Source organism: Passer domesticus, chromosome 4 (genome assembly GCF_036417665.1).
Source record: "Passer domesticus isolate bPasDom1 chromosome 4, bPasDom1.hap1, whole genome shotgun sequence".
Lineage (NCBI taxonomy): Eukaryota > Metazoa > Chordata > Aves > Passeriformes > Passeridae > Passer > Passer domesticus.
In genome coordinates this window covers 41,572,924-41,684,628 of record NC_087477.1, presented here as the reverse complement: position 1 = coordinate 41,684,628, position 111,705 = coordinate 41,572,924, and the positions used below count along the sequence as shown (strand labels likewise).

At 41.4% G+C, this 111,705-nt stretch overlaps 3 protein-coding genes across 6 annotated transcripts; all 3 read right to left on the bottom strand.

The window, feature by feature from the left end:
* Window positions 1–455: 455 nt before the first annotated feature.
* Window positions 456–8,050, bottom strand: LOC135299056 (toll-like receptor 2 type-2). Its single transcript, XM_064417426.1, has 3 exons — window positions 7,916–8,050; window positions 7,584–7,771; window positions 456–4,047 (listed from the first exon to the last, which is right to left on the bottom strand). The coding sequence occupies exon 3, from the start codon at window positions 4,037–4,039 to the stop codon at window positions 1,688–1,690; it is 2,352 nt and encodes a 783-aa protein (XP_064273496.1). The 5' UTR covers window positions 4,040–4,047; window positions 7,584–7,771; window positions 7,916–8,050; the 3' UTR covers window positions 456–1,687.
* An 837-nt stretch (window positions 8,051–8,887) lies between these two features.
* On the bottom strand, window positions 8,888–14,038 carry LOC135299055 (toll-like receptor 2 type-1). Its single transcript, XM_064417425.1, has 3 exons — window positions 13,776–14,038; window positions 13,456–13,525; window positions 8,888–11,653 (listed from the first exon to the last, which is right to left on the bottom strand). Exons 2-3 carry the CDS (start codon window positions 13,488–13,490, stop codon window positions 9,268–9,270), a joined length of 2,421 nt encoding a protein of 806 aa, XP_064273495.1. The 5' UTR covers window positions 13,491–13,525; window positions 13,776–14,038; the 3' UTR covers window positions 8,888–9,267.
* A 17,713-nt stretch (window positions 14,039–31,751) lies between these two features.
* Window positions 31,752–111,252, bottom strand: TMEM131L (transmembrane 131 like). 4 transcript variants are annotated; one of them, XM_064417420.1, is made up of 35 exons: window positions 111,078–111,252; window positions 110,695–110,765; window positions 103,556–103,599; window positions 76,990–77,061; window positions 75,944–76,067; window positions 74,780–74,896; window positions 72,647–72,757; window positions 66,729–66,806; window positions 64,720–64,873; window positions 62,833–62,891; window positions 62,371–62,479; window positions 61,309–61,411; window positions 60,506–60,659; window positions 59,705–59,875; window positions 59,330–59,399; window positions 57,225–57,342; window positions 56,525–56,666; window positions 55,416–55,525; window positions 53,737–53,809; window positions 51,559–51,701; window positions 50,794–50,936; window positions 50,280–50,466; window positions 49,024–49,209; window positions 47,991–48,140; window positions 46,831–47,444; window positions 44,549–44,703; window positions 43,142–43,266; window positions 41,443–41,600; window positions 40,424–40,609; window positions 39,299–39,377; window positions 38,218–38,303; window positions 36,780–36,900; window positions 34,607–34,695; window positions 33,643–33,785; window positions 31,752–32,164 (listed from the first exon to the last, which is right to left on the bottom strand). In XM_064417420.1, exons 1-35 carry the CDS (start codon window positions 111,199–111,201, stop codon window positions 31,886–31,888), a joined length of 4,848 nt encoding a protein of 1,615 aa, XP_064273490.1. In that variant the 5' UTR covers window positions 111,202–111,252; the 3' UTR covers window positions 31,752–31,885. The 4 variants fall into 4 exon arrangements, with proteins under 4 accessions (XP_064273490.1, XP_064273492.1, XP_064273491.1 ...); XM_064417422.1 differs by having other exon boundaries at window positions 38,218–38,300; XM_064417421.1 differs by having other exon boundaries at window positions 56,525–56,663.
* Between the last annotated feature and the right edge of the window lie 453 nt (window positions 111,253–111,705).

Genomic DNA, 111,705 nt, shown 5'->3' with positions numbered 1-111,705 from the left:
TGATCCAGAAGTTCATAGTCCTTCCGGTCGATCAGACTCAAGCTATTAGGGTTCACCCAAAATTTTCTATGGCTGCAAGAAAAATATCACAGAGATATCACTTTCTTTTTACATCAGCTCTGATGGATGGGTGTGGTACCAGTCTTCCATTTGTTCAATTTTTCAATTAGGACCTTTGTCCAGTAACCTTCTCAAGAAAACACTACCCCACCTGACAGCAAACACAATGTCCTATGGAGGATGTTCTCCACCTACTCTAGTTTCATGGACTACATTTACAAGAAGAGCAAAAGGTAGGAAACACTCTTTTTATGCCTATGTTAAGGTTGCTGAACATAGAGAGGAATGTGGTGTTGGATTCAAGGACTATATGTGTGTTTCCCACACTGTAGCAGAGAGCAGCTTAGACTCCACTTGTACAAGTCAGAAGAGTATTTGAACCCTACTCTGAAGCATCTATTGCCACATATAGTACAATGAAATTAGACAGAAATCATCCTCCATAGATGTCTTTCGTAAAGGAAATTATAGAAACTAAAAGCTACAACAGACAGAACTGCAGAGAGAAAGCACATTTCTATATTATGCCTTGCAGCCATGATTTTCAGGAGATCTGGGTATTTAACTTTCTGTGACAATGAAATAAAGAGAATCAGTCCTTAGATTCACTGACTAGGAGAGCTAGGACAAAATTATTTGCTGCATAAAATGATTTTTAGCACTTGATGAAAAGTGGTTTATACAAAGAATGTGAAAAACCCTTGGCTAGGCAGGTTCTCTCAGTTCTCTTCTGAAACTTTTGTAAAGATGAAGACATGTAAACTACAGAGCTGTATATCTAAACAACTTTTCATCATTAAATATTTAAATGAAGCAGCTTTTGCTCATACTGCTGCTTAACCTGTAGACAGCTACTCCTGTTTAACCTCAGAAGGCAGCTCAGCACCACACATCCACTCTCTAACTCTCCCCCCAGTGGAACAGAGGAGAAAATCTGAAGGGTAGAAGTGAGAAAGCCTGGGAGTTCAGATTAGGGTAGTTCAACAGGTAAAGTAAAAGCTGTGGTCACAAGCAAAGCAGAAGAAAGAATTAATTTACTACTTTTCATCAACAGGCAAATGTTTAGCTATTGTCATGAAAGCAGGACTCCATGACGCAGAACTTTTACTTGGGAAGGCAAATATGGTAACTCCAAATATCCTCCATTACTCTTTCTTTCCCACAACTGTTAGTGCTGATTTTCTTGTCATGGGTCATGACATTATATATGGGACATCCTTTTGGTCAGCTGGGATCAGATGTCCTCCCTGTGTCCCCCCCACCAAATTATGATGCACCCCCTACCTGCTCACTGGCAGAATGACATGAAAAACAGAAAACACCTTGATGCTGTGCAAGCATTGTTGAGCAATAAATATAAAGCCACTGTGTTATGGAGACTGTTTTGGGCACAAATACAAACCACAGCACCACACAGGAGCTATGAAGAAAATTAATTCTCTTCCAGCCCAAACCTATACAACTATTCAGAATATGAGCTACAAAAAGTAGTTATCTCACAAGAAGTGTTAGAATTTGCAGTAGCACGGCTTTCTGTTCTTGAGATGCAGATAAGTGATGGAACAAACAGGCAAGTGAAATAAATCTAGAGTAAATTCATTACATATTTATTTCTTAATGTCCCTGTCTAGGACCTTAGAGCTATTTTCAAATTAAACCAAAACATCTGCTGCTGGTCTTCTTCGAGAGGCCACTCCAGGTAGGTCTTTCTGTTCATGATCTTCCGCAGCTTGCAGAACCTCTTGGGAATTGCCTTGCTCTGGATGGGCTCCAGGAGGATGAGAATGGCCGCATCGTTGTTCTCATCAAAGAGGCGGAAATGTGAGAAGTCCAGCTCGTATTTGCACCACTCGCTCTGCACAAAGTGCTCGGACAGCACAAAGAGCGTTTTGCGGCTCTTCTCTATGGAGTCGATGATGTTGTCCACAATCCACTTCCCCGGCACAAAGTCCCGCTTGTGCAGGCAGAGCCGGAAGGGAGGGCAGGCCTGCTCCAGCTCCCGCACCATGGTGTCCTCCACCCACTCGGAGTCGTTCTCGCTGTAGGAGACAAAGGCGTCGTAGCAGACGTCCTTCGGCGGGGCGCGCTTGGGCTTCCGCTTGGCCTGCAGCCACGCCCACGTCATCCGCAGGTACCAGACCACGTGGTACTTGTAGCCGACGGCCACCAGCAGCAGGACGAGCAGGAACACCAGGACGCAGATCAACGACACCACCAGGGACCTGTGGCACTCCATCAGGGAGAGGTGCACGGAGCCAACCTGCGCCCCTCTCACCGCCAGCGGAGAGTCACACACGTACTTGTCCGGCCACCCCACCAGCACCTGGGCTAGCCCGGCCTCGTGGTGGATGAAGGAGAGGAACTCACAGGAGCAGATGAAGTTGTTGTCACTAGCATCCAGCAGCTCCATTCTCCTGAAGGACTCAAACTCCTCCTTGGAGAAACTGTTCAGCTTGTTTCTTCTGACGGACAAGGACACCAGGTTTGGAATGGGTGCGGCACCCGGCAGGGTCTTCAGCTGGTTCCTTGTGAGGTACAGCTCTTTCAGAAATGGCAGCTGCAGCCCAAACTCCTTCAGGTTGTTTCCACTGACATCCAAAACTTCTAGCGTTTGAGGAATGCAGGCTGTTACTTTAGGAATTTGAGTGCTGGACAGGTTTAAATATTTCAGCAGTTTTGGCCATTCACATGCATCTGGAATCTCACCAAAATTATTTAGACTTATGTCTAAAACAATTAGGTTTCCTAGATGAGATAAACTTTTACTTGTCATTTCTAAGTCATTCAGTGAATTCTGACTTAAATTTAGAGTTTGCAGTGATGGCCAAGCACCCTGACAGGCTGAATGTTGTAAACTCAGGTCTCCAAGCAAATTTGCACTAAGGTCAAGATATACTAATGACTGAAGATGTTGGGAAATTCTGCATGGTACCAAAAAAACCTTAGTGTTTTGAACTGTAACCCTTGTAAAAGGAGATAGTAGACCTTCCACAGCCTGAAGATCTGTAAACAAGTAAAATTCTTCTATAGATAATTTCTTTATTGTGAAAATTCTAAGTGTCTGTGATTTCTTTGCTTGAATTTCCATTTTCCACTGTCCAGTTCCCAAGAGTCTACAGTCTATCAGCTCCAGCTCCACTAACTTTGGCATGTCTTCTAAAATGCTGACAATCTCAGGCACGGTAGTATCTGTTAGTAAAGCCTGTCTAAAAGAAATTTTCTTTGCAAAAGATGAAGACATGACTCTCAATTCTTGCATTTCTGAAGCAATACTGAACGCTATTCTTCTCACTTCCAGCCAAGCAACAGAGTGCACAAGATCCCTAACGATTTCTGAGAATGTATTAATACTTCCTATATTTATGATCATGTGATTTATCTGCTTAATTGATTTCAAACTTCCCTGCTCATACTGACTGAGATTGCTACCCTCAATCCACAACTTGTGCAGAAGCTCAATGCCCTCAAAGTTCCCTTGCCTTATCACAGAGAACTGCGCATTGCCCAGGTGGAGAGAGCTCAGGTTCCTCAGGCTAGAAAAGGGGGAGCCCTGCCCCAGATCTCTGTAGGAATTGCCTTGAAGATAGAGGTGCTGCAGTGAAAAAAGGTGCCCAAACCACACAGGGGACAAGTGAGCCAAGCTGTTATTGGATAAGTCCAAGATCTCCAGTTTTGTCAGGGACTGAAACGAGTCTTCATCTATGGAGCTGATTTGGTTGGACTGCAGCAGCAGAACTCTCAGGTTCACAGCCTGCTGCAGGTCCTGGGACTGGATGTGCTTTATCCTGTTGTGGGTCAGGTTTAACACTGTCATTGTGGCCGTGAGCCCAGGGGGAATGAATTCCAAGCCCATGGAGGAGCAGTTGCAAAGCTGACTGGCATCACATGAAGGACAAGCTTGCTTCAGGGCTTGTTGCTTGGAGAGGCTTGCAGCTAAGACCATGCAGATGGCCAACACTTGCCAGGTGTATGTCGTCATTATATTGCCTAAAATAGGAAACACAGTCAGAGCAAATATAAGAAGTGTAGCTTGTTTTGGAGAAGCTACATTTTGGATAAATCTAAAATATAAATTTTACTGTTCTGTCTTGTTGAAGGCACTGTTAAAGTATTTGGTTTTGACACAGTTTAGAGTTGAAACAGATTCATTTATACTCTGATCCTCCTCCTTTGTAGTCAGTAGCCTTCATACTTCTCACCTCAGGTCTTTTTCTTCTGAATCTGTGAATATTATTTTGTATATTCATTTTTTTACCACAGGGAGTCTCCTGTACATGTTTCAAATCCTGGTTACATCAAGAATCTTACAGTAGATAGTAGCATTCAGGTTTAATACTTAGTTCAAGCATATGTCAATCTCTATTCTGACAATATGGAGAAAAGAAATGCATTTGTTTCAGTCCATTTTTCATTTTATCTGCTTTTTCCAACTCTGATGGTAAATGTCCTGTGAGCAGGGAAACAAACACTTGCCCGGATTACTCTCATGTTGCCATCAGTCTGATTCTTGCTAATGAAATTTAAGCTTGTAAAACTGGCCATTGTTGCCTACTGCCTCAGCTCTTCCTTTTTACTGCCACATCCTTCTCCTCTGCCAATGTCTTTTTCTGTTTTGGGAACCTGCGGCAGAGAGAAGATTAGGCCAAGCCACACGGAAGAGCCAGGGGCTCAGATCCAATCAGCTGACTGGACTAGATAGCTTTTTCCAGCCCCACAGCCTGTTTTTGGTCTTCTGGACTGAAATTATTCAAGAGAAGCCACACAGATGTGGATCCTGTGTCACTCCACTTTCACAGTTTTCATAATGATGATTTTGCATGGCTTTATTTTTTTTTTTTTTTTTTGTAACAGAGCTTCCTGCAATAGCCAGCTTGTCTTTACTCGCAAGAGGATGCCTTTAGTTCCTCTATCCTTCTGAGGAGCTGGAAAAATAATTTTTGAAGCCTAAGAGAGGTCTATTCCCTTTAAAATCTTCATTGCATATTGAAATATAACCTTTCTTGACAAGGATCAAAGATAATTTTTTAAAATGCAATTTTCCCCAGCATGCCACAAAAACCACTTACCTCAGTAGGTATCTTACTGAGGTGGAAAGAGCAAGCAATCCTCAAAGAGGACAATCAATGAGTTCACAAAATCATTGTGGGGTCTCTATCAGGTTAATCAGGTTAGATTGGCTCCTTGAGAACTGCTTTCTCCCTCAGTCATCCCACTGAGATTCTATGCAGAAGATCTACTCTGAATTAATATTCTAATTTGTTTTACAGTAGCTGACCCATGTATACAAGTTAATACAGAGAAGTCCCTCCCATCCAGCTGCATTATTTTTAGTCCTAACTGCTTAAAATTAACCAGAAGAGGCAAAATTGACTGAGATGGTTTGGGCATATGGGGAGGGGAGAAAAAGTTATGGATAATTTTTTCAGTCATTCCACCTCTTCCCACCTGCAGGGCTATAAACATTTTGACCCCTTGTGTTACTTTCCTTTTATCTCTGTCTGGCTCTGATGTAGAGCTTTGGATTTTGAAGGACAAGGTTCTCTTCCCTGTCTTTATATGCCCACAGCTGAACTGGTCATCCACCATGTCCTCCAAAGTCAGTGGAGAGAAAGAACATCTTTTAGGAGCAATTAACATAGTGTGTCTTGGACACCCAGATTAAGATGTGATGACTCTGAGATAAACCATCCCATTGCCTTAAAATGGGGTATCACAGTTTAGATTCCTAGATATTTGTCCCCATGAATCCCAAACAAAAAATCATGGTCTGTAGTTAGACTCATCTGCTGTTCAGATGAGGCTCTTTTGCAGGGCTTTTTGGTCCCCCAAGAGTAACTGGATAATGCAAGGCTGTAGGCTAACGGAGTAAATCTAGGAGTGGCGTGAGTTCTACTAGCAACAGATTTAGGTGGTATTTTTACAGTTGTCATCAAAATACTTACTTTTAGAAAATGAAGCAACCAGGCAACCTGATCAGTCAAAAGCTGTCTACAGGCAGTTTATTTATAGGTGGAAAATTGGCAGCACAGAAGGGAACTGGGCAGGTACTGCACAGGAAATACCAGCAGAGCCTAATGGCTCTCCACCTTACCAGTCTGAAACCATCCAGGTACTGCAGGACTGAACTGCATTTGGTGATTCAGGATGCTGACTTTCCAATTTTTTTGCTCATCTGTAATCTGAACAGACACTCAAAGGAATTCCATTCCTACCCTCATTCACTTTCAGCCACTCTCTTCCCCTTCTGATTCCTGCCTAATGATTCTGCTTGAGACCCTGACTTATAAGGTCATTTCAGGCCCCTGCACACGCACTCAGACATACAGCCCCAGTCCATGATATCATTGTCCTATCAAGAAATCACTTCTCCCTGTTGTGCTGGGAATTAAAAAGCCACAGTAAGAAAATTAAACTGAAATGCAACTAAAAATACATAAACTTGCACAGATGCCCTTATACCATAAGGTGCCGTAATGAACTAGGCATTCAAAATGTTTCTGAGTTATGGAAAAAGGGTCCAAGCCATCAGACATGCTCAAGCTTATTTTCCCTGGCCCACATGAGAAGTATTTGAGGAAATATGTACGTATTCTTAAACAAAACCATGACTGACAACAGAACGAGGTTCTAGAAACACTCACAAATGGGGAAGGTTAATGTAAGACCTAAAATAAAACGTGCCAATGGTGTGCAAATTGATTCTAGCTTGGGGAGCACTACCCAGCTACATGTGGGCTGGTAAATTTGAGCAGTGCTATGGAGCCTGCAGAGGGAGAGCCCCTGGGTGGTGAAGAGGCCAAACCATAAGCAGACTGGGGAAGGCTGCTGCTCTCCACCTGGCAGTGTGTGGGTTAGGCACGTCCTAGTTCTCAGCCCCCAGCACTGCCCTAACAGCACGTCTGCACAGCCACACACCCCCACGCACACGGCCATGCCTCTGCTTGCTTCCCACAAAGAAGATGTGCCCCAGGTCAGAGTTAGGTGAGGAGGCAGCTGATGTCCCAAGGCCACTGTTCAGTGAACTCTTTCCTGGTTGAATTCCTGAAACCAAGGTACCCACCTTGACTCCCAGCCTTCCCTGGGCAGCTGGTATCAACACCCAGGTGAGACAACATAGAAATAGGACAAGGCACCCTCCCCCAAGGAAACTGAGCAAATATGGCACAGTCTGACCCAATTTGTCTCTTTTTCATTTGCTGCTTTCCTCTCTCCCATTTCCCAGAGGACATTGGTCTCATCAGCATGTCACATGTCTAGGAGAACCTTCCTTTGCCTGCCATGCATCCCTGCCAGATGCCTGGGATTGCACCTTCCTGCTCTGCTTTTGCTAGCAGCCAGAAATCCCTCCCCACCCCACACACCTGCTCAGCAGCCCTGAGCCCTGTGAATCCCCCTTGCAGAGGAGGATTGGTGGCAGAGATCAGGTTACCTCTTCCCAAGGCTCCCTGTTTGCTTCTTGCTCTGGCATTGCAACTCCACTGTCTTTTCCTGCATGTCCAGCCTTCACCTACCTGAAAACTCACCTGAGTGCTGAAAAGATTCCCAGAGGTGCCACCTGCAGCTCCAGTGCCTGCATGCCAGTTAACTTATGCTGTGTTTGTCTCTCTCTTGCTGATCACTCTTTGCCCAGCTTCCTCTCAGGCTGCTGTTCCGTTTCCACTTCACCTCTCAACCTTGACAACATAAGCAGGGGAATTCCCACCTGGGTGACCTGATTGGCATAAGAGCAGTTACACTATCAGTCCTTTTAAATGAGCCAACACACAAAAGTCTGGGTCTGTGTGAAAGGCTTCTCCCACATCTCTCTTTGACCCTCTCTTTGTAATGACTGGCAAGATTTATTTCCCTTCTTTACCTCTAGGCACACATTTCTCCTAATTTGTTTTATCAGCACTCAGTGTTTGTTCTTGGATGATTCACTCATCAAATACCTGGAGTTCAGCCTTGATTAAACCATGAGCTCTATTTCTCCATGAGAGTTAACAGAAAAATTGCTTCATAGCAGACTTTGTAGCCCCAGAGATAACATTGTAATAGGAAAACAGAACTGAAAGTGGTGTTTGCAGGCTCCACCTACAGAAATTATCTCATGTAGACACATGTACACATACACACACAGGAGTGTGAATAGATACACATTTATAAAAGCACACACAAACATGAAGATATATAAATATAGCAACAGAAAATATACACAAGTTTTGCTATTTTTCAAATACTTAGCCCATACACCAAGGCATTTCACAACAAAATAATTGCATGTCTAAAATTTAATCAAGATCTAGACTGTCCTGTACTTAAACTCCAGCAAAACAACCAAAGGGGAACATGAAAATGTTGAGTTAGAGAAACCACACCTAACTTAATTCCCTCAGAGAAAATTTCGGGTTCCCATAAGAAACTCTAAAACACAAGAAATCAAAGCACTCATTGTGGGTCTACCTTAATGTAAACATCTGTATGTACCTGCTTGTCTAGACTCCCTTTGTTATCAGTGGAGGGCAATATGGTAATTCTAGGAGATAACCTCACACTGAAGTAGAGAGATGAGCTGCCTCTTATCCCTGTGATTTTCTTCACTGACTACAAAGGAAGGTAACTAGAGCTGTCAGACTTGCATGGCCCAGTGATTACATAAATATGCTCTGCAAAGTAGAAGAGCAAAACCTAAAACTGAGCCAGTCTGCAACACCATCTAGCCCACACATTAGAAACACAGTCTCACACCCAAAAATAGAAGGCTTCAGCTATTTCTGCAGGTAGATAGAAAGGAAAGTGGTGGTGATCATGAAGAGAAAAAAAAAACATTCCCAGGAAAAAATGGACATAGGGAGATATTAATTGAAGCCAATGGCTTTTAATTTCATTTGAAAATTACAATGGCAATGCTAGAGACCAGCTGGGGATAGCAGTAACAGGAATTTAAAACTACAGAAATACCCCGTGCTCAGCAAAATCTACTTTAAAAAGTATATCAAGTGGTTTCTAAATATCATAGTTATTGGCAGGGACTTTTAAATACTAGAGCATCAAATCACTGGATAGCCTAAAACAAGACTTTTCCAGTTGGTAAAATGACAATTATCTCTATATTTTAAAAAAGCCAGTTGCAGTTACAAAGAAAAATAAGAAAAAATATTCTTAGCAGCAAGAAACAGTGATATACAGCCTTTTGTGGAAACACATAGAAATAGGGGATGCTGACTTCTATGACTTCAAGGCACCTTTCAAGTTTTCCCAAAACACCTTCTGCTGCTCTTCACCAGCAGGCCACTCCAGGTAGGTCTTTGTGTTCATGATCTTCCGCAGCTTGCAGAACCTCTTGGGAATTGCCTTGCTCTGGATGGGCTCCAGGAGGATGAGAATGGCCGCATCGTTGTTCTCATCAAAGAGGCGGAAATGTGAGAAGTCCAGCTCGTATTTGCACCACTCGCTCTGCACAAAGTGCTCGGACAGCACAAAGAGCGTTTTGCGGCTCTTCTCTATGGAGTCAATGATGTTGTCCACAATCCACTTCCCCGGCACAAAGTCCCGCTTGTGCAGGCAGAGCCGGAAGGGAGGGCAGGCCTGCTCCAGCTCCCGCACCATGGTGTCCTCCACCCACTCGGAGTCGTTCTCGCTGTAGGAGACAAAGGCGTCGTAGCAGACGTCCTTCGGCGGGGCGCGCTTGGGCTTCCGCTTGGCCTGCAGCCACGCCCACGTCATCCGCAGGTACCAGACCACGTGGTACTTGTAGCCGACGGCCACCAGCAGCAGGACGAGCAGGAACACCAGGACGCAGATCAACGACACCACCAGGGACCTGTGGCACTCCATCAGGGAGAGGTGCACGGAGCCAACCTGCGCCCCTCTCACCGCCAGCGGAGAGTCACACACGTACTTGTCCGGCCACCCCACCAGCACCTGGGCTAGCCCGGCCTCGTGGTGGATGAAGGAGAGGAACTCACAGGAGCAGATGAAGTTGTTGTCACTGGCATCCAGCAGCTCCATTCTCCTGAAGGACTCAAACTCCTCCTTGGAGAAACTGTTCAGCTTGTTTCTTCTGACGGACAAGGACACCAGGTTTGGAATGGGTGCGGCACCCGGCAGGGTCTTCAGCTGGTTCCTTGTGAGGTACAGCTCTTTCAGAAATGGCAGCTGCAGCCCAAACTCCTTCAGGTTGTTTCCACTGACATCCAAAACTTCTAGCGTTTGAGGAATGCAGGCTGTTACTTTAGGAATTTGAGTGCTGGACAGGTTTAAATATTTCAGCAGTTTTGGCCATTCACATGCATCTGGAATCTCACCAAAATTATTTTGGCTAATGTCAAGATTATTCAATTTGGGTAGACGAGATGTATAATTTGCAGTCAGTTCCAGGGATTTTAGAGAGTTCTGACTTAGATTTAAAGTTTGCAGTGAAGGCCAGGAACGTTCACAGATTGTCTCATTTAAACGGTTATTTACAAGCAAATTATCATGGAAGTCCAAATACACAAGTGATGAAAAATGTCTTGTAAGGTTGCATGGTACCATGAAAACATTAGAGCTTGCGATAGTGAGTCTTTTTAGTTTGTTTATTTGTGACTCCATACCTTCCAGGTCAAAAAACAAATGAAAATTCTGGATCACTAACTTTATTACTGTTACTGATTCTACAAAACTTGGCCCACTCCTTGCAATTTCTTTAGTGTTCCATATTCCCCTCCCCTCAAGCACACAATTGATTGCCTCTAACTCTTTTAAAGAGGTGATTTCCTTCAATGACACTATTGCACTGCTAATAGTTTCATCTGTGAAGAAAGCTTCTTTAAACGTAAGTTTTTGCATCCTAAAAGGACGTGTAGAATTCAGCACCAAGCTTTTTTTTTCAACCGGTAATTTGATTTCTGTCACTTCCAGCCAAGTGACAGAGTCCAAAAGATCCCTAACAAGTTCTGAGAATATATTACTATTTCTTAGGTTTATGATCATGTGATTTATCTGCTTAATTGATTTCAAACTTCCCTGCTCATACTGACTGAGATTGCTACCCTCAATCCACAACTTGTGCAGAAGCTCAATGCCCTCAAAGTTCCCTTGCCTTATCACAGAGAACTGCGCATTGCCCAGGTGGAGAGAGCTCAGGTTCCTCAGGCTAGAAAAGGGGGAGCCCTGCCCCAGATCTCTGTAGGAATTGCCTTGAAGATAGAGGTGCTGCAGTGAAAAAAGGTGCCCAAACCACACAGGGGACAAGTGAGCCAAGCTGTTATTGGATAAGTCCAAGATCTCCAGTTTTGTCAGGGACTGAAACGAGTCTTCATCTATGGAGCTGATTTGGTTGGACTGCAGCAGCAGAACTCTCAGGTTCACAGCCTGCTGCAGGTCCTGGGACTGGATGTGCTTTATCCTGTTGTGGGTCAGGTTTAACACTGTCATTGTGGCCGTGAGCCCAGGGGGAATGAATTCCAAGCCCATGGAGAAGCAGTTGCAAAGCTGACTGGCATCACATGAAGGACAAGCTTGCTTCAGGGCTTGCTGCTTGGAGAGGCTTGCAGCTAAGACCATGCAGATGGCCAACACTTGCCAGGTGTGTGTAGTTCTTGATTTGTGTTTTGCTTGGATGGACATTTTACTGTAGGAAACAAAAGAAAGAAAGTGAAGGTAGGGTCAAATTTTAATTTCAAGCAGCCCTGAAAACTCCTGAAATCCTGCATCATTTTTTTAGTAATCTCAGATTAATTTTTTTTAAATGTTATCCTGTGATGTCAGTCTTCCTCTCCTACTTGACCTTCTCAGCCCTGAAACCACGGTGTGTTGCTCATCCCTGGAGTACAGCCATATCACTTGTCAAGAGCCATAAAGGACCAGTCTCAGTATCCTGCTTTTCTACAGGCACATGTGAGAGCTATGGTCCTCAGCTCTTTCATCTCTCACATTATGCTCCCTCTCAGCAAAGAAGCTACAGCTGGACGTTTCAGCTCCAAATAGGGGAAGATGGTTAGATCATCAATTATCTGAATGAGTGGATGATCAGTAATCTGAATGAGTGCACACTCAGTTTGCAGACAACACCAATTTGGGTGGGAGTGTAGATCCGTTGTAGGGTAATGAGGATCTACAGAGGGATCTGGATTGGATGGATCATCCAGGGCACGAAGGCAATTGCATGAGACTCAACAGAATGAAGTACCATGTGCTGCACTTCAGTCACAACAACCCCATGCAGCACTAAATGCTGGATCTGGAGTCACTGGTCAACAGGCAGCTGAATATGATCCAGTATATGTTCAGGTGGCCAAGAAGGCCAATGGCATCCTGGCCTTTATCAGAAATAGTGTGACTAACAGGACCAGGGCAGTGACTGTCCCCATGTACTCAGCATTGGTGAAGTTACACCTCAAATACTGTGTTCAGTTTTGGGCCTCTCACTTCAAGAAGGCCACTGTGAAGAGCAGAGCAATGGAGCTGGGGAAGAGTCTAGACTGTAAGTCTTAAGAGAATCAGCTGTGGGAGCTATAGTTGTTTAGCCTGGAGAAAAAGGAGGCTCAGAAGGGACTTTATCACTCTCTACAACTGCCTGAAATGAGTCTGTAGTCAGTGGGGGTCAGTGTAGTGAGTGGGGGTCAGTCTCTCCTCCCAGATAACAAGCAATAGGAAAAGAAGAAACAGCTTCAAGTTGCACCAAGGGAAGCTTAGACTGGATATTAGGGGAAAAAAATCACAGAAAGGGCAATCAAGCACTGGCACAGACTGCCCAGGGAAGTGGTGGAGTCACCATCCCTGGAGGTATTTAAGAGACATGCAGACATGGTGCTTAGAGACAGTTTAATGGTAGGCTTGGCAGTATTTCATTAATGGTTTGACTCTTAAGGGTCTTTTTAAACCAAAGTGATTTTTTGATTCCATGATTACAAATACTTACAGCCCGTGCAGCATCAGCCTGCCTATTCTGTATGGTTACATGGCAGGCAGAAGCCCAAATAGAGCCTGCTCTCCCTCTCAGCCCTTCCAGTGGGCTGAGGTTTCCAACACCACAGACTTTCCCGGAAGAGATTTGGGGAATGATTTGGGAGATTTAGACTCCTCTGCATGGAGTCTAACCAGCCTTAGGACTTCTAAAAGCAGAGCTGTTGCCACACCCTTTTGCACACTGTGTAAGCAATTCACATTCTTTACTGGAAAGGCAGAACAACCTGATATGAAATGAAGCCTATCAGGCTTTTCTGTAAAACCACACCAGTAATAGATGGGATATGGATGTTACTGTCACCCTATAAACAAATAAACAATGGATGTAATTAGAACAATAGTGATTTTAATGTAAAAAAGGGCTGTGTTTCCTGCCAGAAGTGCCAAAGAACACTTCAAGTCTGAACTGCAAACAGTTCTAGCAGTGCAGAATAAACCCTGAATAAGCAGAGGTTAAGTACTTACCTTGTGTTCTGCATGCTGTGTTTCAGTCTCCTCATGTGCTGGTCAAGGCATCTGAATGGTCACCTCATACCTGCGAACACAACAAAAGCTGGAAAATTTTTGCAAGTCTGATGAGGTGACAGTCCCAAAGTGAGAAAATATTTCAGCCTCAAAATATTGTTCTCTTCAAACAAAACTTCATGTTTCCAGATTCCTGGTGTCCTTTAACTACACAGCCAGTGAATCATACCAGTTTGCATCTTTTCTCTCTAGTGGTGGCTCCCCTGAGGAAACCATGGCTTCCGAAGAGCCCAGGATTGTCCAGCATATTTCAAACTCACATTTCAATCAATTCTACCATTGCTGCTGGCTGGGAACACCAAAAATGAGAACAAATTGTAGTTGAACGCTCTTCTTTGAAAGATAAAATTTAGTGAGGGTCTCTTCTTTTTGTCAGTCAACTCCCTTTGGCTGATGCAACCATTTTGCGCAAGTCATTCTTTCACAATCACTTCCTCCACTATTAAGTGCAGAAATAGTTCCCAGGCAGAGCTGCATTAACCTCCCTGTACCTCTACTTTCAACACTTTTTGGCTGGTAGGCATTGGGGGTTATTCGCTGTGCTGAGAAACAGAACATCTCAGCACAACCAACTTTTGTGAGTTCCGTAAAATATTATCAATATATAGAGTGATGCATGTATTAAATGTTAAAGTCAAATAGTTCAGTCAAGGAAAGTACTATAGAAACACTCAGCATCCTTTAATTTCCTAGGACATTACAGTCATATGTTGTCAACAGAAAATGAGCAAGAAGAGGAACGATATTCTGTCTGAAGCACAAGACACAGTCTGAAGCAAAGTATCTTTCTGTAAACATCAAAGGCAATTTTGAGAGAGGAGGTTAGATGGCATTCATTTTAACCTGACTGAAGTAATACATGTTTGGTCAAATAGCCAAGTATGCTGTTTGCATAAAGGGGCAGGGAGTCGTCCACCAGCTCTGAAAGGCAAGTCCATTAAATTCAAACACCAACATTCCTATTGCAGTAACCATTTCTTTTCTGTGTTCAGAAATTGTCACATTTTGCTGCCCTCTTGCACCAAGAAGTACCTGCCTGAGAGCAGACAGACAGACTGATTCCTGCCACTTGTCAGAGGGTCCACAGCAACATCTGTGTGACCAAGGGTGGCAAAGCCCACAGGGAGCCCAAATGCACCTCATAGCAACCTTCAGTCCCACTGCAGTGACATTAGCATTGCACATTAGGTTAAGAGAAAAATAAATTGGAAGTCTGAGATACCCTTGTGTTTTCTGTCTACTACAGAGGATAGCTGATAAGCATAACATTGTAAAATAGAGGCAAAGCAGCTGTGGGGCAGAGAGGAGAAGGGAAATAGTTTTTTAGTGAAAGATGTCATCAACTTCCCCAAAGCCACCTCTTCCCTCTAGAAGCTAGAATGGTTCTTGCTCTTCAATAAGGAAGTTTTCTGTTTTCAAAATATTAACTCTGGGTTCAATGAGACTTGTTACTGTATATTTTTTGTCTACAAAACTGCACCTCTCTGATACAGCAAAAAAATTTTAGTTAATTTGAGAAGAGTTTTGGAGAAGAAAACCACGTACATAATTCAGTGTGAAATGGGCACACTGTTCTACCTGTTACAGCTTCATCACTACACGTTTGTGGAGAATTGAGGTACGCACCAGCTGTTTTTTCAGAAGCCACTTTCTCCTAACATCCAGGCTCAGCCACAGATGGATCTCCTCTGGGCCAGGTTAAAAAGAGGACTGGTGTGACTATGCCACAGTTCACATACCAAGCAGTCCATTTCAGCAAGCTGCTTAAAATGCCAATAAATGTGGGCAATTGTCAGGGTTTATCACATTATCCAGACTCAGGAAGGTTTGAGGATGTGCAAAAATGCTCTCCACAAGCTGCCCCACACACACAGACAAGATACCAGCCACCTGCCTCCCAGAGCATTAGCTTTCAAATTGAGGTGCAGCATGGCTCAAAACAACTTCTTTTGAAATCAAAGACTCTAAAGTAGGAGAAAGCTGTTCTCTTTTAAGACGGGAATACTCTTCAACTGCTTTTTCTCCAGAGTAATGCATGTTTAGCATTGAACAAAGATGCACCTTGTAGGTGCTTTCTCTCCTCTTCCAAGTTTAAGCTATGATTAACCTTCCTCTTTAATAATACTGTTTAAAACAAGTTGCATACCTCCACCTACACTATGTTTTCCTAAGAGAAGCACATGGCTCTGCAACAAAGCTGTGCTTTTACAACTGCAGGTGTTCCAAGCAGAGACACTGCACGAACCTTTACCAGAAGTAGATGGGAATAAGACAGAGATGTGGTAACTATTTTTGAAGCTGTCTTGCTTTAAATGTTCCCGTTTATCCAACAGCAGTACAGGCAGTACTCAAACTGGGCATGATGCACTCTTTAAGCACTTCCCGTTCCCAGTCTCACACGGAAGGATCCTGCATTCCCCCCCGCCCCCTTCCTCTCTTTCCTTCTCTATGTCGGTGTCCACATTGAGAGCTGCCTGTTGCTTTTCTGCCGAGAAAGGACAAATGAGCAGTGCAGAAGGGACCTAACCCAGGTCCCAGATCCCTGCCTCAAACAAAAAGCAGAAGCAGTAGAAAAGGGAGGGAGGAATGAAACTATTAACCAGCCTGTGATGCAAGCAGAAAGCACACTTTCCAAATCTTTGTAAACAGCACAAAACTGCTTCCTCATACTTACTACTGGTAACCAGGATGTGCCAGTATGTCAGCTTGGCTGCAGCAGTGTGAGGCAGGCTGAACCTGGGATGCTCTTACCCTAAATACCCCCAGAAAAGGATGGCAAGGAAAAGCCAAAAGTCAAATCTGTCCTTGCAGTCTTTGGAGCAGGAGGTATAATACTCATGTAATTGAAAGCAGAATGGCTTGGCATCCTTTCATGGTCCTGGGAATAGATTATTTGCGTGCACTGCTGCTGCCTGTGCTTTAATCTGTCTTGCAGAGCTTCAGGTATTCATCTTCAAGCTATAACAAAAAGGTACATGATAACGAAAAGTAAACCATTTTAACTTTGCTGTGTTCCCTATCAAGCCTACCCTGCCAGCTGCTCAATCCCCTGGTTAGATCATCAGACTGGAAGTTTAAATGCAAAGGACCCATTTACCTTTTTTTCTTCTGGGCAATCCTTATCCTGCAGTCGTGGCAGAGCATGATAATGATATAACTGGTTAGTCATTCAGCAGCCAGCCTACAGCACTGCCTCTGCCAAGGAAGCAGAGTTGTGGATTTATTTTTGTCATATCCTTCCTGAAAGCTTTCAGTCAGAAAAACACAACACTGATTTTCTACCTTAACTGAGGAGCATCTTGCAGGGAAGCTTGCATGCTAAGACACCAAAGCTTATTTTAATGATATGGAAAGTTTTATTTTTCTAGAGTAGTTGTAATAGCATAACTCAACAAGAGAAAACATGTAATTTCTGCCAAAACTTCTCTGGTGAGTTCTTGACTCCCAAGGAAACTGCTTCAACAGAAAACAGCCCGCATGCAAGGCAAAGCTGGACAACATAGTTTCTTTCTTACCTTGCCCTTTAGGTACAGTGAAAAAACTTGTTTCTTACAGGAATACTAGGATATACATACCTAGTAAATACATCTTTTGCAGTAATACACAGTGGAAAAAAAAGGCAAGTTTTGATACCCTATTCTGAAGACCACTCTGACAAACACACAAAATCCTGTTATCACCACACAGATTTGTTACTCTAAGATGAGAGCTCTGAGACAACTCACATGGTACTGGGAGCTCAGAATTCAACCCAAATGTACTTGGGCAGGTAGGCTCCCAGCTTGCTGCTGCTGGGGATCCATCCCCTCAAAACAGACATATTCTGGAAATCATATTTTCTGCAATTTTCATAATGTTGATTGGTACAACATTATCAATGTACAAAGCTAGTCCTTAAGTTTTTTTAGAGGTCTTCAGGAAATACTTCTGTGTAGCTTTCTCAAGTACCACTCACACAGTGTTTTGAACTAACTTTTTTCTTTGATCTACATCTATCTTGCTCTTTTGTGTTGTTCAGTTTGCTTTGCTGTATTCTAGGCTGTTTGACCTAGAGGTCATCTAATACCAGAATAGTATTTGGACACCTAAGCCATATTTCCAGTTTTTAAAAGAGGTGCCATTCCTGTTTCCAAACAAAGATTTTGCAGGATTTTGGACAGAGCCACAAACATTTTTGGCTATGGGCTCCCAGCACAGGCTGCCATACCAGGGGGGCAGGGTTGGAAAAAGAGAGGAATGGGACCTCTTATGCTCACTGTTTGGACAGCTTCTGCTTCATTTCATCTCACCAGGAGAGAAAATACCCTGTCACAGCCCACCGGGTGCAAGTCATCACTGGCAGGCCATTGTGAGGAAGTTAGGGTTCAACATCCTGGCACCGGAACTTCCCATAAGGAGGAAAAAAAGTTTCACTCAGCTCCAAGTGAAAGCTCCTTCAAGAGAGGCTGGGCAAAGGGACATTCATGTTGGTGCATTCCAGTGTGGGAAGGTCCAGCAAACCTAGTCTTGCCTCATTCAGAGGAATGCATGGATGTATTTTGTGCTTATGCCTAACTAGTGCTAATAGGCTGAAAAAAGTGTTTTCTTTTTCCTGTTTTATTTTGGGGTTTTTGTTTCTTGGAGTTTTTTTAATGGAAGGGAAACATTCCTGGGAATGGGACCAAGTCATTGCAGAAACAGAGTTTGTTTCCTGTATGGAGGTGGAAAGCACTTTACTGGGATGCAGAGATACATATTTAACTGCTTGTTATACAATAGGAAAAAAATTGTGTTTAACAGTTGGGCAAGAATCTGAGCAGGAAATGAAGCAGATCATTATCATGTACCATAAAAATATCAAGATTTTTGTATTTGTTCCAAAAAAGATAATGCCAGGATGTATTTTGCACAGGTAGTTCAGGCTTTGCATTCAGCTGCTGACTCCCCCTGTATGTGATGCCATTAAATATTTTAGACATGACAATGGATTTCAGAAAGAGAAAACTAGGCAATCCCAAATCTTTTTTTCTCAGCTATTCAAGACATTCAGAAGTTGTTTCTTCAGTCTATCTACTTTTCTGGATTTATAGCCCATCAGTATGCCACATTTCTTAAAAATACGAAAATATCTAAGGTACTACTTCCTAGGGTTTTTCACTCACTGGAAAAACAACGTGTTTTGTGAGTCTCTTGCAGGGATTGTTTCTATTGTCTTCTTTTGCAATTGTATAATTTTTAAACAAACTTTTTAGAAGCTTGACTTCAACTGAGTTGTAAACATGCATGAAAGCATAATTTTTACTGAAAATAAAAAACCTGATCATAAAAAGATGTCAGCAAGTATTTTAAATGTGTATGTGGTTTCTGATAGGGCCACCAAACCATCTTCAAATAATAAGTTATTTCCAATATTGGACCATTCTCTGACTTTCTGAATTTGAACATGATTGAAAACAGTCCAAGCTGATTTTCAAGCACACACTTAGCTATTTTAATCATTCCTCCTAAATTATCCTCAGATTGCATTTCTTGCTCTTCTGTAAGTTTTCTTGACTGTAACAGTACCAGCTTAGTAATGACAGATTCAGAAAAGACCATGTAACTTGTGCATGTGCTGCCAGATGCCTTTTTGTCTTTATTACAGTATCTGCAGAAGAAACACACACCATACCAGACGATCAACCTCGAAACCAAGGCGTTTTCTACTGCTGTGAAATACCTATATTTACAAACTTCGAGCTGAATGCCTCTCTAACATCCCAAGTAAGTTACATGGATGTGCCAGGAAGAGCGTGGCAATGCTGTGCCAATGCAAGTGAGGGTTGTAGCAATGCCAAAAAGACTTGTGTAGATTTCAGTAAGTATGGAAAGCATAGTAACTCATGCTTTCAAGTAATTTGCTCTGCATTTCACGGCTTTTGGACAGAAGAGTTGTCAAAGGAAGAGGAATCAGAGAAAATATAGGCAAAAAACCAGCAAACAACAACCAAATTCCATCTCCATAGCTGAAACTACATAGCTCCACAGCTAGATCTCCATAGCTACAAACTGCAGGACCAGAATAAGCTGACTGAGAGATAGCCACAAGGAATAGAATTTGTCTACCTTACATCTGCTTTACCATGGGAAAGAACCTCAAATTAGATGCACTCTCCTACCTTGTATCAATTCTGATTATAGTCCTTCAACACTTAACTCACCATGAAGTTTACACCCGTGGGCACAAGAAGATCTTTGTTTCTTTAGGTCTTATTATCCAATGTCTGCCCAACAGATTGGCCACCTGGTTTGTTTTCAGCTTACAACTTACACTACTGTCAGCATAAATATTCTTTTCTATTTATAGAAATTATGTTACATTTACACTTCTTTCATGTGCTATTTTTATGACATCATTTAAAATTAATTTCCTGAATGTTCCATGATTAATAGTGTCAACAAATTTCTCTAAAATCTGTTCTTTGGAGTACTTTATTTCTCTGGGGTTCATTCCTTGAACACTTTGTTGCCAGCTCACATCTGGGACTGAAAAGCCAGGCAGAACATACTGAGATGGACAACCCTCTGTTGAGAGGCATCTTTCTTGTTGACGTCTCTGGTGCCTCCATGTTTGCCTCTGACAGTGTCCTGTCTGATATTTACAAGGCCTTCCAGCTGAACAGAATTTTTCAAGAGTCACTAACAAAAATGCAACAAGTAATGGGAGAAGGGATGGATAAAATAAAGGTTGGCTGGACTCTTCTCCCCTACTGTTCAGTGGTCTAAATTTTTCTGTAAAAAAGTATTTCTCATACTTCTCATGATGAAGCACAGCCTGTGAATGAGTTTGGCTTGTTCCCTGTGTCTGCAGGTGGAGAAATCCTGCCTCCAGGCTGGGCAGCCCTTTCCTTTTCAGGGGGAACTCAGCAAGGAGCTGGCAAGCTGGTTTGCTGGACAAGAAATCTGTGAGCTCATTACTTCTCGCTGAGTAACAAGACAACATTGATACCAGAAACTCAGGGTGAGTCAGGTCTGCAACTGGATTAAGGGAGAAGGGAACGTTTCCATCCCTTTTGGCTCCTCATGTTGAAACAGTCTGCCATCTGTGAAGGACCTGCTTTGTGCTCCCCTCTGCTTTTTACTCCTTGCAGGAAGGCCCCAAAAAAATGCCCCATCCCCCAGGAATGCTACCAATCATAAAATAATCCCTCTCCAATTGCTCTCCCTAACTCTGCTGGCACAATGACGACTGAACACTCTGCCAGAGTTAACAAGCAGGCACATTAATCCCCCCTCTTGCTAGAGAGTCTTTCCAGACCTGCCTCAGCCTTCTGTCAGTTGCTGTGCACGGAGGCAGGCTTGTTCCAGGATGATTCCTTGCAGGCAGACTTGCAGGAGAATGCCAAGTGTGCACCTAATCTGAAATGACTGAAGCCCCTGGAGGCATGGCACCAGCTGTGCCGTGCGGCTGGCTCTTCCATTTGCAATTTTTCATTCCTGTGGTTTACTTTGGCTGCTCGTCTTTGGTAAACATTGTACAACACTGAAACCAGGAAATACCCAAAATAAACAAAGAAATGGACGATGATTAATAGACCTTGCTTTGTCTTTCCAAGGATCTGCCTTACTCAGGCCAAATTCTTGCCATCCAAAGAGGAGTAAAACCTCCCTGGGAACCTCTCAGGAGTGAAGGACACCTCTAGCAGGAAAGAAGGAAGGAAGGAAGGGATGGGGAAGCTGCTGGTCTTGTGGAACTACACTAGGGCTGGCTCAGCAAGCCTTTGGAAATCACAGGCAGAACAAGAGCCTCGCCCAGTTGCCCTGGAGGCATGGGGAAGTGGGAAGCTCACCACGGGGCTTCAGAGCTGGTTTGTCCTAAAATGCTTGCACTTCCCACTCCAGAGTTCAGCCAGGGGTTTTCCTTCCCTCCAACCTTTTCTTTTTCCTACGACTTGTGGTGTGCAAGAAAACAACCTTATAGATAAAGCCACACCTTTAGCAGCGCAGGTACTCTGCAATCAGATGAACTCTTAATGCATTTAAAGGGAAAAATCAGACAGTGAACCTACTGAGGCACTGCAGGGCCGCCTGTCGAGGAGCAGGGCATGCTTGTTCCATCTCTTCCAGGGTAGAAAGTCAGAAGGGCAACAAGATCCTCTAATTCCCAGTCCCCACCTGTGGGGAAGCAGCTGAGAGCTGCGTCCCTACAGTTGCATACATCCAATCTACCCTATACATTTACAGGTAGCAGGACAAGACTGCTCCTGCACACAGAGGGACTGGCTTTGCCTGGCTCTGGGAAGCTGTGACCTTCTGTTCAAGAGGCCTGTGGCAGGAGGAAATCACTGAGATAAACTGTCATCACTGCTCCTTTTTCTGCAAATAGCAGGACAGTAAGGAAAGTCAGGGAAGATACACCATGAGTGCTCCAGTTCCATAGCAGAGTGAGGGGAATTTTTTTTTAATGGGCTCCCTAAATCTCTGTAAATGCTGATACAGCTGAGACACAGAACAAAAGGAGGTGCTTCTTCTGGACAAGCTTTCTCAAGGAGCCAGGTGATTAGGAACAGGATTAAGCCTTGCAGAAAATGTGGGCGAGGAAGATATGAGTGAGCACAGAGTACCACTCTGACAGGGTACTGTCACAGATGGATGACACTGTCAGAGCACCAGCTGTGCTGAGACATCCTGAGCATACTCAGAAGCAGACACAGAAATCCAATAGGAATCATGGTATCCAAACTCCAGGGTGTTCAGATACCACTGTCAGTTGAATATGGGACATCCAAGAACTAAATGCTAAATGCTTATGTGTCTAAAGAGGCAGCAGGATCTCAAATTTTGACCAAGTGTCTCTCTTGCTTGTGGTAGGACTGTTTTCTAATTCTTAAAGCCCTACACAATATCACTAACTGTGACTTACTGATATCTACTATAAGCTACACCTACCTAGAAAAAGAGAGCTGACATTCTTTCCTTGTCTTTTTGTTTCAGGAGATACATAAAGTCCAATGGGTAAGATGAAATTCAAGAAAAAAAAATCCCTGCTACAGGCTTTTTGCACAATTTTTTGAAGTGACATTGACATTCAGCTTCGTATATAGAGCTTCTAGAAACTCAATTCCAGGCTGTTTTTGATGGGGAATGCAGGGGAAGGGTACCATTACCATATCCAGAGATTTCTCAAGTGTGCTTATATTTCCATCTCCACTGCCAAAAATACACTTTTCAATCAAGCTAAGTAAAAGGTTAGACTTTTTAAAAACAACCATTCACATAACACACAAACCAGGGAAACAAAAGAGAAGCCTATGTCTTGGGAAGGCAAGTTTCAGTAAGGTAAAAGGGGCCAAGAGTCCTGGCACACACTGCAGCATTTCCCTCCCCTGGCACAGCGTTTGGCTCTCAGAGCAGAGCAGCAAGGCACCAGAGAGAGACAGACTGTAAACCAGTGAGCAGTGTTTGCACAGAAAGCAGAGGCAGCTGTTGTGCAGACAAACTAATCAAAGTCATGATCTTGCACAAGGGCAAGTATTAGCTCAACTGTAACTCCACACAGTATGGACTCCAAAAGGTTTATTCCAGCTTGTGACAAATGGCCTCCTCTGCCATCAGAATAGATTATACAACTGGAAAACAGTTTTCAGAATAAATTGTACAGCTGAGGCTAGTTTTTGGAGTTTGCAACAGCTGTCACACAGCATTTCCACCTGCTGCTAGGCACTGCTGCAGCTCCCGTGGGTTCAGTCATCTTACTTGTGATACATACAACCTGTGTGAGAGACTGTGCTGCAGTGCAGAGCCTGCCTGTGCAAATCTGTGTTGGGTGTGCTATGGTCTGTCTTCTGCCTGTATTTTGCTAGGAATTAATACAGATACTCATGAGCAAGCAGACTGATCTACACAGCAGTAGATGCTGACATACTCAGACACTTAAGGAGGCCTGGGAGGCTCCAGAGGCTTCCTACTCCTTCCTTTCAGGAAATGCTTCCTCACCAGGCTCTCAGATCCCAGACTTGCAGACTTCTCTTAATACCTGCAGCATGTCTGAGGCAACACTGGGTCCACAGTAGTAGTAATAAAAATAATAATAAAAAAAAAAAAAAAACAACCAGAGCAGTCATTAGGCATTATTCACTGCAGGAGTACAGGGGGGAATTTAAAATTGGCAAATCAGTCCCATTACTGTAAGGATTCATTCAGTCTGCCATCTATTGGAACACATGGCTGTGTATGCCTGACAAGTGCTTTAAAGTTGTTATTTTGATCTTTGCTAAGATAAAACTGTAGTATTTTGTAGGCATTTGGGAACGTTAGTTACTGGACTAGTTAAAAACCACTTTACCACTTGGAATTGATGCCATCTGTTTCCTATTCTTATTCACAGAAATCAATACTTAGTTTTTTTGAGGACTTCTCTAACAAACTCTCTATATGAAATATGAGTGATGCTCTAGCCAAGACAGCTGAACTTCTGCTTGACAGGTTCACTGATGGGGCTGGTCAATTGATATAGGTCTACTCAGACAAGAGGAAGCAAGGAGAAGGACAGAACAAAGGCCATGTCCTTTAACTCATCCCTGAGATCAGCTCTTCTGAAAGAATAATACTGTCTTGGTTAGATTTCAGGTTTCTCTATTACAGGAAATGGCACATGAGGTTCTTGCAACCAAAATCAAACCTGCAGTTTACTGAGCATCTGTCATGTCAGCCATTCTGGAAGATGCACCCAGGCTTACATTTTACTAAGGAAACTAATTAAAAAAAAAATCATATTCACTTAAGGATTGTGAAGCATTTGTATAAGTCATTATTTGGTCCTCAACTAATTATAATTTATCTGTACTTAAACAGAATTGTTATTAAAAATCTTTCAAGTAAATAGAAAGATTACTTTCTTAAAACAAATCCAGACAATCCCTCCAACACACACGCAGGTCATCTACAAAAGGCACAAAGATATCTCTCCTTAATGCCATTGTGAATTGGGGGCAATCAGAAGTTGCACATAGCTGTAGGATATCAAACTGGGTGATGAAGTTCAGCTACTACAACAGAAACAATCTTGCCTGTGAACTTCACTCAGAAGGCAGAAGTAGTTACAGATGAGAAAAGTTTGTGTCACTGTGAGCTTAGCAAGCTGTCCACCCCAGGGCATTTTCATCAGGTCTTTGTGTCCCAGGTTTCTACTTACCATCAGGGGCATCCCACCCCGCAAGCCACAGATGGCTCAGGCCAGGCCATGCCAAGCTGTCATGTTCCAGACTGCAATCAAAAGCAAAAGCAAAGCCTGCAAGCTGGGAGAGGGAGACCAGCTGCACTTGGTGTGATGTATGAGTGGTGAAAGTGATAGCAAAGTGTCAGGAGAAATTGCTCACCCACATCTGTGCTCACCAGAGGGCTGGTGTGAGAAAATTAGACAGCTGAACCTCGATTAAGCAAAAGACACCTATGGTCTGACTTCTAGCAGCCCTGGAAAGTGCAGTGCGTGCCAAGGACATGCAGATGGGAAAAACTGAAACTTGGTATGCTAAGTCATTTGGCAAATGCATGAACTGTACACAGTGCTACCAGGGAGAGTCTGAAATCAAACACAGTGAATGCCCCATGTCCTTAGCCAACAGGAGGACTGAAAGGTGCCTAATTGAAGGCTAATAACCAAACAAGGAAGACAATTCTGGGATTAAGCAGAGGCTTTTACAGAAGTAGGGCTGGCATCTCCTCTGGTTAAGAGCTGCTTGCTTGTCTGCAGAAGGACTGATCAACCTGCAGACAGCTCTGGAAAGAGCTGACAAATTTGAAACTGCCACTGAGCTCCAGAGGCCATTCATGCCACAGACTGCAGCTCGTGTGACTGACAAGTGTGGGGAAGTTGAGGAGGAGCAAGGGCTTCCCACTCTGGTTTGGAAACAGGGCAGCAATGAGGTCATTTTCCATTCCCTCACAAGTGCCATGAGCCCTGTCCAGGAGGTACCTGTGCCATCATGAGATGGGCTGGAGGCAGAATGAGCCAGCCTGCCTGCAAGCAGCTGGAGGAACACTGCTGGAATGCTGCCCTTCTCATATGAATGCAGCTGATAAGACAGCAACAAGCTCCACTGTCTCACAGGTCTGAGGAAAGTGTAGGAATGGTGCAGCACTTCCTGACATTTCTGCAATCTTCCCTTATCATCTTCAACATCTGGATTGCACTGTTCAGCAGTGCAAATACCTGCACCACACTGCAAATCACCTCTCATCCAACAAGGCTGTGTTCAGTGAATGAAGTGAAATACTTTTCTCACTAAATCAGAACCAGCTATGGTAGCAGATTCTTGTAAGGCACTGTGCACTGCTGCAGCACCCCAGCATTGCATGAGAAGGATGCATGAAAATTTCCAATTCTGAAATAGCCCTGCACTGTTATTGAATATTATTTCTAATACTGAAATAGCACCTGCTGATGCCCAGCCCAGGGAAGGCAGCCCATCTTCCATGTTATTGTCTCTGAGAGCTGGAGCATGGTCTAGGCATAGGCTCCCTACACATCTGTGCTAAAAAAGACATGTGAAAGCATTAGCTTCCTTTCACAAATTGTACATCCAGCCAAAATTAAAACCAAATGGCTCCTAGCAAAGGGAGCATTTGTCCAGAGTGGTTGGAGAAGAGGTCTAGGACAGCCTGTCAGCCCATGGGTACAGCAGTCATAACCCAGAGCATGGCAGGGACAGTCATGGGTATGATCTGCTGCCTTCTCGAAATCCCTGCACAAGAGCTGAATTTACTGAAGAGGATGGGGTCTTTTTGGTCACTCATGAGGTGACATTGTCCTTCCAAGAGACACATACACTTGCATTCAGCTGCAAGCCAAGCCTGGCTGCTGGCAATTTAGCTGACAGTGACTAAATCACCAGTTCATGCTAGATGAGAAGCTAGTCCACAACAGCCAGAGAAGTTCATCTGGCACTAGTTTGTACATGGGGCAGGTCCTGCATTCCAAGCCAGCATGGTCCCTGTGTGTGCAGGTTGCTGGCAGCCCCCAGGCAATAAAATCTGCAGAGAGGTGCAGGGGGCCATGTGGAAACACCCAGACCTCCATCACCTCTAAACAAGGCTGCTAAAAACCCAGAGAGCCCAGGGAGTAATGTCCACATGCAACCAGAGAAAAAATCCTTCAGAGCAACCCCAGGGGTAGAAGAGTTTTGAGGCATTGTGCTGCTGTTGCTGCTGAAGAACTCAGTAGGAAATGAAGCAGAGCAGAAGAAGTGAGCTGTACAGTGTGTGGCCCATAGTTACAAAGGAGGTGTTTTTGTCAAGCTGGCACAGACAGATTTTGCAGGGAAACCCACTCGAGAGATGGAGGGAGGAACAGCAAGACTCAGTTCACAGCAGGCCAGGAGTGCCCATGTCCACACATTAGTAATGAGCTGCACAGGTGGGTGCAAGCCCCCAGGACCTCAGCTGCAAGATCACATTGTAGGGCTGGGACAAGAAATCCTCTCCCCTACTCTGTTCTGTCACTTGCTCACAATGAGGCAGAGCAGAGCTCCCCACTGTCTTCCACTCCTCCACACCCTCAGATGCCGAGGAAGCATCACTGGGATTTGCCCAGCAAAGCCTCTTCCTGCACAGGACTGGGCAACTGCCCCAAGCAACACAAGGGACCTCCTTCTGCTGCTGGGACACCAACCTCTGCCAGAAAGGGACACAGCAGGGCCAGGCAGCACAGCAGTCCTGGGGAGACAGTGAGCCTTCACTCCACCCAAGCATGTTGCAGAAGAGGACGTGATAAGTCCTGCCCTGAGCCTTTTTCTCCATAGGAGTGGTCAGAAAGACTGAACAACAGGACGGGGCAATCAAAGGCAGAAGCAAAACACCCATGGTGACAGGGAAGTGCCACTGTGCACTTTTTCCAGTAACTGCTGAAAGCAAACCAAGTATGTGAAAAGGGCAAAAGCAGATGGAGGTGACTCAGTGACTAGGAAAAATAAACAATGGGTGTTTCACAAGAATGAAAGGGAAGAAAACAAATGCCAGAAAGCAACACCCAACCTACCACTGTAAATATCAGCCAGGAGCTCACCTGGTAGGATGGCTCTGCAGGAACCTGTGCTGCTGTGAAGGCCATGACTTCCCAGGAGTTGCCAAGGCTTCTCCAGAGGCAGAAAGAAGTTGGGTGGTGGAGCTGCAGGCACTGCCAGCTCTAGTGTAGGTGGTGGAAACCTCCCTTGCTTCCTCCCCTTCCGCTCTCTTCAGAAGATTAAGTTGACAGCTCTCCCATGAGCTCATCTGCCCCTGGGCAATCAGGTCTCTCACCTGCCCTCAGAGGCCTTGGGCTCATTCTGCCAGTGCTGGTCACTGCTCCTCCGAGCAGCTGGAACCGTCCTGCACGCCCAGGTCCAGCTGCAGGAGCTGTAGGACAGGTCTGACAATTGCCACCGTACCTGTGACAAACTCAGATGAGCAAGCAACGACGGTGCTCCCCATCGGGGCCTGCCCAGGGGACAGCCCTGTCCCCATGCTCTGATCCTGCAGGTGATACTGGCAGCTCGGCCTCACCCATCTGCTGCTCCCACGGAGCTCAAACCGGGCTCCCAGGCCAGAGCAATGGCAGCCACGCTGCTGGGCTCTCCAAATCCCTCCCTGCAGGAGCAGGCTCAGCACCGCACCAGCCCCACCTAGCCACAAACAGGGTCCCAGCAGAGCGCTGCCCCTGTCCTGCAGGGAAGCTGCCTTGGATGCTCCCCTTCCTGCAGCTCTGCAGCACAACGCTGTGAGGGGTTTGCTACAGCCCGGCAAGGTGGGGCAGGAAAACACCCTGCCAGAGATTCTGGCTTTGTCCAAGTGCTGCTTCTCAGTACCGACAGACCTCCAGGAAACGTGCCAGAAATATTCTCTGGCTCCATAATGGAAATACTGGCCCAAGCAGGCAGACTCAGCCAACATAGCCTGATAATGTGGTATCCCTAGTTATCAATACACATATAAGAAGCCACAAACCCGCTGGCAGCAGAAAGCAGGAGTGGCTGTCACTTCTTCCCAGTTTTCTTGGGAAAACAATGAATGCCCAGACAGTACATCATGCTCACGTGGTGACAGAAGCCAATACTGAATGTTTGGAACTGCACCCATGGGGATTTTCTTCTACTCCATCATCAGTGAACTATTAGTGAACTGTGCAGGCTACTGCACTTTTATACTGGTATTTTTGGTATTCCCTTTCCAATTTTAAGCATTTCTTTGGTTAACCTAGAACAAGTTCTGCTGAAGTCTCTTAAAACAGTACCAGTTTCAGAGATATCAGTAAGGCCCCCCATGCTGCTATAGGCACAAGGCAAGAAGTTAGAAATTTGCTCATGACAATGAGATGTCTTTAGAGCAACCCCTCCAGTTCACTCCAGCAGAAATATAATCACTTTGGTACAAAGCAATTATTTATTTCATCTTTCCCTTTGCTGTAGGAGGAATTATTTTTAACTGAGCCCAAACCCACTTGCATTCAAGTGGGTTGCTAATTAAGCTACAGATGTCTCCTGATGGCAGCAATTATTTCTAGTAACCTTAATGAGATTGTTACATTCCTTAGTTATTGTTATGAAAAGTTATATGAAAAACTTTGCCTAATACTACACAGCTCCTGGGGGAATAACTTCTTGATCTGTTCTGGTTTGATTAAAGGGAATGATTGTTTCCTTTCTTAGCAATATTTCTCAAGCTCTTTGTAGCTCATTCCCCTTGTCTTTTGTTGGCACTTTTAACAAGTCTGATCAAATGTTTCACACAGGTCTTCTTTGCCAAACATTTCTATCTGGTTTTGCTCTCCCTGAATTCTCCAGTGCCTTTGCTTGATTTACTGCATAATTTTTCCTCTCTTTTCCAGTGACTGACTCTGTTTAGAACATACACTTTACTTAAAACAGGGACTCAGTGCCTATCAGAACTCCGCAGGGTTTTGAGGTTGTTGTTACAGTTTGTTGCAGATATAAGAAATCCATGTCCTTACACTGGAACTTGAGGAAAATCCTCCCTTCAGTGCACAGAAAATAAGGACATCCTTGAAACATTAAATGGAATTAAGAGCATAAACTAAGACAACTAAGCACATCTTTTCATGTCCTCTCCTCTCTCCTGTGCCTTTTTATCCAAAATCCATGCATGCTGTACAACAAGCAATATTATCCAGGGAATAAAAAAGTTAATTCCATTTCAAACCAAAGGATCACTTTTTTTAAAATCTGTATTTATTGGGTTTATACTCCCACTCTATTCCTCCTGAAGTCTCTTACCATAGGCAAGAGGTGCACAGAAAGCATGTCGGTGGTTATGACTACTTCTCATGGCTTAGTACCAATTTCAGGAGCATCAAAGTTCATAGGAACATGTGAACTTCCCTTCAGAATCACAAGCAATTACGATTAAACTTGAGTCAAACAGATTCCTGCCCAGTACAACACATCATGGAAAGCAGCCAGCGCCCAGGTTCTAATTCCTGACCAAGCAATTAAAACACCACAGTTCAGAGAAGCATTCAGTGACGATCCCATTTTTCTGACATTGAAACCAAAGGAAGGCTTTGGAGAAAACCTTCCACATGAGCAATTAGAGCAGGTAAATGTAGGAGCTTTTGAGTTTCTCAACCAGTCCCTGACCACCTTCTGAGCTAACCCAAACACTTGTGAAAGCATAGCTGGCAGGGTAACTTTCAACAAAGGTAATTTTGCAGGGACTGCTGACTTACCGAAACAAACCTTCTGCGGAAATGCACTGTTTCTGCTAAAATATTTCAAGACCTGGGATGGCATTTCTGGATGAAACCAGCAAGATAAAGGAGCTGGTCTGATAGCTCAGCAATGTGGTGAGACTAGCAGGGCCAGAATTTAGGTCTGAGAGCTCAGATTACTGAATAACCTTGCATGCAGGCTGTGAACTATTTTGCAGTGCCTTTTCTGCTCTGTTTTTGAACAAAAAACAAATTAAAAAGCCTTGATTTCTTACTGTCAAACAGAGCTCTTGTCTTCCAGTCACTCTGTGAGCAAAAGGCAAGATGAAATTAAGTAGCAAAAAGTAAGGAACTTGCTCAAGACTCGCAGAATCCTCAAATAGTATCTGGACCCTGGTGGTCTCCAGTCTGACCTCCCACGAGGAAAAGGATTACCATCTCCACTACAGCAGGTCACATGTGGCTTCATTCAGCTATGCCATGAACATGAAACAGAGATCTGTTCACCTGTTGAGGTACCTGTTCTCCTGCAGCACCACCCTTCAAGTGACATCATTTTTCCTCATGTTCAACCTCCCATGTGGGACATCATTCTTCCCCTTGTTCAACCTCCCATGTGGCAATCCACGACCACGGCCACTTGCCGTAATGCCTGTGGCCACCACAACAGAGAATTTGGTTCTGCCACCTCTATGGCTCTTCTTTAAGCAGTTGTACAAAACTGCTAGTGGATCCACTTTCTCTTCAGGCCTGACAAGTGCCCTTGTGCCAAGGACATCTCTGAACCTAAGGGATGTCTCCATCTCCTTCTGATGTCCAGACACACTCTGCCATGCAGAGAAAAGGATCCACAGCAAGGGTAAGCAGAGACATCTTGCATGATGGACTGAGTCCTAGCATGAGTGGCAGCACTTCCTCAGCTACACAGTTTTAGTCTCCCAACATGAGCCAGCACAATATTATTCTATTTGGGAGAGTGGTGTGAACTCTGCTCTCAAAGAAACATTTCTTTCAGTTCAAGCTTTGGTATTTTAAACAAGTGCAATTAAATGCACTGAAAATGCTTCTGCAACATGAAGGCTAAAAATAACAACACAAAATGCCAGGAGTCACTAACAAGAAAAGTTCCTGGAAGAAATGCCCACTCACCCACACTGCACAAGCTTAACATTGTCCAAGTGACAGCTTGCAATTTGAAGCCAGATAAACAAGCCACAATTCAGCCTTTTTCCTACTGCCAGAAGTCTGCACTCACTAACAACTGTATCAGCACTAGAAGTGGCACCATTTGGAAACTCTCTCATCTGCATCAACAGGTAGGTCCCCGTTACTATTTGGTACAGATGCAATTACTTATAAGTGTAAGTTTGTGCCTACAACTGCTAAACCACTCCTAGTTTATACCACAGAATGTAAACTCCAGAAGAAACGTGTGCAGTACAGGTTCATGGATGCTCTTAAGAACTAATACTGTCCTTAATGATGATTAAAAATTTGAATTTTAAATTTATAGCCTTCACCTAACAATAACAGCATCCTGAATATGCTGTGCTTTTTAAAATGCACTGAATGCTCAGACTTCAGTAAAAAAAATTTATTTTCAATATAAAAGTGCCAAAATATTCACCAACATTGTAATCTATTCAGCAACCAGCTTACTCTAGTACTCAAAATTGCAAGCATCTTTATTCACATTTTTAAGTCAAATTCCTTTCACACGTTTCCACAATAACCCGAGTCCCTCGAAAGTGGGAAATTTGCATTTCGATTGGCTGCTGTAGTCCATATGTCCAAGTTCATGTAGGCACGGAAGGGGTTAAACCTCGGATAGTATTCCTGCTTACACATAACTGCCTGGTTCTCCACATGGGTTGAATGTTGAGTCGTGGCACTGACGGGGCAGCAGCTTTCATAGACATCACTCTGAGGTGCCCAGATGGAACCAAAAAGTCCAGACATTGGAGACAAGCTTCGGGTGCTTGAGAGGTAGGGCTGCAGAGCAAGATAAAACCAGCATGGGAAACTGCAACACAGACCATTTGCCAAAATCTGGAAATGCTAGGTACTAAATGGGAGGGAGGAAGCAGCATTTATGCAGAAATTTAAGAAATCTACAAGTAGAAAATTACAGAGGAGTTTACAAAGAAATATGGCTGCCAAAAATATTGCAGCAGCATTAATGTGCGTGTGTGTGTGTGTTTAAAGGCTCTCCATTGAATGAAGTCACATGAGCTCCTCCCTGCACAGCACAGATATTACTCTAACAACAATATACTACTGAGTTATGGTCAGACTGTTGAGGAAAACAGAGGGGAAATGGAAGATACACAAAGATCACCATGCATACTTTGAGAATTAAAATTAAAAGAGAAGGACGCCTAGAAATGACAAGGAAAGGGCTGAAGTATGCCTCAGTCCAGAAAGACTGTGCATGCTGGGAGCAGAAGGGATATTCAGTGTGAAAAATGAGACTGTAATTGGGAGCTAGGGAATTTAGTTAGAAAATTTTGAAAGCTTATAAAGAACCTCCTGGAGGGCAAGATGTATTAGTCTGCAAGGAAGTCTCTCAGCGAAGGTCATGGAAGTCTTGGGACTTTTAAAACTGAATGAAACATTGAAATGTATTGTGGAGAAAAGCCCGCCAGGGAAATGAACTGAATTATCTAATGCATTTTCCAATCTCTACCTTCTGTGTTTCCTGGCATTCCTGAATAAAATATGACATAAAATATATGTTTATTTTAGGAAAAAGTCTCCTACCAGTTTTGCCACTTTTTAACATAGAAGAATTTTCATTTTTACAGTTGAAAATATTTCTTGCTTTATTTAGCTAGTTTCATTCAAAATAAACCTATAGTAAATAAAAAAAATCTAAAATAGACGATTTTGGAATATGAGTAGAAGAGAAGATAGTTACAATTAAAGACCACATTGAACTGAAGTTACTACACTGCACTATGGGATGACACAAATATGGCTGGATAACAGGTCAAAGTCAGGATTCTGAAATCTGCACAAATCCAACTGAAATCGCTTGAATTTCCTATTAAAAAAAAAAAACTGTCAAAGTCTCTGAGAACAGCTGTCCATTCAGCTCTTCAATTTTCAAATCTCTCTGGGTTTTTCTGTCAGCACTTTTTGGGTTTTAGCCTCAACTGGACACATTGATTTTGATAGAAAAAAGTCTCAGTAGACTACATAAGCCCAAAATATTTTTCCATATGTAAGATGATTTTAGTCAATTTTCAGGCAAAAGGATCATCTCAAAATTCTGCAGACAAGGTCAGTAACATCCTTGACAAACAGCTGGGAAAAGCCTGGGCTACCAATGCCAGCATTAAACACACACATCAGGCTACTCAGAAGATTCATGAAGAACATGCAAGCAACAGGTAGGGAAAAGACAGGAATACACTAGGAAGGCTTTGAAGGAGCACACAAAGGCAGCGCCTCACAGTGGCAATACTCACTGTGGAGTTGACATAACTGGCAGGCTCCCAGGCAGGTGGCATGTTGGGAGGAGCATTCCAGGTGGAGGGACAGTTCTGGTCAATGAAGGCTGTATTCTGCATTGCTGCAGTACCTGGGAAGCCACTGGGATAGTTCATGTTTTCTGCAATTTATAAAATCAAGAAAACAAACTAAGGCTTTTGCAATATAAAACACTAGTAACATTTCTGTGGAGGAACACTGCATCTTCTTGAGAGTGAGCCAGGCTGGGACTGACCCAATCCTTCAGTGATTTCATGCAGCATCAGGGTAGCACAGCAGCGAGTGTATCAATTCTGTCAACAGGACTACCACTCTGTATTAGAGACCAGTAATTGTTATTGTTATCAGGAGGACAGGATAAAGACTTGGCAGTCCCTCTACTGGAGAACAGAGTCTTGATTAGACAGAACGTGCATGGCAGAACCTCCCCAGGCCTCACCGCCAACATGTCTCAGCTCTGAGCGCCCAAGGGACCAGCGTGCTGCCTGGGATACTGCAGTCTGACCTTTCATTAGTACTTAGGTAGGTAATGCTAAAGAATTCTAGACTGCTGCCAGTGTGCTTCCCAAGCCAAGAAACTCTAGCCTGGAAAGATAATTGGTCACAAGAGGCCTTGTATTTCACACACTGGAAGGCTGAAGCCTGCCAGAGGGGAAACAAAGAAGATTTTGCAAAAAGATATGTGTAATACTGTAAGCACAAGCATTTCTCTCAATTCCCTCTGGAAGTCCTGCATACTGCCTTTTCAGGCTCTATACAAAGGCCAATCTTCTCATCCACCAAATGCAGTCATTGTTTATTACTACAGAACACTCAGCTGGAAAACGTAAAGTTGAAAGCAATGAACACCCGTGTACAGACCAGCTCAGCCTTCTGTTCTATAAAAGGTGAGAGAAAAACAACCATGCCCTGTGATAATTAATAAGCTTTATTTCATCCTACCTTCTGGGAAAGCACCGTATTCATTCATCTCTAGTGGACAATACACGTTGGAAAACTGGCTGTCACAAGCTGCATTCCAGTCAATGAAGCTGTCTCAAGAAAAAAAAAATCTGCAGTCAGAAACAATTTGCAGAACTTCTGAAAATGACTTAGAAATACTTATTTATTGTAAAGCTCTTGGATGCAAAATGCCTGTAACTGATCAGGAGGCTTTTCACATTCCACTTGTCAATTTTGCCAGTATCTACTCTGTGACACTACATAATCACAGCAATCTCTCTCACTGAGTTCTTTTTCCCCTGGGAAAATGAACAACTTTGTAATGATGCTACCAGATTCCTGCAATGCCTAACTGGGTTGAAATTTCTTCCTCATAAAAATAAATTAACTGTACTTCTTCTCCACAATCATGGATAATGTGATTTGAGGTGGCAGAAGAAGACATAACACATTTGAATGCTTGAGAATAGCAATTAAAATGGAGATTTCTATTTTCCCAACCAGACGTGCTAAAGTTCTGTTAAACAGTGCATTTTCTGAGCTACACATAGATTTCTAGGGGTTATACTTCTTTAATTAAAATAATTTCAAAATTTCAAGATGATTTTTTCAAAAGTAATTCCTAAAGACATGTCAGTAGTAAAATAGGCCCTGCTATGCAGCAAGTTTGAAGTAATCCAACTCTGGATCCAGTCTGCACAAGACAGACATATAAAAAGATTTCATAAGAAGCTGCCCTACTTCAATTTTACTATTCAGCCAAGCAGCTATCTTAATTTATCACTTCTAAATATCAATAAATAATTGCATGGATGTGCATATATTTTTTGTATATGAAGTCCAAATCGAGATAGGTGTATGAAAGCAGTCACAGAATGAGTAAGGCTGCAAGGGACCACAGTGGGTCATATGGTCCTGCCTCCCTGCTCAAGCAGGGCCATCCCAGAGCACATGGCACAGGATTGTGTCCAGAGGGTTCTTGAATATCTCCAGTGAGGGAGACTCTGCAACCTCTGGACCATCCATTCCGGTGTGGTCAGTGCACAGTAAAGAAGTTCTTCCTCGTGTTCAGGTGGAACTTCCTGTGCATCAGGTTCTGCCCACTGCCCCTTGTCCTGTTGCTTGGCACCACTGAGCAGAGCCTGGCTCCATCCTCTTGACACCCTCCCTGCAGATACTGACAGACATTGATGAGGTCCCCTCTCAGTCTTCTCTTCTCAAGGCTGAACAGGCCCAGCTCCCTCAGCCTTTCCTTGTAAGAGAGCTGCTCCAAACCCTTAAACAACTTTGTAGCTTTTTTCTGGAGGTGCTCCAGGAGCTCCTGATCTCTGTTGCACTGACTGTGGAGTCCAGAACTAGACACCACTCCAGATGGCCACTCCAGGGCCAAGCAGAGGGGCAGGATCACCTCCCTCGCCCTGCTGGCAATGCTGTTCCTGATACACCCCAGGATACCACTGACATTCCTGGCCACAAGGACACTGCTGGCTCAGGGACAGCTTGTTGTGCACCAGGACCCCAGGTCCTTCTCCTGTCATTTTGGATGACAGGATACAACTTGAAGGACTGCCCATATTTCACTGCTATGTGGTGGCAGAGTATTTCTGCTCTCTAGTTTGTGGCACATCTTTCATTACTGACATTTGCTGTGTGAGCAGTGTAAAATATAAGAATTAATCAAGTTCATTACTACAGAAAGATCAACCCAAATATAGACAGAGCCTGAAACATACCAACTTGTATCTCTAAACCACCTTTATAGTGGAATATTTGTCTTTATAACAATGTTTGCTTCTGCCATTTAACACAAGTACACACTGCATAACACACCATGTGGCATACACAAGCTATGCATTTAGCAAGAGGGCAATAGATTTCAAAGCCAGGCTCTCTGCCTGCAAAACAAGTGAAAGTATTTAATAACTTTCCAAAAGTATTTAATTAAACTTTTTTTAAAGTTCTGTAATATCTATACATGAACAGGCACAGCAGTGAATTTGTATTAATAAAATTAACCATGATGTACTAACTAGAACTAAGACTGAAGTGGCAGAACGACTTTTATTTTAACTATCATCTGCCTTAACAAAAATTATGAGTAAGGTACAGTCCTCTGCATTATAGAAGCCTGAACAAAGCACTATCTGTACTTTTTACAGAAAACATAACTTGCCTGTTGTGGACAGAGGGGGTTTCTTGGATCATGCATGGTATATTACTCTCAAGGTTGTAGTTCAAACTGTTTGTCATGCAGACTGGCTGGGCAGGCCACAAGTCTCCTGCTGGGTAAAGACCTAAAAAAGGAAAGGGGAATGAAATGCAGAGTAACAGGAAGGAGACTCCGCAGATTCTACTTTATTCTCAGATACCAAATAAGGACTGTCTGCTAGAGAAGAAAATCCAGAGTTACTAAGCAACTTTTTTTGTGACGAAGGCCCATCTTTAAACACATCTCAAAATTTCTGTTTTTTAAAAAAAGATATATGTAAGACTTAAACTGAGAAACCAGAATTCAACAAAACAGGGCAACCCTACTGAGGGTCCTTAAGTGTCCAGCTGCCAGTGCCTAGGTGGCACACTTCCACACAGCAGGAGAGACAGCAGGGATGCAATCCCCATGGGCCTTCTTGTGCCCATCCCTTAGTGGCAAACCACCTCTGAAGTCCAACTATACAGCAGGAACAGGGTCAGGTTTCTAACAGACAGGAGCCATTCCCAACCAGACAATTTGTGAACTCATTTAATGCTGTATTTAACCTCTAGCACAGAAATTAATTGTGTTGCCCTTCATGGACTGCATGTCCTGACTGCCCACAGATATTTGGTTCCTATCAACTCTATGAGAACTGGCAGCTGGAGAAAAGAAAAAATCCAAATTAGCTATTTCCATGAGACAATGCTTGCAAAGTTGGCTCTATTTCATTATTTCACATGACACTTATTAATATTGCTACCATAGGAGAAGGTTAATCAGCATTTGTATGTTATCAGACAGGTTAAACCTACAGCAGAAGGGCAGGGAGTGCTGCTGCCCAAAGAATCATGTGTCCTGACCAGCTTTCAAACTCCACCACACCATGTAGCATGATGCCTTTATGAATCCCACTCAAAAAGCTAACATTACTTCCCTCTGAGATACAAACAATGAAAACTCATTAATTTCAACAGTGCTACACAACCTCACTCATTATTGCTTTCAAAGAGAGCAAGTCCCAAGTGTGGATATTTAGAGAGAAAAATGGTCATGTTTGATTTGGTGCCAAGCTTCACTTTAACACAGCAAGCAGTGCTCCTCATCTCCCAGCTGCATTGCTTCTGAACATTAATCTGTGCACAGCAAGAAGATGAAAAAAAGAAAGAATACCTAGAACATGAGTAGAAAGCTAAATGCTATCCTGACACAGAGAAGATGCAGCGAAAATTATCAAGGTTATAAGCAAAAGCTAACAAGGTTTTAAGCCTTCATTTGCTAACTTTGTACCTAACTTGCTCAGAAGCAAGTCAAGTTCTGGTAACAATGTGTCTATCAAGTTGGTGGAGGTGTTATTAGCAATATCACTGAAACTGCTTGGCAAAGTGTGTGAAAAACAGCTTCAGTTGTTAATACTGACCTTTATTTTTGTCAGGATCTGCAGCTATGTCAGTGAAATTGGGACATAAGGTTTCAGGATATTGGGGGATGCTGTTCATGTCTCTGCTGAATGAAAAGAAAATTTAATGTCTTAAGTCTCATAATCCAAACTATTGCAAAGGAAATATACAGAGATGTAGAAAACATTCTGATGACCATGATGATTGCTATTGCTTTTCCACTGTCCTGGTTTTTCCTATTTCAGAATTACAACTGTACCATTTTTAAAAGTCTTTTTTCCAATTAAAAGACAGCTACTTATCACACATGCAAAATGAATAAAATTAATACATCTTAATTACCCCAGGTAATTACAGGTAGTTCAAAAGCTGTTCTCTAAAACTGGAAAACAAACTGTAGTTCATGAAGATCAGTAGGACCTCTTATAATGTTTGAATAACTTTCAGGTAAGTTTACTTTTATGTCCATGAAGACACATGAGCGTGAATTTTGATCAAAACCAACCCATCAAAGGAACTAGTCAAAATGAATAAAAGAAAACATTTTCAAGCACCAGAATCCCAAAGGAAAAGGATTGGAGTATTTCTCCTAGTGAAAACAGAGAGTGGTGAATAAGAAGTGAAACGAGGATTCACAGTAATAAAACTTGTAGATGCTATCTCTACTACAGTAAAGAGGGAGAAAAGAATGTGGGGGAGGGAGGAATCAATTTTCATGCTGTATATCCTAGGAGTACATTATTCCCATTAAAGAATAGCATCAACTTGAAAGTCTTATTCTCACCTTTTTTATAAAAAGACAACTAAGCAGTAATGGACATGTAAGTTGCTAGGATCAGGAAGAAGTGAAAGTGGAAAACCAATTTCCATTTTTTTTTTCCATTTGGAAGCTTTTATTGTACCTATGTAGCATAATCAATTTTGCTTATATCTTTTCATGTACTGAAGAAGATTCTTCTTTCAACTAGTAAGTACAATCAGATGATCATAAAAAATTACAAGATAACAGGTGCCAACAGGTATTATTTATCAAACTGAGACAAGACTTCAAGTTGGTGTTGTTTCTTTAATGCCTTACAGGTGTAGATTCAATTTTTTTACCTGGTATTGCAGATGTTATGAGACAGATTTAGAGTGATAGGAGTTTCAGATGGAAAATCATTTTGTGAAATATTCTCTCCTAAAGAAAAGAATGACTGTGAAAATCAAAGATCCTTAAAAAAGAAGTATGCACAGAATATACATACACACAAACAGAATCATCAATGTTGTTAATCAAGTTCTCTCACACTGGATTATCACTAACTGCATCAATTTCAAGGCATGCTACCTACGTCCATAGTCTTAACATGTATTTTATGATTCCAAAGTGATTACCACAGTCTTGAAGGAGAGGTTCCTTGCTACTATCAAATAAAGTATGAATTCAGAATTACTTATTTTCTTTTTTTTAAGAGGCCTTATAATTTGAACAAACAGGAAAGTCATATACACATGATTTGTTATCTATTTGATCACAGGTTCAGACAGATCACACACTACCATTACGAAATGTAAAGTTTTATACACACATAAATACACATGAAGTTTCTGCATATTTTTAAATAATTCAAACCATCTTTTTGCAAGTACCCAAATCTGGGTTTACTGGTGTCACTTCAGCACTTTAAAATTTAATTCTAGTGCCACATGAATCTGGATAACTATTTCAATGACTTTCAGCTACTTTAGCGATATTTAGGTATTCAAAAATTGCAGTAATGAAGCACAGTTCCCCTTTCTCATGTGTCAAGTGGCTTAGATGTTCTGGCTATTTACACCTCAAATACACCTATCCAAACACAGCCTTCTCAGATCTGAACTGCTTTTACAGTTCCTAATTTGTGCATTACTTAAACAGTTTTAATGTTTAAAAAAAACAAATAATGTGATAAACAAATTCAAAGGCAGAATTCCTTTGGCTATTCTGAGTGACTCTCAGCTCTCCCATCCTTCCATGACAACTAACTGTGCACATTGCTCACTGTGGAGCCTGACAGTCATCTTCATCTCCATGAAATGCATGTACTTCTTGTCAAGAACAAAGTTTACATCCCTCCTTGTGGGTCTAAGAGGTGCCCTACAAAAGACAAGTCATGTGCCCCATGCTGTGGTAGGCCTTTCTATTCAGCAGGAAGGTGAAAACTCTGTGCACTACTGTGAAGAGGTGCTGTTTGCAAAACTTACTGGATGGAAGAAAATGCCTGGTAGTAATCATTGGCTTTTTATCTCCATCCGAACTGCTGGTACTGCTCCAGCTACCCCAGCTCCCACGACTTGCACGAACACTTCCTGACGAACTTCCACAATCTGAGCTTGAATCAGAACAAAACTTCTCCAAACACTTCTTTTTGGACCGCTGATAAAAGTTTTCTAAAGAATTTGAGAAAAACAAAAAAACACAATCAGAAAAACAACGCAACATTTGAGAAAGTCTTGTCAGGGAAAAGTAATCTGAATCATAAATTTACACGGATTCTCTGAATTTACTGATTCAGAGAGAGGAAATAATATTACTGATAGCTTCAGTAACTAAACCAGCCCCTAACACAAGGAGCTTCTGACCTACATGATATCCTAGTAAAATGAATGTAAGTGAGGATACAGTGCTGCTATAGGTCATAGGTTGAAAGAGGAAGTGCATACTGTCCTTTGAAATATATACTTAATACTTCAAACATGAAACATATCCTGGCTGTAGGAACATGCATACAAAGAGCAATGACAAAATGTTGCAAGTAATGAATTCATAAATGATAGATCCTCTTTACTTATTTTATCATCAGAGATAATAAGGACAATCCTACAGAAATTGGTAACTTTCTTCAGATCTCCTCTTCCCTGGAGTCAGGGAAAACAGATTATTAAAACCCTGATGGAAAGGCAAGAAGCAGGTACCCAAGCTTTCTTTTGAAAACAAAACCAGACTACCAGTCTGTCTTTCCTTCACCAAGAACTGATGGATCATTGCTTCAGACGGATTCACGTTCTGGTTTGCACCATGAACCAATCCCATGGAGAAGCACACAGAGCTCTTCTGTAGTGAACAGCTATTATTTCAGGTACTGCGTCATGCCAGTCCTGTCATCTTCGTGTCAGGGTTCAAAAGGAAGGAAAGCACAGGTCTCTCAAGTAAGGAATGCACTACTGCCACAAAATTCACACTGTGATTCTTTCCCCATGTTAAGACAATTAAGACTGCATACCTGTTTCTCCCTGTATGGATAAGCTCCCAGATTTTTGGTCTGCTTTACAATTTTCCCCGTTATTTGGAGGACACCAGGCTCTTATTCCAATATTCCCTCTCAGATCCGGCCTTTCAAATTCACTGCACATATGCTTCAACTCACTCTGCTCAGGGACCCTAATAGAACCACACCAAAAAAAAACCATGTCTGCATTTTACATTTCATTTGCATTTTACATTTCATCTGCATTTTTCCTTTCCAGGTATTAAACACTTCAACTCACACAGCTATCAAGACAAAGTGCAGGGGAAGCAGTAGGTTTGGGAGTCTTATTCCCCAACTTCACAGAAACCTAAAAAACCTTTCCCAAAATGCAATATTGTACCACACAGACTAGTACTTCTCAGGGGGAGAGACAAAATAACATGTGCACTTTTAACTCCATTTTCTAATGCACTTGGCAGAAAGGCATCAGATGTTGCAGTGACAAGCACAGTTTAGCAGTGTACAAAGACCTAGATGCAAAGAAAAATGTGCCCTGTGTTCATTTCACTGGCACAATTATAACTAGAGTATCTTAGCTTTTTGCTAGTAAAGGTGAAATGAAATATCTGTATCCAATATCATAATCAGAGAGTATTGAGGAAAAATGATTAAAAGTCAGCTGTCAAATTTCTGCAGAAATGGAACGGTTCCATCTTAACTCAGAAAGCAGCAACTGCTGAATTGGTTTAAGGAACAGACACTAAACTTCAGTATTTCACTGCTCATTTCTCGGCTTCCCACAAAATGAACAGAAATTTGTATATGATGAGTTATAACAGCCCTTTCAGATTTACAATCTCCTTTTAAAGTCCATTGACCTCAATAGAAGCACTCGCAATAAAAATTAAGTCTGTGAAGGCTTTGTAGGATTGTGACCTTAAAAGGGCTGGGGGAGGGGAAGGAGTAGGATTTTCTCCTCAGAAGTGTTTCTATTCTAAAAGCAGTATGTAATGAGCATTTTTTAATAATCCAAACAACTTTAAATTTAAAATATATTGAAAATAATTAAAAGTAATTTACAACTGACTTTACAATACATTAAAACAATGCAATAAATGCATGTTTGCATTAAAATGCACTGAAACAATTCTCGGGGTGAGGTGGGGAAGTAACTTTCCACAGTGATCACTCAATATTCTTTACAATCTAGTACTGGTCTACTTGTTTCAATCATTACAGCAAAAATGCAAGCCACTCTGTCATTTCTACCCATTTCTTTTCCAAAATTGTTAGAGGACAACATTCCCCCAGTCACTCAGTATAGCAGATGACTCTCCTGAAGGCGGAATCATTTCAACAATTTTATTTTCCTTTTTTCAGTGAAGAGAATACATGACTAGAACTTCTCCACACAATACACAAGGGGAAGGAAGCTAACCATCCGAACTTCAGAGACAGCACATTCCAGACTCTAACAGAGAGCTACCACTGCTATGCAGAATGAGCTGCATCTATCTATATGTAGATGGAATATTTTAAATGGAATATTTTAAATTTTTTTGTTTTGCTGGTGATACTTAGTAGTGCACATTCCTAAAAGTAAATCTCAGGCCAGGATTAATGTGTGTTTACTTAAATGGATAAAGCAATCCTGCCTAATGTATTATGCAAAACCTGCAGAAACATTACAGCAACTCTGTGTTTCTTCATGATTTGGTGAGGCAATACATACCTTGTGGATATATTTACATTCTTCTTCTTATTTTTCCTAGACGTTCTATTTCTATTCCAATTCATATTTGGTACATTTCCTTCCTTTTTCTCCTGAGGTTTCTTCTTTCTATATGCATCTTCTTGCTAAAGGCAAAAATACAAGCTGAGACATTATAAAATGAACTTAACTTAGTCAATGAACTCTACTGGATTTTTCTAGCTAAATTTCTCTGGACAAAATGACCCGACCCAAATGCATTGTTACTTCACGATTTAGTGGTTTTCCACAGCACATCCTCTTTCCAGCACCATCAATTTAAACAGCCTTTCCAAGACTGTCCATCAAGACAGCAAGAGATGATGAGAGAGAAATTTCTGAATTCCCAAACTTAGCATTTTCCCTTTCACAGCATCTAGCTCTGACTTTCAGGGAAATAAAAAAAATGGAGGGAGAAAAAGTAAAGCAGTCAATAAAATTCCCAATGTGCTAAAAACAAAAAACATCTGCCAGATTTATGATCAGCTGGTGTGTAAGTTCAGCAGCAATAAATCCTCCCTTTCCTCAGCAACTGGGGGCGGTGGGGGAAGGCATTCATTTGAATTACAGCTGAGGAAATTCTGGAGTAAGTTACCAGCAAATACCAGTCATTTCAAAAAATGCAAGAAACAAACTGAGCACCATCAGCCACACGGGCAAAGAAGTTTGTAACAACAGTTCCCAAAGCAAGACTAGACTGTGTCTTTTCTCACATATTCCCCAAGCAATGTAAGCAATTCTTCCTTACACCATTTTGCCATGGGATTTATAGCCAGTAGACAGAATACAAACATAATCCAGATTCTCAGGTTCACTAATTGCCTTACGAAGCTCTTTTAGTGTTTTATGCTGCCTGCAACAAAGGTACAGTCTGATATGTTTATCATACTCAGAAACCAGAGGTGAAGAATGATCCTTCTCAGCAACTGCACAGTCTGCTAAAGGGCTTCTGCCTGCTGTACTCTCAAATGCAAGTTTCTGATGCAAAGCCCTTGGTTTGGAGATCAGGTCTGCAAGTGCAGGCCAATATGCCCACCTCCCCCGCAGAGAATGTTCCCACATCATTAGTGTGGCTGACAGCTGGCATTAGATGCCATTATGCTTGTGCCTGCTCTGACAGTAACAATCTCTGGCTGTGATATATATGGCTGTTTTGTTTTCTACCCAAACTGTTCACCATTCCATAAAGCAGCATTAATTCACAACGGATGTGGGACAGCACATCTGCACTCTTCCTCATTCACCTTATTTACAGCATTTCAGATCTGTGATTCTACAAAATAGTCCCTACATACACATACATACCTATATGTGTGTATATATATATATGTACATAAACTATAAAAAGATAATTTCAAATTTGAAAAGGAGAAAGATCACAATACCAACCTCAGAAGAAGTAATCTCCTCTTTTGCACAGCATGGAGTCTCTTCCTTGGGTCCCTTACTAATCTTTTTCTCTGTGGAAGGCTTTAGGTTGATCTGTTTTTTTGAAGTCTCGCAGTTTTCTGTTTCATTCCTGAGAGGCACTTGCTGGCTATTCCCTACAATTAAACAATAACAATTGTTTGCATGGGAAAAGAAAGGGCTCTCAGTCATAACTACATACCTTTCTTTAAAAACAGCCTTGTGTTGCTTTCCAAAATATAGGAGACTAATGTCTTGGCTGATGATACCGGAAAATTTTAAAACCAAAAGCTAATGCAGTGTAAAAATTCTTACAGCAATTGCAAAAAGTAGCTTTGTGTTGGTTCATGGTCATGAGCACACCACTCCCAGTGCATTCATAGATTGCACAAGTCTGCTCATCTCATCTGAATTTGAGCTACCTAGGGCTCAGCCATGGATCTGTAAGGCAGCATTTGAAGCTAGAGAACACTGGGTTAAAAAAACAAAGAGAAAAAACCCCAGCAAGCTGAGTGGGAGGAAGGACAGACTTTACTTGGTGCTTGACACCTCTGAAGTGTCCTCTGCATTCACTATGAAGACAAAGGGAAGTCATCCTTTCTTTAGCATGGGTTCCACACTAAAAGTTATTTTACTTGAGAGGCTTGTGAGGAAGAAGAATTATTTTGATCTAAGAGTCCAAAAAATGAAAGCTTCAAGAGGAAGCCTGCCTCGACAACTAGCTGAGCTGCTCAGCTGAGTCACATTCCCCTACCTGGGCCAGGACAGGACAGGACAGAATTAACTTTGCCTCTGATCAGTTCCAGGTATCTCAGAGACCTGCACTACATCCACAGTGATCTGCTACTGAGGCTCTCAGCTGCTCTGTGTGAGAAATGTCATCACTTTCTGAACTGAACTGGCATTCTCAACTGGGAAAGGCATGCCCAAACATTTTTACAGTTTTCTGCCAGCCAACTACAACATCCCAGCTCTGAGTCAGATACTGGCTCCCCTCTGGAGCAGGCAGCCACGTGGAGTGCAAAAGGAGCACGTGTGAATCAAACACCAGTGAAGGGAGACTGTCAGAGCTCTAAAGAATGCTCTGTTGTTCTGCAGTACACAAACGTGAGTACCCAAGGTCCTGAGGTCCCCGTTTGCACAAAACCAGGTCTATAACTATAATCAGGATACAAACACTGGTACTTTGTTGACTTAACATTTCCTACTATATGTCTTGAAACACAGAAATATCACATGCCTGATAGTGCAGAGAGCCACAACTGCTAACAGACAATAAGGGAGATTAGTGCTTTACTACTGAATACACTGGATGATCGCCTAATTCAAAGCAAAGAATAAGCAACAGTGCATTTTAGGAGCATATGAAGAATCTCAAAATACCATGTAAGAATAAGTGAAAATATCTTGCCTTCACCTGAGATTGCACACTCGTACCTGCTACAGCTCACAGGTAACAACACAAGAAGCAATGAGCCCGTGGTAGCAACTACACAAGACCACAAGGCCTGAAATCCCTCTCTGATGGCTCACTCCCTAAATAAACTGCCACAGCTACAGCAAATGCCAGTTTTCACCATTAAATTTCTTTGCCAAGTGCCTCAGTAAAGCCAAGCTTCCAGACAATACACTCTCTTATCCCACTTTTGATTTCTCCCAGGTGTTCTTCTGTTGTTCTTAAAATTTTGAATTGTGAAGCTAAGAGGTTAAGACTTCCCAGGCAGCTTATCCCCACAATTTCAAAAAAAGAAAAACAAGACAAAAAAATACAGCTATGCAATTACTATGGGAAACACTGATTTGCAGATTCCTACACAATAAAAGTTCACATTATCCTGATGTCAGGTTTTTCTTTATTTGGGCGATGTTATCTGAGGAGTTCTGAGTATCTGCTTCCAAATGTGCTTGCTTGGTGATTCAACCACCATATTTTCAGTGGACCTGAAAACAGCAAACTGGGATCCTTCTGAATATCTGACAAGGGCAATTTGTGTCTGATAAGCAGATCTACGACATCAATTATTTTAGCAATTAAAATGCTATGGCAACAAGCTTGAAATTTGTAAACCAAGCAAATTTATGATTTATAAAACAAATTTAAATGTAAGCTGCTTCCTCAGGAATGTAAACAGACAAATCACAGTGAACACATAAGAAACACCACACTCCCTTGTCCCACACAAAAGCCAAAATCCTGATCACAGTGAACTCATTAGAAGACTTCACTAAGTAATTTAGACTGATAGAATTTGAGAAAAAATTACCACTAATTTTCCTTATTTCTTGCAGTTCTGGCTGTTGTTGAGGTGAATTTCTGGACAAGTGACTTTCAGGTAGCTTCTTGGACATCTTCACAGAACAGAACTCCTGTTCTTTAAGCTCAGCTAGATTTTCTGAAGTTTTAAGGTTAGTTTCCTTAGGAAACATACATGTTTGAAGATCTTCCTTCAGATCACACTCTGAAGAAGTATTTTTAATGAGTACTGTATTCTTCAGTGTACTTTCTTCTTTACCCAGAAAGTCTTCTGGAAGAGTTAAATTCTTGTTAACGTTTATGCCATTTGCATATTTCAGAGTTACCCAGTTCTCACTGACAACATCAGTGCAAATGTCCTCTTTTGGTGCTGAGATTTGGTTCTCTGCAGTCTGATTCTGTTTCTCATCAGCAGCTGCAATGGCACTACTAGCTGCTGTGTTTGGTTTCTGCTTACTGTAGTAAACGGAACATTTGTGTTTCTTCTGAGAGTGGCTGTAGGTCGCAGGACTTCTCTTTGCCGCACTCTGACTTCGGCTGGAAGAAGGGCCTACAGACAGGAATCCCTTCCCTTTACCTTTATCTGAGGAACTATAGGAATCCATAAATGTCTTGCAGCTTCCCCTGGAGTAAAAAAAAAAGGGATTTGTTTTTCCTTAGAAAGTTATTATTCATTATTTTATGAGATATTGTTGTAAGAAAAGAAAGGGGGGCATATTCACAAGTCATCAAATTGTTTTAGGTCTTTAATTTACCATATCAGCTAAGCACATTCTGATTTTAGTGAGAATTGAGCAACACTCTAAGTATTTGCTCAGACTTCCAACACACTTATATGCTTCAGTGAATAAGTGCCTGACTGACCACTCAAGAGGGTCAGATTGAGAACCATCAATGTGTTTTCCCTTCTTTCCATGGCTGCCACACCTGGTGTATCCTTTACTTTCATCACACAATTTTTACCTTGTGTATTACTGGCAATATTCAAGATTAATAAACCCCAGAGTTCCTCCATTCCTCCTGGTTTGAGGTGGAAGTTCTCTAAAAAAGGCTGCTTGGAACACTGTCTCCTTTAAAGCAGCACACAGCAATATCAGTAAGAATCAGACAGAAAGCACCACACCACAATAAACAGGGTAGAAAAGAAGAAAAGAAAAAAAGTATTTTTACTTGTAGGAATCAGAGCTGATTACGTCAACGGAGTTGCTGTTCTGCTGTGGTGAAGCACTAGGATTTGGTCTCTGTCTTGATTTCATGAACTCTGCTAGAATATACTGGGCTTGCTGGAAGGCTATCAGAATCACTCCAAGCAGGGACAAACTGCCAAAGAAAACAATAGATATTGGTGTCTACAACTTTCAGGAATATTCAGTAAAAGAATTAAAAAGCTTCTAACAAGATACACTACTCAAATACTTTTTTCAGTAAATTCTAAGTAATAAGACAGACAAAAACTCAAAATACAGCCTCAAAAATGATAGTTGTAATAGTATTTTCTTTTCCTTTTTTTTCCTTATAGGCCTTACCAGTTATTAACTCCATAAAATAACTTAGTCATGAACTTTCAAAGAAAAAAAATAGAACAAAGAAAAAATCCATTCTAAAAGAGAGAATTTTTGAAGGTAATTTAGACGTAACTGTGTTGTAGTCTTACATCATATCATATTACAGTGTAAGACATCATATCATAATATGACCTATGAGCCCACTGTTCACTTATGATAGTCATCATCATTATTTAGGTATTTATTAAATACTGCCTCTTTCTTTTCCTAGAGAAAATGCTGGCATAAAATGAGCTACAAATGCCATCATACTTCTGAACTAAAAATGTAGATGCAAAATATCCTCTCTTTCTACAGTGTATTAATTGCATCAAGCATATACGGATCAAAACAAAAATCTTTCTAATTCAAACCACCTTCTCAATCATGCAGTGTAAATTTTGTTAGCAGGAAAACAGAATGAAAAATTCCTGGTTGTTCAGATCCCTGAAGTCTTCTGTTGCATCTCGAACCAGGCAGTGGTCACCACTGTTATTTCATTCGTGTTCTGACTGTTTCCAGTGTCCAAACCACGCTAGCAGAGCACAGCGTGCACGGAAATCTCAGTCAGGGATGCATCAGCACACACGTGTTATCACCACGACATTCACATGCACTGCATCTTGTAGGAGCTCTGGGGTGCTGTAGGAAAGCCTTACCTTACAAAGAGGACAGTGAGCCTCCAGAAAGACTCTTCCCAGCTGGGTCCTGGCACCACATCGGCACACAGCGGTAACAGGTGGTGGGGGAGAGTCACGTTGAGCGTGAAGTGGAACTCCAAATCAGCAGCAGTCACCAGTGTGAGCTCACGAATCACCCACGAAGAAGTAAAGTCAGGAGTGAATCTGTCAGGAAAAACAGAGCAGGTGTTACTTTTTCATTGATGGGCTGAATTTTTTCTGAAGTCACAATGATAACAAAAATACAAATATTATTATAACAACAACAACAATAATAAAAATAATAAAATTAATTTAATAATATTTACCAATAATTTAATAGTATTCTTGAAATTACTAAACTATTGCCTTGTTATTAATATGAATTACAAATTTATTAATCTAATAACAACAGTTTAGTTATCTGAAATAATATTATTTAATAATATTTTTTAAAGCACAGTTAAATAAAGTGTCCACTATCTGCTTAAACTGTGCAGGTGGCATTAGGTCATCTTACATTGGCAAAATATGTGAGTTTATTGTGACTCTTCACAATACTCTTACTACTGGGAAATGTTTTCCTTTTATCAAGGAATTACACAATCAACTCAGGTTGATCAACAAAAGCACAGCTGTCCAGCATACAGCCAGCGTGATTTCAGAAAGGCCCAGGTACTAGGGTGAAAAGCTGGAAAGATAAAGAAAGCAGAAGAAACCAGATTTGTCTCTTCCACTTTCCTGACCCATCTCAGTATTCTACTTGATTGCTTGAAGGTATAACTTGCCTTTCCAATCAGAAGAGGTGAAATTTGTTGTATGGGAAACCACAATTACTTTAATACAGTAACATTAACTTTACTTTTGCTTAAGTCACAGTATCTTTCACTCAACAGTTTAAAAAGAATCAGTTTTAGACTACATGCAATGTTGGGAAAACACGACTAAATTGTGGTCAGGCTACTTGGAACAAGTTTAGAGAATAACAAGAAAATAAAAAATTGTGGCAACTCTTTTGTTTTAATTTATTACTTCATAATGCACTGATAAAAGCATGTATGTTGCTTTTTAAAAATAATGGGTCATATAAAGAACCAGTATTATATAATCCATTTGTTAGTGTTATCCTGAGGGAAATTCTTACTAAATTTCTATTCAAAATTTTGTGTGTGGTATGCCATTGGAGTCTGTTTCTGAAATTAATTATTTCAAATTTCCACTTCAGTTATTTTGTCAACAAATTTGTCAGTGCTTACACAATGCTGATTTCTCGTGATGAGTTTTGAGCTAGGAAAAATTCCCGACAGTCTAACACTTCAAATCCATATCCTTGGCAACTGTAACCATTAATTTTCATTGATGAAATTGTTATAGGAAGAGGCCCAATATTCTCTACTTTGAAGTTCTTCGTAATGGATAGAATTTGCTTGCTGTCTTTCAGTTCTTAAAGGAAAAAAAGAGAGCAATTAGTTTACAGTGCATAAAATTATTTTCTTACATTCATAAATAAATTGCTATTTTTACTTACAATTGAATAAAAAAACCCCATAAGTGATCAAGATCTAATACAGACTGTTCTGCAGTAGTGTATTTCTAAAACTTTTAACTGTTTTCAGTCAGAGTTTTGAAAAATAGAATCTACACTTCTCATGGCCAAGCTCTTCAGCTTTTACCATTCTGTTTCTGTGACATTAATGTCCTTTCTGTATCAGTTCCAGTGCAGAGCAAAGCAGCAGCTGCACAACTAGAGACCTGTGTCTCCTTACTCACGTCGTCTGCAGTCCATTAGTGTCGCCTCTGGCACCTTAAATCGAAGGGATCCTCCTGCACCAGGGAGTCTTCCCCCTACTTTAAGCAATTCTTTGGCTCCAAAGCCTTCTACATTGACCACATCCAGAACAGTTAAGTTGTTTCTGCCATAAAATAAAAACCAAGCAATCAGCCACTAAAGCACAAATTAAGTTTGCAAAATAATGGCTTTGCTCTCTAGGTGCCAAACCAAGATGATAAGTGTTTCAGTAACAGAATCAGTGGCAAAACCCAGACAGGTTTCCCTAAACAAAGACAGGATTACTACAGAAACAGCCACTAGTGAATTCCACAGAGTGAAGGAGCAAGTTTAGTGACCAGTGCTACTAGATAACAACTGTGCCACCTAGTAAAAATGGTTGCTTCTTCATTCAATAAACTCCCTTTTCCTACAAAAGTAACCAAAGTTTGGCTGCATAAAAGACTCACTGGATCCATAACTCCAAACATTGTTAAATCAGCTTGAAAACAGCAAAGCCATGCAACGTGTTTCTCTCTTAACTCAAAATTGCCTCAGTAGAGTCACATGCATTTTATAACCCTCTGACCACATATCAAGAAAACGAACAACTGAGACATAAGGCACAAACACACTCTAAGCAATTTTTATTAAACCAGAGGTATTCTGACTTTCAAATTTTGACCATTTTTCTAGTGCCAGGACTTTGCAAATTCATTTTTACATTGAGCTGCTTGATTCTCACTTACAACTAAAATTCGGCTTACCTGATTAAAATAAGGGAAGCTACTCTTTTGTAGTCAAGAGGTGTAAAAATTACACCAACTTTTCTGGTTTCCAGTGGCTGTAAACTTAAACAAAGCATCTCAGAACTGCATTTCTTGCTGATGAGGTCCTCTTGATGTGCATTCTGTTAAATAAAAAATGCACTTCTTACTCACAGAAAACATATGTGTTTAAAGACGTTAATAAAGAAAGCACTGTAATCACCATTTAGCACCACATAGAATATTTTGGCAAGGCGCAGAAACTGTAACTAACTTCTATACCAAAGTCTTTCCTTTTGACAACATAAAACATCAGATAAGATTGTTTATTTGAGCAAAAGTTCATATTACTGCACTTACTATGAGGAATGTATTACTTCATTATTTAAAACAGCTTTTATTTGCTCAGATGGAAAAGAAATTATATAGTGTCTTTCATATTCAAGGAATCCTGAAACACTTCACAACACAAGAACTGAAGTGTACTGATTGCACAGGGAAATGTGGCAACCATTATACCCTCAGTGCATGACTTACAACTTGATTGAAGTGAGAAAGGGACTGCTGGTAAATATGCTGATCATTTGAGTCACTGGAAAGAAGCCAAAGAGAATTCTCAACTATATTAATTGAAAACCAGAATTACCAGAAGTTCACTTAGTCTGGAAATAATGTAAATTTTTTTTAATGCTTTTGTTTATTCTTTCTGCCTTTGAAAAATGAAAATAGCCCTATAACTTGGTCTTCCAGAACTGGGGTCCCCTCTTAGAAAAGGGTAATCAGATACCTATAGCAGTCAAAAAAACCCATAAATATTCCAAAATGGGCTTTCACTTGGTTGTTTCTCAGTTTATGGGTGTTGTTCTAACAGCTTTTCTGATCTTTTTCAGTTCAAAATGTTTTTATTCTTAGTCTTTTTTATCAAAAATAACACATAAAAACTATCAGAACCTGCATTTAATAGTCAGTATTTATTAAAAGCAAGCCATGTATGGCATTTGCAAACCTCCCCATGTCACTCCCTACAAAGATGAGCCTAACAATTCACTGCACATAAACTGACTAGGGAAATGATGACAAATGCAAAAATTTAAGTATTAACAACTATTGATTTTGTTAACAAGGCAAGATCTGTCTCATGTGTGCTAAAAGTTTACCTAACTATGCATGTTCCCCATAGCTCTTCAAACCTAATGAAAAACATGTATTGCACACTCTGATGTGAAGATCCACAGCTATTTTTCCATTTGGCCAAGAGTATGGTGTGTGGGACTATGGAAGCTCACTCCTACCCCTACACTACCTTCCCTTTTTCAGAGTCTGCCTACAGGCTAGGATTTATGAACTGCTGTCTCCTCTCTTTTACAGCAACTCTTACAACTGTTGCCAGAAAGGAAAGGTCAGCTTTGATTACTGTAGCAAACATACTCTTTTCTTTTTACAAGGTACAAATATTTCATTAAGATCTTAAAGCATATGTGCAGAAACATGTATCTACAGAGGACATTAAAGATGAAGCTGCAGCATGCCCAAACAGTAAGGAAAATACATTAATTCTGGGCTTTTGTACAAACCAGAAGCCTTAAGAAGAAATTCTTTGGGCATTCTGGATAGTACTCTGGTCACCAGAATGTGCCAGCATCCCTGATCCACCATTTTCTCTGCCATCCACAACACAACATCTCAGGGTTTAAGCACAGCTCAGCACTGGTGTGCCATGGTCAAATGTTACCACACTCATGCAAAAATTAGGCAATGGGAACCAGAGAGAACCATGACATTCCAAACCTGAATCTAGAAGCTGAGATGTAGAAATCCCAGCTCCTCCTCCCCTGAACTACCTGCCACTGTTTCCCTCTACTGAGAGGACAACCAGCCCGCTCCTGACATCACCAACTCCAGAGCCCAACACTTCATGGTCAGCCTGGAGCCAAGGGTGAAGTCCCAGCAACACATCCACACACTTGCAGGCATGCATGCACTTCCTCCCTATAGCTGTATTCAAAACTGACTCAAAGCCTGAAAATAATTAACTGCAAAGATACAAACCCGACAAAGAATCAGGAAAATACTGTGGAACTGCTTTAAATTGCACTTGGGAAGAACCCAGAAGTAGCATAGCTAGAAAAATCCTTCTCTAGTGTGTCAGACCACTTCTACCAAAATGAGCCATCTTACCCTGTGAGAACATTCATCCATTAGCCTGAATTCGGTGGTTGTGAAATTAATAGCTTGCTCATTTATGCCGAACCTAAATAAACCAAAACAAAAAATTAAGCACTTGAAACTCAGCCTGTCAGAACTGCATTGACTTATTTTTACATGCTGGCATCTATTCTTAATGGAGACTACTTTTACAATTGCATTTTGGCAGTGTGAAATATCATGGAAATGTGGGTCTGCATTTCAACAGAATACACTGCAAATCAGTTTTATGTGGATTCCACACATTTGGAAAACAGACAAATGGCTGGACATTTTAGGTCTGTCAGTGTAGAATATTGTAAAAGGTAACAGTCAAGAAACAGAATTTCTAAGCCACACAAACACAAATTCCCCAAAGCTCCTTCTGCTCGCATAACTGTTAAGAAATAATCATTATTAAATCTCATATAATGTATTCAAATATCCCTCTTTCTGCTCATGATTCATTTGGGATAAATTCCTATTTTCCATCACATAATTTGCAAATCAAAGTCACCTAAAGCAGTTGATTTGTTTGTCCAAATGCAAATTATAAGCATTTGACATTAGGTATGAATAACTGACATAAGAAAACCAACACGTAAAATGTAGATTATAGACGAATGGACCTCCAGCCACTGAACTGAAAACTCACTTGTCACAACTGTCTATGACATTAGCTTAAAAAGAACCAGTTAATGGATGTGATTTCTGGTGAACTTAGAAGATCTGCAGAAACAAAAGTGTGCAAATACAGAGAAAATGTAATTGCAAACCACTAGGAAGAGTCTACGTGGAAACCATATTTAGTACGCAAACAGATGCAGTTATTAATGTGCATATATATACACAGACATATATATGCACATGCATGTACCTATGTAGAGGAATGAGGTTAAGGAAGCAATTACACAGCGACTGGGACCCTAAATAAACAATTACACCTAAGCACAGGAGTAATCCCACTGTCTCTCACCACACAGTCCTACCAACTATAACATTTTTTCAAAGATAAGTGTGACAGGGCTTATTCTGGTGAACTTCAGCTCACCCACCAGGTCCCTTTATTATTAATCTAACTCTCCTCCAGATTTCTGATTAGATCATCTCAAATCTAAAACGAAGTCTAAAACAATGCAGAAACATTTACTTAGCTGACCCTAAAAGTTTATGCTGAGGTTGCTCCCTCTGAAACTGCATTTTTCTTCCCAGTTCCTGTTTCCTCTTTGACCAGAGTTATTACCTAAGAAAACTCTTCCTGGTGGGATGGTTCAGATACCATCTTTTCACTGATCTGTCTACAGACTCTATAGTTACCAACTAGCACTGTGAGGAGATGCACAAGCCCACCTCTGTAAGCTGTTCACCTCACTTGGGCAGCCTGCACTAAGCCTCAGATACTAGAAGATTAACAACTATAATATATATCTGGCAGACACAAACTTGCTTAAAAAAATGTTAAATTTGTGTTTTATCAATGATGAGGTATATCCCAAAGGCATACACCACACAGGGAGCTGCCCCAAACATGGCTGTCTTGCAAAATGGGTCAGAACAAACCACCATCTAAGTTACACTTTGAAAAACTAAATAAAACCCAATAAGTAACAATCATAACATATAGCAAATAAGATCTTTTAAAAGGGAAAACAGTATCCTGAGATAGTTATTACCATTTGTTCAGCAGACTCAGTGAAGCTTGGGGATCAGGGTAGTAAGAAAGAGGCAGAAGCTGCAACGTAACTGGGAAGGATGAAGGGTTTCTTAGTACGAAATATTTTACCTAAATAGTTTGGAGGGGAAAAGAAAGAGTTAAAAACTACATATTTGAGAACTGGTTGGTAAAATAATTCAATATTGACAATACAATCTGCATTTTCAAGGGACTTCCATCTGGCTTCTGTATCAATGCAGTACAATCATACATGCACATGACTGCATAAAACAGCAGGACATGTCACTACAATGTCAGAATTTGCAAAATCAGCTAAGGGTGCATTTTGAACCATGTGTATGAAAATACAGACCACCCCCACTCCCCCAACAATCCTTTCATTTGGATTTTGATTTATGCAGACAGATGTGAACAAAGCTCTTGCACAGAAGAAAGTGAAGTTAGTAAGGTGCTACCCCTTCTCAGAGAAGTCTGAATGCAAGCAGGTTATAAAAATTTCTGTAATGACTAACAATTAAATTGGACAAATGGAATATTAAGGTAATACACAATATGTGCATATGAAAATTATTTCCATATGACTGGTTCTGGCCTAGGCTAGGTTAGTAGAGACCTAAATCTGACAAACAAGAAAGAAATAACTGTCAGTGTGGCTGGAAGATACATTGCTCTGCAAGTGTTGTATCTCTCATAAATGTTTTACACACTTCTGTTACACAAGACAGTGGCATGAGGAAGGCCATCCTGTACAGCCTTACATGCATCACTAATGATGACACATCCTATCCCTAGTCTCATGTTCAATTATTTTACCACGAGCATGTAACTTATACAATGAAAGCAAGGAAAGTTTAACAACTAAAAAAATTGTTGGTTAAAACCTACACTGCTTTACTCCTCTCCTTGTACTAAAGCATTACAACTAGGAAGCTAGAAAACTTATCAAAGAGCCAAAGGATACAAATTTAGTGTCTTAACTGAGATCAAAACACCAGTTCATAAGCAATATGGAAATGTAAGCAGCACCAAATATTAACCACAGACTTTGTTATTTAAACAAGCTAAACACACAACTCAGAAAAAAAGTGTAGTAACAACCATCCTCACCATACTACTTTTAACAGCTGTGGCATTAAAGTTGAGTGTAAGGCCAGGCTCTGTAGTCAACCGTGGCAAGAAAAAGGCAAAGGATTCCTCTTCAGAGTTCTTCTGCTGAGTAAAGCGAGCCGATCCTAAAGTACTTCTCCTGCTTTATAGTCAAAAGCAGAAAAAATTAGTTTCTTTTTTTTCTTTCAAACAAAGAACAACAACAAGATGATTTGCCAGCACCTGTAACTGCACGAACTTATCTTTCCTTGGAAAAGGTCTCTACAAAATTAAGTCCATAAGGCTGTAGCTTAACAGCTAACTTCTGCATATGTAGACCAGAGATGAAAAACCTTGAAAGCCATTCAAAGACTCTGAGAAGACTGCTATGCAACCTGATGATAAAGGACTCATGCAATTCCATAAATGAGTTGGTGAAACATGCTTGGACTGCTTTCATGCCAGATAGCCCTGGTGAGATAACTATAGTCAGAATATTATTTGCATTCTAGGCTGAAAAGCTTACTTGTGGCTGGCAGTGCCTTGAAATGAAAGCTGGGGCTGTCTGGGTGCTCTGAAACTCCATGTGCTTCAAGAGAACTAACTTAAGTGTATGATCCAGAATGTTTTGTTCTAATTAAGAATACTTCAAAACATAAATATTCTTTTTTACAATACTGTACTGGCTTGAATTAAGAACCTCAACAGATTCTGTACAGACCTGCATGCTTCCCCACGTCTTATTTTCTGCCATCTTTCATAAAGGTCACTTGCAAGCTCAGAATCCACGTCCCAGGCAGAACCGTCCAGAGAGAGACTCTTCTGCCAAAGCAGATTTGCTGAAAGGATAATAGATTTTTCAGATTTTACAGAGATAATATTTGCACCTTCCATCAATCTACTTTTGAACATGAGTAATCGGTAATCAGTATCAAACCCAAAACAAAAAAGGCAACCCACTTTTCTCCTTCAAAGTGAGAATATGCATATATGGGTGTATATACATTATTTTCCATATCAGATTTGTTTAAAGAAATACATCTGCAAAACCAAAGTAACTGTACATGCAAACAAGAGAATGGGCATTGCACAGTTTGTGCATGCTTTAGTAAGCCCTTTTTACTGCTGCTACTCCTAATAGATGCCACTGAAGAGTAACCATGTCATCAGTAGTCTATAAAGTACTCTCCACTGATGGCAGTAAAGTACCAAGATAATATGCTACATAGTGGGACAAAAATATGCTACTGCATGGCACAGCAGGGAGCATAACAATTCCCAGTTTGGCAAAAACAGTCTTTTCATTTTAGCTTCTTTTCTAGAGGCTGATAATTTTCTCAAATTCTTCTTAAGATGAATTGCAAAGCTTTACATCAGTCTAAAGATTATTGCATTTTAGAAAGTTATACTCATATTGGTTCAAGCATTTTCACACAGCAGAAAGTAGTTAGAAAAGCAAGCTTCTTTAGAAAGAAAACAAAAAATACTTATTTTGAAAGTGCATGTACTTTATTTTACAATCCTTAAGGTTTAAAGTAATGAATTGAGATTGGTGATTATTGGAATAATCCAACTACAACCTCTTTAGAACAGTATTTTCAGGCCAATGCATTACACATTTCTGTTTAACAAATAGTAGTATCCTAAAGCAGAAGGTAGAATACCTGTAAGTACAGATCTCATTATATGTATTATTAGAATGAAAATAAAGTAAGCAAGTATTCAGTTGCATCAACTATAATCCTGCACTGAGATTAAAAAAAAAAAAACAAAAAGGCAATTTGCTTCTAAGATATGGACCTTAGCATTCAAGAGTCTCAGTAAATGTTCAAGTCACAGGTTTCTATATGTCACCTCAATTTTCCTTTTCACATCCGACTGACTGCTACTGCCTTCCTCATATCATCACACAAAGATACCTTTTAGGAAATGTCCTCTTGAAAAGATATCCAGGAGAGGCTCAAATATTTAAAGCCTATGATACCAGCTGCCTTCTGAAGCTCCTCACTGTACAGAGAGTAAAAACCACTATTCTGAACCAGCTTTTAACGGGTTCAGCATTCTTTAGGCAGTATCATGCCATGTTATACCTATTGCTGTGTTTTGTAAATGCCAGCCAGGTACTTGAAACAGCTCCCAGCATTACAGTATCTGGAGATAGATTCTTCAGTTCCAGAAAAAATGAGACCCCTTCTTTCTGTTTCATATGATACAGTGTTAAGGATGCTGTTTTATAAACCTGATAAACCATATTTGCTGAAATCAATGGAAATATTGCTGTGGGAAAGAGATAAAGAGAAGGCTTTCAAGTTTAACTCTAGATACAGGCATATACTGGTCAATTTTTGTTTTGGTTTTTTTGGGGGTTTGGTTTTGTTTTGTTTTTGTTTTGTTTTTCATAAAAGAATTCCCAGGATCTGGGCCCAGGTTATGTACATTTTCTAATAACTTTGAGTTAGTGGACAGTTTTACCATTTTACTTCAACATCTCTCAAGAAAACGTGTGTGAAGAAAGAAAAGGGCAATACATCACCAATGAGAATTCATAGGAGAGTTTTAAATAGTAAATTTTTTTTTTTAAATGCTTCAAGACAGAACAATAGCTTAGCATGTGCTATGGAACTAGATGTCTGATATACTGCAGCATGTACTCAGTACCCTCAGCCATTTATATACTCCCAAAAAAGTGGATGTTTTTAAACAAATGTAAAACTAAGTATCTGCATGAACAATCTCAATATTCTCATTACAAATCCTGCTATATAGAATGAATTTTCTACAATAAAACTGCAGTCAGATGCCAAAAAAAGCCTCAGACGAGCCTACCTGAATCAGACTTTCCCAAGTAGCACTGAATATCACAGTGGGCAATTGCTTCAAAATTAAGATCTCCCTGCTGGAAAAGCAAAACAAAAATATGACAAAACAAGAGAACAAATTTCCATTTCTCAGTGCATAATTTCATAGAGTAAAAGAAGAGAATTTTGAATTAAGATAATTAAGTGCCAAGAGAACTATAATTCCATTGTTGTTCAACTCTAGGGACTTAACCTCTCAATCTTCAGAATAGTCTAACAGAGTGGTCTGGTACTGAGCTTTTGTTTCAGGTCTAAGAACACATTGCTGGCCTGAGAGAGACTCCGCTGCAGTTGGGTTTGCAGTGCATAATAAGAATTCAACACACAGTGCTGAACACAATACCTTGGACACAGTTGAGTATATCTGCAGAGGTATTTCAAACATCACTCCCACATTTGTGGACACACAAATACTAGAGAGCACATTCGTTACAGTGTCTTTCACACTGAGCTTCAAAGAAAAAACATTCCAGCAGCCTGGAGGTAGAGTCAGAGGTTCAGCGAAGTTCAGAATCTGGAAAGAATGAAATGACAGCTGAATTAAAATTGGTACAGCACTTTCTGATGCAGGTGGTACCTTGAAAAACGCAAATTTTCTCGTCCTTTGTGTTTTTGCTGCTACTACATGGCCATATGTGCTCATACCTGATCTATACAGTGCACTTATGCAAATCTCAATATCAAAACATAAGAAGAGCCATTTAGATGCCTACATAATGTGCTTATTCATAAACCAGATTTGGCTGATTTGAACCAAGCAGTTGTGGCACTAAATTATCGGCTTTAAAGGTCATCTATGCACTAAAGGCTTCCACTATGAAGAAATGCTGAATCCTAGAGAGCACAAACACACACATTCAACAATTCTGAGAACAGAGCAATGCTCTGTAATTTGATGCATCTGTAGCTGCAACTCAAGTGAAAGAACAGTTGTCAATAAAACAATACAAAAGTAAGCTGGACAGTGAATAATGCCTCTTGAGACAGTAACCTAATAGTTGCAGATGTACATGAACCTTTATTTTTAACTGATTCCAACCAGTTCTAAGAACACAGAGTTCTTCAAAGAACCTATTTTGTATGTCAGAGGTCCATATCTTTAAATCAAATACAAAACATTGTACAAAGAAGAGATAAAGCTTACCTTTACTATGTTCTTTGTTTCCCTGGCTATGAAGACCTCATTCAATTCAATGTTGAAGTGAAAATTGTTTGTAAACCATATGGACCAATATCCTGAAGCATTATGATGTGGTTCTATATGAAACAGTGCTGCAGAAGGATCTACATCAAAATACCTATAAGTAAATACATAAAAAATATAAATACACCTGCTACTGTCCTTGAGTACACAACAAGTGGTCTATACAAGAGAAGGTACCATAGCATTCTTGTACAATGAGGCTCTTCTAAGTTTCCCCAGAGAAGAACAAAATTATTTATTTGAGAATAACTACTTATGAGAGTAAAAATTCTCAAGAACCATGTAAAAGAGATAGGCAAAGTATCTACCCCTCTTGTTACACTGTAGCACAACATTGCCTATTCTTTTGTGATACAGCAGGCTGGATGAAATTGGCAAAAGATGACTGAAGCAAGAGAAGACCCCACATTTTTTCTAAGACTATCCAGCTTCTGCGTTGTATTAACAAGGGTGCTGGAAATGTTATCATAGACTAAGCAACATTTATATTACATGAGCTGCTAAAGCACATTTTTTACTGGCTCCTAAAATTCTTCTTGGGATAAAATACAGAATTATTGCTTTAAATGTGACAGGTCCATTTTGGCAAATGACACAGCAACAATAGGAAGAAGCCTCTTCACTCACTTTGGAATCACAGAGTAACAAAGGAAGTTAACTTCATCTCTTAAAGTAAGGTACAGCATTGTCATTACAGTATCAGTCAATGTTAACAAACAAACAGAAATCCACTGTCAACCTACCCTTCCATCACAGGACAGAAAAGACAGGCTTTGAGTGTTGTAGTGCCTTTCAAAAGATAGTTCTTGTTGTCAGAGTAAAGACTTTCACTGTCACAGGATGCAGCTGGGAAAGAGCAGACACATGGAATACATCACCCAGAAGCATACCCAAAATTATTTTCATGGGAAGATTTGTAAGAACACTAAAAAGGGGAACCTTTGTTGGTACAATCTCACACAGGTAAGTAAAGTGTCTAATTGTTTGAGTCCTAACACTCAATCTTTCCAGAGGTTTCAAACCTTGCCTTAAGGAGTATTCATGAATGCTAAACACCTTCAAAAATACACACACAATGAGGCTGTGAAGAGCAACCCGACCAATTTTAACCACATTGTCACTGGCACAGCATTCTTACTAATCAGAGCACACTGCCTCCTTTTATCAAATGAAAAACTGCTCTGAAAAAGAGAATCACTTAACATAAATAGTCCCTTTCTTCCTATTATTCATCCATGTTTTCTGTAGGAAAAACACATCTCAATGTCGTTATGAAAGCAGCCTGTTTCATTAATGTTTAAAGTCTGTACACTGCAGTCTAGTGGTCAGAACAGGAAGCAGGCTGGAGTCAGGAATGCTTAAATGCCAATCTCTGCTCTTCCACAAACACGTCTGGTTTCAGGCAAGCCTCTTCAATGGTCCTGCCAAGCAATGTCAGGGAAAATGACCACCCAAGCACAATAGCCTTTTAGAAAACATATTCAAAACAGAAAAACCCCCATAAACTATAAAAGGATGTTGAAAAAGCATATTCAATGATTATGCTTATTGTAAAATCAGCTAACATTTTAGCAACTGTTTTTTCCCTGTTTTCAAGTATGCATAGCTTAGAGCGTTCAACCAGCATAAGAAGAACCACATATACATGAAAAGGGTGGAAACTATTAGCAAAAAGAATTCATCCTCTTTCTCAATAAAGTCTAGACAAGTTGATTTTGAGATCTTTCTCTGCTGAAAAAAAAACTACCCTTTTTTCAGCAATGAAATCCTATTTAATCATATCTCCAAGTATGTGTAACCTGTACCTTTACAAGAAATAGAAGCAACTTTTGTGAAGTTAGTAGACGATGAGGATAGCAGTACTGGCTCAAACTCCACAGCTGATGTGTCTTTTTGTGACAGCTGCTGTATTTCCTGCAAGAGGACAAGACAAATTATTTTTATAGCAGTACTACTCTTATTATTGTTGCAGCTCCTGTATTAGTCTATCTTCTTGTCAAATTTGCATGCCACCATCTGCCATTTTCGCGTATCTTCTAAATCAACACGTGAATTTTTATTCAAGTTAACAGCTCTTATGTATTAAAAAAAAATCCATCACTGAATTACAACATGTCATTTCAAGGATCTATTAGACATTTGGGTACATTTTAAAAACTTAGAAGTGTGACATTTGCCACCAGCAAAATCAATCTGCTATTAGAGAGAGCAAATTCCCTAATCAAATTCACCACCCAGAATTATGACTTCCTGAAACCCATGATTACCTGTATATGCACCAGGCTGTTTCCAGAATGCATGACATACACATCTACTGATGAATGACCTGTCCAAAAGAATAAACACCAAGGTAAGATCACCAAGGACAGAAACATTTGTTTTATCAGACAGTCACAGAAGAAGCAATCCCAATTTAAATTTTAAAATCTTTGTGTGACAGATACCCTTGTAAAAAGGGGGAACTATTCACATCTTCAGATGTGAATTTGCGAGAGCAGTAAAAATGCTTTAAAATATAAGCTTTAAAATGCAAGCATTCCCAGGAAATAATACAAAGCCAGATTCAGCTCCTTGGGCTCAAATCAGGAATGGTCCTATCACCCAATAGGTAGCAAACTATTGCCTAAAGCAAGAGCAGAAAGAGTTAACACACCTTTCACCTGCTGGTAAGGTGTGAAAGGTGGTTGAGGAACCACCTTTGGTCACTGGCAAAGCTATGCTCCCATCCACAGGACAGCAGAAAGATGTAGAGGACCAAAAGAAGAGCAGCAGGACAGAATAAGAGATGACCATCATACTACAGTCCTTCCACAAGGAAGGTAACTTGAGTTTTTGCCCTTGCTTATACCTGTATTAAATCAGTGTATGCAGGCTGACATGAAAGGACATTCTCCCACCTGACCAGCCATGATTCTAATAATGTGTGTGCTTTGCTCAGCTGCTTGAAAGCAAGACTGCAAGTGCCAGCTTCCAAAAGAGGGTTCAAGGTACTGATTATGAGCTCCACATACCCCACAGCTGTTTAAAGCACATACACTTCTGCAGCCTTTCCAACTGGTTAGTTCCCTTGTGCAGACCCTGCCTACCTACTGTCCTGCTCTAGGTGCTAACTTCCCACCAACAGCTAATCCAAAAGGCTTATAGGACCCACCCCTAGCACAGACAGGACTTATAATTGCACTGTATTTGACAGAAAACAGCCCTAAAGATATTTCTAGTACTTGAACCATCGAAAGTGTTAACAGTGAGCACCCTTGACAGAACAGATGGGAACAATTTTCTACCAGCATCAGAATAAATGTACATCCACAACTCAACATAACAAAGCCCTGGCATCTCATTGGCAGGCAAACTAGGTTTACAGTGGGTATTTCAGTTTCAGCTCTTGAAATACCACATCACAGAATAGGCATGAGGGAAACAGGACATTTCATAGATATTGTTTTGTGTATATTGTATCTATTGTTTTGTGACTAGATTTTGAAATACATTCCTCAAAAGACAAAAAATATCATGTTCCATTTCTACAAGTATGTTAAAAAACATTATTTCAATCTGGATTCTTAAGCAGCTTCTTCTTCGCCAATCAGAAAGGAAAACTGGCAGAAAAGTCTAAAAAAAGCTATTCTAACAGACTGCAAGGCTCTATAAATAATTTAAAATCCCCTGGATTTAGAGGATTTTCAGTATAAAGAAACTGCAAGGAGTTGATTGTTTTGCCTGTGGAATTCTAGCTTACAAGAAAAAATGATGTGCACATCTGTATTACCTCATTACCCTACTTACCATAATGGCCACTGTCCCCAGTACTGTATAAATCACTCTGCCTTCACAATCCCATTATGGTCAATTTAATTAATGGGAAACCAGCAATGCAGTTATAGAATTCAAAGGACCATGCCATCTTTCCACACTATTTAAGCATGAGGAGATCTAGTTTACAACTTTACAGCTGTTACCTTCACGAAGAAAACTGCTTATGATAACTCTGCCCAACAAAAATTCCCTACAAGCTGTGTTTAACTGAACTTACTTGGTTTCCCTTACTTGTGAAATTAAGCTGTCACTGAATTTGCTTCAATTTAGGATGTCAAATTACAAATCACGTATAAAACCAAGTTGAATTACACTTAACAGGCATATTTAGGACTTACCTGAGGTCTTTGTTCTTTCCATTGCTACGTAAACTATAAAAAGATTCTCCATTAAGTATTGTCTGTGCTCCACAAAATCTTGCTGGGCATTTTCCACTCTTACTGTTAAGCTCATTTCTAGCAGCATTGGGTCATCGGACATAAAACAGCAACTCTGGAGCGAGACAAAGGGATATGGTGTGTGTGTGATGGGGACAGAACAGAAAAAATACATTACACACTAAGGAACTTTGAGAAATTGATAGAAAGTATTATCTAAGAGACAAGGTTTCCAACACCAAAGTGCTGGCAAAACAAAAGCAATTAGGACCTTTGCTAAAATCTCAGCAGAAACCAAACACAGTGCAGGTACAGAGAGCACAGCAAAAACAAAGACAAAAACAACTAAAAAAGACACTGAACCTTGAGAGAATGCAAATTTATAAACTGTCTTAGTCAGTCTCACCTCAGGGACTGTAAAACAGTTTCCTTTGTTAAATCCTCTGCCTTCAATAAAATGTGCCATAAACAGACTGATGCATGTGTCTTAATGGTAGGAAGACAGTTCATGTTCACTGGTCTGTTTATAGTTAATTTTTCCAAATCCTGTGTTTTTGTCTCCATTTCTCACTGAAGTAATTTTAAAAAAACAAACATACATGTACAATTCTTAATAGAAAACACTGTTGTCTAGCTAGAATACTTCAGAAAAATACAAATAGGGTCTTATTTCCATCTGTAAGTAGTGGCTGCTGTTAACACAGCTAAGTCATAGCAACTACAAAGACACAGACACCATTTCGCAAAAAAAATTAAAGCCAACAAAGCAAAATAGAACTAGACAACCAGCAGTGAACAACATAAATTAGTCCTGCATCAAACCACAAAGGTCACTAAACTCAAACCACAAAGGTCACTAAAGGAGGACTAATTTGCTCAGGATGGCGGATTAGAAGGAGAAAACTGGCATGGGAAGTGGTCTCAGAAGTGCAGCAAAACACTTGCAGCAAATCTCAAGTGGTGCAAGAAAGCAGAGCAGGAGTGGGGAAGCGCCTGAGGATGGGATGCCAGCTCCCAGCTCACACAGCATCAGAGACCCTCAGCACCTGAAATGGCTGCCAGGAGCAGGAGAAGGGGCTGCCTTGCAGACTGGAGCACAGGTGTGGTGTGCCCTCGGGAAGCTCAGACCAAAGGGCAGAAAGCTGCACTCCATGCAGCCTCCAATGCTCAGGTGCACCTCAAGCACCTCAATGCACCACAGGAACCAAACAGGGAAGTGAAGCAGCTCAGGAATGCCGCCACATGCAACACGTATTCCACACAGGAATACAGCTATGGAGCCTGGGCCTCATCACTCCTGGGCAAAGAGGGGCAGCACAGCACAGGTCTGAGGCTGAGCCAACACCTCACCCACGGCGTAGGCGCTGAGCAGCACCCACCTGCCCTGTAAGGAGACAGAGAGAAGGGAGGAGAACCCACGTGGCACTGCCCAGGACAAGGAGAAAACTACTGTCCTGAAGGCTCAGTGCTTTTGGAGGGGCATCTCTGCTAACACACTAGCCCTTCCTCAGCTCTGCCCAGCACCATAGCTGCCCTCATACCCCCCTGAGAAACAGCCCAGGCTCCAGCCTCTCAGCTCACTGATCATTTCTCACTGCGAACCAGACACTTGTGAAAAGTTTCTGGAGAAAAGAAATTACAGAAATCTAATAATTTTTGTGCCCTACGTAGGCAGTATAACACACATCAGAAAGCTTAGCCTGTGGAACTGGTTTTGGTTTGGTTTTATGTGAGATTTATGGGGTGGTGGGTATCTTTTTCCATCTCCTTCTCTCCTAAAGATTTTAGTGTGATATGTGTGACACTTAATTTGTATCAGAGGATACAATTTTATAAAAGCACAATTCCCCTTTAAACTGAGACACTGAAAACTGCATTTTTACTAAAACTTCTAGAGCTGTAGAGTGTCCCTCTAAGCTTGGCTTAAAATAAGAAGACTTACATAGATATAAAATACTAATAAAACATACCTTAACTAGCTGATATGTGTCATTAGGTAAACTGCATCCAAGGTGAACCCGTAATAGACTAGCATTCATAGTTTCTGTCTGTAAGAAAGAAAAGTGAAGAAAACATCAAACACATTGGTTCAAATGTTATATAAATCCAATTCACATACCATAATTTATGAGGATAATAGGACTGCTTCCTCATATATGTAACATAGCAATGTAAGGAATTTTTTTTAGTTAATACAATTACTCTGTACAGTAGTCCACTAATCAATTTCTGAATCTCAGGACTCCATCAATATCTACCTACTTACCAAACTATTATTACATACGATTATTAAATATTTATACAGCATCTGCATGAGAACTCTTACAAATTTTCTTATGCCAAAAAACCTGTATTCAACAGGGCCTTTGTGTGCAATATAAAAGCTTGTTTCCTTGTATTCTGTGTATTTTCTTTGCTGATTGGATAGTGAAATACAGTATCTAGGCCAAGAACATAATGCTTCTTGGACGTGGTCTGATACATAGGCTTCATGCCAAAATGGACAGACAGAAAATACTTGTTTTGCCTTTTTATTCACTAGAATGGGAAAAGAAAAGAAAATAAAAGATGACATTGACTGTGCCAGCTTGTAAAGCACTCATAAATCTAATGGGACAACAGCACTGACAAAGCCAAGTATAGTTCATGAAAGCTATCTGGAAATCTGCACTGCCAAATTACTGGCACAAACTGCGCAGCCAGTATATCTTGATTCTGAATTAAATTTAAAAAAAAAACTAAAACAACAAAAAAAGCCAGAATCAGAATGGCAGACCTGTCATTCTGTCAGTGCCTTTCTTACAGCCAAATGTCATGCTAATTTTGAGACTAATGTGGAACCCCCACCCACTGTTTCTCTTGTGATACTGATATATCTGAGTAGGGTATCTGCAGGTTCAGGTTTTTGAACGTGTTGATGAAACTGATTTTAAACAATTTCAATAATTTGACGCTGAAAAGCAAACCTGAAGAAACTTTTGAAGGTATCTAGCACCCTATTTCATATCTTTTTAGTACAGGAAAAGTAGGACAGGCAGGGGCACATGAGTAGAGAGACTTAACACGTGTGTGGCATTTCATGGGGTCCAGTTTTATAAAAGCAAAAGGAAGCCAGTATTTGCATTCCTAATTCAACAGCATTTCATACAAAAATGACTGAGGCTTCACACAAGAGGGCGACGTAGCGCCTGTAAAGGTGGTTAGTGGCAACTCAAACACTGTCCCCAGCATAGCTTTCTGGGGGACTCAAACACCTGCAAAGTCTTTTCTTTTTTTACAGATGTTTTTGTTTGTATCAAATTGTGAGAGCAGGAAGAAAATAAAACACATGGCTGCTAGTGCAGTTTTAACAAGGCAGTAAGATCACAACTTTGGAGGTCATTTTCTGATCAGATAAAACTTGATGCTTAGAGTTCCCTTTTCAGTGCTTCTTGAAAAAACACTACTGCTTTCATGGTCCTTAAATAAGGATTTGTTAGCCCTTATTCAATGCCATTGTCATTTAAAGTAACTTAAGACCCCAGATCCCTATTAAAAAAATCAGCTACATCGTATTTTTCCAGCCCTTGTTTTTCTTGACCTGGCATAGATCAAACATGGGAACTGCTGTCGCCTTAAAATTGAACCTTCAAATGCACAGAAGGAAAAACAAAATGCTACTGGGGGGTATTTGTTGTTGATCTGTTTTCTAGCGGAAATTTTTATTTCTTTGTGAGGCTATCTTCAGAACAGCAAACAGATTTGCATTTCTCTAAGGCAGAAAATAATGCATAGCTGACATGCCAAATATCTTACAGCACCAGCAGGATGGCTCTGAGTTAACCCTAAAGAGAAGATAATGCATCTGAGAAGGAAACACTGTCAGAAGCAGAGTTTCCAACCAGACAAATCCAGGACCATCTCCCAGCAGTGCAATCACTCCATTTATACTGTAAACATCACTGCTAATGAATCAGAGCAGAGAGCTGAGTTATGCAGCCAGTGTTTGTACTAGAGGCAAATTGAAAAGGAGAGGCACAGCAGGGAAATTTCAGACAGAGTTCTGCAACGCATTGCCACTTAATTACCAGGTGCCTCTATTTTGTATTAGGTACTCGGGCATACATACTTGAATGTACACACACACTCAGCACCCACAAATCATGTTCATCATATATGCACAAAGACAACTGACAGAAGCCACACAAATTCTCTCAAAGATTTCTGGATATATTTTTGCATCATTACCAGGACCGTAGAGTTGAATTCACTTCCTGTAGTTTGGCTACAGTATCATTGAAAAAGAACACTGAACAAGCCTCCTCTTCCTTCCTGTAGGCTGAGCCCTCAAAGTTCCTGTCCTGGACAGTCCCTGGCCCTAAAGTGCTATTTCCACTCTGAATGGTGTTAATAAGCTGTCCCTGTAATAATGATTCAGCAGAGTTCCATCAATTTTTTGCAGGCAGTTATCAGGATAGGACACCAAGAAAGCTCTACTGTCTTCCTTCCTTCCCACTCCACACCCAAGCACCACACCTGGACATGTTTACCTCTATGATGCTCTGCCCACCAGGGCAAAACACAGCTTAAAGAATATTACATTACTGCCAGTACTTGCAGTATTTCCCAAGCTGTCAGTTCATAAACTTTGAACTCCTCTGGGAAGTCAGCAAAGTGGTATCTGTGTCTCCTACGATAAGACCCTCCACCCTACATGCCACCCCTCCTCTGACATTTCCACCATCCTGAACACAGCGAGGCAGTGATGTAGCTGCCCTCTTAGTGCTGTCCAAATAGTAAACAATGCCAAAAACCAGGCAACTATAGAAAAGACTACACCCAGAAGCTGGGTAAACAAAGATGACCTATATGGGCTCCACCATCTGTTACGGCTTAGTGGTAACTAGCCACTGCTGAGTGGCCACGTGGACATACAACCAATTCCCAGTGTGGGACACTGCTCCTCTTTCCTCCCAGTGAGTGAGCCACGAACGCAGAAATCCTGGGATCCAGAAGCACAGGCAGAGCATGCCAATCCCAACCCTTCAAAAGCTGAAATGTTGAAAAGGGTAACAGAAAGATGGAGACATTCAACAGTAACAAAGGCAAGTTTGCCTTTTTCTTTTCTTATTAAGCACAAAAGTTTCTGCTTAAAAACACACAGGAACGAAGAAGAAAAAAGAAAGGTCTTTGTGCTTTGCCCATTGAAAGATAAAAACAACACAAAAATCCATGGGAGTTCATTTTCAACAAAAAATTCAAACACAAACCTGTCACATATTGTATTTCCAATGGAAACACTACCGTAAACTTCCATCTGTAATCCTCACATATATGTTTTATTTCCAACACAAATAGCCTACAGTGGCTGAATTTACAATTTACAATTCTGGCCTTGACCTTCAAAATAATTTTTTTTTTAATTGAAGAAGCTACAAAAAGGGTGGCAAATTTGGTGAAGAAATGGACAGCCCATTACTGAAGATACTACAGAGCATGGACACTTCAGCTTGGCAAAGTGAAAGTTGAAAGTTCTGATGTCACCTACAAATGCTTCTAAGTGTCAGAAGCAGGAAGAGTTACATAAATTAAATGTGCATCTCAATATATAAAATGGCCACAAAGCAATTTAAATTGGAAGTCAGGTGTAGGTTTCCAACCATCAAAGTAATAAGAATAAGTATTTGGGGTAACAAGGCCTCCGGCAATTCTGGTAAGTCACTTTACCTAGCACATGATGGGACTAAATGATGTAAAAGATTTTTAGGCCTTGTTGACCAAGGATGTCAGTATTACTGAACAATTTAATCCTGACCGCCTTTACAACAGAAGGGAAAAAATAGACACACAGCATGGAGCTCTTTGTCTGAGGTTTCCAAGCAGTATCAGTGGACTTCAGAGGTAAGGACACCTTCCATGTTTCAAACTAAAAGCTGTCACCCAAGGTTAGAACTCAATCATCCCAAGGTGAAACAGAATGGGCAAATGAGGCTTATGCTATCCTGAATTTATTAAAATAGATATTTTATGTCAGTTAAAAATAAACAGGGGAAAAGCAATGTGCACGGCTAAGTGAGTATGACTGGTTTGTTTCAAATGCTTTTTTACTACAAGACTCCATTCTATGTGTAATAGTTATGTATCCTTCAGGTGCCCTTGTGTAGTCACTCAAACCTCATCAACCTCTCTTCCTTCTACATCTTCTGAGCTTAAAATATAAACTGGACAAAACAAAATTATACCATTTTTTAAAATGAGATCTAGATCAGAAGGAAGGAAGTAAGGAAGATGAATTGAAGAAGGCGCTTCTGTAGAGGACAGCTAGCTGTAGAGAAATATTCTTCTGTGAGGAACCCAAACTCAAACCATAAACTCCTCTCCAATATTTAGATCTTGTCTATCATCTTCAACAGCTGAGGAGCCCATCCCACTGCTGCAGCATTTCTGCTCAAATTGATAACATGCAGTGCAGAGTGTTACCTTGATTACAATACAACACAGAAAAACTACCCCCAGAGCTTGGAGAATTGAGTCAACACTCTCTCACACCTCATGTCCTACAAGATGAGTGCCAGGTGGTACCATGCTGCGCTGCTAAACATGACCTCAAACTTGTACTCCATACAAATAAAACAGAGGATAACATTTGTCACTCTACAGTGAGGAAAATGTTAAATGTACCCCCAAAGCTTCTCCACTCAGGAATTGAGAATGAACTGTAAAAAAAGCAAGTATCCAACTTTGAGATTCTACCTGACAACAAGCCATTGAGCTAGATATGAAGATGCAGACATTAACAGCATCAAAAAACCCCTTCTCAGTTCTACCTCCAGCACCCCAAATTACAAAACCTGAAGATTTTTGCTTCCTTTCCAAGAGTCTGTCTTTGTTTGTCCACAAGCAAGCGCAACTGTGTGACTACAGGGAAGAGACTGGTATGGAGGAAAAGAAAGGGAGAGAAGGAATTATGCTTTAATGTTGGATAAAGGTAAGAATGCCCTAACATATACACAGCAGATTGAAAAATACAATCTATGCTGGTAATTTTTCTCAGGTAGAATGGAAGGCATCACAAAGGCAATTAATGCAGTTTACGTTCAGATAAGTATTAAATTTTGTTACGTGCTAAGGTATTCTAAGTATGTTTTTGGAAAAAACAATGTCTATGTATAATAAAACAGGAAATCTGAAATATCAGTTTTTCAAATTAGTTATTCACTTGAGAGGTTCTGTATGGATTGGAAGACTATGAAAATATCTGCAATTGCAACCAAATAATAGAAATCGTTAAACTTCTTTCAACTCAAATATTTACACCTCATAAATTAAGCTGGCTGTGTTCTCCAGCGCTCCTTTGCTCTCAGTAAGCAAAGCTGGTATCTTCAGTACTGACAGGGGTAGGAGGGGATGCTGCAGCCTGACTCCCAGCTCCCAATCTCATCCATGCAGCACACCATGTTTTTTAACTGTGGCTAATAGCTGGTGCAACCCTGCTGTAAACTCACATGGGGAACTGGCCAGAAGTAAAAAACAGAACAATACAGCTTCCTGCCCATCTCAATTTTATGGTATTAAGGTTTTTGGTTTTTGGGGGGTTTTTTTGTTTTGTTTAGGGCAGACCAATTCTCCAGTTCAGTCAGAGCAGAGCCTCACAAATAGTTTTGCCAGCACAACTTAGAGAGCACCCCACCACAGGGGCACAAAGAAGAACAAGTGTGAATAGTTTAGATGCCAAAGACTGTCTCATAAAAGCAGCTGATCACAGTAACCCTGCATCTTGCAATCTCTCTCCTGCAGTCACTGGTACTCAGATTTTTTGCTAATGTTCCTTGCATCCTCACAACCTGAGGTCAAAAATCTTTTGTAGTTAAACAGACTTAGGTTTCTCCCCTTGAAATGTATACTGTACCAGTGTGTGTGATGCCTGGATCTTCTGAATGTGTGGAAGCAGTAAGTAGGCATTTGCTAGCTGCACTTTAGATTCTTCTGGAGAAAATATCGGACTTCCTGTTCCAAAAACCTGGTATTAAAAAAAGGTCATTACATCAACATCTAGAATTTAAGTTATAACTGCAACTTCCAAAACTACATTGCTAATAACATCAATCTTCCCAAAAAACAGATCAGTTTATCACGTTAAATTCTTTTAAAAGACAATAAACATAAAGTTCCAATGTAGAAAGTTGTCATGGACATAAATGGCACTTAAGAATCATGACTCATTCAGGCACTATTACTAAGACAAAGCAAAGCACTCACCATCAGAGCAAGAGGTTATTTCAAAAACAAAGTATCTACATTCTCCTACTATTCTCTAGGCAATTACAAAACACATATCATCAGTTAGGAAAGGGATAATTTCTGAGAAAACTTTGTTACTAGTCCCACTGAATACTGAATTCAATGGCTCTGCCTTAAAAATTGAGTAAAATATTTTCTCATTATTTTGGTTTTTAAAGACTGCAGTTTTCAGAACACTATAATATTTGTAATTTGGATGGCTCTACTGCATTTATATTTTGCTCCACCAAGATTAGTTTACTGACAATGAGATGCACAACAACTGGGGGGTGTGGAGCCAGGTGGGATCAAATAGGCAGGAGATCATCAGAGGCTAACTAAAATCACTTTGGGCTTTTCACTTGTATGCAAAGATTTATTGTTTTCTAACAGGAGAAATCCACATCTTTTTAATCAAGATTATAACAAAATCCATTCTATGCTCACTGAAGATCTCTGACTACAGATAGAAAGTACCAAAACAACGGGAATATGCCTTTTTTTTTTTAATGGAGGTATTTATAATACAATGGTGCCTCATCTCCATTTGGGTGATTCTTCTGAACATACTCTCAAACAAATACCTTAGAAACATCAGATGTTTCAAGGCTTTGGGGCTCTCAAGAGCACTGTAACTATGCATCAAACACTCAAGTCATGCCTCCTTTTGAAACTCTTAAACCTAATGTGAGCTGAAAACATGGACAGCTACCTCCTCTGTCTCAGGTGGCTGGTGAAAATGTCCATGAAAACCAGCCTGCTACTGATTTTTGCAGCAGTCCAAGAGGAAACAAACTGATTTTGAGGTGGCACTGACAACTGCTTCCCTGCAACTTGTTGATAAAAGGCTGAGCTGACTGGGCAATAAATTAAGGGCACAGGGAAGGGTGAGATGCCAAAAAGGAAAGGTCAATCACTCCGTAATGGACTTTTTCCTCATCCTTGATGATATGTTCCTGCCAAATGTGGCATTACCTCTAATAAATACTAGATAAATGCAACATTTGTATTAAAATCCCAAATATTTCAACTGAACTTACCTAAGCTTTTATTTAAGGATAATATGTTTTCCAGCACAAGATCAAAGTATAGGAATGAAATAGCTTGATGATTGATTAAAGCTGTCCCTCTTTTTAAATCACTAAATTCAGAGTTAAGATTTTTCTTCGTCAAAATAATAAAACCCAAGAATTTGGAGTATATAATGTCCCTTAGAAAAAATTTTAAAAGCTAAAGACCTCCTTAAATTCACCAGTTATTCAGAAAACAGACAGCTTTAAGGCACAACCATTATTTCAACTTTCATGTTTTATGGGCCTAAACCTCTAACCCTGTGCTACATCCTCAATGTGTTTACATAAAATCCTGCAGAGTAGCTGAAAACCACCTAAAATATTCCTAGTGGGTTTTTCCCAACAAATGCATTCCAGCACAGTGCAGTCTAGACTACACTAATATATGAAACTAATTAGACCATGATCTTTTAAGTACACACATACAAATACACTTGGTTTTACTATCACAACTAGCCCCACTAACAGCAGTAAGTTTAACCACATACATGTATGTGATCATGACACTAGCACGATCTGGTAAAAGGGATGAATTGGTAACATTACTCCACTTGATCTGTATCAGGAATTCAATGAACTTTCAATGATGTCCCTAAAATTATGAAAACCAATTTTTAAAACACAAGAAAATCCAAAACCCAAGCTAAAAATAAGAGTAGTTTGCTGATATGAAAAATAAGAGCAGTTACCTGATATGACAGAATGCCATGAGATGAGGTATTTATAAATAATGAGCTTTCAATACTGCCTTCTTCTGTGGGCAGGAAGAGTACTCTGAAAGATATCTTTCCCATCGCTGGAATCACCTGCAGAGACCACAAAGAAGCTTGTTTGCTTGGTGCCAGTGATCACACGCTCCCCACTCACTCACAGGGCCCAGAGGACACTTCCACATGTAGATCCCCATCTGTAAATCCAACTAAGCAGAAGCTCAGCACTGAGAAGTTTCATCTGTGCACAACTCTCAGCTCTTACTACAAAGAGCTGAGATCACACAGCAGCTTGCCAAGTTATGGCTGGAGTTTCTCAGCTAGCATGGGGCCTCACCAGCCAAGGCTTCTTTCTGGACATTAACCATGCAGCACAGACAGCCTGTGAGTGCACAGAGACTCTTCCCCACACAGAGAGAGATGGCTATTGCAAAGTGAATCAGTGCCCCTGTGTTACACAGGCAAAGCAGCCAAGCTGAACTTAGGCAACACTCTCAGTAACTAGATAGTCTGGCTGGAAGAACAATGACATTTATGTCTGCACAGTAATACCCATTCAGCAACAGTAAAAGCACAAATCAGATGAAAACATAATAAAACCCCTTTGCACATCAGCGGAGGATAAAAATTGGGCTTCATCCAACTGAGATCACAGCAATTCATTCTTAACATGCATTATATTATTGAAAAAATCAGAGTTAAAATAATGGTCTTAGATCATAAAGGCAATTATGTCCATAATTGCAATACAAAATACATAAAACATTTCACTGCAGGTTTTTCTAACAAATATGCAAGAGCATTCAAAAGACTGAAAATTCAGGGCTGTAGAACACCCACATGCCTGTGGATTACTGCATAATGCTGCTCAAAGCAGAATGTGATTTAAACAGCCTCTCTAACACTGAAAAATTCTTTTCCTCCTCTGTTACTGTCAAACACATTTCCTACTGTAGGTTTTGGATGGCTTCTCCCAAACAAGTCTAAGTAGAAGTGAACAAAAAAACCACTAGCAAAACAGAAAAAGAGTTGGAGGTCCTACAAAAAAGCACAAAAACACAGAATGAAGAGCTTATGCCAAAGGAAGCAGGAAGGCTTGGCACTTGGCCATTACATACTTTCCAAAAGTACATCAACACTCACCCGGCTATGAGCAGGAGACACATGAAACTGTCTAGTAGCTGTAAACACTGAATTGACTACAACATCTCTATCTCTACTAGGGTTGTAGGCATGCAGCATTTTAGCTCTGGGTAACCCCAGTAACCTAAAGCAGGGGAAAAAAAAGATAAATTATTCACTTTATAAGCACAGGCAACGCACAAAAGAATCAACATAAATCGCCCATAAACATGTTCATCTGCAATAATTACTTGCTTGTAATTAATCTTTGGAAACACACCAAACAATTTTTGCCTTTAGTATACAAAGGCAAATATGTAACACTGGGATGTGAGGTGCACAGTACACTTGACCAAAACTCACTGGAGTAACTAGGAGTTAAAGAAAAAAATAATCCTTACAAAGCACAAAGTTTTGGATAAAAATGTTTAAATAACTGAAGTCTTGTTTTGTCAGCTAAAGCAATGTTTCTCTTGAGGCTTTTGCTTTAGCTAGTACACCCTAAACCCCAACATCTTAAACATTCCTCCAGTGCATCCTCTGAAATATTCCTTTAACTCACAAGGAGACTGTTTCTTTTTACGTACTGATACATCAAAGGCTCATTATCACTTAAGAACAATTTTTTATGTTTTCTTAAAAGAGAACTAAGAAAAACTTCATTTATTCTACCAGTATGTTTTGCTTGGGACTCTCTGGATTTTGTTATCAGAATCTAAAGGAAACAACAAGCCCTTCCTCCACTAGAATGGATGAATCTTTCAAAAATGAACAACCAGCATGAAGCAATTATTTGACATACATGCAGAATCACCTGAAATGTACACACAGAATGTATTATATTCCATATTAGCTTTTCCTCCTTCTCAGAACTATGTTAATTTTAACTTACAAAACATTGCAAGGCAAGAAATGCACTTCCAGCTCTGTGGCAATTAGTTTCTACTTCTCTATTTTTCAGATGATGGCATGATCCTGGCTAATGCTTTTTACCCAAATGGAGCCCAGTGTAGCTGTTCCTCCACACTTCTTTATTAACCAAAATAAGAATCATGTAAGATACTCACTGCATTCCAAAATGCAGAACTGATGGGTGAAAATGTAAGGCCTTCCCATTTGGAGGCATCTTTGCTGAGAAGCTGAAAAGGGAAAAGAAGCCACAATTAATATTTATTGGGCATGATGCTACAATCTGCATGGAAGGAACATCCATTGCAGGCTCTTAACTCTTTCTATTCTGAAGCTTCCTTCCTTTCACAGGTCTCCACAGTCATGCTGGCACACCTGTTTATGGGGCTGTTCTGCTGAACTGCAGAGGGAAAACAACTGGGAAGAGTCCTGAGGAATGAAAATTATGCCAGCATGGAGCAGATTACTAGCCAATTAAATATCTATGCAAGCACTAGCATGAGCACACCTAAGAGATGTAGAGGTAGAGAAGTAAATTGCAGCTTGGGCAAAAGCAGAGATCAAAAGAAGTGTGCTTATATAGCTGTGGCTGGAATCTAAAAGCCAGCTCGTTTCTTCTATGCAGAACAGAATAAAAAATACTGTGAAGCACATACATCACCATCTTTCCTTTGCCCTACAAGAAGTCACAGTAAAGTTCCTATCAGTTCTAGGACATTTTTAGCTTATTTCAGCATTACTCAATACCCTGTAACATAGAAATTCCATTATATCTTCACCACTTTCTCAATTAAAACTTGTCTTCCACAAGTCCCAAAAAACACTGTGGTAAAAAACAAGCCCAGCATTTGTTTATTTTATCTGCATACCCAGTGCCACTCTGTTAAAAGCTTCCCCAGAAGCAGTCTGCATGTTAAATAGCCAGAACCAGTTTAATCTTTACTGGATGATGCTAATAAGCATCCTAGCAAGGATGAGTCAAAGAAGGGAGAGATGGACTGTGGTCTCATTAGGTATCCAGCTGCTTTGCATAATTTGTGGTAGTACAGTCAATTGGTTCCTAATTTTAAAATGTAGTTCTGTGACATTACACCTTTAATATCTCTTACTGTGTACATAATCCTGCTGTTGTAGTCCAAATCAACAGACATCACAATTTATTACCAGTCAGGAAAAATAATACGTATTATGAAAACCCACAACTTTTATGGAAACATAGAATAATAGGACGGAGAGAATCCTCTCACTACTGCAGCAGGCAGAATGCAATATATCCTGCATTCCTGAGGAGCTGCCAGTGACAGCCTCCTTCCAACCACCTTGTCTCTGCAGCAGCCTGCTCTTGCTCCATTCCTGGAAACAACGCAGCAACTAGCACTTTCTCCCCCTTCCAAAAACCAGCCTCAGGTACATACCCAGAAGTTAAGTCTGAGTACTGTTGTAACACATACAAATTAAAATTACTACCGTAGTAAAAGCCACAGTTATTTCAGGAAGACATGTTTCTTAAAGGCCCTCAGATCCTCTATTGTATGCATACACATAAACAGCAGAGTAACAGTTAAGCCACTGGTTAATGCACTAGAGTATGACCTTGAATCTCACCACTGCTTAAGTTTCTAGCATCTTACAGGTACTGCTGAAATACCTTTCCTTGCCAGAAAAATCTTTCCTGACAACAGCAAGAAGCTGAGTGCTTCTCTCTGCCAATTCATGTAATTGGCAGGAGCTCTCCTTCTGAGGAATTCTAGCAGCATCAGCTCCTTTCCTCTTAATTCTTGCTCTTTGCAATAGGTACCAAATGCACCAGCTGGGTGCAAATTCAGCAGTGGATGTAGGAGACTGCATTTAATTTGGTCTAGGTGAACATGGCCATGCTATAGCACTGACTCTTAAAAATGCACTGTATTGCTGATCAGCCAACCCTCTACTAGTCAAAAATTGGGAAAAGCCCTATAAGAGTAGCAGCAGGAGGATCCCAGGGGTGTCATTTATTCCTTCTGGAGTTGGCAGCCTGGACCACCCATGGCTGAAGCCAAGATTCAGTTAATGAACTGTGCATGTTCCGAGTAGGCTCCTGGAAATGGAAATTACTTTGGAGCATCCTGGCACACCACTTGACCAGGAATGGTCCTGTGATTACAAGACATCCAGCTTCTGCTTTGCACCTCACAAAAGCTGCCAAATCTCTTCAAGCTCCAGCCTGGCCCCGAAAGCAGAACAGCCACATTCCTGTGGCACGGTGCCCATCACCCAGCCCACCGTCCAGCTCCAGGGCATCTGCACCACTTATCAGTGGCCCCGAAGCAGTGCCAAAACATAACCTGAGAGCTGACAACAGAACTGGTGGAAAGAGAACTACCACTGCTTTGGGTTGGTTTTTTTCCCCCTCAAGGGAAAAGATGACAGGTTAGAATAATGGGAACGGGCAGGAGAACATTCTGCTCATGACAATCGAACAACTAGGACATGCTTTGAAGTGCGCCACTATACAGAGAAAGAGACAGGCCCATCTATATTAGAAGTGCACTTCTCCAGTTACTGTCTCTAAAAGGCAGCTGGAAGCTGGCAGAACACCATTCTGCATCCCTGCGCTCCAAACACAATTCAGATCTCTGTGGGGAATCTGACACTAAAATAAACACCAAGGCAATTTACTGAGACATTTATAATTTGAAGTCACTTCTAACAAAAAAACCTACTTTTTTTCTCTAAGAACATCATCTCACCAATAGATTCACCTCAAATTATGCCCAAAATTGCTCTTTTAGCTACAGATGATGTGTCCAAAAAAGCACACAGATCCTTTCATGAGAATGTCACAGGCTTGGCAAAGACAGAGATATCTGCCTAAGAATGGAAGTCTTGAAACAACAAATTTGGAGAAACAGGCCTCTTCACAACAGAAAAGGCCTGGTTTCCAGGTTTTACTCTTTCAGTGTTCTTAAAATCTGCTAGCATCCCATTAAGCATGCCATCTAACAAAGCTGGTCCCCATGTTCCACAGCATCTCTTTTTTCAGCAGATCAGTTGAACAGCATCTTCTGAATGCCAGATTTTGATAGAGCAGTGCAATTCCAACATTTCAGAGAATACTTTTAAGCACGAGTGAACTGGATGAGAAAGAAACAGAAGAGGGGAAGGAAATTCTTGGCAACACTCAGTATGCATCAAAAACCTAGTTTAAATGGTGCTGTTATCACTTCCCAGCCCAACAGTTCAATGCCCTTCCTCCTCTCCATCTACACAATATATTTAAAACCCTGACACCCTGAACCATCCATTTCCAGGAAAAAAAAAAAGAGTAAGAAAAATTGAAACACTGAGGAAGTTGGGGAGGGCACCACATGGTCACTCAGAGCACCAGGAGGATTTGGGGACAGGTTCTGGCAGGAAAGGTGAGGGTGAGCCCATGAAAAGTTCAGCTCATCACCCTTGCTTGCAGAAAACACCCAGGAGAGAGAGACAAGTCCCAAGCGTGCACACAACCATCAGGAATGCCTGCTGGGGGGAAAGGTGGATGTGGAGAAGAAAAAAGTGGGCTGGAAAGGAGGTAGGGTAAAGAAGAGGGGTGACACCAGGGGAGAAGAGCAGAATGGAGGAATGCAAGCACCATTAATCACTTGTGCAAGCAGAGGACCACGTAACTCCAGGGCAGCATTTCTGGGGGATTCTGTTGATGTTTTTTAAAAGGTGTATGAGCTGCAAAATGTTAAGCTACCATATTCCTTCCACTAAGAAGCCCCAGAGGTGTTTGAACACGGAGAAGATCCAACCTTTCACAATGTTTCCTGCTTCAGGAAAGAATGTTTTGGTGTCCTGTTGATGTGGGACTAAGGAATGGAGATGCTAACACAGGGATGTTGAGAGCACTGTTAAATACAGCATTGATGTTGTTTTGCCCTTGCTTCTTTCAGTTCTGTTAGGCTGTGATGTATTAAGTAAATATAGGTAAACAATCACGTCAGTATTTACAGTCCCAAACCCTAATATTTTTATGCAATGTATATTACAGACATTTGTTTGAAATAAGCAAAAGCCTTATGCTTCCCCCAAAGTCCAATAAAAAAAGGTCTTCTTTTCACAGGAGGTTTGTTCCTACTTCACTGGTCAAAATCACAAGAGAAATATTTCTCCTAAAAATCCAAACAAAAAAGGAGATCCATTCTGAATAAATTGCTGGAGTTTGCATGGGGGGATTTTGTTTGTTTTGTCTTTTTTTTTAATGAAATTTTAGAACTGAGTTAATTCATCTGATTATACACATAAAACACTCAATCTGCAGAATAAGCTGCATTTGACATAAGTGAAGGACATTTCCTGGAAGGACGTTTATCCCAATGTTGCTTTTTCTTCTATTAGCTCTTTTATGTCTTCCTTGTATCATTATTTCTTCACTTGAATTGATTACTTCATACTATCTTAGCATGCATATTATCTGACGATTCAGATAGCAACATCTGTAGCTGAAAATAATCACAAATGCTACTTGGTTCCCTTTCTTCTTCCTTCCTTTTTGTATGCTTTGTTCACAGCACATGCTGAAAAAAGCAAGTCAGGGAAAGGCATTTTATTGTCAGGTCTTTTGCTTTATGGCTGCAGGGTTTTCTTGGAAGCAGCAGGCAAAAAGGACTGGATTCTTGAACATACAAGAGGTCCTTTTTCAGTGTATCTGTTTAGGCAGTCCTGTTTTATTTCTCAGTATATAGATAAAAGTAAAATTTTACTTATGTTGAGCATTTTAGCACTTTGCATCACCAGTCCACTGATGTTAATGAACCCACAAGATGAGGTTCTGAGATATGAAAGCATGTATGTATTGTACAGGAAAGTACATTTTTTTATGCAAACTGAAATAGAGAAAAGGAAATAAAGCCTCTCATTTACTGCCTAATTTTAGATTCATTCCTCCAAATTACAACTGATAAAGAAAACACAGAATGGAACACACAGAGATATGGAACACACAGGGAAACAAGCCAGATGCTTTTAATCATGCTGATTGCAGCTGATGCAAAGAAATTATTTTGACAAATGAAAACAGGTAATAGACACAGAAATAGAAAAAGCAGCTGAATCAAAGTCTTATGCAGAGCTAATACAAAGCTTTGGTTCATCAAAGTCCTAGTCCTAGTCCCTGCTTTGGTTCATCATATCCCTAGTCCCTATCTTCTCTCAACTTCCCTTTTACCAAAGGCAGTAAAAGCAGCAACCAGCATTAGGAACATTAAAGTGCAGCTCCTGAAAGACACACAGTGCCTTTGAAAGAGATTAGGAAATTGTTTGGAAATACAGTATTAGTACTTGAGTTTACTATCAAGGCAACTCTGCCAAAACCAGAAACAGGAACAGTTTTAAATAATGATTTTTTTTTTGTAACCTTAACTTCCTTCCTAGAGACAGAAAGAGTCCTCAGAAACCAGGAAATTGTCCAGCTTGCAATAACCCTGCACTGCTCATGGACAAGCTATACACAGTGTGTCCCTGTGGGGCTTTGGTACCTGGAGAAGAGCAGTCACACTTGCCACCTCAACTCCAGAGACTTACAGGACTTTCTGAAGCGCTCTACCAACTTGTGACAATACATGAATCATTCAATCTTTCTAGATTTTTTTTTTTAACTTTTTAAAGAAAAAGAATGACCAAAATGTAAAAGAACATAAATGAGAATTTTGAATGCTGGAAACATAGAGGTCCCAAAGGCTCCCTTATTTTTAGCACCACATTTTTTAGGAAGAGAGGGAGGACTGACTCACTGCTTCTGAATGCTTGGGATTTGTAACCCATCATTAGGAATTCACTTACATGCTTTACCAGAGAGTTGTGCTGCTTCTGGAAGAATTTTTTTGTTTTTACTGTGAGGGTAATGAGGCACTGCAACACATTGCCCAGGGGAAGTTGTGGGTGTCCCATCCCTGGAAGGGCTCAAGACCAGGTTGGACAGGGGCTCTGAGCAATCAACTCTAGTGGCAGTGTCCCTGCCACAGCAGGAGTATTTGAACTAGACTGAGGTCCCTTCTGATCCATGCTATAATTCTGTAAGAAGGATGGTTGCCTTTATTTCCTCTGAAGCACAGTACAAACATTAAGGACTGGATCCCAGACTGTGGAAAGCAGGAAAGGCGAACAGTGTTACCTAGCAACTAACATGTGCATGCATACCTGCTATTTTGCATGTTTGAGCTACAGGAAAATAGGCAAGGGCAGCTAAACCAGAAGAAACCAGTGAAATGGATGAGACAAGCTCTCTAAAAACAAATCCCATAATTTATGGCATAATTTAAGGAGGAAAGCAAGTCTATCAGTGTTTTCTTTCTTTTTTATTTCTTAAACTACTGAAGTTGGAAAAGCAACATATAGCTAAGACCTGCCCACAAAGGTTTCAACGAGCTGATGACTTATTTACAAATGCAGTGAAGAGGTAGGTAAGCCTGGCCTGTGTAAAGCAGAAACCATTCTGTTACTTCCACTTGGTCCCTCATGCACTGCTCTGCAGAACCTGCTCTGCTCCATACTCTAGCCCTGGTGTTTCCATGGCCACAGGTCACCTTCCTGGGCAACCTTCTTTTCTCTCACTGCCTGTAGTCCTCCCCTGTTCTACCAAGTTCTGCAATAGCATTTACACAAACCATTTGCACAGCATTTACCTAAACCAGCAGTGCTCCAGTTTCATTCATTACAGAAAAGCAACAAAAACTGCAATGATCAAGCTTAAGAGTATCTCACCCGATAGGCCTTAAAGCCACATTTCTCAATGGGGTGTAAATGGAAGCACAGAGATTTAAAAAAGTGGCTTTTCTCTCTACCCTCACAACCAACTCCAAAGAAGTTAAACGCAGACCACAATAAAACTGAGATTAAGACTCGTAAAGAAATCTAGGGGAGATGATGATCAGTGAGGGACAAAGTGCTACAGTGAACATCTTGGTGAAAAGAAAAGGCTTTCTTCCCCAGCTGCGCCTGTGGTTTGCATTTTAGTAGCAGGAGCAGCACAATAAAGTGTGTTTAAGAGCAAAATGGAATTACTCCCTCCCATAAATCAGTCCCCAACTTCTGAAATAAATGAAATCTGTAGTAAATTAAGACTTTAATTCACAATTACTTTAATTCATTTGAAATTATTTTCTGAAACCGCTTCTTTGAAATCCTTTCAAACCCGAATTTCAAGCAACAACAATTTCAAGCACTCTCTAGAGATGTTCCAGGGGGACCATGTATGTTTTAGACATCTTGAACAGACAGTAACTAAGTTACTTCTTTGGCCCAATAGTTGAAAATACACATCAAACGCATTTTTCTCTGAAGCACCTCTACTGCTGCCAGCAAATCCCAAATATCCTGCTAGGCAGAACATCTACCTTCATTTTATTTTTGGCTTCAAATAATTCAACAACTGCCTTTACATTCTGCAATATTTCATGAGGTAAAGTCCGATAACTGCTCTCAAATAAAATCTTTAGCTCGCCTTTCTCTTTTTCAAGCTTCTTTCAATTTATCTTTTTCAAAGAAATCAGCAATCTTCAATCAAAATTAAAATTGCAGAAGCAACACAATTTACTCTTTTCTTTTTTTGAGTTCTTCCCAAGACAAATTAAAAGAGTCACTTGCCCAACAAAAACACACAATTTGGCTCCATCAGGAGCCTTGGTATTCTTGATGCCTTGTCTTTACCAGATGTCCTGGACTTGTGGGGTTTTAAGAAAATACTGCATTTTCATGTCTCTTTGAAGACTTCTTCTAGCCGATGAGTTTGCAAAATAAAACCAAAAAGGAGCTCATGCTAATTTTTTTCCTTTTCAAACATCAACATTTTTTAGCCAAATTCACTTTTTTGCGTAATTTGCTTACCCTCTAGGTGCCAAACCTCAAAAAACCCCTCAGAACATTTAGACTGCCTACATAGCACAGGTTAGTTCTTCAAAAAAACTGCCACTAAGATCACAAATAATTGCTGAGATGTTAATTTTTGCCCATCTTACTCAATTACTAGAATGAATAAAGGCAATCAAAGCTGAAGCACCCTGGCCTAATTAATACAGGTACAGAAATGGCTGCTTTTTGAAGAACACTGCCCAACTCTCACAACTCAAAGCCCCTACAGGAGAAGCTATGGGTCTCCACACCTCTGAAAGATCAGGTCCTCCAGCCACACACCTGCCCAGCATCTCTGAACTGAAAATAAAACATTTTCAAGTGAGATGTGCTGCTCAGAGCCTTTTTCAGAGACTTTGAAAATACGACCCCTAGAGAAAGGGTGCACAGGGAAGTACCTAGAGAAAAGTCTTCCACGGTGTCACCATGCTGCCTTCTGGGGCTCAAACCAAAGCACTAATGTAAGCCTTGAGCTGAAATATCATGAAATTTAAATGACTGTTTCCCACCCACAGATTTCAAAGCCTTTTATTGAAAGCAGTCAAAATTCACAGCACAGCCCCATGAAAGAGGCAGGATAAAAGAACTTTTTAAAAGTTAGAAGATAGGCCACAAACCCACCTGCCTTTTACCTAAGAACACAATTATTTTTACTTACTAGGTAGCAAGGCTTTTATTTCTGCCATTGCAATAGCAAAATGGAAGCCAAAGATTTTAGTGCGAAGGGCAGTTTTTAAGCACAGTCCTGAACTATGCTAAAGCACTACAAAGAACAAAACAAGAGGCATGTATTGCAGAAGAAACTAATTCTATCACACCTGCCTCAACTAAATTAATTCCCACAGAAGTAACAATGAACGTCTTTGCTTTTCCTGCAGCGTGCCTACAGAACAATTACCAGTAAAGAAGGAAAAGATCCAAGTGACCTCACCAAGACCTCACCTCTTCAAACACACCAACTGCAATTCTGTTTTTAACAGTAAAAATAAAAATTTATTTCATCAAGCACACTCAGTTTTACTCAAAAACTCTCCCCAAGCTGAAGAGCAAAGGGCCAACTTCTGTCAAGTAAGTAGCAACCCTTCCTCCTTCATGTGTTTCACTTCCACATGCCAGGGAATCTAGTTTTCCTCCAGCTCTGAGAATCTGGCTCCTGCCTCGAGAAAAGCAGGACGCATCGACAGGAAGCACAGTGGGGCTGCAAAGCTCACAGCAATAGGAAGTCACATTCTTGTCAAATTTCACTGCACCCAACCATTTCCTTTTTCTATGTCAGGCACAGCCAAAATTTCTATCTTCACAGAAACCATTTTAAGTTACAGCAGTTCAGCAAAATGCATGAAAGAGTTCTGTGGTCACTGATAAGCTTGACCTGCTTAATAATTGAGAGTGATAATCTTCCTACAGTAATTAAGAGTGATAATCTTCCTATGGGAGCTGCCTTTTGCTGTTCCTACATTAATCCAAGCCTTTTAGTTTCTTTTTTATAATGAAAGGCCTGTAGGACAGCATGTATTTGCCTGCTGGATCGCAACAGCCCATAGGAAACCTTTACACCGAACCCATTAAGTGCCAAAAACCCCACTATCCTTCCCCGTGCCTTGCCCCTCCCTGGGAAAGGAAAAAAAGAATGCTAACTAAAAAGGAAACTGAGCAAATACAAGAAAACTCAGACCTAGGACTTTAAAAAGTAGTAACCTCTGCTTTTAATTTATTCCTGTTCATCTGGACAGTGCACCTGATACCAGTTTCCCTCAAAAGAAGTTACAGAAAAGTCACTAAGACCACGTCTCAAAGCTACAAAAAATAGCCAATAGTGGAAAACATCGATCTGGACTTTGCATTTTTTCCTCTTTTGTGAATTTCAGCCCATATTTTTTAAAAAAATAAGTATAGTCTTTGAGCATCAACCTTTAAGAATAGTAATTTACCCATGAGCATTCAATACCATGCCTTGTTTAAGCCAGCGTATGAAGAGAGACAACCAAAATGAGCTCAGTATGGAAAACTCTACAAGTTACCTCCACAGCACTTTAGCAGGCAGCCTTAAATGCTACAAATGCAAAACCAGCAAACATTCCAATATACAGTTTCACTGCACTGGCAGTAATTTATTTTACAAACTGATAACATGCTGGGGAAGTCCCTCAAAACCTTAAAACCATGCACCACTTGCAAAATCCTTTTACTAAACCACTTGCTTGAGTAATAGACCAAGACCAGCTTTCTCAGGGCTATGTTTCAGTTTTAGAAGGACAGAAGTTATTGCCACTATTGACTGCCAAATTTATTAAAAACTTAATTATCTCCTCTAGCAGATGGGACTTCATACAAGACTTTCTGATGCACCTCCAAATGCTTCAAATTTGTCACCACAAATTTAAACTACATAAGTTTCCTAAAAAATACACAGTTTCTCATGTAATTGAAAGGCATTTTCACAAGCTATACTATATGAATGTGAAAATATGATGCAAATAAAAATATATGGAGAAGAAGCAAGGCTACACTTTTCTTAAAGGTACTGTAAGCGTGGTGCTGCAGGGGGAAGCTGTGGTCACACAGACATCCTACGCACAGCAAGGAAACTTAAGCTGCTGCCCCACACCCCAGAGGCCACTACCAAACTTCAGGATGAAAAGTTAAAGTCACTAGCCCAATAGCAACAATTAAAAAGTAGCTTCAACCCCAAACCACCACCACTGTCTCACTGTCTTGTTCTTGTTTTCCACCCTTCCCAGCTGGGATGTATTACATCCTCTTTAGGCCCCCTTCGAATGTTTCGGCATCCTTTGACAAAGCTTTCTGTTCTGGTGCACTAATTCATTGAATCTACGCCATATGTGATGTGTGGAATTTTTTCTAGATAGGACACCAAATACAGAACATTATGAAGAACTGCTTAAAAATAGCAATAAAAAAATTGCAAGCTATTTTTATTGTTCACCCGCATGTATTAACTGACAGCACTGTGCATTTTCATCATCATCTCTATGCTTCAAGAGCACAGTCATATAAACCTATTCTCAAACAAAGAGCTTTTCTCTTCTAGCTTCCCATATAAAACTCTGGTTATACTTCAAAGTACATCCCCTCCTGCAGTCAGAAAAAGAAAGGGGAATCCTCCACAGCATCAGATCACTGCTACTTTTTCACCTAAAGCCAGTAAACCCCCAAGGTGACAGGACACCACTGCAGACAGCCTGCAAAATTTCCCTGTCTGCCCCTTTTGAAAAGCGCAGCTTGCTGAGCTCTCCTGTCTTGTGTCACTCGTCACTCTGGGTTGTGGTGTGCAAAATGGAAAGACAGCTCCATGACTTAGTGCTATTAATAAAAACAAGCATGCTCACAGTGTGTTTGTGACCTACTCCTAAGTACTATTGTGTATTTATGGTTCACTAGATTACGTTATTAAAGGAAACACTCAGATATGAAAGAATTTGTACCAGAAAATTCAAACTGGCAATAAAACAACAACAAAAAAAATGGCATTACCAGGATTAGTAGTTGCAACACTTATCGCAGAAACCACCAGGTCCTTACAAAACATCTGGGATCTGTTGAAGCCAATGCACAGCACATGCTCTCAGCCAATTTCTTCTGATGTACAAAATGCTGCAGTGTTCTGCTATTATACAACTCAGAACCATATGAAACACAGCCTGCTTCACAGGTTTATTAACAAAATGTCTACCACCAAAGAAACCTCAGGTATGTTATGGCTCTGAATTCCAGGAAGTGGCACCAAAGAAACCTCAGGTATGTTATGGCTCTGAATTCCAGCAAGTGGCACCTAAAGTCTACAAGTTAACATTTGCTTCCTTCAGCAGGATAGCTGTGAGGAAAGGAAAAGGAGGAAAATTAGCAGAAAAAAACAGCAGGAAGTCAGCTTTTAATTATTTTATATCCGCTAAAAACTGTACTTGCAATCAAGTACAATATTAAAACTCTACCTCCCCTCGACTCTTGCATTTCCTCCTTTATATCAAAGCTAGGAAGCTAATCAGAGTTCACCAACTGGAAATGTTCACCTGTGAAACCAAAGGCAAAATATCACCACAGCTATTTTTAGTTTCTTGACAAGCCTTTAACCAGACATCTGCTTCCACTGCAATAAAGGATGCACTTTGCTTCTGCATGCAGAAGAAACATGGGGTTTCTCAAGCTGCCCATGAGAGGAAAAGGTCCTCCAGACACAACAAAGATCCCTCTGCAGCCCAAAGGTGTATTTAACTCATCTTGGCCATACATCTCTCAACACTTCTTGCTCTTCAGGGTAAGCAGATTAATGCCATGGTCCCACATGGGAACCCACACTAAGGTCCCACTGAAGCCAGAGGGGCTTCTCATCAGCAGAGGGGCAGCTGAGGTGGACTGAGGAGCAGGACTGACACACAGTACTTTGCCCCTCCTTATGGGAGCATTTGGATACATGGATGGACACACAAGAGCAGGACAAAGATCAGCAAAGTGTGTCCAGCCTCTGAAGAGGCTTCTGTCACTTCATGGCAATAATTTATACTACAAAAGGAGCAACATGGCTTTGTAAGGCAGATCTTCAATCATGTCAAAATGGAAGATGTGGCTTTTGGCATGAATACGGCAAAAACACACAGGAAATAAAGAAACTTAAGGTGCTGCCCCAAACCATGGCCAACGGTAGGTAATGTGGATTTGAAGTTGCCACAAAGTCACATTTTTGACACCTGATCTTACCCTTCCACAGCTTGCAAGTGGGTAAAGGGGAAATGAAGAAGATCTGAGTGCTCAAACCAAGTGTCATTGTCCACAAACCAGTACGTGACCCAGAATGAGTTAACCTCCAAGTCAGGCGACATGGGAAAGTCGCAGATGACATGGGACAACCTGAAGCTTTCCAAGTCCCAAACAAGCTTCCTCAGCTTAGGTATAAAGGCAAAGGTTCTCATCTCAAAATCTGGAAGCGTACACTCTATATGGCTGGGCACTGCCCTGCCCTCCCTGCACAGCAAACGTTTCAGCAATTGTTCCAGGAACAACACAACACAGCCCATCGCTTCAATGACCAGAAAGCATGAATAATTGTTTTTATTTACAAGGAGAGAAAAAAAATCCAAGCAAGACTAAAAGCATGGGGACCAGGGCAGGGGTGCGTGTTTGTTTTAAAGTGACTACCCGCATCTGCGGGATCAGCTACATTATCCCAGCAACACTGAGAATGCTCACAAAGGCCAGAAATGTCCCCTTTTCAAAAGGGCAGTTTAAACACTGCAGAAACTGGGTCAGCGACAGGCCACAGAAATACCTAAGCAGGCAGCGGGCACCTCATGAGCTGCAGGCAGCAGGCTTGCAGCAAAGGCCTTGAATAAAAGACAGAACACACCAAGAGAGAAATCAGACAATAGCTATTGAAGAAAGGCAGTTAATAGCAACAAAGCACGTAAAGCACGGGTCAAGGAGTCGGTCAAGTACAGGCCCTTCAGCTCTCTACCCTTCTTCAGTTGCCAGGAATCAAGATTTAGACACAAACCAGATATGTATGTGGCCCACAGCACCAGCAGGCAGGCACAAAAACTGAGCAGGCATGTTAAATCCACAACACAGTAAGGAACTGCAAAACTTATTCTACAACATATTACAAGGCTGCTCACTTGCGGAGGGCAGCGCATTGTTTCTTGTTCTCTTGGTTTCATTAAAAAAAAGAAAACAGGAATTACACTTTTTTTTTTCTTATACATGGTTAGTATATTTATAATCTCTGTGTTCAGGTCTTTACTGTTGTACATTTATTGACATGCAGAGACTTTAACTTTAAAATGGTAACCCACAACTGCAATCAATTGGACAATGCAGTTTATGTAGGCAAAATCTGAGAGGTGACCTACAATGTCACTAGTGAGGTCTGACTCACTGACTGCATAATAGCTGAGTGTGCAGCAGAACTGTTGCACACATCTGCCAGCCACAGCCAAGAGACTTGATTCTGTTTTGCAGAGACCCTTAAAATCATTTGACGTGAACGGAGGTGGTGGTTACCCAAGGTGCAAGCAGTTATGAATCAGTCCCTCCCTCCTTTCTCTCATTTCACTTCCCTTTTGTTATTGTGTATCTTTCCCTTCATTGTTAAGATTGAAATCTGCTGTTGTCCCTTATCAGTTTTGCCAATCACTTGAAATGAGCAAGCTCTCATTTGTTCCTTACCTACTAGTATCTTTGTTCACTTAGTGTTTTTATCAGGGCACGGCTTTTTGCCTTTCTTTGTTCTGTTCACAATCTCTATAGCGTTTTTTCACTTGTTACCATACCTTGCCCCTGCCTTTGCCTTTCCGGCAATTACACCCCGTCCTTCCCCTGCTGCCAAATTCTAGCCCAGACATGTTCAGCATCACATCCAAGCAGCTTCCAGTGCCATGTGCAATTTGCTGGATGCCCAGCCTCTCTCCCCACAGCCAGGCAACCATGCATGGATGGTGGCATCCTGTTTCAGCTGAGTTTTGTCTTACCCAACACACTTCTCTGAGCTTTGGTCAGAGGCATCAGTCTAAAGAGGAGAGCCCTGTGCACCAAAGCAGCCGTGGTCTGTAAGCAGCACTCCCACAGAAAGGTCTGGTGGTTGCAGAGTGCCTTTTGTTTCTGCAGCAGAAGAACAATGGGACTCAAGGTGCAGCCACAGCCTCTGCCCCCAAAGAACATCAACTGATGACCCCAGAGATGAAAAGGGGAACAAACTGCACTCAGTGCAACCTCACAGTGTAGTTTGCTGCAGGACAAACACTGACAGGCACCAATCCAGACAGTGGGAACTTAATGAGAGGAAACAAAACCAACCCTCTCCTCCTGCCACATCCCAGAGCAAAACCACGCTGCCCCTCCACCCAGAGATTTAGTATAAGGACACCAGTGTAACCTTGCACTGGGCAGCACTCATGTACAGTGATAGCATCACTACTCCAAAATATTCAGCATTTGACGCTACTGTGTGGTGCAGGAGCTGACCTGCTATGGCATTACTTCAGCCAGGATCTGGTGCTCGATGCCCAGACTGCACCAAAACCAAGAGCGTCCAGCTCTGTGCACGATGACAGTCACTTGTCAATAACTTTGGTAGAGTTCTAAGATAAAAACACAAACCTTTTATATTTCATTTTGAACCCTTTTAATAATCCTTGTTAGATTGTCCCTACTCTTCAAGCAGAGAGCAAACAACTTCACGCAATAATTTCTGCATTACTAACTACTGCAAAGGCAACCAAATCTTTCAGGACGACACCTAGTACCTACAACTGACATTTCATGCAATGTACATCTTCATATGCTAAGAAGTAGTCAAGTAATTACTTTAAACTTTAAAATTACAGTTTTTATTTTTCTACCAAATGTAACCAACTCTATTATTAATGAATCACTGTGATTTATCCTCCAAGAAAATGAATCAACTGCACTGTCAGGTAATTCAGTAGAATTCAACTAGTTTAGCTTTTTATCATTCAACTCTCTCAGGATTCAGCTGTGTTGTGCAATGACAACAGCTAACACTGAAGTGTAAGTGAAAATGATGGGTTTTAAACGAGGGAAATGTCCCCACAGACCACACCTGTTTATAAAGCCGCCGGCCTGGAACAGAGGAGTAATTGACAGCTTTCACATAGTCCCACCCAGAAAAGCCTTGAGAACATGGTGCACTTTGGCGCGCTGGCACAAGCGACGAGGAAGTCTGAGAGCCTAAAAAATCCGGTGCACGTGCGATTTCAATTGCTTGTGTAAACTGCACCTCCCGTCCAAGCGCGCTACAGCCGTGGAGTTAAAAGGCAGCACAACATGCAGGAACCTCAAGACCTTGGAAGCCATTCAAAGGATCCTCCTCACAAATAATAAAAAAAAACAAGCATGCATCTGTTTTTTCTCTCTCCAGTGCTAAGCACATCGTACTGAGACTGCTGGCTCAGAGTCAAAGAAGTCTCCACCACTTTGTTCCAAGTGTATTCCCAACTGGCAGCACAACACATTGCTCCACCAAATGCCAGGAGATGGTATTAAAGTGCACACACATGTATGAACCGAATTTTGTCTCACACATGGCTGCTGAACCTGTTCCTGTCCTCACTGATAGGAAATAAATACCTGCAGCTGAAGGACTGCAAAGAGTTGCCTCATGTCACCAACCCCACATGCTGCCCAAGGAGGAACTCTCTGGAAACACTAACCAGAAAAAGAATACCAGCAGGAAGCAGGATACCAGATATTTTCTTTTCAATTTGCTTTTGATAATAACTAGAAATCACAGAAATAATTGAAGCAGCTTCACTAGAAAGGTCAGACCTCAGTGCACCAACAAACTTTAAAAAGTGTTAAGTATTAATGTTTGGATTCACTGCTTGACAGCTACTGTCAGCTCTGAAAGAAGTGTGCAGGAGTCAACAGGAGCACTTGCAGTGATTCAAAGCCGGTCCCTAGAACTCCTAGAAATCTCAGTCTCTACAACAATTCCCTTTTGGATCCTCTCCTGAAATTTGCAAAAGCTTTTCAATCAAGCCCTTCATTAATTCAGGAGGGGTAACTGTAGGAACACGGCAGAATTCAGGGGTCTCAGAGTACAACAAAAAACAGTAAAAAAAGAGAGAGTATTAACTTTCTACTAGATCAGATAGCAGATTCACATGATTTTAAAAAGCTGGGAAATTCTCCTCAGGAGATAAATGTAAATGTGCTACCAACAAGACAGATAGTCATCATTTATCTCTATCTACTTTGTAAAGCTGAGACTGCCTATTTAATTCAAAGTTAACTTTTTGTTTTGAGAGGTGCTTATGTATGTAACAACAGAATTATGCTTCACTGTCTCAAAGAAAATAAACAGGATCCAGAGAGAAACATTAAAATAATGAATAGGAATTTTAAAAAAACTCAAAAGCAATATATAATGACTTATACATGCAAAAATCTATGCCAGAACAATTTGAGCTTAAGGTCAGTTTTTTCATAAACACACACATATATTTTTAAAATTCAGGCTTCTGAAAGTCTTCCCAAGCATTTTTGTGTGTGTCAAATTATCATGATATTGATGTGCAAGTGTCTCCAAAGGCCAGACCAGTTTCAAATCTTAGTACTGAAGAGAGTTCTTTCATAATGCAAGTGCAACTATGTTACTGCTTTTGGCACGATCACATTGGCCAAAAAAACAGTTTTAGGCTTAATAAATATTGAGTTGTTTTCTGCATTTCTCATATTTCCTCACAGAACATGCTGTTACAAACAAACATTTTTAACAGAACTTTTTCTTTCTCATAAAATCCAACTCCGAAACAACAAAACCATGAACCAGAGTCAACACAGCCCGTCCTTTTGACAGCACTGAACAGGATACACCATCATAACTTTCTTATTATTATTTCCAAGTCTTTACAGCTTCTTCATGTGTTTTCACAAACTTTTAAAGCTGAAGCAGGTTTTTATCAGGCAGTAACTAAAAGCATTATTTTGCACTTCAAATTTCTTGATTTTGCCATCTGCAGAGCTCTGGTATGGAGGTGGGTCAGATGGTAAACAACTAGCTAGAGCTCTGCAACAGTATCTTAAAGCACACATGGAAGATGAGAATTTCAGTAAAAATAAGAACAAAGGCCTACTTCTCACTTTCCTCTAAGAAATTATTTTTTCTTCTTTTCATCATAATTATGAGCAAAAAAGGTTGCTTCTGTGTGTGAGAAATTCCTGTGTTTATATAAAGTCAAATTATTCTACAGAAAGTAAGGTCTGTTTTGTACACACACACAGAATATCCTGAGTTATCCTCGTCTAATTATATTTCCATTGCTATTCCTAAAAGTTACAAGACAACAGACAAAAAAAAAAAACAACCCTCGCTTTATTTGTACACCACTTTGGGGCCAGGAGGAGGAGAAGAAAATAAGGTGACAATTAACACCACCAACTTTGCCCTCTATCCTCCATAGAATGGTGGACCCCTGAGACAACAAGCAGACACCTAAATTACTCATAATGATCACGTTTCTCCCAGCTGACTAGCTTATTTGATGAAAGCAAACTCTTCTGCAAATACAAAGCAAATATTTGCGTTGAGTACTCAGAACTCTGCAGAAGAGTTAATACACACCATCGTCACATGCAAGTATAATATTTGATATATACTGTTCCCCTCCCTGAAGTGGACGAGGCCTTTCTGTGCTGATGAAGAAGGGAGCTGGTCATTTTGCAATAACCACCAAAAAGAAAAAGTCTCCTCCCAAAGCACATACTGAATAAAGTGGATAAAGAATGATGTCTAAGACAACATTTTTTAAAACTCAGGTTTGAATTTATAACTATTTATAACTAACAATCACTACACAATGGCAAGCACCTAAAGTACTAAAAAGGCTCCTTCACCTACTTGCCCAGAAGTCATGCAAGTCAGAGCCACTGCCAGGGCATGAGCACAGCTTTCCTAGAGGACCTTTCCTCGTCAAACAAAAATATGTGAGTCATTAAAAGCTAGGTTTGTGTCACCTTTGAGTATCTATGAAGATGAGAGCCAGGTAACAGGTGTGCCTATAGCTCTTTATTATACTACATTAGATAGATTTCAGGACCCTTCATGCTCTGCTTATAATAATCAAACAAGAGTACTGAGGTTGGTGATTCACACAAATTCCAACAAGTGAGCAAACTGTTGTTTAGGCTTTCTTCTATTTCGTCACAATTTGCCAATCTGCAAGAGTGGAAAAACTGCGAAGCTAAATTCTTACATTGTGTCAACTTTCAGATCGCTGACACTGGTCTACAATTCCAGATGTCTATTGTTTAACTGCAAAATGGTAAAATTACTGCAAATGAAGTCCTCTTATAGGCAACTAAGAAACAGCTATTATGGAGGTGAAAATAATTTATTAATAATAAACACACAGACCAAAAGCTAAATCCTTTGTGGCCCACTGCCCACAATTCAGAAGGATTAGCCTGAGATTAACAGACATCTGAAATCCATTACAAACGTATTAAAATGTAAAAGTAGAAGCATAAGAAGAAAGTTCCTATTCTGAACCACTTATATTACAGAAGCGGCAAGTACATGCTATGAGGACACAAAGTTTACAAACGAACATGAACAAACATGCCATAGCAGCTGTTTACTTTTGCTTTTCTTTCCCTCTTCTCTAAACACACAAAATGTGTCCCAACATCCCCTTTTTCAAAACAAGGCAGGTTAAGTTTAACAAGAAAAATGCCATGTTCCCAAGCAGACCTGCAGAGCTCTCGCAGCATGCGACTGGCCTGGCATTAAAAGCTCACCTTCCCCATGTGTTTGCTGAATGACTACACCAACAGGCTGTGCCACAAGATCTGTCTCTGCTCTCGCACAGCTCTGCAGCCCGTACTGAAGCAAACACAATGGGAAATAAGACACCATATGCCCTTGTCCCACCTGCTCAGACCAGGCTTGTCCTAACTCTAAAGGGCATGCATTCTGGGTGGGCTCTGTCCCAAAGCACAGGCTAAGGGGAGCTTACCAAGTGCCAAAAAAAAAAAAAAAACCCAAAAAAAACCACACAACAAATGACGTGCACGTGTGTGCACCAGCTAGCAACTGTTCACACAGTGCTGCCACTGTGTGATTCGCCACACCATCCACCCAAAACCCAGGAGCTGTCCCCCCCAGGCTATCCATCATCCCAGTGCAAATGCTTTACCCCACTCCTACCCACAGCCACTGACTCGAAGGCATTACTCCTGACACACAAGAGGCTGTCCGTCTCAGCCCCACACTTTTGAGGACTAGCCTGCTCATCTAGCTCACCAACAGTGAGCAGAACAGCAGATCTGGCTGGGCTCCTCCCCAACTCCTCCTGCCCTGCAGGTAAGGGAGCAGGGTCAGCCCTGGCACAGGTACCACCACACAACCACCCACTCCCAGAGCAGGCCAAAAGGCAGCGGCAGGAAGAGGTAAGTTTGAAGGACTGAGGAAAGATCAAAAAGATGCCACAAGGTCTGGACCAGTGCCACACCAGCACAGGCAGGGCTCCCTGGGAGCAACGTGAGACAAGCAGAAGAGACATGACATCCTGCAGGTGACACAGGGCACCCGTCCCACACAACAGGCTGTAGACACTGAGGGAGAACTTCCGTGCACGTTTTCAGCCGAAGCTGCCAGAGAGTAACAGCGAAACCAACCAGAGAATGATCACAAGGAAATGTTAATCTGGCAATAAAACAAGATCTTCTAATCCAGAGAACTTGTAGGGCTGCACAAGGCAGGGGACAGCATCAGGCAATAGAGCACAAGACATCCTCTTCCTCTGGCAGTACAGAAACTACAACCATTTCAGGCATGGCCAAGACAGAAGCTAAAAAAACAGTAGAGATGCCATAAAACAGTATGCAAGAGATCTGCAGAAGATACAGGGAACAGAAACTGAAGACATTATTAACAGAGGAAGACAAAGAAATAACTACATAGGGCACCAAATGTAAAGTATAGTTTATTTGTCCTTTTAAAACAGATCATTACATGTGAGAAAGTTTCCTACAGTAGCACATATCCACAAACAAAACTTCTCCATACAAACACAATTTCCCCATACACACTAATCCCTGTGCAAACAATGACCTCACAGCCCAGCCTGCTATTTTTACCAGTATATAAACTGGTATTTCCATAGAAGCCTGTGTGGCTTTTCAAGGCACCATGAGCCATACGAATGCAAAAGTGCCAACTGGCAACTACCATACCAAGATTGCCTTCATTTCTCAAAGCCAAGTTGTCACCCACAGATGAGAAAGTCCATTTTAGGTAGCATACAAGCTGACACAGATCACAGAGTCTCTGGTCCAGACATGAACATCCTCCAGCCCAAGAGAGCTCACAAAAGTGAGAGAAATACACACATTCCAGCAGAGTTTGTTCAATGCAAACAGACAAGATTTTGATGATGAGTGGGACTGCAACAGCAAGTCTAAGAGTAATTAAATATGGCCACACATCACCTTTAAAGTATTTCCATCAAGGTCAAGGAGTACCTACACTGAGGACAGAAGTTTGACATGCCTTTGCAAACAAGTGCAAGACTGTCATTTGCCATTATCTCATGATCACAGAAAGCCACAGGGTCACCTCCTCAGTTTGGTATGAAACACTGTACAGCTGGCCTGGGCAACTTGTCTCATTTATGAAATGTCTGAAAACAATTCAGAAACAAAGATACAAACAATAGCTGAAAACATTTGCTAGCACACAGCACTGCCATGCAATGTCCCAAGGAAAAAAACAAAACACACTTTTTACCCCCTGTATCATTTTTTACCCCTGTATCATCACACATTGCCTGTATCATCAGGCAAACAACGTAATTTTGTGAAAGGACTGCTGTTTTGGAAGAAGCAATGCACACAGGGGAAGAGCTGTCCCTAAGAGCATCTAATACAAAGTTCAGCAAGGCAAAGTTCATCAGTGAATCAACTGCCACATAAAACAGAGATAAACAATTAAAGCAGCAGGAGTTCTGCCTGCCACCCTAGCTGTACCTGGCAGAGGCATAAGGAAGGAGAGGAAGAGTAACACTGATTATTTTGGAAGGAACTATCTGCTTCTTCATCTACAAGAGAACCTCCAATTTCATTGACTTCTTGCAATTCTTTTCAGTAAGCTGCTTTTAGTCCAGTTTCACAATATCCTGTGTTTCCTACAGGTGTTTCCTTAGGGATTTTCACCTAAGTGTTATAGGTGGGTGTGTCCATCTCAATTCTTCTCCCTTACTTCTAAGGATTAGGTAATGTAAATTTCATTTCTTTAGGCATCCAGTAAAACTTAAAATTAGTAGTCCCTTGATGATCTAGAAAAAGTGGAAGTGGGGCACAACAGCCATGATTTATCAATTAAAACAAAAGTTAGCCAATATTGAAGAAGGATTTTGTGCTAAACACCAAAAACATACATTCTGTGCATACTGCAGAAATTTCTACCTTATGCAAGTATGGTAATGGGACTAAAAAGCTTTTTCCCAGGAAACTCAGCTTTTTCTTTTCTTTTTTAATATTTTTGCTTGTTTTGTAAAAAAAATTTTAAAAACACTAAAACCTTAATAAAAGCAGCTTTCATTATTACAAGTTAAGACCAAGCATACATTCTAGGACAAGTCTTCATGTAGTTAGATTTACTTTTGGGGTAAGTTTAATGACAATCTAAATGTTCAGTGGTACTCCATACAAGCTTAGGTTGAAAATATTAAGATGGTTCCTTTCAGACAGCTAAAGCACTCACTGAGACAGTCTCAGAACTACTTTTCAACTTTTCATTTTGAAACTCTTTCTCAATGGATACCCACTTTGATTTTAATAAAAGATATTTTAAAAATAAATACAACAAACTTTTTTTTTTAATATTCAGACATTCTGCTGGCACAAAATCAATTTTTATTCATTTCAGTAAACAAAAAGCAGAAGGAAAATGAAAAATAGGTTAGGATCAACCAGATTTTCTATCTCTTTTTTCCTGCCTTAGCCACCACCCAAGCTAGTTATCTGCACACAGGCCCATGCCACTACTTTCTAATTGGGACTGTCAAAAATTATGGCACTAAGACCACAGGCTTTTTGGAAGGATGAGTCACCTCAGAAGTGTCTTAATACTCCATCCACAGCGCCAGAGCTCATTTGTGCCTCTTCACTAGAGATGAAGCTGTGGCCTGGGAGGAATTGCAATGTACAGCCTCACAATGCACAGGAGGCTCGTTCTCCCACTGCCACTCTGGATTCTTCCTGAAGCAAACGTTGTAACTCCATCTCTTAAGTATTCCCTAAACCCCCTAGCAATCCTGCAGTCTGTGCGCCTCGACTGCTTTGCTCTCTCTCAGGCAGCTAGTAAGCTGCTCCCTTGCTACCTCTACCTCCAATTTCTCCTTCACATCTGGAGCACTATTTCACAGGCACAGCAAAAACAACAGGATTAGGAGTAATTCCACCAAGCAATCAGGAGAGGTCAAAGTGCTGGGCATCAGCTGTCACTCCCAGGCTGCATGGACACCCTAGCAGGAGCCCACTGGGACCCGATACCATCTCCTGCTCCAAGCAGCTCCAGCCCACAGGGTCAAATGCTCTCCAGAGATCAAAGGCAAAGGTTCAACAGAAATGCCTGACTGAGCCAAATGCATCACACTTGGAATTTTCCTAGCAGTTGATACCCATCAACTCTAAGCAAAACATGCCCTGCCATAGGAAAAGGCTGGAAAATGCCCTCTTCCTGGCTAATTTCATTCCATACTTCTAGTATTTTATGAATTTCCCTTCTCATAGACAATCATTATGCATCACATATTAAGAATGCATGCTTCACTTGAGTACAGCAGTTTATTTGGGCGCAAATGTTCCTTAATGTGCCAGCTGCAAAACTGCATCCTCAAAGACCTTTCTCCAGAAGTCCTCAAAACCCAAGTACTAACAATGTCATACACATGAAATTACGGGGTTTTTTTGTAGTCCAAGTCTAGTTCCTTGAAGTAAAAAGGTAAAAATTTTGATAGCATCATTTGTGCACATCACCTGACAGTACTGTCTCTTTATTTGTGCCAGACTTCTGCATTTCATGGAATATCCTGAGTTGGAAGGGACCCACAAGGATCATCAAGTCCAACACCTGGCCCTGCACAGAACCATACCCAAGAGTCATACCATGGACCTGAGGGCGTTGTCCAAACACTTCTTGAACTCTGTCAGGCTGGTGCTGTGACCACTTCCCTGGGGAGCCTGTTTCAGTGGCCAACAAGAAATGCTGAAAAGCCTTTTTTCTAATATCCAACCTAAATCTCCCTACACAACTTCAGGCCATTGCCTTGAGTCCTGACTCATTATGCTGTTTTAGCAAGAACCTAAACCTTCAAAATCTGTAACTGCCAGTGGTAGCAGTTAATCAGTTGTAACCAAAATCACCAGGATGAAGGGGCAGGAGTACCAAAAAAACCCAAAAAAAACCAAACAAGCCAAAAAAAACCCCAAAAAACAAAAAAGGAAAAAAAACCGTCCTCCAAACACAGCAACAAAACCTTTTCATGTCAACACCTGCCATTGACTGTTATGGAAGGCATCTTTTTACTCCTGGCTTTCAAAGGTTTTTAAGGAAACTCGAAGCTTTTTAATAGGCCAGTACAAATACACATTATTTTAATTCTGTTAAAGTGTGTGGCCTGAAGCAGTACTCAAGTGTCTACTGTGCTGCATTTCTTATTTCAGAATCTGACCCAGAGAGACACAAACCAGCATGAAGCAACCTGTGGAAGCATCCAAGCAACCAGAATAGCAGGAATCATAGGGTGGAAATTAAGGAGTTGATAATGACCTTCTCACTCAGGGTAGCTGCAAACCCATGGACCTAATCAACCATTTCTCATTCACCTCTGAAATAGCTCTTCACAAAAATTACTATTTTGACAATGTCTTTTACCTCCATGCAAATTTCTCTATTCGTTAAAGCTAAACCTGAGGCAGAAATTATAAGACCACATCCATCTCCCCTGTGTACTTGCCACAAGAGCAGCAAACCAAGAAGACCACCCCAAAAGGAAGATCTTACAATGCACATGCACAGGAAGTCCGTTAAAAGACTATTAATACTTTACTGCTTTTGTTGTGTTTGGTTTTTTCAAAGTAGGTTAGCAAGCTCCCAGGGAACCCACTAACCTAGAATTAAAAAGTGAATAAAACAATGTTTTGGAAAGAGACTTTCTCCTTCATGCCCCAAAATGATAAACTCCCTATACTTCCCTCATCTCTGGGGAAATTCCTGATTTCTCTATCTCCTTTAACTTCTGCTCATCCCCTACATTAAGGTGCTTTGCTTCTTGGGGCTTCACATCAAATTACAGTAGCTTCAGCTGATTTCCCCCAGGCATGCAGTCAGACAATGAGATGAAGATGCTGCAAGCTTCAGGTTTTGCTGCTACAGGAAAAGGAAATCCCCATGATTTCACCATATAGTAATGTAAGCTAGAGGAATGAAAATTAATCCGGAAATAAACTAAGAAATTCTAATCTTTCCAATGTACCTTTGCTGGCTCTTCTTCATGAAGTCTACACTATAACACTCCTTCAGTATATAGAGCACACATAGGTCTATGTATGTGTTTACATACAGCAGCAAAACAAATAGTTTAGAAGATGCACACAAGCCAGGATCTGTTCAGGCAAGTTTCCTGAAGCATTTCAGTACGACAATAGAAGGATGTTTCCACCATGCAAGTGAACCTCTACAAACTTTACTCCCAAAAAGCAAATTCATTTTTGAAAACTAATAATTACCAGAAAAAAATTTAAGCACCTGAATGACCTAAAAAAAACTCCAGTCAAATCACTTTTTCCTCTCCAAGTCTCAAGAACTAATTATTTTCAATAATATTTTTATTATTGCCATAGTAGCCAATTATCCCATCCACCTCCAGAGAAAAATAGGCAAATAGAGAATTTTTTTCCACCTAAATTACATCTCTCTGACTACTAAGGAAACAACCAGAAACAATCTTAAGCACAGCACTAGAGACTGCTACCTTTTGACTACCTCTCAATAAAGAAAGCATGCAGGTAATAAAGTTACACAGTAAAAATTCTGCATCCAAAACATAATGGCTCCCAGGTGAAAAAAAATCAAAAACTTCTGTATTTGTGCAGGGAAATGCAGCTTTCAGTAGTTTACCCTTATTTTCACAAGAGGAGGCAAGAAAAAAAAAATCCCCTCTGCAGGTAGGAATTGGGGCACTTAGGCAAGCACAAGTAATCAGCACCAGCTGTCAGCAGCCACAGTAATTCTCACATCCTGTTTCCAAACCATCTTTGTAATTCCCACGGAGATGAGGCACAGGAGCCTTAATGTGATGCTGGGTTCAGATGAGAAGGCTCCCAATGGGGCAGCAAGGGGAAAAGCCATGTGAAGAAGGGTTGCAGTGCAGGACAGACCCATCATAACCATCCTGTTCCCCTTCCCCAGGCTTACTCCTTCTGCCCAGCTCCCAAGGCTTGTGTGTTATCACATCTACTTGCTCTCAAACCTAAGCTAAGGGCAAAGACGGGAGATAAGTGAGAAAAGCATTTGTGGCTAACTGCTGCCATCAGAAAACAGTGCTGTTCCACATGTTTATTTTAAGTCTTGTGATCTTTCTGGCTGGCATGGCACTGAAAGCTGTAACCACATTAACACATACCAAAGGAAGGAAGTGTTTCACGGGTACATATCCAAGCATTTTAACCTGGACACTCAGAGGAAACAAAATGCTTATTTAAAAAATAATCTGCCATGCTATTTACCCAACCCTTCAAAACAGAAGGCCTAATATTAACAGAAACCACAGAGTTGTGGCTATAGTTTTGATGAGCTTCATTATTTATCTGATTTCAAGACATAAGGGCAGAATATTTATTGTTCCATAGCAACACATTAATAAACCTTTGGCTTTAAATTTCCCTCACCTCTTTCCTTGCCTTGGTGTCAATTAACACTCCAAAACCACTTACATTTACAAATTTTGTAATGGACAACTGTCTCCCACCTTTAAAAAAATTAATTACAAAATATACAACAAAACAATTAATAAATATTTAACTTTTTGTGTGAAAGCCATGAGAAGCAAATTCCTCTTAGAGAGTAATACAAGAAAGAGATGCAAGAAGGTATTTTGTACTTGCATACGCTGAGCACAGGTTTTCTGGTTTTGCTAATAAATCAATATTAACATTAAGTTGAGAAAATTGTAAGCCACAAATAATAAAAAACTACTTAACATGCAGGAGAAAAAAGTAATTTTTTACTAGTCTGCCCAATCACACTTTGGTATTTCCTAAAGCAAAAACCAAAATGAACTTCAATACTCTTGCTTTCATTTGAGTTTAGCTTACCTTTGCTCTTGTGGATGCTCTTCCACATCCTCCTCCGAATCAGCCTGACAAACAGAGAAAATACTGTGTAAGAATCTCAGAACTGCAACATGCTACACTGGACATATGTACCACTTTAACTCCATCAGAGATGGAGTCTCGTGTGACTTGTTTGCAAAACAAATTCAGAAATCTAAAATTCCTACAACTCCTTTACGAGTCAGGTAAGGTGGTTGATGGACATCCCATCTGAGGTTTCAGCTCACCTTGCAAAAGATAAATGGTGACTTAACCTGGCTATTCTGCTGCTTCTTCCCAAATGCTGACTGAACAGACTAATTTTCCATTTATGCAAGTGTACCTGTACAAAATCTTCTCACACACAGAATTTCAATCTAAAGCCATCAATTACCCTCAAACTACAGGAAGACTATTTCCTCCACTTCCAAATTTTCTGCCCCATCAGTAAATTTCAATAGCCAGTACCTGAGGAAATAGGATGCAGAATGCCTTGAAATGAAGATCACCTGCCAATGCCAAAAGCAAAGGCAAAGTACCACATTCCAGCTGGCACAGTGAGGTCCCAAACCCACATCTTATCACTGATTAGCAGCATGCACAGAAAGCAGAGAGAGCAGAAGCTCTGAACACATTAGCTTAGCTCAGTTGCTGCACTCAGGTAATTTTCAAGACATGCAGCTAAATTGTGTCAGCTTGCAGTTCACCACAAACCACTTTGAGCTGTCTACAGAAATGAACTCAAGTGTTGGTTCAATGAGCTCCCTGCAGGAAATCCATTTAAAACAAGGAGTAGCTACTCTGAACTGGCCAAGATCTCCAGGAAAGCTTTAGGTACAACTCAAAATGAAGTGTGTTACAGCCACTCAACCCCTGCTGATGAAACCAGGGACAACTTTAGGGCAATTAACATTTTTCAGGAGGAGGTTACAGTCATCCTGCCAGGAACAACTGGTGAGTTTTCCCAGCTTCTGCAGGTGATGCTTCTACAAGACACGAACTAGAGACCTTAGCAATGAAAAGCTAGGGGGAAAAATCTTTTTAAAATGAAAAGGCTGTACTTTCCACCACCCCTCCTACATGTTTCCCATGTAAGCATATCACAGAACAGGCCCCAAGCCACCAGCTTTGACTTTACCTATTTTCACTACATACTGGAAAAAAAAAACCACCTGTAAACATAAAACATCTTTCTACAGGCTTCAGATGCTTAAGCAGATCAGGCAGCCCTACCTGCCTACTGAATGGGACAAGCAACAGGATTTCTGAAGACCTGAGCTTCATGAAGTGAGGAAAAACGACACCACACTATGGCAGCAAATATGCTGAATGCTAACATTAATACTAATAATTACTGTGTCTAAAATAATGACCTTATGGCTAATACTAATAGAGACCTTGCCAAAAGCTACCAGACACATCTGAACTTCCATCTTTTGACACAAGCAGCTCATACAAGAGAAGCAGCACAGCCTCCACCATAACATAACCAAATCTGGAACAAGATTGACAGGGAAGTACAAGTTAATTTGAGGTCTTGACAATCTTCCTGTGTGCCTGCCCAGAGGTTGGAGACACCATGCTAATTGTCCAGGATCTGCAGTACACAACAAAGCTCTTCAGCTCAGATCTACTTAGAGGTCCCAGCACCTAGTCCCCATGAAGACCCAGCCATCTCCTCCAGAGACCTTGCAAAGCCTTGCTGCTAGACTTCACCAGGCTGGCATGATACAAACCCATCACATTTTCCAGCTTCTCCAAGCTCTTTTTGTACTTCTTATTGTACTCAGTACAATACCAAGCAGAACTGGAGGACTCCTTAGCCACCTTCTCCAGAAACAGCCAGATAACAAGCTATCCTCATTTTAAATGGCTTAGTTCCTCCTCTAAATGGCTTAGCATCTGCCAGGCATCAGGAACTTGGGTCTGTGTCATTACACTGTGCTCACCCTTAACACTAGCCACCTTACCATTTCTCCACTTTTCACCAAGCAACAATGAAGCAAACTTCCCAATCTACAGTACAGCCACAGCACATCTCAGCTGCACAAGGAAAAAAAAAAATTAAAAATCACCCTCAACTCTGATAACACACAGACCTCTATGTCCAGCTTTCTCCTGTCTTCACTCCTCTGTGTGATCCAGGCTACATGTGCACAAAGGTTTACACTGAGGATTTATTAAAAAAAAAAAAAAAAAAAAAAAAAAGGTAAAAACTAGCATTCTCAAAATTCTCAAAACTACAGGACTACAGGGGGAAGGAAGGCAAGACCTTCTGAAAGTTAAAAAGCAGTTCCCAACAGTCTACCTGTCTACCTATGAGAAGAAAAAAATCCACTTCCTCCAAACATTATCTTGAATATGGGGCAGGTGCTTATCTTGTGTTGGAAAGCCCCTGAAAGCACCCCTCTTGTGTCACACAAGTCTCAAGAGCCTGAGCTGACAGCTACTGCATAATCTGCATGGCCATCCAGCCCCAAGTCCTATCAGCACCATCCAGAAGCTCAGCTGGGAGTCTGGAGAAGCCTTTTAAAAGCCCAAAGTGGAACACAATTCCCACTCCGAGCCTGTCTCAGACTTTCACATAAATTGTGTGTCTTCAGACAAACCCTGTTTGAAGTAGGTGACTCTGTACATTTAATTTGTGCACAGCTGATGGGCTCATTAATGACACACTGCAGTACTGAGTATCTCTGATGAATATATGTAAGATCAAGGTCTTCATCAGCTTTCAAAACCAGTAGAACAATTAACCTTATTAGCCCCTGAGCTGCACTGAAGAACAGAAACTGGAGACAAGCTACTGCTACTTGAGAAAAGGGAAAAAAAAAATCATCTTTCAGACCTGAGCAGAGCCTTTTAATGAAAACTCAGGCAGCAGCTCTGTATTTGTCCAGTGTCTATAACAACCATGATACAGTAAACACTTGCTGTATCTTTCTGTAAAATTCAAGCACCTGAAACAATGTCACAGTAAAGTGAAACAAGAAGTTATTGTATTCTCATTAGAATATGCAACCAAACTGAAACATTCACAAGGTGTTCCTCTAAGGAAACATCTCGCTTATCTCCTACATGCAACACACAGGAACAGTAGAAAACCCATCACATCAAACACTGCACTGACACCAAAATAAAGTTTGGCATACACTGATGACTTACTGCCATTTTCAGTTGTGATAGCAAGAACTACAACTTAACCTTCATTATGTAATTTTAAGGTAGTCCCTCCCTCTGAACTCGAGGGGCCAGGGGGAAAGCGCCCTGCAGGTACCCAACCCGCCTGCCCCTGCCTTCAGAGGCTCCCAGTAACCACCTACATGGTTTCTGACAGACAGAAACACACAACTGTGACTCTCTCATACCTCTTTTAAGTGGTGGAGGCCATGAACAGCAATTGTCATTTTGTTTCTCTCCTACACTTGTATGTGTATGTTATGTTTAAAACATAACTAACTACCTTTCAGCTTTGCACTGAAGTGTTACAACCTGGCTGTAAATATCTGGAGCTTTTTCAGCCTTTAGTGGTGAATGGCTTGGGTGTCAAGTCTCACATAAAGGAGCTTTTCTCTCAAACATTTTATTTGAGTATGTATTAACAAGTTGCAAACAAACATGCAAAACCACAAAATTATAAGGGGTCTATAAAAACCACAACTGCTCTAATCAAGTCTCTCACACTCAAGATTTTCCATGTCAAAATCCCACTGGTTTTCAAAGAAAAATCCAGCTGCCCATCCCAGGCACATTTGCTATAAAAGGGAGGTCAAGAGTTTGGAGAAGGAGTGCAAGGTCGGTGGGTGCTCCATGGTTACCCCACGCTTCACACCACCTTCAACAAGAGAGAAGAAACAGGCACAAGGGAATACAGCCACAGCATCCGACTGGGAAAAAACAGCTGGTCTCAGAGCTAAAAAGGGAATCCAGGAAGAAACACTGAAATGCTGGAGGAAGCAGCAGACCAGTGGAAGACAGTCAGCAGGCTAGATACAGGCAGCTCCTGTTCAGCCCCGGCGCGCGAGCCCACGCACACCGTCACCAGCTGCCGTGCTCTGGGCACCCTTCGGGCTCGGCTGTGGAGCAAGAGCAGTGGGTGAGCCATCCCCAAACTGCTCTGCAGGCTTCAGAGGAGGCCGGAATCAAAAGCCCACAAGCACCAGGGGAGAAGAAAAAAGGAAAAGCACAAATATGTATAAGAGGGAAGCTGGAAGGGGGCACACGAGAAGCACAAACAATGAAAGGGAAGCAAGAGGAAACAGAAGGTAGAACAACCAAGCGGGGTGGAGGCACGGGGGCCCTGGGCGGCTGTGCTCCAGCATGCAAATTCATGCAGTTCACGTAGACAAAGCGATGCTGTGAAGGGCCTAGAAAGCAACTACAAATATTAAAACACTTTGTTTCCCCTCCCTCACCCCTTAACGTGATGTCTTTATTCGCTACATGCTCCTGGAACAAAAGCATGTGCAGGCAACCGGATGGCTGAATGGGTTACCAATCCACCCAACTTTCATCCTCAAATTCTGCAGGCAGCAAGGAATGCTCAAAACTGCTCTGTCACAGGCAGGCAGTTGATGATGCATGGAAAATAAGATAATAGTGTAAAGCCATGACAGAAAGATAAAAACATCCATCAGACAGCATTGGTAACCCGCCAGAAACAGGCTAAAGGGCTGGCAGACAGGGCAACCTAATCCATTTTCCTGCTGAGAGCAGTCGGAGGGAGGTGCTTTGGCAGAGGAATATGCACAGTTCCTTCCCTGATTTTTTCACTTCTCCAGGTGAAATCCTCATTGGTGCCCTACTCCCTCCAAAAAAGAAGGAGGAAAAAAAAAATCAAGGGGCCAAACAATCCTCTTCCCAAAGTCTTCATCAAGACCCATCTTCAAACACGGGAATGAAGCAATTCTTGAACATTCCCTACCAAACAACATTTATTAACCACTCAAAAGCAAGGAGGTTCTTCCTGTTACTACACTCTCACCATCACATCACCACTGCTATGATACATCAACACTGGGCAAACAACCCTCATCAAGGGTTTCACCGAGAAATTCTGTTCTTGCAAGAAAGAGAACATGGAAAACCTCCCTGTAGCAGCAGTAGGTCAGACCATTTTTTTTTAAGTGAAACATGATCAACAAGCAATAAACCTCTTGCAAGTTTAAGCATCTCTCTAACAAAGGGCAGTCAGATGTTAACAGATGTAGCGATTTTCCAGATCTCAGGAACTGATGCTGGCTTCTGCAGTGACACCCCTCACCATCCCAGCAGTCACCCAGGAGGGCAACAATGCTGACATGTCTTTAGGACCTCACAAACACCACAGAGGATCGTGGCTGGATGGGCAATCCTCTACTCTTTGGGCATCCAGGGAAAAGCCATGACCAGCCACTGCACACCAGTGACACCACTCCATAAAAGAGGTGCTGAAAGGGTCCCTCACCATATCTGCAAGGACTTTGGGAAGTCTCTTTTCCTCCTCACCACAACAAATGGAAAAGGTGGTTTCAAATGTGGCCACAGGGCCAAAGCCCAATAAGGGCTGGGTAAAGCCCAAGTCTACATGGAAGCAAAAGAGCAAGCATCAGGGTCAGGCCTGTAACCAAATTTTGGTCTTAAAACCTGTTTGAGGAACCCAGTCCTTCTGCTCAGCTTGAGTAGTCACTCATGCATCAGATGCTGCTGCAGTCCTCAAGCTCAGAGGGGAAAACCCATGCAAACCAGTCAATGCACCACTAGTACTCACAGACCAGCTCATCTGACTTTTAACCTCTTAAATCAGTAAGCCTATTGTGATTTACTTCTCACTCTGTCACAACTGAAGCCAGAAGACTTCTTTCTTGCCTGCATACCTAACGTAGCCTCTACAGAAATGATGGAGGAACAGCAGCCTCAGCTCTGTCTTCACTGCTGCAAGAACTGAGCAAGACCATATGCTCAACTATGCCAAATTCATGGGTCATTCATGCCTGGTTCTTCTTTAGCCAAGCTAAAGCATATTTTTATGAGGATGCTCAAGAACAAAGTGTTTTCCAAGAGGACCTAATCTCCTCAGGAAGTAAACATCACGTCATCATCACTCAATTGCAGCTTTGCTATGAGAAGCAACTATAAATGACTACATTACACAGTTCTACATCTAATGCATCTTAATATCTTCACTGTAAAGAACGCAGATGCAAAAGGTTGAGCTCCTCAAGCATCTCTGTACCTCCCCTTAGCTACTACCACATCTGCAACAGGCAAAATCTCAATAGCACAACAAATGTATCTTATAAAATTATTTGGACATACAATAGATAACACTTTCATAAGACCACAGTACAAAATGCTGGGTCCTGTGAAGCAGAACCAATTGTTAGCTAGCTAAGAAACAGCACTTCTGCTATTTTTCCTTACATTAATGGGTGTCAGTGGCTGAGCAGTAAACAGAGAATGATATATGGGCTTAAGACAAATAAATTACCCGCTTTTGCCCCTCATATAAGATGATGTCCCTAAGGACTGCTTCTTCCCGTTTATGAGCCTGGTGCCTCGAAGTCTAGAAGGCCGAGCTCAACATATGGCAGAGTCCGTCAGTGCGAGTTAAATGACTGCCTCAAATGCCATAAACTCCAGACCCCGCTTCCAGCGCCCCTCCTCGCTCACCAGCCCCGCCGGGCATTGTACCATATTGGTTCCTCTCGCCAACACAGAATTTATCACATCTTGTTACTGCCCAACAAAAGCTGCTAAACAAGACCCAAAAAAAACCAAAGCGCTAGAACAAGGGGAACGGCACCATAAATGATGTGTCATTTGAGGGGGGGAAAATGGCTTCACCTGAGCAGGCCTGAGAAATAAATATATGCATATTCACGACAGGCACGTCTAGTGCGTTCCGACGACAAATGCACTCGTTTAAATAAATAAATAAATGGATAAATAAATGGGGAGAGGGGGGGAAACCCCCAACCAGAAAACAAATGAAGCCGAACGACCACGCCGCTGTTGCAGGCTGGGGGGGCGGCGGGGCCGGGGCTGCGCCGTGACAGCAGCGGGCGAGGCCGCCCCCGCCCCGCCGGCCCCGCCGCCCCCCGGGCCCCGCACACCCCGCAATGGCCCCGGCCCCGCCGCCGCCCCCACCCCCCGCGCCCCCTCACCTGGGCGGGCAGCAGGAGCTCCCCCTCCTCGGCTTGCCACAGCTCCACCACGCCGGGGATGGGCTCGATGGCTGCGGGGGCAGAGAGAGAGAAAGCGCGGATGGGCAGGGGGCGGGCGGCCGGAGCCGCAGGCGGCGGCCCGGGGCTCCCCGCGCCGGGGCGGGCCGGCAGGGACGCGTGGCCCGGCGGGTACCGCGGGGCCGGCAGGAAGGGAACTGGACTCGGGGGGAGAGGGGAGAGGTGAGCCGCGTCCCGGCTCCCTTTGTGTCCCCGGGCTGCCACCGCGGCAGCCGCCCGAGGGACGGGGGCGGCGGCTCCGCTCTCGAGCCCGGAGCGGGCAGTGCCGGCATCCCCGCCCCGCTCTGCCCCGCCGGTGCCCTCACCTTGTCCCTGCGCCTCCCCGGGCCGAAAGCAGGGCAGGAGGACGTGGAAGACGCCGAGCAGGAGGTTCATGGCCGCGGCCGCGCGGCAGTAGCCGCCGTGCTGCGGGAAGCGCAGCCCCGCCATGCCGAGCCGCGCCGAGCTGCGGCTGAGGCGGGGCGGGCGGGGGCGGCTCCGCGGGCACCGGGCACCGCCCCCGCCCGCAGCGCGGCTGCGCCCGCCCCGCCCCGCCCCGCGCCAGCCGCGCACATGGCCCGGCAGCCGCCCCAAGGCCCCGCAAGGCAGGAGGGAGGCGGTGGGGGAACGCCGGAGCCGTTCTGTGTAGCTCGGCCGTGCGGCCGAACGGCGAGCTGCCCTGCACCCCATGCCCTTAGGCCCGTGTGCGATGTCACCGCGCCGGGGCCCGGGGCTCCCCGGTGATTTTTAGAAACAAAAAAAAGCGTGAAAAGTGCGAAGGGAAGAAACCGCGCGAAGGGGGAGGGGAGAGCGCAGCGAGGAAGGCGGGGGCGCGTGGTAGCGGGGAAAACAATCAAAGTCCCCCCGGTCCAATGGTCCCACTGCGGATCGCGCAGGATCGTTAGGAGCGGAAGGAAGCTCTGCACATCATCGAGCCCACACCCTGCCAAGGCA

Excerpts from the sequence above, each read along its gene's own strand:
- LOC135299056 (XM_064417426.1), bottom strand. The coding sequence starts at position 4,039 with ATGACGACATACACCTGGCAAGTGTTGGCCATCTGCATGGTCTTAGCT.
- LOC135299055 (XM_064417425.1), bottom strand. The coding sequence starts at position 13,490 with ATGAGGAGACTGAAACACAGCATGCAGAACACAAG. Across the intron at positions 11,654-13,455 it reads CACAGCATGCAGAACACAAG|TAAAATGTCCATCCAAGCAA; the intron begins GTAAGTACTTAA and ends TGTTTCCTACAG.
- TMEM131L (XM_064417420.1), bottom strand. The coding sequence starts at position 111,201 with ATGGCGGGGCTGCGCTTCCCGCAGCACGGCGGCTACTGCCGCGCGGCC. Across the intron at positions 110,766-111,077 it reads CGGGGAGGCGCAGGGACAAG|CCATCGAGCCCATCCCCGGC; the intron begins GTGAGGGCACCG and ends CTGCCCCCGCAG. Across the intron at positions 51,702-53,736 it reads TGGATGAATGTTCTCACAGG|AATGCACATCAAGAGGACCT; the intron begins GTAAGATGGCTC and ends TTTATTTAACAG.